This window comes from Pavona decussata, unplaced genomic scaffold, assembly GCF_977016875.1.
Source record: "Pavona decussata unplaced genomic scaffold, jaPavDecu1.1 SCAFFOLD_72, whole genome shotgun sequence".
NCBI lineage: Eukaryota > Metazoa > Cnidaria > Anthozoa > Scleractinia > Agariciidae > Pavona > Pavona decussata.
The window spans coordinates 1239091-1375000 of NW_028145491.1; the positions used below are offsets into that span (position 1 = coordinate 1239091).

General features: G+C 39.1%; 10 protein-coding genes and 1 pseudogene across 10 annotated transcripts in view; 7 read left to right on the top strand and 4 right to left on the bottom strand.

The window, feature by feature from the left end:
• The first annotated feature begins 4176 nt into the window (after window positions 1-4176).
• LOC146476858 (sorting nexin-27-like) lies at window positions 4177-22601 on the top strand. Its single transcript, XM_085113984.1, has 15 exons — window positions 4177-4447; window positions 8526-8751; window positions 10298-10372; window positions 10908-11025; window positions 13026-13099; window positions 14239-14352; window positions 15155-15233; window positions 15915-16024; window positions 16148-16198; window positions 16940-17029; window positions 17252-17401; window positions 18189-18317; window positions 19365-19424; window positions 19712-19798; window positions 20332-22601. Exons 1-15 carry the CDS (start codon window positions 4206-4208, stop codon window positions 20458-20460), a joined length of 1734 nt encoding a protein of 577 aa, XP_084970110.1. The 5' UTR covers window positions 4177-4205; the 3' UTR covers window positions 20461-22601.
• A 5468-nt stretch (window positions 22602-28069) lies between these two features.
• On the top strand, window positions 28070-42724 carry LOC146476859 (raf homolog serine/threonine-protein kinase-like). Its single transcript, XM_085113985.1, has 14 exons — window positions 28070-28247; window positions 28609-28695; window positions 28865-28941; window positions 29095-29820; window positions 32216-32270; window positions 33256-33292; window positions 33814-33899; window positions 35088-35255; window positions 35479-35575; window positions 36129-36253; window positions 36424-36558; window positions 37535-37664; window positions 38810-38893; window positions 39596-42724. The coding sequence occupies exons 1-14, from the start codon at window positions 28228-28230 to the stop codon at window positions 39689-39691; spliced, it is 1923 nt and encodes a 640-aa protein (XP_084970111.1). The 5' UTR covers window positions 28070-28227; the 3' UTR covers window positions 39692-42724.
• Window positions 42725-44105: 1381 nt separating this feature from the next.
• Window positions 44106-54988, top strand: LOC146476860 (uncharacterized). Its single transcript, XM_085113986.1, has 9 exons — window positions 44106-44260; window positions 46160-46243; window positions 47524-47587; window positions 49017-49109; window positions 49893-49923; window positions 50863-50917; window positions 51320-51978; window positions 53353-53399; window positions 53951-54988. The coding sequence occupies exons 1-9, from the start codon at window positions 44141-44143 to the stop codon at window positions 54007-54009; spliced, it is 1212 nt and encodes a 403-aa protein (XP_084970112.1). The 5' UTR covers window positions 44106-44140; the 3' UTR covers window positions 54010-54988.
• A 3000-nt stretch (window positions 54989-57988) lies between these two features.
• LOC146476861 (ficolin-2-like) lies at window positions 57989-64227 on the top strand. The gene is made up of 4 exons (XM_085113835.1): window positions 57989-58483; window positions 60484-60598; window positions 63036-63471; window positions 63636-64227. The coding sequence occupies exons 1-4, from the start codon at window positions 58166-58168 to the stop codon at window positions 63865-63867; spliced, it is 1101 nt and encodes a 366-aa protein (XP_084969961.1). The 5' UTR covers window positions 57989-58165; the 3' UTR covers window positions 63868-64227.
• A 1743-nt stretch (window positions 64228-65970) lies between these two features.
• LOC146476862 (cilia- and flagella-associated protein 263-like) lies at window positions 65971-74611 on the bottom strand. The gene is made up of 13 exons (XM_085113988.1): window positions 74469-74611; window positions 74072-74163; window positions 73081-73168; window positions 72501-72618; window positions 71820-71912; window positions 71674-71736; window positions 71110-71190; window positions 69709-69864; window positions 69053-69160; window positions 67736-67804; window positions 67271-67321; window positions 67142-67177; window positions 65971-66226 (listed from the first exon to the last, which is right to left on the bottom strand). The coding sequence occupies exons 1-13, from the start codon at window positions 74570-74572 to the stop codon at window positions 66149-66151; spliced, it is 1137 nt and encodes a 378-aa protein (XP_084970114.1). The 5' UTR covers window positions 74573-74611; the 3' UTR covers window positions 65971-66148.
• Window positions 74612-74662: 51 nt separating this feature from the next.
• LOC146476863 (small nuclear ribonucleoprotein Sm D1-like) lies at window positions 74663-77450 on the top strand. Its single transcript, XM_085113989.1, has 4 exons — window positions 74663-74789; window positions 74895-74971; window positions 76197-76388; window positions 76878-77450. The coding sequence occupies exons 1-4, from the start codon at window positions 74776-74778 to the stop codon at window positions 76955-76957; spliced, it is 363 nt and encodes a 120-aa protein (XP_084970115.1). The 5' UTR covers window positions 74663-74775; the 3' UTR covers window positions 76958-77450.
• Window positions 77451-80706: 3256 nt separating this feature from the next.
• On the bottom strand, window positions 80707-89947 carry LOC146476864 (neuroendocrine convertase 1-like). Its single transcript, XM_085113990.1, has 12 exons — window positions 89640-89947; window positions 88061-88165; window positions 87159-87284; window positions 86439-86538; window positions 86273-86310; window positions 85877-85953; window positions 85343-85431; window positions 84573-84745; window positions 83811-84023; window positions 83484-83584; window positions 82958-83188; window positions 80707-82464 (listed from the first exon to the last, which is right to left on the bottom strand). Exons 1-12 carry the CDS (start codon window positions 89847-89849, stop codon window positions 81453-81455), a joined length of 2475 nt encoding a protein of 824 aa, XP_084970116.1. The 5' UTR covers window positions 89850-89947; the 3' UTR covers window positions 80707-81452.
• Window positions 89948-93675: 3728 nt separating this feature from the next.
• On the top strand, window positions 93676-108645 carry LOC146476865 (proton-coupled zinc antiporter SLC30A5-like). Its single transcript, XM_085113991.1, has 17 exons — window positions 93676-93804; window positions 94629-94751; window positions 95152-95218; window positions 95495-95580; window positions 95694-95781; window positions 97104-97182; window positions 97790-97866; window positions 99050-99134; window positions 99245-99327; window positions 100215-100497; window positions 102060-102250; window positions 102939-103096; window positions 104136-104265; window positions 105220-105412; window positions 106129-106355; window positions 107092-107220; window positions 107938-108645. The coding sequence occupies exons 1-17, from the start codon at window positions 93728-93730 to the stop codon at window positions 108124-108126; spliced, it is 2265 nt and encodes a 754-aa protein (XP_084970117.1). The 5' UTR covers window positions 93676-93727; the 3' UTR covers window positions 108127-108645.
• A 4141-nt stretch (window positions 108646-112786) lies between these two features.
• On the bottom strand, window positions 112787-113955 carry LOC146476866 (melanocyte-stimulating hormone receptor-like). The gene has a single exon (XM_085113836.1). The coding sequence runs from the start codon at window positions 113830-113832 to the stop codon at window positions 112927-112929; it is 906 nt and encodes a 301-aa protein (XP_084969962.1). The 5' UTR covers window positions 113833-113955; the 3' UTR covers window positions 112787-112926.
• Window positions 113956-114778: 823 nt separating this feature from the next.
• LOC146476867 (uncharacterized) lies at window positions 114779-121364 on the top strand (annotated as a pseudogene).
• Window positions 121365-121512: 148 nt separating this feature from the next.
• The window catches only part of LOC146476868 (non-lysosomal glucosylceramidase-like), a 20943-nt gene continuing 6545 nt past the window's right edge, over window positions 121513-135910 (bottom strand). Inside the window, exons 5-20 of the mRNA XM_085113992.1 lie at window positions 135406-135600; window positions 134425-134697; window positions 133820-133934; window positions 132443-132596; window positions 131900-132025; window positions 131201-131358; window positions 130167-130271; window positions 128712-128819; window positions 127948-128033; window positions 127780-127845; window positions 127498-127604; window positions 126978-127120; window positions 126482-126600; window positions 125995-126108; window positions 124829-124906; window positions 121513-124325 (exon numbers count right to left, since the gene is read on the bottom strand). Coding sequence (XP_084970118.1) covers window positions 124044-124325; window positions 124829-124906; window positions 125995-126108; window positions 126482-126600; window positions 126978-127120; window positions 127498-127604; window positions 127780-127845; window positions 127948-128033; window positions 128712-128819; window positions 130167-130271; window positions 131201-131358; window positions 131900-132025; window positions 132443-132596; window positions 133820-133934; window positions 134425-134697; window positions 135406-135600 — 2229 coding nt within the window. The 3' untranslated portion in view covers window positions 121513-124043. The remainder of the gene's footprint in view (window positions 124326-124828; window positions 124907-125994; window positions 126109-126481; window positions 126601-126977; window positions 127121-127497; window positions 127605-127779; window positions 127846-127947; window positions 128034-128711; window positions 128820-130166; window positions 130272-131200; window positions 131359-131899; window positions 132026-132442; window positions 132597-133819; window positions 133935-134424; window positions 134698-135405; window positions 135601-135910) is intronic.

Sequence of the window (135910 nt, forward strand, 5' to 3'; positions counted from 1 at the left end):
AAAAAATGGGGTGGGATCACAGGGATCACAGGGATCACAGGCCGCGGGATCTGGGATCAGTAGTGCTGCGAGAGGATCAGGGAGCAAGTTTTCCGACAGAAAATCAAATATCACAAAATGACAAAATTCAGTTAGCTGGACGGAAAGAGCTGCCACCGTTTACAAATTCAAATGTTTTTGCGGTAATTTTTTTGTTCCGGTTCTAAACTGTATGCGATACGATCTGCTAGCTGGACTAGCTTGACTTCAAAACGTGGATATTTTCCCGAATTTTTAAATATACTAATACCATATTGCCCTTTTTTTAGTATATACCAGTGACTCTCTGCTGTGATTGACTCAGTTCTTTGGAGCTATACATAACTGCAGTGACTGATCTACCGAATTGGTCTGGGTCTTTGACTACTGAATAAGGACTTAGGAAAAAAAATCATACAATGGACATTACCTTTTGCCAATGTTTTCCCTGTGGCTGAAATCTATCACACGAGGATGGCGCTCGGCACTTTGAACAATAAACTTTTAACAAAGACGTCTTCATTTGTAGACACATATAAAAACCCTTCCGACAGTGAATGACGAAGTCTTTTTAAAGACAAAATCCTGTTATCAAAGAACTTGTTATTGCACTTGGTACTGTACACTACTATTGCATTTTTTTGTGACCAAGCTCAAGAGACCATATATGGTCTCTTGCTAGACAGCTTCTGATAATATCAATCATACAAAGTTTCGTTTCCAAGCTCTCAACATAAATTACTTTCCGCAGAATATCAAGTGGCAAGAAGATACAGCAAACAACGAAGCTTGCTCTCCATTATGCTAGAGAGAAGGTACCTGAGACGTCCGAAGAACCAAACTTATTACACAAAGCTGACAAGGCGGCAAGGGAATCGTCCAAATTTTGATAACAAATTTGTTCCCCTCACTGAAATTAAATTGATATAACTCGAAAACAATTTAAAGATCTTTTTCAAGTTTCCTTTCTCTGCCCAAATTAATCAGTATTTTCTCAGTCTGGTGAGGCAAGGACCATCTAATCATTCTGGTTCTGTGAAATACTGTACTTTCCTAGATCGTTGATCAAGCCTCGCGGTAGCTGTATCTATTTCAAATAAAGAGACCTCATTGTGATCTCGTTTTCCTACTAACAAGTGCGCACGGATAGGTCATGGCAAGATAATATCAGAAGACTTCATTTTAAGAAACGTCTAGTCTTTCTGAGATATAAAGAACCTAACGGAATGCCGGATTCATAGACACTCGCTTGACTCAGCAAAGAGACACCAGGAATCTTTGGGGTAGCTCTTCTTCATTCTTAAAGGAACTGGTTCTTCACTACAACAACTCGGCAACAATTCTTTAACTCTTCAGTTCCATTCTACGTCTAATCTACAAGTAATCTAAGACTATTCTCCTCAATTCTACATCTTTTCTACCAATATCACTCAAATCACGCCTTACTTTATAGTGTACTGTGAATATGCTTACGACTGTAATTCAACCAAGGCCAGATGATCCCAACCAGAGATAAGAATAGACCATTTCCGAGTTACTTTGAACCTCATTATGAAAGCGAGGCTAAGTGCAAAGTTTTTGTTATGAAAATTAGTTTTCATTCATATGCAAACAAACCTAATTTTCATATGAAAAGTTCTGCACTTAGCCTCGCTTTCATAGTGAGGTTCACAGCAATTCGGAAATGGTTTGTTGCTTTTGCCAAAATACTCTTACAGGAAAGGACAACTGGCAACTGTTCTGAGAAGATAGATAGAAAAGGGAAACCAATCAGGCTGATAAAATCCTAAGTGTTTTGCTTTGATTTCAACCACAGCACAGCGGTTAACTCTAATTCTAAATCTAATTCTAAAATTAAAGTCGAAAACGCTTCACAACAATAGCTCGATAGTGCGTTACGCGCACTAAAGCCTTTTGCAGGGACCTTTTCTTAGATTCAAGCTTATACGATCTCAGCAGTGAGCTGGTAACATCGTACAATTATGTCACAGGGAAACCCAACCAGAAAAAAAATCCAGGCCAGTACAATTACGATAAGCAGATGATGAGTTATTACTAGATGTCTGTTTCAACTGAGTTGGTCAACCACGCAGTAAAATGAAACCGATGCCGATAGGAAATCATAACTTGAAGAACTGACGGGAGTCAAATTCCCATTCAGTCATTCTCCATTTCGTCAATGCTGGGACTAAGTTTAAAAAAAACTCAAGTGACACTTCATTGTGACCCATTTTGTAGTTTTTTCAGGTTAAATCAAGAAACAATTATACGCCGTTTGTCCGTCCCAACAACAACAACAACAACAAGCTTTATTTGCATGACTATAACAAATACAGTATTGCAAAAGCCATTCATAGCTAATTATTGATTCGTTAACTAATTCTTAAGATAACTTAAAATAAAAATAAAATAAAGTAACTGAAGTCTTTGCTTATTTTAAACTTTTCATACAGTAGAAGTAACCATTCCGGAGAGAAGTTTATCTCTCAATTCGAAGCACGAGGAAACAAATGAAATTAATTGAGTGTTTATAAAATAGTCTGTTGAATTCATTATATGCGATAGTAAAGTTTCTTTTACTAATAGTCGTGTAAATGGAAGGCTAGGTTCTATTTTAGAAAAGAACATATCTCCTAAAGAAGAGTAACTTGGGCAATCTAATAAAAAATGAATTTCGTCTTCAATGGTTTTACGGTTGCAAACATTACACACCCTTTCATTACGGGGTATGTTGTCGTATCTTCCTGTTTTGCAATGAAAAGCTTGTGGCTGCTTATTCTTAGTTTTACTAATGCTTTCCTAGAAGCTTTTTTCCTTGTGAGATCTAGGTAAGCAGAGGGGCCAAAAGTTTTTTAAATTGTGTAATAAAAGCTAAGTTTTTGTGAGTGTCGTCCCAGAGTCCGCGTTTGAGCTGAACCCAGGGATCAAGATTTATCAAGATTTTGGAATCAGGGATCAAAATTTAAGGCCAAAATGTGGGATCAGTCGGGAAAAAAATATACCTTGTTATAACCCTGCTGTCCTGGCAAGAATTTGCAAGTCAGGTCATGTCAGTATAAATATCATGTAGATGTAATCAAGTGATCTCTGGCCGGGGAGTAGTTTCGCAACGTGTATACATATCATGAGATGATCTGGTGGACTGTTCAGGCTAGGATTCTATTGTTGGATAGTTAAACTTTCAACGACTCTGCCCTTGTAAAAAGTTTTGCCGGACGTTCAACAACCGCTTTTTCCCTGAATACCGCTTGATGAAACGATCCTGATAACATATAACTGACGCGTTGGCAAGGCTGTCTACAAGTTGCTCGGAAACTGCCTCTTTCAGCTCTTTGGCTAGTTTTCGTATTTTGGGCGTTCAAGTTTTTTTTCACTTTCTGAATGACGTCTTCCTTTCGTTCTAAACAACTCAGACAAAAACTTCTAATGCCCACAAACCTCGAACGTCAACGGCAATTTTGCCTCATGAATTCACATAGTGACTTTGAACGCCGAATTTCAAAATCTAGTGTACTCGTTCTCGACTCGTTTTAGCCCACTCATTATGAAGGACCGCTGTAATCTTGACAACACTCAGTCGACACTTGAAAATACAAATTCCGTCAATTATACGAGTTATTTAGCGATTATTCCAACTCCATGGCAGGCTAGGTAATGACCATACCTGATGACTGAGATGTTAACGATTATATACTGAAGTGGAGGTGGTTGATACTGAACAGTATTCACGGCGAGGTAAACATCTACCACTATCCGGATTTATAGAGCGCGCCAAAGACACCATCCCCTTACCGATGTCGGCACACAGTTAGAGCATGGTCGTTCAGTCAGACACCTGTTGAAACAAGCCGAGCAGAGCGTAATGATCGTGATCGTATACAAGAACTGGCCTATTAGAATAGTATAGTAGTGCATTTATACAAGAAATGAAAAGTGCTTTTACTGACTACAAAGACCTACAAAGCTGATAAAGTTTTTGGGAGTCTGTGAATTTGCTAAATAATTTTACGATATACTAAAAAATTATTTAGTAAACTGAGAGACTCAGAAAAATGTTGTCATCTTTGAGCTGTTTGAGCTCTCGATTTTTCTCATTTTTTACGTTTGACCGTGGCAGAGTGTCATTCCCCAACCCCTCCCGGAAGTGAAGTCAATTTGTTGTCACGTGACCATCAACAAATTTTAACATGGCGGACGAAGAAGAAGTCGAAGCTCCACCGAGAGCTGACCCGTACGGACCGCGGTTAATTGAGCTTCACCGCGGAGAAAATGGATTCGGGTTTAACGTCCGTGGGCAGGTATCTGAGGGGGGACAACTCAAGTCTATTAATGGCGAACTGTATGCACCATTGCAGCACGTAAGCGCTGTTTTGGAGAGTGGTCCGGCGCATTGTGGAGGAGTTCGCATCGGCGACAGAATCCTTGAAGTGTAAGAAGCTTTGTTTTGTTTTTAATTATGTTTATGAGGTAGGAACGGTTTCCTGTTTTAAGGTTACAGGTCGCTCGTGTCAGCGATATTGTAGTGTGTTCGATACTGTGCCGTTCGTGTAAACTTAGCTAGTTTTAATTCCAGCTGGAAGGAAATTAACAGTAAGCTAAACAAAATGTCCCGTTCATGTGGACAGCTGTTGCAAGTCTGTTTTTTAGTTTATCGCACAGAAGATTGATAAAGATACGATTGTATTTGCTTTGTTTTTTGCGTTTTTCTTTCGATCTGTTCAGGAGGTTTTGGTGATACAGTCGAACCTCTTCGTTACGGACACCAAGGGGACAGGAATACGTGTCCGCATTATAGAGGTGTCCGTTTTAGAGAGGTAGGCTTTATATGGATTTCGGTCTTCCAGGGACAAGTCAACTGTCCGTAATAGAGAGGTGTCTGTATTAAAGAGGTGTCTGTAAGGAGAGGTTCCACTGTATTATTAAACTACAGTAAGCTTAAGCTTAATTATTATCTTCCTTTGTTAAAATTTCCATGTTTACATCCTATAGGTCAAAGGTTAATCAAGTGCAATCATTTTATGTTATCCTTTTTACGCGGGATGCTCACAGGGCAGGCCATGTCTAGGTTTGGGTCGGGTTTCTTTTTTTTTTCTTTGTCGTAATCACAGATCTGCACGTTAATTTATGCATTAAACTCTGTCCTCTCCTAGTGGGGATGTATTGTTCTGATTGTCTTCAGCAGAAGCGGCCCAATCAAAATCTATTATTGAGGCACATATTACGGGAGAGGGGACCTGTGTGACGTCAAATCATCATTTGATTTATTCATTAAACCTACATTAAATTCTGCCCTCTCCCAGAAGGGATCTATTGTTCTGATTGTCTTCAACAAAAACGGCCCAATCAAAATCCATTGTCGGCGCGTATATCACGAGGGAGGGGACCCACTCATCTCTACCTGTGTGACGTCAAAGCAAATCATCATTTGGAAGGTTGTTTTCGTTCAATGGCAGCCACATGTATGAATTTAAGACTCTGATCTGCCGTTTTCAGAAAGAAAACAAACCTTTTTTTAGCAATAAATCAAAATAATAACTTCTAAGTAGTACTCGACAGTTTAAACGGTGGGAATTGGGAGAGTTCACAGCGAAGAAATCACGCTTCCACAAACAGATAAAATAATTCAATGCGAAGGAAGTCAGACCAGTATCAGAGGGGTCATGACGTTATCACAGAGTAATTTCCGGTATGATTCCCAGTAACACAACAATAAAACATCACACAGTCTCTCTGAATAAAACCATTCAATTATTTCAATTGCGAAGGGAGGATAGTTTTTAAAAATCTGGGAAGCATACAATGGGAAATAGATGGGGCTACGTTAAGCCTTCCGTGTAAATGCCATTAGGGGCATCTTGTTCACATTATTATGTTAACAAGATGCCAATACTAGCATTTACGCGTGATGCTTAATGTGGCCTCATTGATTGTATGCTTCACAGACTATCCTAGCTAATGGAATATTTTGAGTAACAAAGATAGCATTATGTTGTTTCCCTTGTGTTACGCATCTTATCGTTGTACTGGAAATTCTTTTACAATAAAGTGGCCTGACTCATGTTTTCTATTCTGGTTTTGGAAATAAAAGTGTTAGATTACAAATTGTTTTCGGTTCACCAAAAAAACAGAAAGAAACAGGCAAAAAGCTTTTAGTAAAAATTGACAATCAAACCGTTAATTTTTTTGTGAAGTGGATTTCCAGTTGTGTTTAAGCATCAATTTGACAACATGATGCAATGTGTGTTTTAGCTTATCAATGACCTTTCCCCCACGTATATTTCTACATGGTCCTACAACTGTCAAACAGAAGCATGATTCCTTCGCCTTGGACTCTCCAATTTCCACCGTTTTAACTGTCGAGTGCTTCTTAGAAGTTATTCTTTCGATTTACCACTTCAAAAGGGTTAATTTTCTTTTTGAAAACGGCACATTGGAATCTAAAACATTAAAACAATATGGCCACGTCTATACAGAAGCCTTTTCAGTTCCACCGAGAAATTACTAGGACCTGAATAATCACAATAGTAATTAACTCCCCTCCGATCCCTCCTGACATATGCCAAGATATTGCATTCTGATTGGACTGTTTTTGTTAAAGACAATTAGGACAATAGGAGACAAAAAGATCCCCTCCAGGAGAAGTCTGAATTTGATACATGTAAAACGAGTTAATAATTGAAAGATGCACATTTGAAGCTACCATGAAAAAAAAGAAACGAAGCCTGTTTTTATACACAGCATGCCCTCAGGGCATCCCGCGTAAAAAATGAATTAAGAATACTCTGTACGTGCAGACTACTTAACATACAATAGGCCCATCCATGGTTTTTTCAACTTTTGACATGGACCAGTTAACAGAAATCTATCAACACTGCTGGAAAGAATGCCTTAAAATCAACAGTTACCAAGTTTGAGAGAGATATGTTGAAAACTAACAAGGATATGCATCCGCAAAGTGGTGAGATTTTACAGATGTTTGTATGGTGGGGGGCAGCAAGTTTGTGCCCCCCACCATACAAATGGCTGTAAAATTTTGCGACTTTGCAGAGCTATATCTTCGCTCCCTTCTGGTATATCACTTTCATACTCGGCAGGTTTACTAATTTTAAGGCGCTCTTTCCAGTAGCATCAATGGATATTTGGCAACTGTTCCTTATCATAAGTTGAAAAAAAAAACATGGATGGGTCTGTTGCATGTATTGGACAGGAAGCTAAAGGTTTCCATTGGCTTTGTCTGTTGTTAACCACCAAAGTGGAAACTGCTTTGGTATAACCCAGTGCCAATCTATTTGAAGAAGTTCTGTCAAATTGTTTTTTCAGCTAGTTGGTTTGTGAGCTCGGCAATTTTTCTTGCATGTTTACATCCAGGGCAGTCTGTTTAAATAATAATAATAATAATAAAGAGTACCGGCATTTCTGTTGAGGGACTATTGGCTGATAGCTGCCCTGCGGAAACTTGATGCTCTTCAATCAAATTATTATTAATATGTTAGTTTTTAAGATCATCAAATATCCAAGGGGCTAGTGTCAGATTGATGGTCCCAAAACAGAAACACTCTATTGTTGTTATTGTTAATGGCCCAAATCCCATTTTCCATAGCAAAAACAGGCCAATCCCAGTTCCCATTTCACCCCTTCATAAGGCTGCTGTCTAACAGGGGCCCGGCAGCCTGGCGCACCCAAGAAAATGCTCTGGGTGCATAAATTTTTTGCAACAGCATCTAACACTTCACTTGTTGGGCTCCTAACTTTTCAGCTTTTGGCCTCTTGGGCTCCTTCAAATTTTTCTTAGGCAACAGCCCTGCCTTCAGGACCCTCTATATGGGTAAAATTTTAAGTCCATGGGTTAGCATGCTATAGTTAAAATAAGAAAAAGATAGTAGGGTTCACTGTTTCAGTAGTAACCATGTATGACATTGTCTAGTTTTGGCCAGTTGAACAAGGGGTCACTTACATGAGGATACGAATGATACAACATTCCAAACCATCAGTGGTCACTTACAAGAAGTGGTCACATAGTGGGATTTAAAAGTATTTCAGTCAATCTACATGTATTGACCAAGTAGGTACATGTACACGTATGATCCAGTTGTCCAAGATAATGCGGAAAAAAACAATCAATGTTAAATATGTGAAGCCATGGGATATTAATTTTTTTCATTATTTACCAGCAAAAACCAAACTTAGTACAAGTACTTAGCAAAATACCGGCATTTCGCAGAAGAAAGCATGAAGCAGCAGACCTTTGTATTTTACAGATTTGATGGTTTCCTTAGGTGCAAATTTAATTAATCTATGTATTACTTTTCTATGGTCTACATTGTAAAATAATAACTATTTGGTTTTAGCTGTGTATCTATTTAGACATGCACAGTTGTGAAGCTAGAGTTGCTTTTGACAATCATCTTGAGCTATACCAGCAGGCAACTGAAGTATTTATTATTGTATAATCTAAAAGTATAAATTAATTAAATATTTTTGCTAAAAGCCAATCTTTTTTTCCTCAGGAATGGTGAAAATGTGGAGGGTGCAACTCACAAACATGTGGTAAACCTGATTAAAAAGGGAGGAGATAAACTGACACTAGTGGTAATATCTGTTAGTCAACACGAGGCAGAAAAACTTGATAGCGAGAGTTCATCTGGAGAATATTATGACTACTCAGACAAGCGTGTTGTTCCAATATCCATACCAGAGACAAGACAGGTCACTAGTGATGGGGAAACTTATGTGGTAAGAAATTCACTGAGTGATCTTGGAGTTGGTCCATCAGACATTTGGTCTTGAAGGTCACTGGTTTAATTTAACCCTTTCCCGACCAAGAGTGCCATATGGCACAAGATGCAATTATGAGCTCAGTATTTGATCAATTTGTGTGAAATTTGCACAACCAAAAGATCTTTGAAAGATCTATAAATTGAAGGCATAAAATCATGCCCCCCTCCTATATGAGACTTGATTTACCACCCCTCAAACTTTTGGATTTTTTTTTCTTTGTACGTTAAGGGTCCAGTTGATATCTTACAACAAGCAATGCACTGAGAGCTGTACATTAAGCTATAGTTTAGGGGGATACCCAGTATGTACAACAAATGAGAAAATTTTCAATGTTTTTCTTCTTTCGTTTTGGACGTTTTTCACTCTAATATGTGACCTCCTCCATCTCTGTTGGTGTGATTTATAGCACACCCCAGAAAATACCTTTTAAATGGTATATCACATGTGGTCTCCCAGTTCATAGTTAGCGATTTAGAAAAATTCGCCATTTCCCTTGGACGGGAAAGGGTTAAGTCTTTGTTTGACAGTCCCTCTCCATCAGTTTGCAAATTATGTAAATTATATGTGATGTGGACGGACAAACCATTGGGTAAACCTATCAAAAATGATGGGGTTAGCCCAGCAAATTGGATTAGTAATCACAGTGTAGTTGTTAGCATAAAAAGGGATGTTCCTTGTATCTAAAGGTGATGAGGAGGTGCAAATAATGTAATGATGGAACCCTAAGGGGGGGTTGGGGGGGGGGGTTTCCAGGTGAAAAGTTGTTGTGAAATATATGCTTGCATAATTAGGTGATAGATAGAAATAAATAGTGATTGATTATAACAAGGAATAAACAGCAAATTGGGAAAAATCATGGGAATATCTGGTAACGTGGGTGAATGTTTTAACAGTTTGTGTCATGAATACAGGGTGTGACAAACATTTAATTGCATTAGTCTCGTTTAATTAAAATAAGTACAATGGACTTGTAATGTACAAATAAGCCCTTGGGAAATCTCGGATAGACGCAAAAGTGGTGTGTACTTCCGGAAAGGGTAGATAAATAAGAACAATATTGTAAGAGTAGATTAGATATTTGCAAGATTGAAAGATTGTGAAAGTTTGAAAGGTTGTACAACGGATCCCAAATAAAAGAACGTGAAAGATACAGACCTCAGTTTTGTTCAGTGGACCAGCGGACCGCGGAGATTTTCTTTGAGATTTCCGCAACAAAAGTGATGGGGAGGTGTGAAGGACCTTTTGGGTTTGAAATTCACCATTTTGGGATTTTTTTGGGGTAGAAAAGTTTGGCTAGTATTCTTTTGGATAGTTTCATTTTACCTGGGATTTCTTTGGGTATTCAATAAAATGAGAAGATTCACGGTAAAAAATTGATATGTTACATTAAGCAAACATTAGCCTTTTTTTGAGTGTTTTTACAGTTTGAAAATTCAACATGGGATTTTTTGGGTATGGAATGCCCCATTATTGAAGGTTATTTCATTTCTATCCTGTGTAGGTATATAATGTATATTTTGGAGACAAGCATATTTGTTCAAGGAGATACAGAGAATTTTCCAACTTACACAACAAGGTTAGATGTTTGTAGTTAATTTTTGGTATTATACTGATGTTTTTCTTTAACTCAAAATAAATCATGTGTTGATTATATTAATTTACTAGCTAGTCACTGTACAGACAAGTGTAAATGGAAAAAAAACAACAAAAAAACAAAGTTGATGCAGTACTGTGCTTAATTTGGGTGAAGCAATGTAATCCACCATATGGAAAAAGATGGTGGCTGTACATTGTACCGCAATGCCTTGTGAACATAGTACAGCCAATAGGCATGTAGAAAACCATTATGATATTACTTTGCGAAATTTGTCCGTGTACTTATAACAGCATTATGTATGCTAGGTTTGAAGTTTTTTAAACTTTTCTGTGAGAGTTTTTGTACACTAAGAATTATTTAATAGGAAATGTACCAGCAGTTGCCATCTTTTTCACTATGGTGGATTAGAAAAGTGCTAACTTTGGACAACACTGCAGTTTTAAGAAATTATAAAATATTAAATTATCTGTAAATTAATTAAAATAATTTAATTTACTTCTGTCTCTTTTTTAAGCTAAAAAAAGAGTTTAGAGACTTCCAGTTTCCAAAGTTCCCTGGAAAATGGCCATTCCATTTGTCTGATCAACAGCTGGAGACTCGCAGAAAAACCCTTGAGTCCTACCTTGAGCAAGGTCAGATATATTCGCTTAAACCATATCAGTGTTAGTTTTCTCAAAAATAATTTAATATTCTGCAGTCAGTGATTTTGCCTCCTACAGGGAATAATTTGCCACCTATTTCATGCTAATTTTCCTCAAGACTCCTTTGGACTTTGGACTCTTTCTGCCTCCAACTACAGTATTATGTGCCCTGCTAGATTACAAAACATTTTGAGAATGTCATGTGGTTAGCAGGCCAAGGGTTTTGAGCTTTGGTGTGACTTTGTGGCTTGCCCTTAAGCAGGGTTCTTGCTAAGATTTGTAAAAGGAGGTAATACATTTGCAATAGTAGGTGGACACCATCTTGTTAATGTCTCCCAGGGAATGTTGGGAGTGAGATGGCCGCAGGAAGAATGGAAACCAAACTTGGTGGAGCTTAAAGTGAGCATTGTTTTTGACAAAAGAAAATGTGCAAACCAAGGGCGTTTTCTTCACAGTCGATGGATTTTCAACATGATGTTATCTGCTGGATGTTTTTACATTGTTCATGGCAAGGAAATTCCCAAGACAAGGACAAGTTTTTTTCAAAATACAATGAATTTTGGAAGTGGTTTCAATAATTTTGGAAACATTTTTTTCACGATATCTGGTATTATTTAATATGTGAATAGACGGTAAAAATAACCTGTTACCAGCTGCAAAAAGAACCCTGCTAAAGCTACTTTGCCAGCTTTTGGAAAAAAAGATTATGATATAAAAGTCAGCCAGGTGTGCTTCCCATTCAGTGTTTTGATTTAAGATTTTGTACAGGTTGGCAAGAGGTTATAGTGCACCTAGGCGGGATAGGTGACTTGGATGTTCAAATCAGCTGGGAAGAGTGGTGTTAAATCCCATTCAGTCAATACACCTTGTTCCAGGCCCTTAATGAGACCCCTGACTACTACACTGGTCTGATGATTTTCACTAGTGATTATTAAGCTGGGACTAACTTTAACTACATATTGGGATTTTTCGAGATGCTATTATGTCATACTCTGTTTTGCAACTTGGTTTGTGGCACTTTATTGGTAAAATTTATAAGGGTGAGCAGATGGATTTTAAAAGTAGTCATTATACACATGTAACTAGTGCCAGTCCCCACCTGCACATCAGAGAGCTACAATTTTTTTTCACTAGTGGTAGTGTTTCAGCCTTCTTTATATGCTGGCATAAGCATTTAATGTTTTTGTATTAAAATAAAAGAACTGCTACTGGACAAAATGGATAAATATATATACATATGACATCATAACTTCTACAAAAAAGTGCAAAATATGTAACAAAATCAATTTGTCATATTTTGCAGTTTTACGATCTTCAACTGTCAGCACTGTTTTTCATTGTCACGCACATATGCCATTTGAGTTTTAAGGCTTTTTCCTGTTCTGGTCATGATTGTGACTTGTTAAATATGGTAATTGTGACTCAAAAATCTTGAAAACTTTTAAAATAGATCTCTGTGGAAGTTAGGGTTTCCAAGATATGATGATTAGGAACTATCCATAGCAACAATGTGCTAGTTAAGTTATTCCCCCTTACTGCCATGAGAACCAAATATGGAATTAATAGTTTATTGCACGTCATATATCACCAATTAAGTTCACTGGCAATTTGACAATCAATCAATCAATGAAGAACTTTATTTCAACACAATAAGAGAAATCAGCAGAGCTGGTGGAGTCATGCATAAAACAAATGAGAATTACTAAAATGATAAGAATTACTAAAAATGTATATACAAATCAGAATTAAGAATCACTAGAAACATATACAAATCTTCAGATCGAAGGTTATTTTATTACTATCAAATTTAGCAAGAGAACGTTTAAATTTAGTTAAAATCAAAGGGAATGTGTTTTATGTTAGTGGGGGAAAGGAGAGCTATATGACAGTATAGACAGTATAGACAGTATTAATCTCATGACTGGCCCTTAGACCTCCCTCCCTCTCATGCAATTTCTCATTAACTCCGCTTTGATATTGTTATGTTGCAGTGAATTCAGTAAGAGTTATAGGAGAGTCGGATATCATGGAGGAATTTCTGAAATCTTCAGAGAATCATGTCACGGTAACAACTTTTGAAGCCCAAAACCAATCATTGAGTTGTGGTTGCAGTGTGAAAGTGTGATTAATCAATAATTGATTAATCACACTTTCAATTGTATAGCCAATGACAGACAGCAAGAGAATTACACCTCTAAACACAGCCAAGAATTTCTTCATCATTGAAGCATTTCCATGACTGTTGCCTAAGACATAATTTTAAAATGAAAATTAGGAGCTTCAGAGTCACATAATGCAAACAAGATTACATGATGCTTGTATGACGTAAAAGTGTTTACGCTGGAGTGGGGCTAATTTTAAACAGCTCTGCAGCTAATCACAGGATGGGTGTGTGTTGAGGTGGAGTGGCAAAAAAGTCTGTTTTAAGTAAATTCAAGGAGTCTGTTGCAATAACATACTTGATGTTGGTCCTGTTGATTGAATCTGAATTTACAAGGAAACTTAAGCCATTACTGTACAAAAGGCTACGCACACGTGAGCTCCTTGAATGCAAATCTGGTCATGCACGGTCCATGCTTGCAACTTAGACACCCTTGCAGGCACCTGAGAGCCCATCAGGCAGCAGCCTTGTTTCCTGTTCATGTTAGGGGTGGGTAGGGTTAGTTTGCAATCACAATTTAAGAAAATTGATGGTTGATGCTTTCATACTTTTTATGACTATCTTGTAAGTATTTGGTGACATAATATTATTAAGAACGGTGCCTTCTAATATAGACGTATTTTTGTGATATTTAAGCAACAATTGCTCCATAAAGCTGCAAAATGCAAAACAATGTATTGGCAATTTTCTCCAAATTGAAGCTTAATTATCTTTGAAAAATGCATGGTTACCCCCTAACTTTCTTTTGGATTCCAACAACCCTTGCTAAGATCTTCCTTTCCCACATAGTCGTAAGCCGCACCAAAATATCTCTAATTTAGTAGGCATCTTCCTTAAGAAAGCCAACTTCCCTGGACCACCTCGAGATGCACAGAATGTATGTGCAGTAGCAAAAGGGTGCACTGTCCTTAATTGAACTCTTCTGCTCTTTCTGTTCTGAAATGTGACAACAATGAACTATTTAAATTTGTTTTTGTCAACTATTCTTCTCGCAAGCAGGTGAAGTGATCTTTTTTTAACTTTCCTTTTCCTTTGTTGCGCAGGAGGAAGAGGGAGAGGATGGTAACATGAAAGTTGAATTAAGAATATTTTTACCAGATGACAACATCACAACTGTGGCTGTTCTGAGAAGTCATAAAACAGATGAAGTATTTAAGGTAAAATATCATGAGCATAAAAAAGGTTGTCTTCTTGACAATGCAATGATTGTTCAGGTTATAAATGTAGCTTAAAGATATCACAGAGGTTATAAAAATAATTATTAGGCTGTGTGCCTGTCTATTATCTGGGATCCTTACTGCTACCTTCTTTGTTTCATAGCTCATGGTTAATACTGAAGTGACTCCTCTGCACTAAATACTGAACTATATTACTTTGCAAAAATATCTCATACAGATCTTATTAAATTCAAGGACATCTAACATGTAGAAGTTATACAATTTAAAAAGTTTGTACTATTTTTACAAAGAATAGTATGGCAAGCAGGCAGTGGTAGTCTTCCAGCCATGTATTCTTTGCAAGGAGGTAAAGTCACACAGACTAGATAACTGTACATTAATTGGCCCACGCAGCTGGAGCTTAACCCAGTTTCTGTAGCATGAGGCAACTAGGAGTATTGCTACTCCCCCCTGGATGGGATGCTAGTCCATCGCAGGGTTACTTGTTACCCATTTTAACATACACCTGGGTGAAGAGAGACAATGTGGAACAAAGTTTCTTGTCTAAGGAAACAACACGACAATGCAGAGACCAACCTAACCTCAAACCACCTCATTTCACTGTAAAATTGTAAAATTAAAACTTCTATGTTTCTTCAAGTTGGAATCACATCTCTATGAAACTTCATGTGTTTGCTCAATTCATTATGGTTCATCTATCCATGAACCCAACTTTCCATGTCTAAGAATGTACAATGTTTACCACAAGTTTATTTTGTTTTGTTTGTATTTCGTTTTCAAGGCCTTGGCAGACAAGCTCAGGCTAGGCCAGGAAAATTTTTTAAACTTTGCCCTTTTTGAGATTCTGGAAGATGGGTTTGGTGAGTGAAATGCATCATTCTACACTTAATTGTCTCTTTGAATATAATTCTGTACTCTAACATTGTTTTGTACGTGTGCGTAATGGCTGGAGGGGGGAGGTGCAGAACTACAGAGCCAGGAGTTGGATTCATGAAGCTCTGTTTCAGTGTTCAGAATTTTGTTGGAATAAAAATGCTGATTGTTTCAAAACAATATTTAGGATTCATGTTAACTTCAGACCACTTCATGAATCTGGCCTTTGAAAAGTGGGGGAGGGTTGGAGGAGTGAAACATTTGGCAATTGTGATTACATCTCTTGAGTTCCCTCAAAATATATTTAGCTTTTATCTCATCAGCCAGCAAATTGAATATCCAGGCCATCATCTCTTTTGCTTCAATGAAATGCACAATGCAGCTTTAGCAATAAACCTGCCACTTAGGTTAATCAGTATTTTCTTTTCTTGTTAATGTTTCGATTGTTTTTGTTTTGTTTTTTGTTGTTGTTGTCGTTGTTGGATGCTTATTCTTTGCCTCTCTCAGATAGAACCTTCTGCTATTTGCAGCACATGAGAGCATTTGTTGTATTAATATAGTAACAGTAATGTTGTTGTTGTTGTTTTTGTTAAGTGCATTTTAAGACAGTGATATCATGTGTGTATGTAGACTTAAATATCAAATGAGTATTTTGTTTTGTGTTACAGAACGGAAGCTGGAGAAGAATGAGTTTCCTCATAGTGTGTACATCAGGAGTTACTCTGCAACGTCAACAACTCCCCTTGCCATTAGGAAATGGAATTTTACACTAGCCAGGGTGAGTAAACTACAGTATACTCTAGAGGAAAAAGTCATGGATAGACCTTAAAACTTTTCTGACTTTGGAACCATACTTGTTAAAAAATTTGGGTTACTATTGAGTTTTCTTTTTATTGGACAGGAAGTTGAGATGAACGACGATGAAACGGCACTAAATCTCCTTTACAACCAGGTATTTCCAAGTTTTAGTTATTTTTTTCTGTGGTATTTTATCAACAGCCAGTCCAACGGTCATAATTCACTGTCAGGATTTTTCTACATACTGGTAATGGCTAAAGAAAATAATTTTATAAAGAACTTGCAATACATTGTAACATTAAAAAAGTGAGAGGCACTCAAATCAGTCTTAAACATTTTCTACAAGGTGGAAACCCTGCAGGCAACAGATACCATGTCAAAATAAGGCTTCTTTGGCTGACCTTTGACTATGGCTCACTTATAACTTGTCTAAGCTTTGTGTGAGGTTTGTTTAAATTTGCTTATTTTGGACCCAAAAATGATATATTGTATGCAAATCTAATTTATCTATTTTAAACTGTATGACAGAATTTGTTTCATTTGCTTGATCAAGTCTTCATTTTGTTCTTGTTTGAAAATCAAAAAAAACTTCATGATCAATATTTTTCCTCGCATTCGAGGCTATAAAAGTTTCAAATTTTACTTCTAGTTGGGTACAATACCGTGCAATATATCTCTACTATCCCCAGTCTCCCGTCTTGCGAGGTATTGTACCCAACCGGAAGTGAAATTTGACGCTTTTGTATGCCTCAAAAGTGGGAAGAAAAATTGCTAAGGAACTTTTTTTTTAGATTTTCATATGAGAACAACATTAACATTTGATCAAGCAAAAGATTCTTCCATAAACACTTTAAACAGCATTTTTTAAAATAAGTCTGGTATTTTTGACATTCAGGCAGTTGGTGACTTAAGAAGACGGAAGCTGTTACCTGGCAAAAACTTACAGAAGCTCAAAGATCTGCAGGCAGGGAATAAAAAGAAAGAAGTAAGTGGCGAGGCTTCACATATTTAATATACACCATTCTGCCAATAACAAATATCAGAAAAATTTTACTTGCAAAGACTTAACCATCCACTTCTGTGTCACTTTTTAGAATTGTAAAGCCAGCAAAAAATAAATGCATTAGGCCATTGTATCAGTTGATTGTCACAAAATAGATTGGAGTCGTTCTCTAAATGCTAACCCTCTTTGGCTTTCTTTCTGTAGTTCCTTGATGTTGCAAGGATGTTAGAGGGATATGGAGCTGTGGTGTTTCCTCACTGTGCTTGCGATGCAAGAAAAAGTGGCCATGTTATTGTCTCAATAGGTGTAAACAGTTTCCAGCTGCAAGCATGCTCTAGTCACGGGGATAAAGAGGTTGGTTGATCAGTGTTGCATTTCTCCTTACAATATCACTACCTGATGAAACATGTAAGTGGTGAGAATATTATATTATAGTGTGTTGATTTTTGAATGGATTCTTCCAGCTAGTACCATAAGAAGTGGGTGAAGAAAAGCAAAGAGAAGAACTTTTTTTCAGTCTTTCTTTTCGCAACTAGCTAAGTTGCGTAAATATCTGCAATGATCTTTCCTCTATTTAATGAGAAGATCCAACAAATTACAGTTTGAAATAGTATAATTGCATAATTTTTTGTAGACCGAAATCATATAAATTTACATTTTAAGTCGTGTATTCATACTGAGTAAAGTGAATCATCAATACTTAACAAAGGTCACACAGTGACGGTTAGAGTGTTGTTGAACAGCCCTGCCCAGTTTACCAGCATCCCAGATTGAACAAAAATGTAGAAATGTGGAGTAAGGAAACTCAAAAAAACTAGAGAAAACTAGAGAAAATCCTTACAGTGAGCAAAACTTAAGCTGGTCTCCCATTCAATGTGGCTGTTATTTGCTGTTTTTCTGCTAAACGTTCCAACACTATTGTACAACATTTGTCGTATAACAATGTTGGATACAATGCCAGTACACATACAATAAGTCATCTACAGCAAAAATTGTTTCTCAAACATCATCTCACATGGGCTGCTAAATGTTCTAGCATTGTTGAACAAACAAAACGTTGTACAGCAATGTTAGCCAGGGTTAAGCAACCCCAATAACAGCTTTGTAGGAGACTTGTTGACTGTGTGTGTTTTGTTGATAGGATCAGGAACATACATTTACATGGGAGGAGCTGACCCAGTGGGAGGCTGATCATGAGGCCATGGCATTCTGCTTTGAGTACATTAAAGGAGGCAAGAAACCAAGATGGGTGAAAGTCTATTCACAATATGTATGTATATATATTCTTGACAGGTTACTATTCACATGAGGTATCGATCGAATCTGCACTCTACTCGACTTTTACACCATTCATCTCAAAGTGAGCTGGAGGTGCATTACTTGTGGTAATTGGCCTGGTAATTTTGGTGCAGCCTTAGCCATTTTTGGCGGGGGCTTGATCTATGTTTGATGCAACTGTAATTTGACTTATAACTTGTTTCGTATTTTAAAAAAATGGCTTAGAACTCTCCATAAAGGTGGTAGTGCTGCTATTCCTTTGTTATTGCCACTGTCATCAATTTTTAGTCTCACTTTGAATAGAGGAAAATACAGGGAGATGTAAAGAATCAACCATAAGAGGACACAGAAAAAATCTGAGCCCCAGATGGGATTCGAACCCACGACCCTCCGTGTTCTAGATGGGATGCTCTAACCTCTGAGCTACTGAGGAAAGGTTGAAATGGTGGTCCAGTTTCCTTAACAGTATCTGTACTAGAACGACGTAGAATTAGTATCAATCATTTTGTTGTAGTAGCCCAGAATCGTGTCTCAATAGTTCAGCGACACCATTCGTTGAAACAGACCTTCTTCTATGTGGGGTTTGGGAAGCACTGGGCTAGCCTGTGAACGGGCTCCCAAGTGGGGTATAGAGCGAAGACAAAAATCGAGCCCATACCACGCTCCGCTCGCCTGGCTCGCCAATTTTTCTTTTCGCCCTATACCCCACTTGGGAGCCTGTTCACAGGCTACACTGGGCCGATTTCAAAAATAAATCTGGCATTATGGAGACAGGTTAATCCTTTAATTCCTAATATCAGAGAACAATTTTTTCCTATCTTGTCCCCATACTTTTCTTAAAGAAGTACCAGGGAGACGGTATTAAAATGTCAAGAAAATTCACCTTGGGTGATCATATCCTTAACTCTCAAGATGTCTTGGGTTAAATAAGCATTGATATTACAAGGAGAAATTTGATGTTGATCACTGTAGGGCTTGAATGGTTAATGAGTTAATGATTCGGCTACTTTTAATGTCCCTCTGTTCTATTTTGTTGCAGTTTGTGTTCATGAATGCGTGTGTGGACAGAATTATGAACGAGATTGAATGGAATAAAACGGTAATAGGTCGCAAATTGACTGTATTGAGATGAATCCATCTTACCTCCTAATTATACCGAAGTTCATTATTGAATAAATACTGAGCAGAATTTGATCAAAAAATGTATGTTGCCACCCGTAATTGATTAAAATGTTAATTATTGTTTCCTGTATCCATTGGGTAACAGGAAGAAAAAAAGGGGGGGGAATACTATTTATACACAGATAATCTTTGGCGCCCAGTGTGTACTTTGGTGAAATATCTGCTTATGACACTGTGTTCAAGTTTGTGGACTGATTGTTTTAGGACGGAATTGTACCATTATATCCAAGTCAAGTAGAGGGAAACGGATCAGTTGAAGAATCGACAGACGACTTAGAGCCACAGGACAAGGTATGAACTATATTACTGTCATTTATGTAGTTTGTTTTATTAAGACGACTTCCCCTCTTGCTACCCAAGAATAGCTACCCTATAGTGCAATGGAGAAAGAATAGGACAGATTCAATGGCCATTAGCAGAGCGAGCCTTCCACACGGGTAGGGTAGAAGTGAACAACCAATGGAAACCTCTGGTACTGAAGTGACTAATAAACGACGCCGGGCGCTGTGCGGTTATGTAGATTCCGGCTCCGTGGTGGTCCTGCGGCTTGTATGCGACCTTACCTACCCCCCCCCCCCCCAACTGCCCTCCCTCTTCACCCACTTTGCAAAGCTCGAACAACACGTGACATTCACATGAATAAGGTGGATTATTCCTTTATTTGCACAAAGGACCATTTTTGCCACAGTTGAGTTTGTCGACAACTGTCGGGTGTAAAATTAGATCACTGGAGTGATAAAACGAGTACACAACACAACCATTTTAATGCATAAGTATCACTGTACTGTGTTCTTTTGGTGAGTTTGTCTTTTGTCTCTCTGCAGACTGTCGTTAAACCCACTGCTGTCCCAGCGAGCCACGCAAAGACGTCTACAAAGAGCAATCAGAAATTTACAATGCCGAAAACAACCTCCAAGAAACTGCAGTCTGCAATCGATGATGAGGACTTATGAACTGATGTGAACCGGCTAGTCTGATGAGAGACCTTCTTTCCTCACCTTGCCGTCTACGTATAATTTCCACTATCTGGTCAGTTGAGTTTTGGTGTGCGTTCAGCGACCGTTGGACTAGTCTGTGTTTGGTTGAGTTACGCTCAGCGTACGAATTCTACGTATAGTCTGTAGTGAGACTACCGGGAACACAAAATGCCTAGCCCAGCACATTTTGAAACGCCCCCCACCCTCCCTCCCCAAAACCTGGATTATTTTCGGGATTGTATTATCTTTTCTGGGCAGAAGTTAATTCGACATAGCAGTGGGAACATGTTCCCTAAAAAATTTCTCCCTCTCCAAAACTTCTACCGTGTTTCTATGACTCCGCAGAAGTGCGAAAAATATTTGTTTCTTTATTTTTTGTGGTAACTAGTTGTGGTAAACAGAAATGTACACTTTTGGTGGTCTGGTTCGTTTCCCCACTCTTGTTTTGATAACTAAGGGTGGTTTCCATCAACATCGTTTCCAGGGCCTCTCGTCTTCCTCCCCTGAAAGCGAGGTTGGCTTTCCATCATTGGCCAGCCAGACCCGGTGCTTGGTCTGTAAATTGTAATGACTGGCACCTAACCAGCCCTTCAAATTGGCGCATTCCGTTCTCGAAACGGTAAGTCGGGCAGGCAAGTTCGAACAAATGGAAAGCGACTTGAATTAACCCGAGATTTTGTATAACTGTTACTAGAATTGATATTCCAAAACGAGGTCGGACACCTTATGATGTTTACACAACATGTATAAAAATTATTTCAAACTTTTCTCAAAATAGTTGATCAGGTCGTTTGCTTCATATTTCCCATTCATATCCAATGCACCAACGAGGGCTAGCTGACGATAATGGTAATTTTTAACTTATTTTAAAGAGGTAGCCATGAAAACAGATGACAGTTGATTGTTTTCAAATCAAGGGTTGGGCCTAAATACTGTGGATCAGTGCTTAACCCCCAAAACGCTGTTCTCTTCTTAATTGGAGCTCTATTCTTTCCATTCTTTGCCTGACAAATGGAATTCTGTTCTCGTATTAGTAAGGACTGTAAGGATAAAGAATACTACATTGTGTAAATATCATAAGGTGTGCAACCTTGTTTTGGAGTACATTGTATCGAATAGGTCACTACAAAGGAGGAATACTTTTAAAACACTTAATAATTCAAAAGTTGTGTTGTTAACTTAAAAATGCAGGGCAGTAAGAAGACATGCTTGCAAGGTAAAATTTGTATATTATATATATGTATCTTTATATAGTGTCAGCCCAACGATTTGATTTGGAAATAATGTTGAAAAAATAACGCCCGTGACATCAAACGAAAAATTAATTGAAGAAATCAAAAATTAAAAAAAAATTGGCTGGAGATATAGATGGGGATAGTTCCCCGTAGTGTTAGTTAAACATTATAAATTATCGACTTACGAATGAGTGAAGAGAACGCCGTGTATATTTTCCTTGTGTAACCAGCTTGTTCGCTGATAGAGCGTGCATTTTCCTGTTTTACTCGACCTCTAGGTCGCGTCAACTGTAATTGGTGCGTAAAAAAAATCAGACATCTCGCTGGCTCATCTCGGCCGTCCTGTCAAGCTAAGTTTACTATTTACTAATTTCCGCAGTTGGCTATAAAGTACAATACCACTGCGTTGGTCTATGATGTTTTAGCTCAGTTCATGCTGAGTTTGCAGCCTAGCAGGTCTGCAAATTACCGAGTGTATCGAGAGCACAGAAGGTTTTATAGTTTAACTTTAAGCCGCTGAAATGACAACGGCATGGAATCAGAATTTGTCTCTAAAGAATATAAATTAGAATTAGAGTACATTGAAGGGAAATCAAGTAAACACTGTGAACTGAGGAAAACGTTTGTTCAGTGTTCTGTCTTGTGGGCCCTCAGTTGATGATGCGTATAAACTGAAGACATCTCACGCACCTTGTAGGTTGGTGGTTCAAACCTGGCGCCCGCATCAACTTACCGGGCCCCTTTTTAAGATATCTTGTTAACTCCGTCTTTAAACCACTGGTTTGTAAGTTTTGGCGCAAGCCTGGGTAACGTGCGTCATAAAAAATATAACGATGTAAAAATTAAGTTTTCAAACTCAATAAAATCGAAGACGGTCCCCTGGCTGGTGTCTGCCACCCTAATCTTTACTCCAGGTGTGCATCTAATAATTGAACTCGAAAAGCTGTAGTAATGTTTATCAGTGTTCAATCGTCACGGATATCTTCCGTATTATCATATGACACGTACAAACAAGCCCTTTGACGTGAAATCTTTGGCCCGATTTAAATTGCCCTTGGCCGCAGTATCAGCGCGATAATCAGTTTGGTTTATTTGCACGTATACTAGGGCGCAAAAAAATTATATCCTGCGACCTGACGTATACCTGCGTTTGATCCGACAGCGAAAAGTGTCCAAAACAGTTTATTTTGGTTGTGTGGTCCTCTGCATTTGATTTGTTTACCCGTGGGGAGTTGTTGAAGGGAATCGGCCCTGAGCTTCAAATTCAAAATGCGTTTTGAATTTCTTGTTGAACTATTAAGAAATAAAACATAACCCACACTTCCTTCACTTCACAAATGTATGCTGCTTCCCACAGCCCCTTGAGGTTCTCTCGAGCGCTGTGACAGGATGTTCGGTTAGCAGAAGCAGCATTGCAACGCAATTTGTACAAAAATACAAGACAAGATCACGCGAGAATTAACATTTTGTCGCGAGTCCAATATCCTTGCAAAAAGATATCGCAATTCCAAGACGACGGCTTCGAGAAAAAAAAGCAAAGAGATTGTGAGACCATTGAAATTTTACTAAAATTTGGCAAGGCGACTCTTAAATTATCACATGAACTTGCCAAGGAGTAAGATGGCTATTGATTTGCGGAAAGGATAGCTTACAGAGGCGCAGTGGACTTTGAAGCTACGAAAACTCGGCGATCGGCAAAACTTAACGACAATTACTGGCGCTCTTCGAATGGTTTCGTCGTAAGTTGTGGGTTTAATGAAAGCGGATTGGAATTAAAAGAGCAGGTGAAAACAACGAACTAAGGATAAAAGAGGCAAGATAAAGTAAATTTAGTCGCAAACATTGCTCGTTAATTTCGCGCGAATAAAATTGTTTGGGCTTCTTTCGAAATATTAAAACTCTGCATTTTTATTCATTTCTGTTGTCAGTGTCCTCTAGGCGTCGCTATCGGCATTATCAGATTAAAATATGATAGATCGAAACGAAGCACCTGAAACAAGGTGAATTTTCGTTTACAACGAAGCACCAGACTGACACGACCTAAATTAGTTCTGCAGTTGTTTAAAGACCGTTTTACTGTCCTTAAATTCGTATTAGACGACTTTCTGACGGACAGATGCCATTTTAGACAGGTCTTTCGTCCCCTGATATCAATCCGCTAATTGTTCGAGCCATCCTTATCTAGCATCTGCTGCCCAGTACTCATATCCTCTTATCCCACGCGTATTCAAAGGTTTTCAAACGTTGTAAATAATAGTTTTACAGCTGTTTGAACCAAAGTATAAAGCTCACCACATGCAAGACAAGCTTAAGTAGGCTTCTTCGTGGTCTGCTGCAGTACGGCAATTTGATTGGCTCAACCAGTATAAGTGTGTTTATCCCCCGCGCGTGCACGTTGAATATGAGATGATATATAAAGCAAATTCTTTTATGAAAAACATTCCAGAAATATTGCTAGATCTTGTTAATTAGTTCTTCAAAGATTAAAACGCGGACGCCGAGTTCAATTTCCTCTAATCAAGTAAATGACTGCAATAGAAAAAAAAAAACTAACGATATTGGGGTCATATTTGAAAGAAAAAGAATTAAAATCATGATTTCCACGAGCACACCACGCTCAATCGTTAGCTATTCAATTATTCCACGAGTGTACTTACTTTGGATATGAGATGACAGCTCCCGGCTATTCTGAATCCAACAAGGCGAGGGGCAAATCTTTCTATGAAAAATATTTAAGAAATATTTCTCGACTCTTCAGGTTTAATTTTGCAAAGAAAGACCAGAAGACGATTTAATGGCTGGTATTTCTCGGGCATGGTATAGTGGCACATATCCCGTGGCAGCTAAACCAATCAAAACTCATTATTCATTGATACGGTTTTATACTAGCTGATGTTAGCATACCCAAGTGACCAACTATCACGTAAACGCGCAATCTGATTGGCTACACAGGTGCCGTCTATCGATTGATAGACGGCACCTGAAGCTGGTCAAGCTTTGAAAATGGCTTCAACTTCGCGATATAAAGAACGTTTCGCAAAGTGCTATTACCGAGAAAACCAAGAAAGAGACAAAATGGAATGAACATTTTTAAAGGTAAGTACAGAAAAAGTTGCGAATTTACAGGAAATAAAATGTTTATCTAAAATTAAAAAACAACTAAATTACGCGTACTTCGTAACTAAACCTGAAAACAAAGTTGCCAAAGCAAAGTAAAAATTGCGGTTCTTGTTTTGTTTTAGACTTGTTGTCAACCCCAAAAGAAATTACAATACCTATTGAGCAACAAACCAGAGCCGAATTTTAAAATATTGTGCAGGTTTGTTTTAATAATGATGAACATTGATGACTGAACTTTGCAAAGCGCCAGTTTGTCAGAACGCGCGCGATTTCGCAGGCATCATTACACAATTGTATCGAACTGTATGAAATAAAATATTTTGATTTTTGATAGATCGATCAGTGGAGTATGCAAAAACAGTTAGACCGACTCTCTCTCGGTTTCTATCGCCTTTGATAGTTGCCGTGGGGCAAAGCGGATAGAAACCTCGAACTTCCCAAAGCCCACGTTTGCGCCTGGTGTACCGGCGGAAAATATGATTTTTTGAAAATCTTCTTTTTTATAAATATTACCTAACATTGTTTTGTTTTGTTTTGTTGCATTCTTTATTTGTCGTTTTTTTTTTTGTTGTTTTTTTTTTTCAGTCAGATTTAGTTGCCTAGAGAAACAAACTCAGCGTCCATGTTTTCGAGGAACAAATTAACTGGGTTATGTGATCTTCTTGACTGTTCGATCACTGGAAGAAATCTTGTGATCATAGCCTTATTGTTAAACAGATAAACCTATATATTATCAGAAAAGATAAAATGCAAAACCGCAAAATAATGGGTTTCTACAAAAAAGGAAGTGATAATGTAGAAACTCAAATGTAAACGTGTTTGAAAGAACAGAAAACAAGAAACCAGAAATTTCTATTATCATTTATTAGAACTGAGTACAGTAATTTACATCCTTTAAGCCTAATAAATTCACAAATTTGATTGCCTACAAAATACGCTTAAGCTCCTTGAATGAATAAATCATAAGCTTAATGCACTTTTGAAATTACTATCGTCATTTTTGACCATATATGACAATCGAATCTTTAATATCTTTTTGCACTAATTGATCCATAATTCACTTGTACTGGTCAATATCGCGCCCTATAGCAACTAACTCATTCTTGAGCTCGCCGCAAACCAGTTCTTTAGAATTCAGTGTTCCGAGTGGTTGCCCTAATTAGCAAATCGTTCTCGAACACATGTCCACTTACGGTGACTCATGTCAGATCATAATTGAATAAGTCTCGAGTGTTTATCTTAACGTCGCAATTTTTAGCATGAAAAATTAGGTTTTCTTCGATTTTAAGGGAAAAACTGTTATATCTTCGCGATATAACAGAATAAAAACAAGCAGTTATTTGAATTGAATCGCCCAAACAGCTGGCGAAGAAATTAGTTTTTGTCTGGAAGGGGTTTTTTTTATAAAAATGTAAACAATTAAAAGACAACACCTGAACCGAAGCAATACGTTGAAAACAATGCAATTGTCTTTTATTGGTTTTCGACATGTATTAATTCATCTCGCTAACTGAAAAATAAGAAAAGCAGAAGAATTGCTTGGTAGTTATCTTAAATGGGGCAATGAAATTATCCAGGAAATTATGTTGTGAGGAAATGTTTGACACGAGTGAACTCGTGTATTGATCAGGTTTGCCTTTTTCACGACAGGCAACGCTTTTAAAAAGTAACAATTGTTTTCACCGGTTTTAAGAGCTGAAAACTCAAACAGTAGGAAAAGAAGTAAAAATTAATAACCTTTTCCAGACGTTCTTGTCGCATGAATGACAAAATCTACCTAGCTATCTTTACACCGAAACTCTTACATACTCTTGCAATACATTTTAACCTTTTTGCGATAATTGCGTTTTAGGTCGATTTTTATGAAAGGTGCACGGAAAAGGTAAATTATTAAACTCCATTTTTGGGGAGAATATGAGACGTCTAGAGGAAATATGAAAGCTACACTAATGAAAATAATTAACGCATTCAGAAAATTGTTTTACTTGTTCTAGAGCCATAAGCGCGCATTCAGTTCACCAGTGAAATCGCATTACGCGGAATCGTTTGTGTAGGGAAGGGAAGTAATTATCCGTTCTGCGCACAATTTTAAATTGCGAACAAAAAATAAAACTCTATTGTCTCGTATATCGTAAGTAGATGTTTAGCATGCAGGGTGGAATAGCATATGTTTACATATCAACCAAGCAACAAGCATACGACAATGAATATTTCACGACCTTTCGAGACGACGCCGGTCTGTGCGGTGTAACTGATGGTAAAGTCATGGTTATTAAGAGGTTATTTTGCACGAATACAAGGAGTGATCTCATAGTAAAACCTACTCAGGTGAGAGGCGCAATTTACCACAATGGACACCGCTATACCCGCTCACCGATGAAAAAAGTCAATTAATTTCTTTCCTAAACAGACAAAATAAAGGGTAGTCTTTAATTTGTACTTTTACTATTTTCGTTATCGATCAAAGGGTGTTGTTAACGCAGCTAAAATGTAATTAATATAATTTTTTCAACAGCGCATGACAACACATAAAATGGATTGAGTAAAAGGAAATGTGTATGATGTCATTTACAGAAACAACCATACAAGAAGCGGCTACGTGTTCTAAGCTGTTCCTCAGTAATATAACTATTCATCTGCATATCTTTGCATCGTGACAGCTTTATTGGTCTTCTGTCCACCCTCGGAAAAAATTTGTGATTTTAAACTGAAATTTTGCGATAGAATGCGACATTTTATTCCGCCTTCGGGTTCTTAAAATTTATGCAATGTCAAGCGGGATCGGCCTACGTTTTCAATAACATGACACGAAAAGCGAACTATTCTACGGGCACCATTCACTTAAATCAAAATAATGCACATGAAAAGGTAAAACGCAATTCGACGTAATTTTAAGTTCATGGAGTTCGTTCCCTTATTTATTGCCATAATTCTCCCTGTGCGCCAACCATTTTTTGCATACAAATATTCTATCACGGTTTTGGCCACAACAATTACTGGCGCGACACTTCGCTTTGTTATTCCTGCGTCTCGGCTGTTGAAAAAGCCATGGTGATTCTATTAAAGAATGCATTTTAAAGGTGAATTGTGAGAACTCCGCGCTGTTGTTTACTTCGATCGATCCCCCTTGTTCGTGCACAAGTGCAAAGCGCATTCATTGTGCATAATATCCCAGGCCTGTGTTTGTAAAGCTTCTCAACGCTGATTGGTCCAAACATGGCAGCTGGATATCACTCGTAATCGCCGTAATTTGCATTTCGTAGGTTGGGAGGCTAGCTATAGATGCACCACACATCACACGCTCAAGGCTTTTCGAGCGAGAAAGTTTTCTCAAGCCATATCTGTAGAGATGCCGCAACTGCTTCCTGCTTAATCTTCGGAATAGGACATGCAAGTCGACGCACATAGGTGAGACGCGAGAAAAATATCATAAGGGAACAGTTTGGTCAAAACAATCACCCCAGAGATTGTGTTGATTTTGCGAGCGAAAAGCAGTAAATTGTTTTTAGGAAGAAAATCTCCAATGAAACGGTAGACGGTGGGAAAAAACTCGAGGTGTTTTCAGACACAGAACTACCTTGTTCCTTTCTAATACGCAGTACGTTATTTTTTCCTGAGTCAAGTCGATGGCGTAGCGAAGTGCAAAAGTTTCATTAAATGCGGCAGAAAGATTCTCATTGTCATGAATACATCTAGCACCTGCTAGCGCGTTTGGAGTCAAATTGAATTTAGCGTCATTGCGATTTTCATCTCTTCTTCTCTGTTGCAGTTTTTCGCGGACCATTCTCTGCCGAAGCCAATGCGATAATTGCAAAAAAGTGATCCGTTTTCTAGGAGTGCGATGTCAAGATTGCAGGTTGGTAGTTATAAAATTTTTTTTACTCAACTGCGGACTGCACAGAAGACCAATTGTACATGAATAGTAATAAACACACAGAGCAGAAATGACTGACAATTTCTTTATGTTCGTTTGCGGTAACTGAGTCTTACCGCTAACTAAAACTTTGCTATGTTTCGATCAAAAGGTTGAAATATCACAAAAAATGCTCCAGCCACCCCTTGGCTGCGGACTGTGATCTTCGATGCCGTAAAGTTGATCCAGGTAAGGGAAAGACACAATATAACTTTTATGGTGCAATTAATATTTATTTTACTCTCAAATCCCTTTTCTTTTCAGTTTATAAAGTAACATATCCCTGAATTTTGGTTTCGTGTTTTTCCGGTGATAACGCAGACTCTCTTTTTTGAATGATAGGAAAGACAAGAGGCAAGCGTTTCTGGCGTAAGGGGCATAATGCAGCCAGCAGACAGTTGTCACTTTACCATGCAAATTTGGAACACTTTACCAGAAAGGAAACTCAGCGATCACTTGTTCCTTTTAACGCTAAGGGAAGAATACGTCAAAAGCTAATCAATGGACTTTACGAGTCATTTTGCTACAATCCGAGACAGGCGTTTGAGTTTCAACCTAATGATGCGGATGAATTTCGAGTATCCTCAAGACCTTTAACGGTGCCCGTGGAACGGCATTCAACACCCGAAAAATATCCGACTCGCATCTGTGAAAATTTAACCGCTATCGACGAACCAGTTCTTGAATCGCCAAGGTCAGTTTACAATGAACATTATCTTTCTTCCTCGAGCTGGCATAGAGCAAATTCGTGGTCAACTTCAGCTAGCTGTACTTACTCATCGGGTTATTCCTCTGCGAATACATCTTGCCCGTCATCGGCAAACTCGCATCGAAGCACTTCGCCAACACCGGACTTTTCTAACATCAAACTTTTGAGTGCAACTTTAGAGCAATACAACGGGGAGGGAAACAGTTACTCAGGAGGCAGTGATCTTGGAATTCTGGCAGAGCAAGATGATTTAATAGACGGCGACTTGTGGGTAGAACCCTGCGACAATTTTGCTACATGGCCTCAAAAAAGTAAAATTCAAGACAAAGCTGAGAAAGCGAACAAGAGAATATTTTCGGGTAAGTCTTGATCACTTGGTTGTTTGTTACATTGACGTTTATTTTCTGCAAAAGGGGAGCTTCGTGTTTAGGTTTTCAGTGGAAATAAATATACTGAGGAAATGCTAAAAATGCTGGTTTAGAGGATAAGTCGGTGTATATTCTCTGAATGACCTCATATTGTAATTTTTTTAACCTCGTATTGTATAACCGCTCTGTCCGCAAGGTTAGCCAGGGAACAAAATTTGAACCATCAGCGATAAATTGGTATGCCAAGATATCCAAAAACCTTGACATATGTACATATTGCCTGAAATGTTGATTTGAGACCAATTAAAATACGCAGGATCGTATAAACGGAGTGCTGTTTCATAGCTTAGATTTGAACGAAGGGTCTCCCTTTAGTAGTTCATCGATATACCAAATTGAAATGACCAAAATACGAGACGAAACTTAAAAATTTCACATAATGGGGCCCGTTGAAAAGAAGAGCTGTTTACTACGAGAAGGAGCATCGGATCACAGAGGGACAGTTGATGTTTTTTCCGACACAAAATCTGTTTATTGTATCATGCATTACTGACTCATTAATGTTCGCGGACATCATGTCCCTGCTAGCAGAGGTTTCTCTTTTCGTTTCTCCTCCCCCCGGGGTGGAGAAAAACAGAAGCGACAAAGATATTAGAAGGTAGCAGAAACGACAAGAGACAACTCTGCTAGCGGGGTATCGCGGACACCACAAACCAAAAAAATCGTCCACGTATGATCGTAGTAAAGATCATGTAGATTCACCAATGAAAGGACACCTGCATCTTGATGCTATTTCGGTTACCTTTGAATTTTGGCGTTTTAAACTATTTCATGCCACTACGGCTTAAACGAACTCATCTCGGCCTGCGTCTAACAATGTCATATCTCAGTTGTAACATAGGTTCTAGATGTTTCAGTTGTTCTGCACAGACTAAGTGATATTCATTTATACAGATGTCGCGTGAGCGCGCCACCTCACGCGACCTAATCGGAGAAAACGTCAAAACCAAGAGACATAAACTGGAATTTTTTAGGCGGATTTTCAATTGAATAGCATAAGAAAGACTCCATACAAACTCGCGAGCACAAGGATGGTAACTTGGATTTGAAAGAGTTTGCTGGAGTCCTGTGTTCAATGCGCTAATGTTTGCGTACCAGTAATTGGTTTTGAGTTCGTTGCCTCAGGTTTTGAAGACAAACAGCAATTTATCCCATATCTATTAGAGTCGTTATCCAGCAGAGAGCATGTCTTGTTTTGCAATGGTTGGAATATATTTTGTCTGTGAGTGGAAGAAACTTATTATCCACTGGATAAAATTATCCGCTCTTTAAACAGCAGGGGACAGGATATTCTTAGGTCTCCTTGTAATCTAAAACCATTCCTTTTATTGCAATGACTCAGAATTAAAATTGTCGTCATTTTGCCAGTATTAGCTGAGTTCAAGCATATCAAACTGTGCTGTGTAAAACGATGGGTTTTTGTACATTATTTATTCATTTATTTATTTATCTTTTTATTGACCAAGTCCCTTTCTGGACTTGTTCGGTTATTTTTCGAAAGATCTAAATGTCACATTAAAAGTGCTGACTCCGATTCAGCTGTTTTTGTAAGAAATTTAAAGTTCGGGGCGACGAAACACAAAAAGCATAAATATTAGACATAATTAAGGAATATATTTTTCTTCGTAAACGTGTGCAGCATTGCAAAAACATTTAATATGCCCCGAGGCTTAGTTTAGCCAGCTTGATGTCATAGCTTATCTGATTTACGCTGAACGCTACTAACAAGTATAATGGAAGATTAATATGGCTATTATTAGACTAGGTGACGTAGTAAAACTGCGCAAAAGGTAGAACGACAAGTTATTTTTTTACTCAATTTGGAAATTTGTCCATTTACGATCATAAACTAACGACCAAAAAAAGGAAACATTAATGATATGCATCTTCCTCTGAAAACTGCTTTGGCTTCCCGGCGAATTCATGAGCGATCATAGCTGACCCATTTGACTTTCATGTACGGAACGGTTTTTCAAAAATTGTAGAATGAAAAAATAAATGAAACGGCAGCAATTTGCAATGGTAATTATTTTAATTACGCTGCATAAGGTAGCATCGAAGCACTATGAAATCCTGGAGTGTGGACACTAAAATTGTGACAGCTATCGAGCAGTATTTTCCCGTATGGCGCTGTTTTTTTTATGCTGCGGAAGGTGGTACCCAAACTAGGAACCCCAGTCAACGGTATGATAATTCAAATGAAGCTGGGCATGCATTACTTTCCACTTCTGTTCTTTGTTTCTAGTTTAATTTCCTTCAGTTTCTGACAAGCAATTGAAAGGTTAATATATGCATCTCATGTCATTTGCCCACGCTTTGTTTTTAGCTGATGACTTTTACGGATCTCGATACCACGAGCCACTCCCCACTGTAAACAAAAGGTGAGTTCATTTTGCAGCCAGATCACGTACAAGCTATTAGCAAAGCAAATGTGAGATCATTATTTCAAATCATATTGCGTTGTTAGTGAAAACTGAAAACGTCATTTATCGCTCCTGATTTCCATGTATAACGGAAGACGAAGGAGTTTTTCCGTGAGGTGACTCCAAGGCAACTAAACCTACTGACATTTACCTGTTCAGTTGAACTTCAGAATTCTCCCACCAAAATTAGAATCGCTTAGAAACGTTGTAGAGAACTGTTTACGCTTGCTCACGCATTGCTCTTTGATCCAGAAAAAAATGATATTTCCAATCGATTTATTTTCCAAAAGTCTTTGGAGTTCTCTAGAGCCCATCGATTGCTCTACAAACTATCATGGACATTTCTAGCGTGTTAAAAACAAAATCAGTTGTCAGGGAAACTTAATGCAAGGAAAATCGATCACGCAATAAAAATGATAGACGTCTAGTCAGTTTGACACTTGAGTCAATCTTTATCTAGCTGGCATAAATCAGTTCTTCAAAAATTAGCAAATGTTTGGCATTCATTGTATTTTATTTCTATTTTAAGGCCAGTGGAAATAAAAAAGTGACGACTCAGTCATGCTCAAACAGGTGTAGCTTGACGGGATTTCAATTTTGTGTCACGAGTTGCACAATCGTCCAGTGTTATATTTAGCGGTATAGCCTGGGCAATCATAATAAACTTAGTACAACAAAAGGACAACTTGCGAGCCAGAGGCTCCCCCTCCACCCACCCACCCACCCACACACATAGTCATGTGAAACGTTATCGAGTGTCCTATTAGTTCTAGATGCAAATGGGGAAACTGAGTTCGGAGGTTGTTTGCACGTCTTAAAAATATGCAGTTTGGCGTGAGAAGTTATCACTTTTTTGAAGTTTTAGAACTAATGGTAACTCGACGTCTCGAATGATATGTGTCAGTGTTTTATGTGCGCTTCTAATTGTTATCTGTATTCTCAGTGTAAACAGAGATACACAGGACGAGCAAGATATTAAGGTGGGCATGATTGTCATCTTTCAACTGTTCTCTGTGACTTCTACATATTGTTCTTTGGTATAATGCAATAACGAAATGAGCAAATGCTTGTGCAACCCTAAATTACACATTCTCGGCCCCAAAGACTTCTGGCTTGATTGCGCAAGACGCGGTGCAAGGTCATCTGCAAAAGCGAGGATTTCCTTGCGAAGCTTTTGAGTACAGTGGACCACACGTCAACTATACTCCGGATTTGTGTAAATAAACTGATTGTAAGGCTAGGTCTACGGCGAAGGACAATTTCATAATCACTCAACTGGTACAATTCGTCTTGTTCAGGGCCAAGTTAAGAGTGCGAAGAGCTTTCGGACCACTGATAGCGTAGGATTGCACATTTAATAACAGTTAGGTTGAGTTCTTTGGTAAAAAACACCTCGTGGACGAGACAATCGACCAATCAAATTTTAAGCAATGAAAATTTAAAAAAAGAAGAAATACACGCGATTTGCTCTCGCTATAAAATATCTCTTCTTTATTCGCAGAAATCTCTCCGTGAATGGAGCATCCCTTATTCAGAGTTGCAGTTTGGTGAAATTGTGGGAGTCAGCCCTAAAGGAAACGTGCACAAGTAAGTTTGTAACCTATGTTAAAAGCGTCCAGAGGAAAAAAAATGACACGTGATGACCCACACATTGCAAACCATGCCAAAGTGGTATTTCTGTACTCGAGTGGATTCTTCCTCCACAATTTGAACTGCGGGGGCAGAGGTTAAGGTGCATGTCCCTGTGTAGGAAGTTCTTGTAGCAGGTTATTAACCGTGACTACAAAGGGAATTGTTGTCAATAGATTAACTTCCCACGAATTAGTTTCACTTCATGGAGGGAGTCGTATTTAGGGAAATATGTCCCCCTCCCCTTCTCCCCCCCCCCCCCCCCCCCAACTAGACACGTCCAGCACAAGCCGCCTGTCATTAACATGGATCTCCCAATCTCCTCTGGGATTGTTGCCTTGAAATAAGAGAGGTCGAGAGGTCGCGCGAAATATCCGAGCGCGAACGAGGGGAGGGCGGCTTTCGCCTCGCTCCAATCTCGCTGCGAGCGCACCCTCTCTACTGACCAGAAAGGGACTGCTTGCAGTCTATATGTGCTGTATTTTGGCGCCTCCAGATCTGGTTAGAGAGCACTGATGGTGCACTAGTACACTCACCAAACTCGGCTTCCTAACTGGGTTGGATTTGTTTAGTTTTGGTTCCCGTCCTTTCTCTGGTATAAACTGAACCTGCACAAGACCTAGGAGCGGTCGTTATAGTTTTCCTCTCTGGATATGGTCATACCTCTCAGAAACAACAACTTTATTAACAACTTGGCAGCAACATTGGTGGTCAAGAAGACCCAGTCGTTTACAAGATGTCTCAAATACTTTGATGTCACTGGAAAAAAAAATAAACATTCAGTAGTCACTTCAATCAGCGGATCCCTCAGCTCACAGTTTCGGTTGTACAATAAATCGACACCGTGAATATAAACACGTGATTAGTCTGCGTAGCTGGCGGTTTTGTTAGGGTTTGGTGGGCCGCGGTGGAGCCGAGAGAAGAATGGGGACGAGGGAGGGGAAAACTCCCTCGTCCCCACTCTTTTCGCGGCTTCGCCGATCGCGCGCGGGCCACAAAAACCGCCAGCTACGCAGATTAATCACGTGATGTTCATTTATCACGTTGGGGGGGGGGGGGGAATCTTTTTTAACCTTTTATTTTCGCTCATATGCATCGTATCTTTATGTTTTTAGTTGATAATAAAATCGTTGTTATGTTTTTCAGGGGCAGATGGCATGGCGATATTATGATTCACACTCGGCGAAAGTCGACCAAAGAGGACGTGGAAGAATTCCTCAAAGAAGTGTCAGTACTGAGTATGATAAGACACGAAAATGTGGTGCTCTTCATGGGCGCGTGTTTGGAGCCACCAAACCTTGCTGTAATCACCAGGTAAACAGCGCGCATGATCAAAAAAAAAACAGTACGCTAGACGTACATGTGTGACTCTGTCCTTATGCTTCAACGGTAAACAAAATGGTACTTCAGCAGAAAGCTAAATTAATTGAGCGTTCTATGGGCGTTGTATGTTCATAATTTCGGTTCAATAACTTCATTGTAGTCATCAATACTAAACTAAAAGTCACTTTAATGTAATATTTCTTCTTTTCTTCAGCGTCAGAAGAGGTTTGTCGCTCTACAACCATCTCCACGTTCGTCAGGATCTGTTTTCGCTGCATTCGAAGATTTCTATCGCCAAGCAAATTGCTCAGGTTTGTATCCTCGGAATTCATCTTGTTTCTTTTTGCGATTTCAAGAAAAGATTATTAAATATACCGTGAGAACTGACGGTAAATCAATTTTACTGGTAATGTTATCACTAGAGCCTAAGGTAATGTTCAACCGAATGGTTACTAAGTTAGGAGTATGGGAAACAGGAATTTGTTTATGTAGACTGAATTGGATGACAGAGATATGCGAAACAGGTGCAAGTACCTGGCGGAGCCCAGAAAGAAGGGCAAGCCGTGATAGGATAAACTTACAACCGGCTGCGGGATTGCAGAAAGAAGCAGAAAAGCTGACTTAAACAAAGACTTTCTACAAAGTCGCTCGCGAACGTGGGCGAACGTAACTTTTGGATACTAGAGAGGCATAAGGTTAAACCCAAGAGATTTCTTTGGGCTTGCCTCAGTGTCTATTGATCTCTGTTGACTGCGACACTGTGAGCATGTCATAGACCTCTAAACCGCCGGACTGGCTGGGTTTGCAGGTATTTTAACAAGTCCTGTTTGCTATCTCTGACTAACTCATTTGTGACGTTTGCAGGGGATGAGCTATCTTCACGCCAAAGGCATCGTCCTTCCTGCCTTGACCGCCATGAACGTGTTTCTGGAGTCCAAGGTCAAGCTTTGTGTGTCTGGTTACTGCAACAGGACAACTCGAGTTGAAAGGTGAAATAATAAAAATCAATAAATGAAAATAAAATGCTACTTTTATGCTCACTAATGCCGTAGCCTTGTAAATGTATCAGTGTAAACACCACATATGCGTTATCATGTTTCGTGAGTTTTCATTGTAAATGAACTCATCTCTTGCCAACTAACAAGCAGTTTTGTTTCAGGGAGGGGTACGCCAGTATACCTCAGGGTCACCTGACTTACCTAGCTCCAGAGCTTATGCGCACACTCACAAGAAAAGGATGTGTGCTATCTTCTGAGGAGAGCAACACTGAGTGGTCTAACGTGTATTCTTTCAGGTGAGACATTTCAGTGATCACAACATAGCGTAAACATCCGATATAGGGCTATAAGCCCAGCGCTTATATATTTTCTAAAAGGCTCATTGTTGCTGGCCTATGTTCAGGGGAGCTTATTAATGAACGGAATTTCTGCGTTTTAAAGAGAGTTTGGTTTTTTTTTTAATTGAAGGGCAGTTGAGTTAAGACTGTTGAGCAAACCACATGAAACACGTGAACGTGCAAAAAAATGCATCCCACTTTCTCAGACGGTAACTTTCTGAGTCGTCCCAAAGATAAGAACGAGTTTGCAGAATAGCACAGAGAATGCTAGTATCTTCGAATATGAAAAACAAACATTCACTTAAGGAAAGATCAAAGATTAAATAAAAACTCTAAAAAAGTGATTGGTCTTATTTGATGCTTGGAACTGAGGTACTGTAGATACAGTCCTCGCCGCGTCGGACAACTATTCCTCAAACGGCCTGCCGAATATCTTAAAGACTCCAGACAAAACTTGATACAGTTTTTATTGGTCAATGAAGCTGAAGATGTGTCGCAAAAGATGAATATGACTTCGCTTAAAAGCCTTCCAACTATGTAAACTGAGGGTTTCATAAATGTTGGCTTGTGTTAACGTCTGTGAATATCGCCAAAAAAAAAAAACATTTTACGAAACACCTATTATCACGAATGCCATTGTTCCTACAATATTATCGCTATAAAATTTGTAGAGAAGGATTTGGGTTCCCGGTATTTCAATTTTTCATTTGTAAAAATTTGAACTACGATATCATAACATCCTTCAACAAATTGTCTGAGAGGCGAACCCGTGAAAAGGAACGACAAAGGCAAAGCTCTGAGGAGAAATCTCATCTCCTCTTGATATCCTTCGCCGTGTCACCGCTCGCGCTTTTGCCTCCGTGTAACTGAACAGTACCACCAGCTACCAAGACTATTGACGAATTCTAATGTTAAAGCGTGTTTTTTCCTGTAGCACGATCCTGTACGAGATTTTCACTGGCAAGTGGCCGTTTAACTTCCATCCCACGCATTCCATGATTTGGATGATCGGAAAAGGACAACAGCAGTGTGTCACCCATATCCAATGCCCGGAGTCTCTGAAGGTGTGTAACATTCATGAGTTCTAATCCCCTCTCTCTCCGGTTTATGTCACCGGGATCTACAGACCACTAAAATAATCACACGCTAGGGCTTCATCCAGAGACTCTGAAACCAGAGCGTTCTTGCACAACCTTATTAACAACACCATGGGAAAGTACTGCTTAATAGCTTTCATTTGAATGGTCACACTCAAGGATTTCATCCACAGACTCAAAAGTTAGAACCACCTAGTACAGCATAATAAACAGCACCACAGGAAAGCACTGCCCAGTAGCTTTCATTTGAATGGTCACACTTAAGGATTTCATCCACAGACCCAAATATTAGAACCACCTTGTACAGCATAACAAACAGCACCACAGCAAAGTATTGCTTAGTAGCTTTCATTTGAATGGTAACACTTAAGAATTTCATCCACAGACTTAAAAGTTAGAACCACCTAGTACAGCAAAATACACAGTACCACCGGGAAAGCACTGCCCAGTAGCCTTCATTAGAATGGTTACACTAAAGGATTTCATTAATTCGCAGACTAAAAAGTTAGAACCAACCGCTTGTACAGCATAATAAACAGCACCTCAGGAAAGTACTGCTCAGTAGCTTTTATTTGAATGGTAACAACTTTAGAATTTCATCCACAGACTCAAATGTTAGAACAAACTTGTACAGCATAATACACAGCACCACAGGAAAGCACTGCCTAGTAGCTTTCAGTGGCTTGGACGCGAGACACCTCTAAAGGTATACGGTAACCTGAAGGATTTCATCCACAGACTCAAAAGTTTGAACCAACTCTTACGGCATAATAAACAGAACCACAGGAAAGTAAGATTCAACCAAATGGTCACTTATCAGAATTTTTATAGATACAGTCAAGAGTTACTGAACAATATAATAAACAGCACAGGAAACTACTCTTCAGCAGCTTTCACTTGAATGATCACGGCTTTCGGATTACAAATGAAAAATATACCGCACAAAGAAAAGTTGAATCTGAGTTTATTACAGTAATATAATTATACAATAGTTTCAAGCAATATAAGCTGTCTAGTGTCATTTTTACCCATCCCATAAGGAGATATAAATGGAAAAGGGTAATTACAATAGTCTACGATATACTAACTGATATTCACTTGCGTTAAATCAGGAACTTATCAGAAACTGTTGGAGTGACGTACCAAATGACCGACCCGGATTTAGCGGGATTGCAGAGTTCCTTCAACAGCAAAACGTGAGTACAGTAGACTGATTAATCTACCTCGATACGCGACTTTTATCTGCGTTTTCCCGTAGTTCTGACCACTTGTGCAATCCTTGTTTGTAACGTCGCCGCACCTTTTGAAGACGCAAATGATTGCGTTTCCTGTTTAAGCTAAAGATCGCTCGCTTATTTCAACAACCCACCATGTTTTAGAACGCGTTTTAAGCACGGATTGAGCAGCTGGCTCTCGAAATTTTCTTCTTTTTCATGATTATCTGTGGCTAAAGCTAAATTAGTCGAAAACCAGCCAAAGTTCATCCTTTTATTGATTTAAACTTGGGCTTAATTTGCATGGAAGATTTACCTTGATAAACAGACTTCCTTTGAAGCAACGTCAAAGGTGAGGGACAATTTCAAGTTGACCTTTGACAACCTCTTAAAAGCTGCTAAGGTCAAACTAGCATCTCATCAGAATAAGCAGCTTTGTTTGCTTTACCGAAGATACGTCAAAAACACCTGTTCAACTTTTATCTCACGGAAAGGTGATCTTTGACTTGGTCAAATTTATTTGAAGATTTTTCAGAAACGGTTTTTGAGGTTAACGAAAGGGTGGGTGGAAATTTCGTTACATGTATAGTTAACCAAAAACTGAGGAAAAAATGCTGTTTATCGTACAACAAAAAATACTTTCTGAAGACCGTCGTTTTATTTTATTTATTTATTTATTTTTAGGTTCCTCCTGAAGTTGCTCGCAAGAGAATCAGTTTCTCCGAGCCAGAAAAAATGAATTTTGTTGGCCGCAAGATGAATACACTGTCCATTAAGTAATCTGAGCAAGGCTTTCAGTCTCCATTAAAGGTGAACCTACAAAACCAAGATAAACCCGTCAGACAGATCACACAGTTGATTTTAGTCACGTGTTAACCGGGCCTGATTCGTTCCCGGTCTTCTCTGTAGTTAGGAAGTATACGTGGCAAGGGTGCGTGAGAATTTAAGTAAAAGCAACTCCCGCTAGCTATGTTTTTCTCATTGTAACTCTGGTCCTGAAGAAGACTAGTTGTACTAGTTGAAATATTGGCCCAAATAATTAAGCCCTTTGCCGTAGTTTCAGCCCTGCAATCAGTTTGGTTCAGAAACCAGGCTATTTTGTTTAATCTTACACGATCTCGTTTTGCTAGTCCTGTCTGCTAATTGAAACACAGAATGTTTCTTTGTTATAAAAAATTATCCTGGGTTGAAGCTTCTATGATCTCTTCGATCCCTTTTGAGTTTAAAAAATCTTTACTAAGCAGAACCGAAGTTTGCGAACTGAAAAGTTGAAAGGTTTGATATCTCTAAGAAGTTCATAGTCAGGAATAAAATGTATAATTATTTCCGAATCAAACTATCGGTTCCGCTTATTCCTGCCTTAATTCAATGCAGTGTTTTGTTTTTTGTTTGTTTTTGTTTTGTTTTTTTCAATCGATGCCATGTGTTTTTGTCAATCCTTTATATGCTTTTCAGTTCGCATAATTTTGTACTTTTTAGAGAAATTTCTCTCTTGTTAAAACTAACTTTTTTACTTTTGACTGGCTGGTATGGAATAATATACCCAGCCGTCTTTCATGGGTGCTTACAAAACGTTTAATTCTTATACTAATAACAGTGCTTGCTTGTTTATAGCGATAGCTTTCAATCTTTATATGAATTAGATGCCTTTATTCCAGGCACGCAAAAATAAATAGAACTAGTGATTTGTGATTTTTACCAGATATTTTTTACTCCGCTGCGCCAGGGTATTTTAGTAAAAAAGAAAAACAAATAACAGATTACATATTTGATAGATGCCAAGAAGAGATAGAGTCTTCTAAAACAAATTTCTTTTCCATAATTGAACTATGATTTATAAACTTCGTTTGATATTTGGCCTATCAGTGGCTTTGCTTATGACTTCATTTTGTATCTTTCTAAAAAAATCACCTCTGCTATAAACTTTTATGTTCAAGATTGGACATTAAGTCGAAAAAACACAGCTCGAAAACATGCAAGGAATTATCGCCGTATGTGTAGCTGGGATAGAGTAGCTGGTAAGACCTGGTAACATAACTGATCACCGATAAAAGAGCATTTAATAAATTGTTTAAATAGACAACTGAAGAATTGATTGGCCCATTTTACAGTTTTGTGATCAGTGGTCTGCCCTTGGAGTGGAAGTGGGATTGCAGTTTGCTTTTCATTGGTAAATGCAAACTAGTGACAACAAGAACCAGAATTTGCATCATCAAAGTCTATTCCAACCTCATTTCCACTCGAAGGCCAACTTACTAAACGCAACTGTAAATTGTGCTATTAGCCGACAGTGAACATTAACGCAACCCTGTATTTTGTCACATCATAAATCGAAAAACTTCTTTAATTGTAGAAAATGAAACTTATCTAACACAATCCTTATTGTTTCGATCACCTAGGACTACCTCTGTAAGGTATGAACCTAGATAAGCGCGGAATGATTAGGAACTATTAGCCCCGCTATTAGCCATCAGAATCGCCAACCAGCGAAAAAATAACCGTAAAAAGGCACACACGTGGTGTCAAACAAGCTAGGAAAAGTCACGCGAGTCACCTCGCCTTGAGTCTGATTGGCTGAAAACATCACCTCTGACCTTATTTGGTAGGAGAGTGTGGCACGTTTTTTTTATAATCAAGAAGGAAAAAAATATTGAAAAAGGGAAAACAGGGTTAGTTTTTTAAATATGCCAGAAACGTAATTGGCATTTTAGGAATTGAAGTTGAAATCGGCTATTTGTTTTATTGGCCAAAAGCGCTGGTTGCTTGTTAACCCTTCTCTGTCGTGCGGGTTACGAAAGGGAGGTTAAATGATAGACAAATGAACCGATTAAAAACGTTAGAGGAATATAGTAATCTACTTGGACCTAAACAGCAGTTTTCAGTTGAGTGTCGTAAAACAAAAGCCAATTAATTACTCTTGCCAATCACAACAGACGTGAACAGCGCAATGAACCAATCAGAACTCAAGAGAAGTGCGTGCAACATGCGCCAAGCAAGCGCCAAGCGCGGAAAGCACGTGCTTTTGATTTTGTTTTGGTTTGGCTTCTTATTGGTTGAGAAGGTAGCTTGAGGTTTTCAATAAGTTTGATATAATTAGTTTTGCCAACCAATCACACAGCGTAGTAATTAAAAAACCGAAATAAACGCGAAATTATCGATACTCAGCTGAAACCGCTCTGGTCCAACATGGTAGAAGGATATCGTTAACTCATACACAGTATCGAGTATCTGGAGAATCAGTGCTCTAATTCAAAAGTGACCGGGTTGATCATAACATCGGATTCGTTTCGTGGTCTTCTTTTGTTTGACGCGTGCAAACATTTCCCACTAGCAGTTAGAGCTTTTTCTTAGTTTTGGCTTGGACATCATGAGATCGCTTTAAGATTTTATGATCCTTGGTCACTTTTTACATCATCTGGGTGAATAGTCGTTTGTACTAACCATGCCAACAGTAACATATCACCATGGTTTTATTTATTTATTTTAAGAAGGGTGTTACATTCGTGTTTACTATGTAAACTTTGACTTTGAAACTTATCCCATGAAATTCAGACGTGTTTAGAAAGGAGTCCAATCTCGCCGTAACCCTAATCTTAAGGTCAGTTTCTGGTAACATGAGAACTCAGTTACCACCCGAGACCTGGATACGGTGCCGAGAGATACTGGGCTAACGAACAACCAACTGGAAAAATTTGCTATAGTTTGTTTTCAGATTTGAATCGATAACAGACTTTTGTTACATGCATGAAGTAAAACTAACATTGTATTGTATTGTATAAATAAAAAAATGCTTAATAAATAGCTTTTAGAATATCTCTTTTGCCGGACTCCTTTGTTAATAGATTCAAACTTTGCTTCATCATCTTAGTCATGTGCTTCTGACTTTTGGGTTTGGAGGAAAATCCTAAGACTATTACCATTCATGCAAAAGCTACTGAACAATTCTTCTTGATTTTTTTTTTTTTTTTTTTTGGCAAAAAATTAAATTTAGCATTATTAACATTAATTTCAACTTTGTTGCTTTCGGGAGAGAGAAGATTCATTCGGCGATGGTCCGCCCGTACCATTACCGAACTGGTGCCCCATAAAAAATTTAGTCCTTGCTTATACCGCAAAACAAGGGAAAATTATCTCTTGCTTAAAGATATGACAAAGACAGAGCAGCATTTCCTTCGTTTTTGGTACAACATGACAATTCACATCAATCTTTTCGTCGAAATTTCTGGCAGGAATTTCTAGTTGATTTTTGCGACCCTCTCTAATACGACCGTTTCAACAAGTTGAAGTATCAAAACATTTAAACACCGCTGCCTTTTGCATGCTACGAGGGCAGAGCTTCGTCTTACAACCCATGATAGGGAATAACCTTTTCCCTCGTGCCCCCCCCCCCCCTCCATTTTTCTTGGGAGGCATACAGATACTTATAGACCCGTGCCTGTGTTAAAGCCAGAATTGATTCTTTTATCATACGATCTAAACAGCCCACCAAGCACTTTCCCTTGTAAACCTATTGAGAAAATGCCGCACTCGGGGACGTATTAGCCGGGCGGCGCCGGAAAACTGTACGGCCCTGCTAGAAGCACATATGGCCATGCGCAAAACGACTTAAAACGATCTGCGTATTATGTCTACAAAACTTATCTTAAAACTACACAGTGATAGCGAGCAGCATTAAAGCAAATTCTGCTTTGGATATTCGTAGCCGTAATTATCTCTTCTGAATCAACTGAAAACAGTTTCAAATTGATAGAATATGAAAGGTCATATATTTGGACTGCGGGTGAAATATTTAAAGAAGACCGTCGAAGTTATCGAATAAAAAGTCTGAAAAATGGCGTAAATCGTAGTACATGTATTCATCCATAGCGAAAATCTCCATATAAAAGTAATTGTAACCACCCCTAACCATGATGAACCATGATATAAATAGGTTTCTAAAGAAAGAATACATACGTTTTGATTTACTTGATAAACGTATATAGAGACACTGTAGAGAGACGAAAACTATGTTTACATGTATATTTCAGTGAGGACGTATCTCTTACAGAATTCGAATTCAAGTGAACTGGCTCACCGCAGCTGCTCACCGCACAAACCACAAGATTCAGGCTGGTAAACCTGTGCCCTCGTCCCAGGATACTCGAATGTTGTCGTGTTACACTTCATGATAAAAAAACATGACGGAGTTGACAAATCGAAAGTGAACCGACCTTCGAAGGATCAAACAAAATGAGGAATGTATTGATCAACTCGTCGGATTTCGAGCTTTTTGATCCTGATATCACACCCCAAGATTATGAGTTTTTCCAGAAGCACAAGGGAGCCTTCAAGGGTTTATTGGAGGACCAGGTATGGAAATATAATTTTGTTTTAAAGGTGTAAATCTGGTAGGCACATATAAGCTTACCTATATACAGTGTATATGCATAACTTAAACTACGTACGCACCGTGATGGAATATTAGCTGAATAGAATAGCTACAACTAAGAAGAAACTAGTTAAAACTAAAATGTTTAAGATAAGGATAAAATGAAGTTAAGGCTGTTAGATTACTAACCGAAGTTATGAGTTTGTTAATTGTTTTTTAGATTGTGTTTGATTATTTCTCTGCCAACAAATAGATCCCGTCATAAATATGATTTGAACAACAAAGGAGTTGGCACCGTAACATTTCTGCTTCCTCATACACCGTGTTCTCTAAGCACTGACAGGATCAAAGTTTAATTAACCTGTTAAGCTTATTAATGATCAGCAACATATTTTGTCGTACAATATGAATACTTCTTTAAATGTACAGGGAAGTAAAAAAGGAAGTAAAAAAGGAAGTGAAAACACAGCATAGTGATTGCATTGATGTTGAAAATTTCTCTTAATTTTTATTGGTACCATAAGAAGTATGTGGACTGAGTGATCAGTGGAGAGAATTTTTAGCAAGATTCTCAGACAGCCCTGTACATTAAAATTTTTATGTATACGTTTTACGACTGAACTCTATTCACACTCGCCATTCTTGGAAGAGGGGTAGTAAGCCAGTGGTTCTTGTATAATTAATATACACTGTATGGGGCTGTGTGGAAATTTGATCCAAGATCAGAATTCCGAATTTTCACATAGACATTTAGCCTCCCTTGCAGATGCTCTTTCGGCTTGTCACACAATCTTTCCTTCGTCATTGGGAGGAAAGATCGCGCGATGAGCCAAAAGAGCATCCACGAGGGAGGCTAGAAGATATTTTGGACTGAAAGGGTTAAATTATTGACAACTGCATCAAGTCTAAAGTTCAGATCTAATGAGAAATTCTTGGAAATAGATGAAAAATGAATCTTTTCCATTATTCTAGTGTTTATCCTCCTCATTTTGTACATGCCTTTGGCTGACTAGATGTGCTTTCATGTTGAACTTCATCAAAATAAAAGCAAGTGCAGTACTGACCAAGGAACAGGAGCAGTTAGTCACATGCACTGTGACAACAATACTGAAAAATTTAGCCTGAATTGTCTTGGTTTATCTTCAGATTATTAAACCACCAAAAACTCATTATTACAAACTATGCAAAGTGAGATTTCACTTTTGCAGTGTCACTTACTTGAAGGCTTGATTGAAAATTCTGACATTAAACTCATCACCAACAGATGAGTGTGGGGAAGGTGCCTTAAAGAGCCGCTAGTGAGCACAGAAGGTAACCATGACCACCCTGTGAGCAGCAACCACTCAGGCACCATTACAGAATTTCTCAGTGGAAAATTAAATACTTACCAATACTCACCTAGAGGGAGGGCCCGAGGGACAGGAGCAGAAAGCTTTTTCCGGAACTGTACTGGAACAGCGACGCAAGCAAAGTAGCTTGACCTCAACAGGAGAGTTTTAAATTTACTGAGGCCTTATGAAAGCCCTCAGGCCACCCCACAGAATTTAGTGAAGGATGATGGCTAGCAAGCATTGTCACAAGTTTAACCTTCCCTATTACATTTAGCCCCATCTATGCGCAGTGCACTTTGGGAAAGATACAAGATGGTAGACAAGTGATTCAAAGCAATGTTTTAGTTTTGATTACAATGGAACATAAATCTGAGTTATAACCATTGAACTACTCCCCTCTTTACTAAAGGATCCCAGGGGAAAATATCCATGGTTCCATAATTTCTTCAAAACAGCAGTGGCACCTTACCGGAAACAACAGTATATGTTCTTGGGAAATTGATTATGATTAAATTTGATGTTAGCATGTTTATTTCTTTTCATTTTTAGACTGAACAACAAAAACAGAAGTTTGTGAATGCTTTCAGGGAGTTTTCAGTTAATCATGGGTGTATGAAAGGCTTTCCTATCAAGGTACAGTTATACATTATATGGCTAATAAAATAATATTATAATAATTATTATTATTAACAATGACTGAAAGACTCAAATGAAAGAAGGTATGGTATCAGTGACAAATTTCTTTGAAATCAAATTTCTAGGAAATATTAATGTTAGCTAGTTTAATATACAGACTGGTCTCCAGATAAGAAAAGCATAATTGGCTTTGTGTTTCAATTTTTTGATCTTAGGGCATCGAATTGGACGAATTAGTGTCAAGCTTCTGGTAAAATTTACTCAAGAAACGAAGACAATTGTCAAAGAATCTGATATTTAATTTTTTTTTTAATTTGAACATTTCAAGCAGAGAACAAAATAGACCATTCATGCTTTGCTTCACAGATTTAGAGTCAGGCTAATTATTCCTGAAAGTTTTGTTTTGAAGTAAAAAACAACATGATACAGAACAACTGATACAGAAGAATGTGCACTGATTTGTGTTAGATGCCAATCAGTCTTTATGAATAAAATAGAGCTAATTTAGAGAATTTTGGATTTTCTAAAGTAAAACCCCTATTCAGAACCTTATGGGATCCTAACCTGGGATCCTATGTAAGATGTGTAAGCTATATGTAACCTATTTTTAATTACATGTAATCGTTATCAACTAATTGTAAACTCTTTTTATAGTGCAATGAAACTCTGTAAATCATTCTTTAATTCATAAGAAATATAAAAAAAACATTTAAGTTATGCCTCTTTTTCATCAAGCCCCTTTATCAGTAAATTACAGTCATTTTCAATGCTACCTACATAGAGACATGTAATGTGGCCAAGCCTAAGTCTGAGCACAATGTACAGTTGATATAATTACAGTTGAACTCAAATTTGAGTGATGAAGATGGGTGAAAAATGATGATGAGAACATCAAGAATTCAACCCAAGATCAATAAATTGAATGCTTTGAATGTAAATGCCTTGTGAACAAAGTAGCCATGCAAATCCTATTCAGTTGGTAGTCATAGATCAAAGCTGATCGATAGCAGTTAAATCATTTGAATTTTACCATGAATTGGGAACCTTTTGATGTCACTAGTTTTAGTTTATTTGTCATTTGTTTTGGCAATTACTGGAACATTTTTCCAGGTTGACAGTTTTTAAATTGAAAGACTAAAAATAGTCTCTCAGCTGTTTTAAAGATAGTAGCGTTGTTATTTTCTGCTATATATAATATATGCACATAACACTCAAATTCACCATAATATTTAGCTTGTTTATTTCTATGTTTAATAAGTGTAAGTTGTTTTTTACAGAGTGACAATGTACTGGCATTTGTTGATGAAGTCATACAATATTTGACTGAACATTTTGTTCACGGTAAGATTCATTGTTTGGTTTACTGTAATCAGTCTTTTCTTTTCATCTGCTTTCCATTCTGACTAACAGGCTCTAATGTACAGGTACATTAAAACTGTTACTCAATATTGTTCTCACAGTACACTGCCAACCTTGGGGCCATGTATGATTTGCTATCTTTTGTAAGCTACAGCTGTGGTCAGAGTGTTTTGACAAAAGACTTATGATGTATTTTATTTGAGGAAAATGTTAAACATTAATGCTGTATAAATAATAAATGCTCTTTCATAATATTCATGACCACTCCTATACCATGCTTGATTTGTGTTAACTGTAAATGACAACAGGGAATATACACCTGGAGTTAACATATTTCAGCACTGTATGAGGTGCTTTCTGAAGTTAGCCCTTCAAATCTCAGATGCAAGTATCCTTTTGGCAATAAAAGGCAGTTTGGTGAAAGGGTGCAGTTGTGTTCACTGAAGTAATAAACTTTATTGCAGTAAATTTTGTTAGCACTGAAATAGTCTTTTGTTGAGTTACGCAAAAGTGATGTGCAGTATTCTCATTTCCACTTTGAAATGCCATCCAATCATTATAACTCCAACTCATTTTGAAATGCAAACTTCAGTGCAATAAGTTCTCTCAAAAAAATATATAAATAATAAATACATATTAAGTAGGTCTGCTCCAAAACTAACCCCAAGGTAAAGTCCCTTGAAATAATATTAACCCAGTGCTTATGTCCAAAATTTTAATTTACCCCACCTCACACCCCACCCCCCCCCCCCAAAAAAAAAGCAAGAAAGTCCTTTGAAATAATATAAACCCAGGGTCAATGTTCAGAATTAGGGAGCTTAAGCAACGGCGACGGTGATGGCAACGACAACGTCACAAAACAATAGGTTTAATGAGCAAAAACAATCGCTCTGCACGTGCGTTTTACATTTTGGTACATTTCTTTGCCGTCCTCTGAAAAACAACAACGTGAAATTACCACATTTAAGGTTTTGTGGAGAACGTGAACGCCAGACGGTGAATTTTTCATTTTCTTTCTTAACTTGTACGCCACTCGTACCAATTTGGTTCCTGGATAGTTCGCCATTTTTGTAAAAGTTGAGCGAGTTGAAATAATCACGTATAGTAGCACAAATGAAATAAAGTTATATTTTCGGGTGACGTTTTCGTTGCCGTTGCCGTCGTCGTTGCTTAAGCTCCCTAATTTTAATAACTGTACTCCCACCTCTCCCCCACCCCCTAAAAACAATACCTTGGCAGGGAAAAAGGCCATTAGGAAATCTTTTGAACAAGTATATTAAGTTTAGGGCATGAAATGCAATCTTTTTACTGCAGCAATTTTATTCAATTATATGAATAACTTTAACTTGCACAGGTTTGTTTGTAATGGATTATCATGTGTGATTCAGACGTGTTTGTTTGTTTGTTGCAGGTAAGTTGAGCAAAGCCAGATGTTTAGTGATGGATGCTGTTTGCCTGGCACAGAACAGAAACTTAATCCAACATGTTGGTTCTTCCTCTTATGGTATGTATCTCCCAGGGGAGGCAAAATGCAAATATTCTGCACAAAATTAGCATCATTTCGCACAAGTTTTCATATGAAAGCCATTACCTTTAATACTTATTCCCATGAGTGCTCAAAATAGGAAAAATAAGAAACAGCAGATGTGTTGCTATTAAATACATGTACTAATTAAAACAACAAACAGCATCACGGTCAGTAGTTAAAGCTCTGTTAAATAGCTTTCATTTGGATAGTTACATAAGGATTTCATCACTTCTTGGACTCAAAAGGTAGAACCACCTAATGTACAGTATAACAAACAGCACCACATGAAAGTACTGCTCAGTAGCTTTCATTTGAATGGTCACACTTGTTAGTGGTGTCAATGCTGTCAATAATATTATTGTTCCCAATAATATGTCATAATAATTTGATAATAAAAAATGGTACATACCAGTACTAATGATAGAATTACAATGGCGATTGGCAGATAATATAAAAAAAAAATTACAATAATGATAGTTACAGGAAGGAAAACAGTTTTGGGTGTAACGGAATATGGGCCCGTTGCAGCTAACAGTCACATGGTACCGAATCCACCATGTTGGAGAACAAGCTATGCACTAAGATATCCTTGAATTTTCTTTGTTTTCAATGTCCCAGTGCATAGCGTGCTCTCCAGTATGGCGGATTTTGTACCATGTGACCGTTAGCTGCAAATGGCCCATTGGGTCAGCTCCAAAGTAGAAATCTGAATAGGATTCAGTTTTGATTTTATCAGATGGTATTCTTTTAATTTTTCAGCGAAAGACCCATTCATTCACAAGGACACAAGGTTTGTTGTTTAACTGTGCACTACAAGGGCAACTAATAGATTGTTTCCATGGAATATATGTGTTCATAACGCCTCATTTAAAATATAGCTGCCTCTGAAGTTTTCCAAAACAGGGCTGATTTGGAGCATTGGATTTCACACTTACCTTGCACCAAGCCCATCACCTGACTATTACTGGCTTTTGTTTCATCTCTTGTAAAAAAAACCCTTCAACTTGGTTTCCACTACTATTAATATACAGGCTCCTCTGTGTTTTGACCACCTCATCGCTGAGAAAGCAGCTTTTCTGCCAACTTTCTGTTTTCCTCCAACCCGATGTTTTCTGTGCGACACTATCTTAATACTAAAATGTACTCTTCTTGATCCTCAAACATCACTTTTATAAAGCCTAAACTGGTATCTGGCACAGAAATTTAAATGCACAGTCAACCACTCAAAAAGAGCATGGTCACAGGGCACCCAGTGGTTCATTTTGGCGGATATCTGCTCGGATGGCCTTAATCACCTCAGAAATTTGTATTTAGACGTAAAGGAAATCTAAATGCCAGCTCAAAATGTTGTAACACTAATGACTAATTCCTTTCTTTTACGGAGGGGCAAATATCTTGTTAAAAATACACAGTAAGGTCAGCTATCATTTTCGTTAAGTCAACAACAGCTCGTAAATTCGGGAAATGAGATTCCCTTTCCTACGACTTTCTGCGGCATAACGTTTTAGCTAAAGCATCCGAACAGATCAATCCGCATTAGCTTACACAAATATATGTCTTTAAATGTACACAAGATGATCTGGGAACACAGAGGACGACATTTTAGTTGAGTGCCCCTGATGGTAAGGCTGTGAACTGAAAATCAGGCAGGCCATGAATATAACCATTCTTATACATCCTGTTGTCTATCATGTTTTTAGTGTTGGCTGTATTTTTTTTTTCTTTTTAGAGATGTGTTTCGCCGACTGTTTGGACAACCATCAGAACAAGATGCCTGCTTAAAGGTATGTGTTTTAAAACCAAATGTCTTAATTTACCGTTATGATCATTCAAAAACTACTTGAAGTAGAGTATATACTTAAAATAATTATATGTAATATTAAAATATTAACTCTTTTTCCTGAAAAATGAATAGTTAATGTTGTGTATTGTATGAAAGCAACGAATTATTACATTTTTTTCAGTCAGGAAAAAATGTTTAGAACATCTTTGGTGAACAGGTAAAAGAGTTTTTGAAGCTGAGTATAAAGAAGAAAATATTGTTCATTTCCTGGCGAAGACTAGCAGTATGGTTTTGAAATGTTGGGATTTCAGAAAGCGGTGCGACAAGTGATCGAACTTATCAAGAGATAATAAACAAAATATGCTCGATTACTAAAAATGTTCATTTCGTTTTATTGACAAAGGCAATGTGTGTGCTGCCTCTGTATGTCAAGTTTGGTGGCTCTGTTTGTCGTTATTTAAGGCGTTGGCTAGAAGCTGGGAAACTCGATGAACTTGGAGTTACCTCCTTAACAGCAATACCCTTATCAGCTCTGCTTAAGTCGAAATCAGCTTCTTCTAACACTGAATCTGAACAAAGTTCAACAGTCACCGCTCCAGCCCCCAACAAATCTCTGCTATCTTCAACCAATCCATCCAGTAGCACAATGGTAGCTGTAGCAACTGTAGGTGGCTCGCAGGCCGGAAGCAAGCCAAACGATACTGATGATGATGACGATGACGAAGAAGATAACTGGCACACCAAAGTTATACGAGGGATACAATCTGTGTTGACGGATAGAGCGGGCCCTTCTCCTATCGAATACATGGAAGTCTACAAACGGGATAAAGATGGTTCGTATAGAAGGCTGCGAGATGATTTTCACCTGGGCAAACCACACCCTAATCAGGAGTTTGAAGAAAGGTGCAAGAAGAAAGAGGAGGAACGGATTGAAAGCAGCCGTCTCCATGAAGTGATTCTAAGGGACTATTCAGAAAGCCAGATCCCGTATATGAAGCGGCATCAATGTGCAAACTGCAAAAAGGTAGAGAAAGAACCTGGTGTGTACAAGAAATGCGAAAGGTATGTAAAACACGGTTGAACGAAAACAGCCATTGGTTCAATTTCTTTATGAACGAGACAGGGGACTAAGGGAAACTTTTTAATGCTTCTTCTTATCCTAAGGGTGATCTAGCATCAATTTGCACTGATAAAAAAGCACTTCTTTAAAATGTCACGTTACATCTACAAACTGATTAGTGTTGTCAGTCAACCCATCATGCACATAGCGTGTGACCTAAATTACACCGGAATATAATCAGAGCATTCTAAGTTGATTTTTGTGTGTAAGTAAAACTAATTCCGTCTACATGTTGATCTCGGTTTTGTTCAACCTTGTGTCAACGCCGTTTAAGACCGTGTGCCTCCTAATACTGCGGTATTTTTGCGCAGTTTATGACTATGCGGGAATAGTAGATCTTAGTAAGTGCAATTGGAATCCAAAAACGAAATTGGGGGTAACCACGCATTTTTCAGAAATAATCAAGCAACATGTATGGTATTAAGATTTTCCCCTCATATTGAAGCTTAAACTATCTGTAAAAAAAGCCCAGTTACCCCTAATTTTCGACCTTCCCGAGATGCGCAGAATCTATGCGCATTAGAAAAGGATGCACCGTCCCTTCAATCTCGTTTCCAGAGCCCTCGTTACCCTTGTCCAGCTGGTCTAGGGTAACGCGGACTCTGGGAACGATATTGCGTCCTTAAGTAATCGGTCTCCATTGAGTTTTGGCTCAACCTTCCTTACCCAATCAACATTCAAGCTTTCTAGTGTGCTTGATTCCATTGCTCACAAAGCGATATACATGCAAATGTTAACTACTCTCCGAGAAGCCTAACTTCCTTGAACTTCAAGCCAAAGTCGAAACACAGTGGAAAATTGAAACTTGCTCCTCAACTTGGCCTGATTATTGGCCCATCTTAGCGAAATTATTGTGTTTCTGACTTTTGGTTTAGTTGTTGTAGCATGTGTGAAAGTATGTTAAGTAGTAATTAATTATTCTAGATAGTTGCCTTACTGTATCTTGTAATGTTTCAAGTTTCTTGTGGTCAGTGTAGTGAATCTAACTGGAGGCGGCGTGGCCTAGGGGTTAGGGCGCCAGACTTGTACTCCGGAGGCCCCGGGTTCAAATCCCGCTCTGACCACTTGGATTTGTTTCACGGTAGCCCCGCTTTAAAATCCAAGGCCACGCTTTGTAAATAGCCAACTGGTTTGCCTCCCACCTGTTGGGATATTTAACAAATGTTATGTTTAGTTTGTATATTTGTTTCACTGATTTATAGTGTCCTCAATTAGCACTGACACTAATTAAAGTCATTTATTTATTTTTATGTTATTTAACTAATGTTTGTTATTATCAATAGAGTTCTTAAAGAAATGCTGTTTATCTTTGACAGGTGTAAAGGAAAAGGCACAAAATTTTACTGCAGCCGGCAGTGTCAAGGTTAGCATCAGTTTGCAGTATACTTTATTATGCAGTCATATGAGAGAAATGTTTGTTTAGGCGTTTTGTGGTGCCGTTTCATTTTGCCATCTCGTTGCTTTGTTCTTTCGTGTTAGTCCTTCGAGGTGGCCTTTCGGTCATCAAGGATGTCAAAGACAACAATTTAACGACATCGCAAAACACTGTAAAGAAACTGCTTGAAGCGATAGAACGACATCACCAAACGATGAAACAATAATACATCGTTAATGTTTTGTTTATTTTCCAACATCTCTCAACCAAAGATTATGGTATTCTCTAGGGGGTTATGAGATAAACACATGGATCTTATTTCTCGATTTAAAACAAAATGTCTATACTGGACATTTCCTCGGGCATTCCTCGGGCAGGATTTTTGGTCTGGCGTTGATTGAAATAGCGATTTTTGTCCCACTATTCGTGACTGACCGACCGACCGACCGACCGACCGACCGACCGACCGACCGACCGACCGACCGACCGACCGAGCCACCGGCTGATTCCACCATTCAACGCTTTTTTTTTACTTGCAGGTGAAGACTGGGTTTCCAGACACCGACAAGACCATTCCACGGTGGAGTTACCATCATAAATTAAAATATGCTAAATTTAAGAGCTCCAGGCAAGAACGCGTCTAGTGACTTTTTACTCATGTCAATGTTCTGTTCCAAATTCGGGTTTTGGTTGTCTAATTTTGCATTTAGCATGCATGAACTTAAAACTGGTAATATTTTGACGAAAAATGCCTAAAAGTCTCTTACGACGTTATTGCCTGGAGCCTTTGAATTTCTAGCCTCCGACAGCGTTCGGTTGTTCCGCTGAAAAAACAGATCCAGTAGCAGGATATTCAAGTAGTTATTAGTTGTGGAGACAGATCATTTCACACCGTAATAATAATCACTTGACTTGGTCAGTGTTTTATAGGAAGAGATAGATATAAGGAGTAAACTGTAAACAGTAATCTTAAAGCAAACCATTTGCATTATCTTCCCTCATTTAGCATTTTTTTTATGCTAGTCACATGATCAAAGATCGCATTGGAATGGCGTGTATGCACGATTTCTAACAGCAAAAGAAGTATGTCGTAAATGTCAAGGTAAAGAATGCTTTAATTTCAAGATAAAAAGGTCGGACAATCAGACAAACTAGAACCCGGCAGTTCTCCTCGATTTAGTCTGTAGAGTAACTTCTTGACAGAGCGGTTTTCAATCAAGTGTCGTAAAACCAAAAACAAAGTAATTACTCTAGCCAATCACAACAGATGTACACAGCGCAATGAGCCAATCAAGATTCGTAGCAGATACATCTAACTGGCGTGAAGCGCGGCTCGAACTTCCGTTAATTTCGAGTTGTCGAAATGCAACTTCATTGAGAAGTAAAACTTCTAAGGGACATGGTATAATCTCCTCACATTGCTAACATGTGCGGTAAAACTTGCAAGATGTATTCGTGTGTTGTAGCTTTTCTCCGTTAAGCCAGGACTGGGGCAAGAACTGAGTGGGTGAAGATATTGTCTGTGCACCCTTAAGTTTTTTGCTTTAAATAAAATTTCATTTCTTGTAAACCAGTAATGCCTGTTTACCTTACTTATTTTCAATGGAAGGTTTGTAATTGAGAAACCATTGGAAAGCGATCGGAACTCCAGTGAAATGACAACGTGTGATTATATTATTCTCGGCATGACATCGGAAGCTCCGAAGCATTTCCGAACTTTATCCTTCGCCTCACACCTTGTGGTTTCTGGTAAATAATTGTTAACTTTACACCGATCTCACAGGCAGATAGATGAAAAAAAGTGCTTCACTTTCCCAAATATTTCCACGTTCCAGAGAGACAGCAGAATTGCCTTTGGAAAGCGACTTGGTGATGAAAAATTTCAAAGTTTATAAAAAAATAAGCAGATTGCAGCAGTCGTTCATTCAGATTCTCAAAAAAAATAAAAGGAATATTCACTCGTTGAATTGACTCCTTTATGGATTTGCACAGAAAGTGCAGATAGAAATAAAGGAAACTAAACAGAAAACACTACGCCTACTAAGAATAATCTTGTAACCCATAAACAGTTGTCGTGTTCCTAGCCTGCGTAGCTGGCGGTTTTTATGGGTGGGCTCACCGGAAAGCCGGGTACGAGGGCCAAAACGAGTGGCGAAGCCGCGGGAAATGGGGCGAGGGCAACGAAAAACCGAGGTTCCTCGCGGCGAAGCCGCTCGTTGACGCGGCTTCGCCGCGACTGTCGCGGTTCTCTCCCCATTTCACCCACAGCTGCACGACTCGTTTTGGCCCGGCTTTCCCGCCCACCAAAACCGCCAGCTACGCAGGCTATCGTGTTCCCTTTGTCAGTGTTTAGTGGCGATGCTTTCAGTCGCGTGAAAAACTAAAAAATGTTTGCCACTATTTAATACTAGAAGGATGTGTATTAATTAAACATTGAGTGAAACATCAAGAAGTTCCCAACACAAAAGCTGCCTTAGTCTCGTCGACTTCAAATATGTAGTGTCATTCCAAAAAAAAGCATTCAAGCAGGAATTCGATGTTTAGGTGGGTGAATTTTGTTTCGTTGACATTAACTTATCCATGGCGGCTCGAGTAAGTTGCTTGTATTTGTCATTTATGCATACATGTGTACTTGCGCTTAGAAGGAGTCGGCAGGTTATAACATAGTATAATGTCAGTCAGTGTTGTGATGCCGCAATGTCTGCATAATTGGCACTTAACAAGGCGCAGGTGCCCTCTTGTAAGAACTCAAGAGTAGATGTTATTTTAGACTAGTTTGCATATTTCAAAGCTTCTCGTGTGACTGTCACTTTACCTTAGCTATGAAACTAGCTTGCAGGGCCGTACCTAGGATTTTTTGTCTGCGGGGTTAAACTCCGCACAACCCTCAGCCCTGCTCAGAAAGTTGCCTCCAAGACCTTTAAAGGAAACAAGACACACTGATGCTTTATGTCTTAAATTGCCATGATTTATTTTGGCATAAACACCTTGTTTAGCTGGAACCAAACATTACCTCCCAGTTTTTGCTAAATTTGAAACACAGTCGATACACTGCTGTAAACAAAAGGAGGAAATCACTGAGCTCCCACAATTCAAACGCACTATAACAGTGGAGCGAAGCATTTGCAAAAACACAACATGATTTAAGTACAATTCAAGTCTTTTATTACTGTGCCACGTTGCATAGCTCTATTACACGCTACAACAAATTCTTGAGAACCAAAAAACTAAATAGCCGTGCCAAGAAACACAACGCCTTGTGACAAAAACCGATAGCCAGGCCCGACATTACATCTGCCTACTTTTGTTACTACGCATACGTTCTGCGCATCTCGAGATACCCTGGTTTCCTAAGGGTAGTGGCTACTAATACAGGGATATTTCTGCGCGGTTTAAAACTATGCGGAGAAACCAGAACTTAGCAAGTGCTCTTGGCATCCAAAAGGAAAATTCGGGGTAACCATGCATTTTTCAGAGATTAGAAAGCTTCAATTTGGAGAAACACACCATACATTGCTTTGTATTTTATTGCTTTTTAGAATAATTGTTGCTTAATTATCTCAAAAAAATGCGTGGTTACCCAAATTTTCCTTATGGATTTTAATAACCCTTGCTAAGATCTACCTTTCCTGCATAGTCATAAACTGCGCCAAAATACCTCTGTATTAGTAGGCACCGTCCTTATTCCTGTACTAACATTGCAAAAATCTCACCAAGGAAGGCAGTTAAAATTGTCACGCACTTAAGCGAGCAAAACAAAACCCAGCTGAAATTCCCTATGTGGCATCAAAAACACTGTCGTTGAACACACAGAATAAGAGGGCATATTCAAAATGAAGGTAATTCAAAATGGGAAAATCAAAACTCATCACAATGACCTGTGATGTTGAACATGCGATGGTTAAATTCGAGGCTCTATCAAATCCTCCAAACCCGCTACAAATACTTGAGAGTAGAGCAGGCCTTTGAAAACCAATTTAGCTCTAAAAACATATACTATTGTAAGCTAGATTTATATAGTTCTAAAATATGTGCGAGGGAGTCGTGTAGACTTAGCAGTCTTTATTTACACACCAAATTCTAAGCCACAGGAAGCCCAAATTATAAAACCATTATTTTCATAAGAAAATTCGTACAGGCTTTTTGCCTCGAAAGATTTTCCGAAATAATTATTTGGAATTCAGACTGAAGGAAGATTTTTTTTCAGCCGGTCAATTAGTCCATTTTCTAGTGATTTCGGACCAATATAGCTACGAGAAATAGTTCAGCAAACACAACGTGAGAAAAAAATGAGTTTTCCTGGCGGGAGTAGCTGTCCCCTCTGCACCCACCGCTATGTACGGTCCTGGCTTGGAAGAGATCATTGTTTTCCCACGGCAAGGATAAAATTCGCGCCTACTGAGAGAGCAGAATTCGGGGGCTCTGTCATTTAAACTTGCCTACTCAGAATTTTTTTCCATAACTGCTGCATGTATTATGAGACAACTTTGCAAAGTTAACTATTTTGCCGTTTGGTCCAAGCTGTTAAAAGGAAACCGGCAATTTTTAAGCTGTATACCTGACTTGTTCTCTTTTATTTCGGATCCGTCGGAACTTTACGCAAGTCTGTTTTTCTAGGTCTTCTAGAAGATTGGACCTTGTTTTGTTTCCTCCTCGTTAATAATTGAACGCGCAAAGCTGTTAGGGGTGCACGAATTCATGCGCCGCACAAAGAAAAAAATTTCTCACTTGCTTTACTTTGATCACTAAGAAACATGAATATTCTCTTGTTATTCTTCTACGGCACTGCTGCGTACGCCGTCAGTCGCATTGCAGATCCTGATTTGGAGGCCGTGAACTTTGCGAAAGCAATACATGGGAAAAAACTCAATGGAAGTGTGTTTCAAGAGATTTCTGTGGATTCTGAGATCTCGTGTCAAATAGCGTGTGTTAAAGAAAGCCGCTGTTTGTCTTATAACTTTGGCGCTATGAGGAAAGGAGGCGATTTAATCTGTCAGTTGAGCGACTCCGATCGATTCACAAGTCATGAAAATTTTACTGAGAATGGCAGAGTGATATACAGGGGAGTACAGGTGAGCTATTTTGAAACTCAATCGATAACATGAATACATGAATACAGCCCGAAAGCTTAGTATTTAAGACCATTTACGATGCCTTTGTTCTATGTTTCGTTATAATGTTTGTAAAAATGAGCTGTTAGTAAAAGGCGTGAACGACGTAACGAGAATCGGCGTAACAGGGGAATTTTTACCTTTATTTTTTATCGTTTTTCTTATTTTTTCTTCTCTTAAATTGATCTTTTTTCCCATTTCATTTTTCGCTTTCATGAATAGTATGAAAACAAGTCTATAAGTTAGCTAACTAGCGATTTGCTATCCTCTGAAGGACACTGATTCAGTTTCATGAGGAGAGAGTTATTAACTCGAAGTCTTTGTATTTATTCAATATGCAGTTTTATTCATGGTTCTTCGCGATACGAATTCATTGTGAAGCACTTCTTGAGTGAATAAAAAAGTTACTAAATCTTTTGACTGAACGAAATTGACCAAGTTAATGACGAGGAAAATTTATAACAGCTAGCGCTGAAATAAATCTTATCACTAAACCCTGTGGAAATTTGCGACAAAAACAAAGGGTGCGCTTCACGATAAATTTTCGGATAAAAAAAGAAAGGGATTTGTGGAGTGTTATTTCTGAAAACGTTCAGAGCATTAAAAGAAACAGAAAAAAGAAACATAGAATTAAAGAAACAGTGCTATTTAAAACATCTGACAGCCACGACTAAAATATTCAAGTGAAACTCCCTTAAACGTTTGGAAAATGTCCCACGCGTAATCATGTCACGCACAATTTCTCTGCCAGTTTTCGTGTTCCGAACCTTTTCAGTTCGTGAAGATGCTGAGAAGAAGTGACAGTCTGCTATTTCTATTTTGAGCTCTTGGAATTTGTGAGATGTTTATTCCAGTTTTCTTCTGAAAAGAGATGCTTGCGGTTGTAAAGGTTATTTCGTTTTGTTCCAAGTATTGGCAAGGTTTCCGCACAGCCCTATTCATTAATTATGTTTTGCGACTCACACTCTATTCACGTCCCGTTGTTTCTGGAAGAAGATTAGTATGACAGTGATGCGTGTATAATTTATGTATGGGGCCCCAAGTATTATGATTGTACATGATTGTCCAAATAAATACCAAGACAATCCGCATCCAGCGAGCTTAACATGTTTATTTTTTATTTATTTATTATTTATCCTTTCGCTGGTTTTTTTGAGGGAACGTGAACTCGCTTGAAGTTTAGACACGACTTGATTGCCATCATTTACATTTCAGGCTGATCGATGTTTGGCAAGCAGTAGGACTTTTCCAAACAGCACGAACGTACGAACGTATGAAAACTCCGATACCGAAAAAAATAAATATTTAATATTTTTCATGCACGCTATTGCTATTGACAAATCTTCCTTGGAAGGTTTATATTCCATTTAGGAAGAAGCAAAACGTAAAATGACCAAACAAAAGGAATTTTAGACTTGAACAAAAATGAAATAAAAAAAGTTAAATTTATCTAAAAATAAAGTGGAAAATCCCTGTTACGGCGTTAGGTCGTTATTCATTTCGCCGTCCGGCATGCGTTTAACTAACAGCCTAGGATACACCCGTCTTGTTTAGGTTCTAATGGCCCTCTTACAGTTTGATCGACTGAAAAAAAAGCATTCTATGATTTATTTTCTTTTTCTTTTTTTTTTATTTTGTGCATTGAATTAACGAAATGAAATATCGCAGTTAACGTTTCCGTTTTTCTTTTCGCTGATAGTTCGTCTTTCGTACCCACATCTGTTAAAGCTAATCAGGTTGATTGTGGTAGAGTTAAATTCAGTCAGCGAATTTGCGAGTTGTTGTTGTTTTCCAAAATTGTTACGTTGCCTTTTTTTTCGTATTTTTAGCGTCGTTTTTGCCCCTCCGAAAGCAAAGGAATTAGTTTTTAGCGTTGTGAAAGTTTAAGATGACCTTTCGCTAATGAACGTTTTCTTCAGAGTTTAATGCATATCTCGCTTGTCCAAAAAATCTCATAACAGAGCATTTGTGAGTCCGACAGCTCGCCTTGTGGTGACAAAGGAATCTGTATCCCTGACTACCGCGGAGGAGGGGTGAGATGCAAGTGTGTCACTGGTTACACAGGAATAGCATGCGGTAAGTAGAATTTACTTAATCTCGTACCCAGATCTATTTCGAAATGTGAGATCTCCATACCACCTGACCGTGGGAGATCTGGGTACAAGATTAGAATTTACTGTCACTTGTTACACAGGCATACCAAAATAGAATTTTGCTGTCACTTGTTACTGTTAAGCCGTTTCTATTGTCTTGTCAATACTGGTCCCTGGACCTCATAAGCTCTCAGCTTCTAGTTCAGTCTTCCCCGCCACCAAACAAAAGACTAACAAACATTGCAATTGTGGAATGGAATATCTGAGCTGATTTTCCAGAAGGTGGCTACAGAAATTGACGTTTTTGTTACCTTTTCTTAAGATATTTATTTATTTTTTTTTTTTTTTTTAGCGTTTCTTATTGAATTTCACATCAGTAACTTAATAGATTACAATGGTCATTAGCAAATATTTATAAAACCAAAATATTTTTCTACTACCCCCCCCCCCTCCCTCCCTGATTTGCTAACCTAGCCCCACTCTCTCTCAAACGTCTTCTAACCGCGCAACGATTTGGCTTTGAATTCGGCGCGCGCTCTGAGATCAGAACTAAGTCATTAGACCTAGCGTTTCGTTTGGCTTCCTGAAGCAAAGTTTTCCTGAGGACATCATTAAGTCTAGTGAGGGGAGAAGTCTTACGAGTGCAGTTTCTGCCTCGTACTAATATGCTTGCTACCAATAGTCCTCTTTTAAGCTAAACGAGTAATTTTCAGTTACTCGGGCTTGGACTATTAAAGGCTTGTATATTGTGGGCTTTGCTTGAGGAGGTGACAGTCTTTGGCTTTAAAAAGTAGGTCTTAGGGATGAGTTCTTTTCGGGCAACGTGAAATTTTCGCGAATTGTTTACCCAGCCAAAGACTTAATATATTTTTGTGGTGGAAAAGGGCGCTAACCCTTCCCTTTTCAAATGTTGATTTCAACATCCGGGATATAAGCTGATATGGAAAACACTAGCAAGAATGGGCAAGGATTTTCTCTTCAAGAAGCGTGAGTTTGAAAAGCTATTCTATTATTTTTCGCCGTTATAACTGTAGCGTTGTTAGGCTAGTCATCGATTAGTCGAGAAGTGCGATTTTGGTCGGATTTCCGGACTCAATGTCATAAATAATTTCCAGATGTTCGTTCGGCGTGATTCTCATTACGTCTTGAACTTATAATTAACACGGAAAATCAATTTAAAACGCTGGTTTGCCCCGATTAAGCCGATTCTTTTGTGGAAGGCTAGTCTTGAGCGCTTAAAGACCGGGTTTTGGTTGAGATTTAAGATGCGTTGGCGCCGTTAATAATTACCAAGTGTCACACTTGTTTAGTCGGATCACAGGTCATGTCTCATTTCACTCGGGTGTCAATGTCACGTCTAATTCCAAAGAAAAGCCCCTCTTTTCTCTTTCATAGTATTTCCTGACCTTACTTTATTGTGATAAACCGTAACTGGAGTATTGTTAATGACTAGCATATTCCTTCAGCTTAGAAAGTCTCAAAATGTGCTCAATTTCTGTAGCCACCTTTTTGAAAATCAGCTCAGATATATGTGATGGGATATTTTAAGCTTGGCCCAGTTGTTCAAAGAGCGGATTATTTTATCCACTGGATAGGTCGCTATCCGGCAGGTGAAATGTGTGCAAGATTTTCCTGATAGCCTTATAATTTGTGGATGGAGTAGAAGCATATGACAAATTTAAGTATGGGATTGTGTGGAAAACAACTGGCGCCTGGTGAATAAATGATAGGGGCACTCGGATTTTCACCAGTTTCCGAGTATGCCTGTGTCAATTACTGAATAATATATCATTCACGGTGTCTACTAGTAAAGAAGTATCTTTGTGTGGTTTATTACTATGCGGGGAAAGCAAATCTCAGCAAGATCTTAGCTGTTGAAATCCAAAAAGAAAATTGCGGGGATCCGCGCATTTTTTAGAGATAACTAAGCGACAATTATTCTAAAAAACAGTAAAACACAAAGCAGTGTACGGCGTTTTTTTCCAAATTGTAGCCTTACTATCTCTGAAAAATGCATGGTTACCCCAAATTTTCTTTTCAAGAGCACTTGCTAAGTTCTGGTTTCTCCGCATAGTTTTAAACCGCGCAAAATATCCCTGTATTAGTAGGCACCACAGGAAACCTGAGTATCTCGATATGCGCAGAACGTATGCGCAGTAACAAAAGTAGGCACCGTCCTTAACTCAGGAGGGTTCATGAATCTAGCCCCATGCTTGCCCTTGATTAAATACAGCAGTAGACTTTTGTTCAGTAGAAAGAGTCAAAACTTTACAAATGTTCCTGAGAGGTTCGAGAGAGCCGCACATCTACTGTAAAATAATGGCCATGACTCTAGACTAGTCCTTTTCCTTAATCTCCCAAGTCCCGTCAATAACCAAGATTACAAACCCACTTATTTAAAATGTTGTACATTTTTCCAGAGTATACAAAAAGCTGCTTCCATCTTCTTAAAAATGGTATCAACTCCAGTGGTGTATACACCATCAATCCAGATAATGGCAAACCAATGCAGGTCCTATGTGACATGGCTACAGACGGTGGCGGCTGGACTGTTTTCCAGAGACGTCTTGATGGCTCCGTTAATTTCTATCTCGACTGGGCATCCTACAAGAAGGGTTTCGGAAATGTCAGCGGCGAGTTCTGGCTCGGAAATGACAATCTTCACCGTTTGACGGCTGCTGAGGACATGATGCTAAGAGTTGACCTGGAAGACTTTGATGGCAATATCAAATACGCCGAATACAAGACTTTTAAGGTGTCAGACGAGGCAGATAAATATCAGCTTTTGATTGGCGGATACAAAGGCACGGCTGGTGACTCCATGAGCCCGGATGAAAGCAAGGGAATGACAGCAAAGTAATACCTCTTTTAACTCTCTTTCGTGTTCAAAACTCATTTCATGACACGCCTTTTAAAATCTCATTCTCAATATTAATATTTCAAAACTCCGCAAGTTAGTAGTTAGTCTCCCGTTTTGAAAGTTTTTTGCTCATTATTTTTTTCTCTCTTTTTCATTACAGCGGCATGCAATTTTCCACCAAAGATCAAGACAACGATAGACACCGTACATTAAATTGTGCCGTCAAGTTCAAAGGTGCTTGGTGGTATAAAAATTGCCACAACGCCAACCTAAACGGACAGTACCACGGCGGAAAACACGGCTCTTTTGCAGATGGAGTCAACTGGAAAACATTCAGGGGACACTATTATTCCTTGAAACGAGCTGAGATGAAAATAAGACCTAACATGTAAACCAGCATCTCGCTGACATAATTTCCCTCACTAAGCAAGTTCCGTTTGTGTATTTATGTCAGAAATAAAAGACAATACCAAAGTCCCGGCTCTCAGTTTGACCCTTTGTTCCACCCAATACGGAGTTAGTTTGTTTGCAGTCCCTTTTTGGGTATGTCGAGAGGGCCAGATCTAGGCCCCACGCGATTGTTTCTAGGGAGTCGTATTTACCCAGCTCATTTGAGGAGGGGTCTACGGATACTACAGCAGTCGAGCCAAAGGGTCTGGGAGGGGTCTCTTCCGTTTTTATTTATTTATTTTCTCCTTCATCGCGCTCCAAAAAGGAAAGGTTTCATTTCACCGCCTAGCCAAACGAATCAAACGAACTTTGAATGTTATCTTTCCGCTCTTGATTGGCGTCATGACGACGTCGAAACGTCGAGATTTTATAAGTTTATCGCTAATATTTATGTGCATGTCTTATGCATTTATTTCTCTTATATTTTGAGGGCCGTAAGTTAGAAAACAGCAACGGGTTATTACGCCTCCCTCTTTAAATAAAGTTATTGTATTGTATTGCATTTTATACAATGAACAGTGTAAAATTCGTGTTTTGATTTGTGCTGCAGAGTTTGTGATTGAGTCGAGCAGACACAGTAGGCTGATTTAGCAACAGAACGGGAACGTCATTTGAGGACGCGAGAGCGCGCGGAATAGTCTGGACACGAGTCTATTTCGACTATATATGGGCATTCTCGATGCGCACGCCGTTGTCAACTGACGTTCCCGTCCTGCAACCTCGTTCCCAGGGTCTCTCTTCTTCCCGCCCCAGCGAGAGAGAGAGAGACCCTGGGTGAAGCTGGTCACGTGGCACCCAAAATCTGGGTGCTTGACACAATTAGCCTTTAGGGAGGGGTAGTAAAGTATGCAGTTGTTGCTTTCTCAGAAGGACGGAGAAGACAGCCACGAACTTTACGACAACAAGCGATTTTACAACCAAGCATTTCTACATCGCACACTCACTTGAGACCTGGAAGAGGTTCACGTTTCTTCTACTCAGGTAGAGTGTTGTTAATCCAAAAGAATTATTTTAAGAACAGTCGTTTCGGGACGCCAGAGGGAAACCGACAGACGATGGGGGATGCTTGAGTCAAAACCTCAACAGGCATGGTGATTAGAACAGAAGTATCGCTGGCTTTACGCCTTTTAACAGAGCTCCAAATGGGGTGAAATGGGAAAGAAGATCAATTTTAGTATTGTCGAATGGAACACCAAGAATTTTCGGCAATAGAATGTGAGCGGGCGAAGTGCTCAGAAATACCAACGGACTGAAGCAAGCCGCGTGTGAATATAATTCAAAGGTACTTTTCATCTTAGTTTATTCCCTATGGACTTTAAGACGTAGTTAAACGAAAAATATTGAGCTCAGAGCGCTGATTGTGATCGAAAACAATGTATTTATTCACAGGAAATCGGTGACCAAATATATATTCAATGTTGTGCTTCGCGAATTACATGTAAATAAACAGAATACTGAACAAGAAGAATGTATTTGTATTTTCTTGAGTGATGAATCATTAATAATGCTGTTACTGAAAGAATTTTTTATGAACTACATTTCATCTTATAGAGCAAAAGATGTAAGACTTACTTATTACCGCAGTTTAAGCTCGAATAAATGCTTTTTCTGGCACAATTCATGGAATCAGTTCCAACTAGTGTAGAGTTTATGATCAACCTCTGCTTCATTGACCGTTTGAAATTCCTTAGATTGTACTTAATATACGATTTTTGCAGACGGTATGAAACTGCGCCAAATCTCTCGCATTTTGCTTGCTTAAAATCGCACCCGCTTGAAAATCTCTGATCGACTCTTGCGAATAAAATAATTGAGCGAGTATACCCCGACTGGGGAGAAGTTTGTCGTGTGCTGTCACGTGACCAGGTTCACCCAGGGTCTCTCTCTCTCTCGCTGGGGCGGGAAGAAGAGAGACCCTGGGAACGAGGTTGCCCGTCCTGTTGCTAAATCAGCCTAGTGAGAAGACGCACGAATGACGTCATCGAGTGGTTCCGACGCACGTAATCAGAGTCTAGAGTCCAGTCAGAGTAAAAAGGGCAACAGAATGGAAAGAAAATTCGTTTATTTACAACTACTGAGATAAACAAACACCCTCTGTACAATTACGCTGTCTTGATGACTACAGGTTGTTAGAGTGCTTGGCATATTTCCTATTTACATTGCTTTATTCTTCACTATAATATCTAGCAGTTTTCTGCTGTCAGTTTTCCCCTGTTGCTAAATCTAAACTTTCCAAGGGTTTTGTTCCTGGTGAACTGTCTGTAGCTTGCGCCACGTCTTTTGATTTGTTTTCAAAGCCATCTATAACAAAATATAAAAATAGATAATTAACAAGACCGCAAATCAACACAAACATACAAATGACCACTCGTCAGTAACACCGTGGACTGTTTAGCGTTGATTATAATGGGCTTGGCAAAAAACGAGATGCCTTCTCTACATATTTCGCTTTGGGGTTGGAAGATATCCTTTCCATCAATACACATGTCGGTTGTCTTACACGTCCCGTAAAAACAATGAATAAAAATAAAAAAAAATAAAAATATGTCATGCATTTCTACATCTACAATGTTTCTGTGAAGTTACTGAAATACAGAGATTTAGGGGAATTGGACAGAATAAGTTTGTTGAGGACCCACCTTGTCTGGGGTAGGGGGTTATCTTAGACAGCACCTAACTCGTGATCATTACTGACAAAATTTTATAGGCTTTAAAATTTGAGTTGACACGTATTCAGCCAGCAAGAGTCAGTATCGCTCGGTAAACAAGAAAAGTGGGGTTTGAATCTCATTGTCATTTTTTACTGCTGGGTAGAGGGGTGGCTTTGCAATTAAGACACCGTCTTTTGAGGTTGAGGAAGTGGGGTGCAGGCAGAGACCGCCATCTATTTTGTGGTTTGGTGGATCCTGTTCAAGCATAGTAGTTTTTACCACTTCCCTTAAGAATCACGTTTATGGCAGACGGAAACGTGAGATATTTGCGTTAATGTTTTCTTGACAAAATGAATACATAAATGAGAATAGTGAAAACTAATTCTGATCTTTGATGCTAACACAAAACTACTCAATTAAACTGAGAAACTAGAAACAGCGAGCTGCAAATGTAGAATAAACAAGGTCACGTCGTCATTTCTGCCGTTTGCGTAAACTTAATTCTAATTATCTCTCTAGAACAACAATTGAGAAAAAAAAAACTAAACAGAAACTGATGACTGACCTGTGCTATTTCAACTTTTCTCTCCCACATACGAACCTAAAAAAATCAAACAAGAAATAATGTTACGTTAAACAAAACCAAAGCTAACTCAAACAACTGACTTCATAAAATACCACTGTTGAAACTTACTGTTTTGTTAAGTTCATATAAATCTGCTCGTTCAGTGACATAATCCAGCACCTGAAAACAAGTCAAGCATTCTGTCAGAAATAAGCCATACTTTAGGAGACTAAATATTAATGCTACTAAAAGGAAAAAAATGAAGAACTAATGCTTTCTCCAATCTAAGACTCTAGGCGCACTCAGTCTCTACCCATATGACTCTCAAAGAGATCCACAATGTACTCATTGGGTCAAATATTCTTGTTTTGCTTAGGATACTTAATGCCTAATACACCGATCAGTGCCTAGGATTTTACACATCAAATTTATTTATTTATTTTTTGCTTTTGTGTGTCTTTATCTGCAGCTTGAGATTCTCGGCTGCAACATTTTGGTGTTTATTTTCAAAAGTATTAAAGTCATTTATTTTAAAAAATATCACACTGTGACACCCAGACATACATGACACGTGTATAAGTTAACAGTACTTACATCCGGCACTTTATAGTCGGCAAGTTGCTGTTTTAACCTTGAATTTAATGTGTCTGCCTTTGTTCGTTCCTTAAAAATAAGAAAAAATATTATGCTCGATATACTGACAGGTCCAAGGATATTCGCAGAGGAATAATCCAAAATTTGAGTGGACTATGCCAAGCTGGCTGAAAAAGCCTGAAATATCAGCTGTCTTGGTGCATTGATTATTATGCCAGAATAAAATGACTGACTGAACTATATGGGCCCTTAAACTCCAGTCTCTACCTAAATTTATACTCAGAAAACTGTGGAATACACTGATCAAGATAATAGTGACTGCCTATGTCTTTTATGCATTAGCAGAGTCCAATCACCAAGTTCATGGCACCATCTCCACAAGTACAGCTGGGGAGACTACAAAACTACTGAGGGGGGGGGGGGGAGGAGGGCAGTGGATGGCATGGGGTAGGAGAGACAGGAAAGATAATGAGTACCCTACTCTTTCCACTTTTTTTTTCTCAACCTCACCCCACTCCTCTCAGTACATTTGTGCTCTTTCCTTACCTCCCATATAACACTAAGCCAATGTTAAATTAACCCTCTCACTCCCAAGAGTGCCATATGGCACAAGAAGTCATTACTTGCCCAATATTGGGTCAATTCGTATCATATTTGGACACCAAAGAGATATTGACAAGATCTGAGTACATTGAAAGCAAAAAATTTTACCCCCTTTTATACCAGACATGATTAACCACCATTTTTAATTTTTTTTTTTTTTTTGCCCACTTTTCAATCTAATCTGTTATTTCCTTTGTCTTTGCCAGAATGATATATGCAATGTCCCAGACAAAACCTTTCAATTATTGGTATATCACATTTGGAATATGGGTTCACAATTGCCGTTTTCCAAAAATTGTGGCATTTACCGGTGGGAGTGAAAGGGTTAAGACATGGGAAGATGAGAGATGGTGAACATCTAGTCCTCCCTGATGCAAATGAAAGCACACATTCAACTCTGGTTTACTCAACTCATTCTTGTTACAGGGGACAGTTTCTAGGGAAACTGTGGTGCTGATTTGATAAGGTAAATTGGTCATGAGATAAAGAGTTACAAAAAGCGACTAAAACAAAAGAGTTGGTTGCCAAATTGCCACTAACTGAAAACTTTAACTTGGAGGGTTGGCTAGCCCTTTGTGAGAGCAAGAAATAACTTGAAGCAGTTGTATTGATTCTGTTCCTTAGATGTTTTCCAAGCTTTTGTAAGTTTAGGGAGCATCGGATGATAACAATACACAGTGAGATATACATGTAATTACAAAAACACTGAGTTACCTTCTCCACCATTTGTGTTTCTGCATCAATCTTGAAGAGCAGCTCATTCCTTTGTGTAATCTCTGTTTTTAACCTTGATGATTCCAGTGTCAGTGTGTTCAATTTTTTCTGTCAAAATAAATTAAATAAATGTATAATTAAATTTCATTTGTAAACCAGCTGTAAGACTGTAACAAATATAAATTTATCACTACTAACCAATTAAAACAATGGACCCTATACAAACAACAAATGACTGTGACCGGGAGGGAAGGTTGATCTGCTTATCCTATCCATGTACTGTCCTTAATCCCTTTAAAAATTATTATTGCCTAGTATACTGTTTACTTTTATCCTTTTAAACCTGTATCCTAATAAGCAAGCTGTTGCATTTAAGCCTGGTTCAACAGGTAACTCAAAGAAATGACATCAGAGCACCTACACTTTTTGGTGAGGTCACATTTTACAGTCTGGGCTTAAGAATACCTATTTTTTTTTCTTAGAGAGCCTATGGCAACTCACTCTTAAGGATGACCTCTTCTCAAATAATCAAAAATTATGGCAGTTGAAACTTAATAACACACTCTATTTCTAAAGACATTTTTATCCGGGCAATCACACCAGACAAACTACCGATGACTGACAGTTTTAAACCATATTTTACTTTACAATGTTACCTTATAAGTGTTGAGAATTTGTTGTACATTTGTGGACATGAGTTTGAGTCTCAGAAGATCTTGATTTTTCTCATCAATCTTTTCTAAGTACTGCTGGTTTTCAATTTTTAGTTGATTAAAGTCGACTTCGTGAAGGACTTCCCCCATTTCTTCTTTCTAAAAGTAAGATGGAGACATCACAAGCATTAAAATTATCAACTCACTCATACTTATCACCACCGGTGAGGCTTTACAGCGGTTACCAATGGCACGCAACCTACAGCATTGAAAAGAGTCGGATAAAGTTGCGTTTTGGTGGACGTCAATCAAAGAAAAGCCGTTGGAATTATTTTGAATTCTGACAAGATTCCTAGCTAAACCTGCAAGGAAAAAAAGAACTTTACCTCACTAAGAGAAGGTAAACTTTATTGAAATTGATTCTCCAGCGTAAATAAAAGGTATTTTTGAATTAAAAATTTCGATTTTCACTGCACGTAATAATTTGCTCAATTGCACGCTTCGCTGATTTAATTGTCAGGTGTAGCGATATTTCAAATGTTTCATGAAGAAATACGGCTTCGTCTAAACAATGCGCATTTTTTTTAGATAACCCGTTTTGGAAATCAACTTTCATAAACGTCAGCGGATAAAACTGTCAATTTCTTCGCTCTGTTGCCTTGAAATGTTCTCAGAATTCAAAACAATTTCAACAGCTTTTCTTTGATTGACCTCCACCAAAACGCAACTTTATCGGAGTCTTTTGAAGGCGATAGGTCGCGTGTTATTGGTAACCGCTGTAAACCCACCTCAGGAAAAAACTCTGGACCTGCATGTGCCAGTTAGATGCTGATAATCAGCCGTGGGTCTCCTGTAACTCAGTGGTAACCACTGAGTTATACAAGGCTTGTACTGTTTTGAGCTTTTAAAAATCCATGACTTTCCATGACCTTTTCAATGCTAAGGCGTTCACAGCCCGCAATGTCAAAATGCACAGTGTCTACTGTATTTCTTCTTTATTCCCTAAAAGAATGCTTTCTTAGTAATTTTTTCCATAAACATCATTTTCAATGACTTTCTATGACCCACAATTAAAATCCATGACTTTTCAGGCCTGGAAAACGAAATTAAAAAATTACATTTCTTTTCAGGTTTTCCATGACCCATACAAACCCTGTTATGGGGGACCCATGGTAAGCAAGGCTATACACAATTGTATTTATAACCGAGGCGGGCCGTGTCATTAGTAGCCTGCAACCGTAGCTATTTAATGCCCAGCACCTACAACGGAGACTCAACCTACATAGAATTGAAAATGGCTAAACAGACAACAGGCAGGAAACATTTCCTTTAGTTTGTGACAGCTACTACAATTTCCATATGGAGTCAGTTCTTCAAAGCTTTTGTGACTTGCACTGTCCATACCTGTTTCAGTTGCATGTGAAGCTTTCTCTTTTGAACCTTCAGTGTAGAGTTCTTGAGTCGAAGTTTTTCAATGGCAGTGTCCTAAACAAGCACAGAATGTACCTTAGACAAACTGCATGTAAACTCTCCTCTGAGCATGGCTTCAAATTAGCCATATTTATTAATCAGCCTTACACCCCTCTATTTCAGCAGTCTACAGATAATTATTCAGAAAATCTTTCTGGTATAAATAAATTGACACATAGAACAATCTCCATCCTTCATTAGTTGATTGTAATTCAGTGTACAGCTTTAAAAAAGTCACTTTAACTAGTGACTCACTTTTCTTCAGATTTAATACGTTATCAGAGGTTTCATTAGAAGCAGGAAACCGACCAGCGAATTCCGCCAGCTATTATCCATATCAGCGCCGCTTACTTTTAACTTAAGTTCTTCTTCTTCAATAAAGTTATTATAAAGAAAAGAAAGATATCAAGACAGCTATAGTTTCACTGATTCAAAGCATCTGATTAATAAATGTCAATTAAGCCTGCAGTTCTTAATTTCTAATCAAATTTTACTTACCCTGGCTCTGAGTTTGTCCTCAATGTATTTGGTAACTCTCTCGGCAATAACTTTGTTGGTTCTCTGTAATACCAACAAAGACAAAATATTAATCAAAAATCATTCTTGGAATTTAATCACACCCTATAAACTGTCTGTCTTCTTACCTGGTTAACAGCTCCTTTGACAATATCTCTTTCAAATTCATATGAAGACTTTTTCACTTCAGCACTTCTGATGTCAGCTTCTTCCATGACAGCCTGTGATCATGTGTATAATAAAACCACATCAGAAACCCATTATCAAAGCACTTAACATACTGTGTAAGACTTAGAACAATACAGCATAGTATTTGACTTTTGGTTGAAGGCTCCCAAGACTGGTCAAAGTTGGCTGAGAATTTTGTTTCAGCCTTTTTGTCAGACTTGGATATACATTGTAACCTTTGATCTGTGTGTTCACTGTTTCAGTTTGTTTTCCTTTGTTGTTGCATACTTGTTTGTTCTTTTGCATGAAGGCTAAATTTCCATCCATGTAATTTGATCCAGAAAATTTCCATAGCTTCTTACGAAACGCCCTTGGGTTTGGTCCCCACCTATGGAAAATCATTCCAATTTAGCCTTATGTCTTTGCCTTTTTTAAGACCCTTTCCACCCATATGGAATTTCAAATGACTTAATCCCATGAGGGTATGGAATAAGGATGTTTTTGTTAACACAATCTCACCATGTACCAATGATTACCAATGACCAGCGCCATCATTTACTCATAAATTTGTTGATTTATTTTTTATTATTTTAATTTTATTTTTATGAAAAATGGTATATCCCACAGTGTTATTGACTTACTCTAAAATTATCAAGGATCTTCTCTGATTCATCCTTAAGCTTTTCTATTTCATCTCGTAACTCTTCCAGTTCTCGTTGGGCAATGTCACATTTCTGCTCCGCCGTTAATTTTAAATGCCTACAGGAAAATTCAACACATTTTGTACACCAAAAGATACTTGCAAACATTTCCTTCACAGTGAGCTCTAAAATATAATTATTTACATCATTTACACAGTAATTATTACTTTTTGTAAAAAATACGTATTAACAGTCAAACTTTTTAATTTCACTTGGATCAACAAAAATTTAAATAAGAAAGTGCTTTGAGCAGTTAAACACCACTTCACCATTGGAATATTTACCAATCTGCTGACCATTGAGACAATTTTATCACCATTGCCAACACTTTCTTCTCCTACATGCCATGGCAACCAAAATGGTCGCAGCTTGAAGTGCCATAACAGACCCAAATTAGCAAGACACTACAGAGGACACCCAAATAATCTGGATTGTTTAGGGATTAATATTATTTGAATGGTAGTCTCCATGAAATAGTGTACAATAATAATAATAATCACGACTGACTATATCACTGCACCTGTCTAATGATGGCCCTCTTGATCTTGATCTTTTCCTCAGGCCTCTGTGGCCAGGTTCAATTACAGGTTGGGCTGGACCTTGACTAGCTTTTTGAATACAACAAATTCAGAAAAATAATTAATGCAACGCCACAGTTAAAACATCACCAATTGATGAGCTTGGGAATTGGTGCCTAAGATGTTGGCAGGGGGCCTGATGCAACGCCCATCAAATTTCTTACTCAGGTGAATTTATAGTAATCACCAACATTTGATGATCAGTTATGACTGATCCTATAAACTGCACCTCTTAAAGAAAACTGACTGCTGTGAGATTTCAAATCACAGCCATCTGGTATGGGAGATTAGCTCCTGAGGGGAGGGGAATACCCGAAGAAATTCAAGAGTTACAGTTCAATTTAAACGTCTAAATTAAGCAGCCTCCAGTTCCACAGCAACCTTCACAAAGCCCCGGCTAAACAATCTAACATTGTTGTACAATATTTGTTAGTTCAACAATGTTGAAAAGCCGCCTAAACGCTTCAACATGTTTTATTGAAAGCAAAACGTTCTTTAACAACAAATGTTGAACACATGTCATCAAACATGGGGTGCTAAACGTTTCAACATTGTTGAACTAACAAATGTTGTACAACAATGTTAGATCGTTTAGCCAGGGCTGACAGGGCTTAAAACCAACAGTCAGCTCAATACATGTAAGTTATATATTAATAGCTAACAAACAAAACCTGTGTTAGAAAAGAACACTTTTCTTAAGCAGTGCTAAGTAGCTACCTTTCCTTGTTGTCCTGACAAGAAATAGCCCATATTGACTGCTACTGATAATAGATTTATAGTTATCATCTTTCAACGAATAAAACTGATACTTTACTATGCATACAGTACAGGGTACCACAAAAAACCTCAAGGTACCAAATATGAACACTAGTCTTGTAGAAACTAAGTGTATTATATTTATAAAATTGGCGAAATAAATAAAAGCAAACTCACCGGCCTGTTGAAGTCCAATATCCTTTGGATCAACCCTTTTCAGATATTTTTCAAACATTGTGGTTTCGTTTTTAAGAACTTCGTTAGCATGTCTGTGAACGCAAGAATACAACATGGAACTTTAAGCTTAACATTTTACTTGATAAAATTAATTCATCGACTACAAAAAATCGCTTCAGTGTGTAACAAATAATAGGAGAAACCTTACGCGATCCGAATCCACTACAAAGTTTACGAAATGATAGATAAACGGCGTAGGCTTACAGACCGTAGGTGGGAAATTCTACCTTTTCAGTAATTATTAGAGTAATATACTTAGGGTCAAATAGTTTTCTAAGCCTAGATTCGTTTAACTCGGACCGAAGGAGCATAATTATTATGCTTATGTTATACTTACAAAGTCTCTTGAACAAGATTATATAGTTCTTCGTCCGCAAGTTCAGCCAGAGGTTCTTCATCGTGGTCTAAAGAACTGCTTACATCCACATCCGACATCGCCATCTTGATTTGCCTTCCTTCTCGTTCTGTAGCAAAGGTTTCCATGGTAACACACAGTGGAGTTGCACGCAAGCGAGGCGAAAGCCTGCACGTGTTCATGAAATCGAGGTTAAACGTTCGGAAACGTCTGGCGGCCATCTTTGAGACTCTCAAAGTTTTGGTAATTTTTGTAATCCGGTTGCATCTGAGTTTCTCAGCTCGCAACCATGAAACTTGTAAGGTAAGGGAATTTAAGAATGTATTTCTTTCATTGTTTTTTTGATATGACAGCTTTAACCTTGCTGATGTGACGTTTGTTTCCAATGTTGTTGTTCCTTGTTGGCAGGTTTTTGATGAAGCTCAGCCACGAAACAGTGACAATCGAACTGAAAAATGGAACCGTCGTTCATGGAACTATCACTGGTAAGCTTGGCTAGAGCTATAATATGCAGTTATTGTGTGTGTATACTGGAGTAACTGGGTCTGCCATTATCATCGGAAATGTTTAATACGTATGTTTTGGTTTTGAATGTAGTTTAATAGAAATGCAACCCAACCTGCTAGCAGAGCCTTTCTTTTGGTTGCTCCAGTAAGTAGGCTCTACTCGCAGGGTGCATGCAACCGTGAGATCGAGAAATTAATCCGGATTCCTGCAAATCATTTGCCGTTCCAATCATGCTCTTCCAGATCTTTTTCACTTTCTAGTTAAGCAAGGAAAGAAAAATATGTCTGCTAAGAACGTGCAGGGAATTTATCCACTGAGCTTTAATACTGCTGCATAAGTGCTTCCAAAAGGTTCAGTGTAAAATGTAGACTGCAGACCAAGGCCGATTTAGAGATTACATGAAGGTTTGTCATAATCCAGTCCCAGTCTGTAGTTTACTCCTCATTATTTATTTCCATCATCAGTCCTTGTGAGTGTATACAATATGCGAGCCAGCGAGGCATGCAAGGCAGACGTGCGAGGCATGAACAACCCCCAACATAAATGCTAACCGTTAAGCTAACCGGGGAGCTATTAAAGCTAACCTGAGTGCTATTTAGGCTAACCGGAGTGTTTTTTAGGCTAACCTGAGTGCCTCACACGTCTGGCTCGCATGCCTCGCTGGCTCGCAGATTGTGCATCCCCGTCCTTGTCATGCCCTGTGTCTCATAGGGTGCAAGTAAACGATTCCCATCTTGTGTACTTTTGGCTAGTCCTACAGCTGTACTTCAGTCCAGCTTCTCCACCTGACCACCTGTCTCTTAGTCTTTTCTTTCTTCTTTCTGCTGGTGTCCTCTTCAGGGCTATACTGCAGTCGTCTGTGAGCTCTTATAACAGGTCATATCCAATCCATTCCCATCTCTGTGCTTTGACCATGTTCGTTGCTGGAGGCATTGTATTGCACACTTGCTACTTCCAAAATCAGAAAACTGAGAGGAAAGACTGAAGGGTGACAGGGAAAGCGTCATTTGTCACACACTTTTGTTGCTGAGTCAATGTTCTTTTCACTTTTCACTGTTTTAATCAAACTCTCCCCATGAGTGTAGGTCACATACAGTGTAAGAATGGAAAAATAGAGTGTCCAAGGATCCCAAAAAACATCTCGATGAAGTAATCTTTCTAGGCTATGCTAGTACTAAGCATATTAATTTATTTCTATTTTAGGTGTTGACATGAGTATGAACACTCACTTGAAAGCGGTAAAAATGACCATCAAGAACAAGGAGCCCGTACAGTTAGAGTCACTAAGTATCAGAGGCAACAACATCCGTTTCTTCATTCTTCCAGAAAGTTTACCTCTGGACACTCTACTAGTTGATGATGCTCCTAAAGCAAAGGCCAAAAAGAAGGAAGCTGGTATGTATCACTGTTTGTGTCTTTTTGTAACTGTCTTAAAAAAGTAAGCTTTAAAAAATGTGGCTACTGTGTTTAAAGGTATTGCGGACCCATTTTTTGTTAACTATTGTATTCTGGGGCATGTTTCTTTAGAATCCTTGTATTTACATCAGTTGTTGATTGCAGCACCAAGAAACTGCGGGTACTGGTATAACGGCTAGAGAGATCTCTTTGTTTGTTCTTGTTTGCTGAGTATTAAATCTGTATGGCGTGCTGTTGGGTGTTTGTTCAAGCTTATTATAAACATAGCCAATACTCTGTTAGTGTAGGGAACGCATTTTACACTGACAAATACTGTTGGATCTTAAAAGAAGCCCAAAACAATTTATGCCTCTTAAATCTACAGGTTAGATGCATAGCCACTACCTAATTTTTTTTTAATCTCAGTGTCAGTGTTTGCACTTATGTTAGAAAGAATTAAATGTGAACTCCATGTTTTGTTTATAACAGCTGCACGAGGTCGAGGCCGCCTTCCTCCTGGTGGTAGAGGTAGAGGACGTGGAAGGGGTAGAGGAAGGGGAAGAAGATGAAACAGAAAACTTCATTATCATATGGAAACAACATCCTTGTCGTCAATACAAAACTACAGGAACTGAGAAGTGCTAATGTCAGTGGTTGGCTTATAGTTACTGTTGTAGTCAACTCAAACTCACTTGAGTTTGTCTCCTGTGCTAAGCATCAATGGCAATGTCATTTGCCATTTCAGTATGTTGATGTTTGACACATTTTAACGAATTCAAAAGCAAGCTACTGGTGTTGTTTTACTCACTGCAACTTCTCAGTTTATACCTGCCAGTATGTTGAAAAAAAAAAGTGCTGTGACATAACCTGAGGTTAATGTAACAATGTCAAGGATTATGTGACTGACAAGACAATGTGAAACAGTGTTGTCACAGTGTTTGTTAAAAAGATGCTTCTTAATTTCTGTTCAGTTCATGTAGATGTGTGGAACAACTTTCTGCGCCTTTTCTTCTTAAAGAGATTCCCACAAAATGTAAATAAAGTTTTGTACCGATCATGATATTTACCGACAACAGTGTCTCTTTAGAAAAGGGAGGCACACATAGTGACTGTTGCCTTGTGTAATAATGAAAGTTGAATATTTTTTAAACTGCAGTCAAGCATTTCTGACTCGAATGCAAACGCATCTTTTAAAAGAATTGGAAGTTTCAGAAATTCAAAATATTTTCCGTTTCTGGCCATTTATAAAGCACAAGTAGAAATCGGAGAGGACAGGAAACTGTTGAAACATGAGCAATCGTTGAGTGTCAACCACTTGTTTGGTTCTCCCAAATTTCCATGGAGGTATCTTTAGTATTAAGGAAAAAGGAAATGGGTGTGTTTGTAGTACTTGTGATCAGGCGTACTTTTTTGGGGGGGGAGCGCGAAAGTATGGCTCGCGCTGCCACAAAATTCACACTAACCCCGAAATAAGAAGGTCTGATCACAGGTTATGTTTGTAGCAACAGCTGAAGTTTAGAAACTCTTTGTGACTTTTGATAGCACAGTAACAGTCATTTTACCAGAGCGATCAGCAGTATGAGTGATGTCACATTTCATCTAGGAGAAGAGCAAGCTATGTTTTGCATGAATCAACATGTGTAACCCCCTCCCCCCTTCCCCCCTGAGGGGGGGGGGATTTGACTAATTAATTATTTCAATACACCGGTTGCGAAGACCTTTGCAAGTTGGAAATTTGAGCTGGGAGTGTCATGGCTATGTGTAATTTTTTCGTTCTGCTGATAGCCTGCGTAGCAGTCATTTCTGTTTCCTTCAAGCCAAGCGGGGTAATCACACGAGGGCATTGGGCAAAAAGGAGCAAAAAAGTAGGAGCCGGGGGGAGGGGCGGTTCCTTCCCCGGAAACGCAAAACGACTGCTACGCAGGCTATTCTGCTGAAAACATGAATTTTCGAACTGAAGTTCTCTTTTTCGTGAAGGATTGTCTCAGCAAATAGGCCTTCAAAAGCTTTTTGTGTTTTTGAAGGCGCGGCAAAACTTCTAGGTCCGACTTCCCGTTTCGACTTTTTCCTCGTCTGCACCATCTGCCCCCGAATCTTGGAGGATGGTTTGCAGGCAGCATGTGTTTGAGAGGGTCAATTGGCCTACCGGCAACGGTAGGGCATATGGACGCAATCAGATTTTCGTCCACGGTGGCGAGAGTTTGAGCAAGCCCATCTTCAAAAGTTCAAATCCCGGGGGGAGGGGTGGGGCGATCAATTTGAAACTTCAACATACTCCCCGCATTAGTAGCTTACCGTCTACAGGCTAAGTTAGGGTTTTATGAACAGAATTTGGCCACCATAAAGAGATTCGAGTGCTGACGTTTCGAGGGTTAGCCCTTCGTCAGGGCGAAAAATAAAAAGGATTCGCTCTGACGAAGGACGTTCGAAACGTCAGCACTCGAATAAAACCGAACATTCGTTTCCATTCCCCCACCGACACTGCGCCATAGTTTCCTTAGAAACTAACCACCTTATCCATGAGTTAGGGTAATTTCTACCGTCTGATTAATCGCTGCAGAATTCACTGAGACATGCTGAATTCTATAATCTAGATGTTCACGCTTTTCACGATCCCTTGATTGCGCTTTTCTAAATCGCATTGTGAAGAACAGATTACTTATTCCTTCGTCTCGTACATTTCGGTAAACTGAAAAAAAATACACGCGTTCGTACGACCCGCCGACATTGACTTTTTTTGTGGCCGGGACCACGTGCATACAAATTGACGACTATAAGAGACACAAAGTGACCGCCTGAAAAATAATGCAGAGCGAAGGAATCAGTGCAATTCGGCCATGTCACAACTTAATCCTAGATTTCAACCTGCATGACTCATGTAGCTTTGAATAATCAAAGACACATTTTACAAGAAATGTCCCTTTTATTTCCAAATCCCTTAGACTGAATACCACAGTTATTCCCCCAGGGGAATATTGTCTAATCTTTTCTAAAGTCCCCCTCACTACCGCATTTCGCGCTGATTACTGTACCATTTTTAGCTACTTTTCCTTCTCTGATAGAAGACCCCACCTAAGGTATTTTCTTTACATCATTGCTATTTACAGAAAAAAGTCTATTCACGTCTGTCTTTATTTTGTTATCTCTTCTGTGCTTATATACTTATCCCGCAATTTCTTTTAATTATGTTGTCTTTGATTCAAAGAAAATGATTCCAATGAATTAGCGGTAGTTTGGGAGCTTTGATCTTCTAACACACCAGAGGAAAAAGGCCCCGGGTTTGGTACGATTTTCAAATTCCCGGCAACTCTTGTATGGTTTAAAAAAATGTTGCACCTTGGTAGCAAGTGAGCATGCGCTGAAAAACGTAAGGAAATTAATGATTTAGACAGAAGAATGGTTAGGGAAAGCGGAAATACTCTTCATAAAAATAATAGTGTTTTATTCACTATGCTAGAGAGCTTCAGCTAGTTGCCGGGTATTTCTAGCGTTTAAACCCAAAACCTAATTAGCCTGCATTTCTTTCCCAGTCGTGGTTTTGGCTCCGAGAACCAGCGAAAGGTAAATTAACAATTGAATTCCAGGGCAAATCCTGACATTGTAGGCCGCTGAATTCCAGATTGCTGCGGAGATCATATGGACAGATTGAAGACATGACCTGCTCATGTTAGTTTTGTCGTGGCCTGTGATACGTGTTAAGTACTGAAACGGATGGCGAAGCCCGGTGCATAGACCACTGAACTACAACACAACAATCGGAGAATGCTATATGAGGCAATCACACAAGTATATGCCAAGTACATGATGAGCTAATTGGTTTCTTTTTGCTGCTGTTCCCATTCTGGTTAGAGGCTGAAATCAGCATGCCTGCATGTGCTTCGACAATATAGAGCAGATTGTTGCAGTTCTGAAGCTAATTTTAAGGCTAATAGTAGCCATAGTAGTATAGAGCCGAGGAAACTAAACAAAGCAAATTTAATCAAAAAGAGTCTAAAACTGTTCGACAAATGTCAACTAGAGTTACGCTTGAATTTTTTTCTGGTGTTCAGATTCCCGCCCAGCCAGCTGAACTAAAAGACACCAGATTTATATTGGACACCAGTATTTAGATCATTTTTTCTTTTTTAAATTGTTACCTAGTGTCGTGCTACCCCCGTGCCGAACTAAACAAGTGGATCGCATTGCCGGCCCATGACAAGTTTGAGACCGAGCCATGGACTTTCCCCGTGTAGCGCCGCAGAGCTTGCACGGCTTGGTTTCAAACGTCCTACATTTGTTGAGCTGTGCTCACTCAATTCATAAATGATAAGTAGGAATTTATTCTTACAAAAGCTGGCAAATGTTTATTTTTGTTTTGAAACTGTTGTTACTGAAATGCCACGTCTGAAATCAAGTCGTGCCTATACTGAGTACAGCCAGAGGCCTATGCGCCCATCTGCAACTCACTTATCTTCGGCCTTTTATCACCAGACGCTTTCTAAGAGTTATTTTTAAGTGTTGCATGACTGTACAGATAAAAGGCGCTCTCCACTGTTGTGCAATTCCTTTAAGCTTGTTTACACTGTGCGGAAAGCTTTATGCCCTCGCGATGTAAAATTGAAGTAAAAATGAAACAAGCCGTCCACACCATACCGGATAGAATTTCAAATCTGACAAACCGTGAATAACATTTTTGCCGATCTGGTTACCTTTTCGTAATACGCGGTGTAGTGACACGAAATCCTCCTGTTGCGGAGGAAATGTTGCGTTCATCAGGTACCGGAGCAGAGCAACGTTGCCCTGGTGTAAACCTTGTGCCGAATTGAGCGTTTCTTTATGAAGGGAAGACCTCTCGGATCTGCTTTTGTACCGGACGCTGAAGCTATTAAATATAGTGAGAACATAGACTTATTCTAAAGCTAGAATAGATCCACTGCCCTATTGTTTGTTTAGCCAGAGAGATAACCCGTAAAGTCACATTGATATGAAAATGCCACCCCTAATTTGATTAACTAATTACTTTTAAAATTCTTTCAAATATTTTACAGTGTATTGAGATACATTTTAAAAAACTTAGTTTTCTTGCTACGTTCTTTTTAACTTCTCTTTCTTCTTAGATTTAAGGTATTCTATATACTTTCCAGCCCCCCGCCTTCCAAATGTTCGTAGATAATTACTGTATGCGTTGTATTGTAGTGGATTACGGTAAGCAGTGGTACCGCTCCAGCTCATTGCTTGAAATCCTAGCTGGTCGTTGTTTTGAGAGACGGCAGGGTTGCCTAATTGAGGCAAATATCCTCTAGTATTGGCAGGAGCTGCATAGTGATAGTAGTTAGCTATTTGATTCTCTTGGTAGTTTGCCGGTAAAAAGTTACTATGGAGAGATGGAAAGACCGACTGTGCTGCTAAGTTGGCTTGCTGACCATAGGCGTTTTGAGCTGGCACGGGCTGCTTCGCATTTGAGATATACTGAGGTCGTGGTTGTTTCCCTGCTTGTTGTTCTGCTACAGTCTGCGCAGCAAGGGTCAACAGCGCTGGATTAGGACTTGGAGAGGCTGTGTAGCTGACCACATGAGGTGCCACGTATTTCACAGGGCTCACCGGTGTGACAGGAGCAGGGCCAAACGTGTATGTTGGTCCGTTGGGTACCTGAGGTGTACTTGAAGTATTAGGCGACTCGGGCACTGGAACCGAGTCACGTGGTTTATCAGGATGCGCAACAGGCTGATGATTAGGTTTGTCTTTGGTTCCATGTAATATAAGCTGCCATTCGGTGAGAGTTCCGTGATTGGGTCTGTTATCACCAAGGTCCTTTATTTCTAGAGTCCATGTACCCCTGGGATCCTCGCCCCATGAATGCGTTGTCATAAAGGGCCATTTTGTGAAACCCTCATTGGAGAGGTCCTCTTTTCTAGGAGACAACAGGCAAGATTTGGTTCCCATGGGGGATGTTAGGTACACTACAAGGTCTCCACGCCGAGTGTAATCCAAACTAATTAGAAGTTGAACATGTTCTAGGTAGCGAATCTCTGCAGCAGTTCCTGAACAGCCATTAGAGTGCATTGTTATCTTCTGAGGCTCGTTAAATTTGATCGGCCTGTGAAGAGAAATGAATCAAGCGTTAAGCAGAAGCCGACCACAACCTTTTCAGCTCTCTAGATTATTGAACAAGTTTCTTGGGTAAACGGCGCAGTTTATGTCGAAATTAACATCTAAGTTCTTTTTAGACTGGCCAGTGTACTGATCATAAATTGAAACTTTTCTAGAAAAAAAAAAATAGCAATGAAATTTTCACTTAGATTTCGTTCGATTGATCTCTGATTCCGGAATAAGAATAAGTGGGATAGCTGTTAATGTTTTTCTTTCTCAGTAATTTGGGTAGCCATTTCTGCAAACTTTTGCTGACACATGATAATTTAAGAGCGATTTTGTACTCCAGTAACTCCTAAAACCTCTTATGAGGGATTTCTTGTCATCACTGTATGTTTCCTATTCCGAATAGGGTCAACCGAACGCACCCTTATTGGCGCTACCGTTAATTCAACAAAAGAAGATGAGCAAATTAAAAATCACTGACTTCACCAACTTACTTGCGGTCTTGGTTTATTTGTCCTCTACAAATGGTCTTTTCAGGAACAGTTTTAAACGTACCAGGCTTGGCTAATTCAACTATCTTTTCTGCAACTAACAGGCCGAAGCCAAACTTCCTATTAACATGAAGTCCTACTCCATTTGGACTCCAATCCTGGTCATGTTTAAGAGGCTCCCAGTTTGAAGTCCACACTACAATATGCTGCACGTCACGCCATGTCAGACGGGGGCTGTAAAATATGAAAAGGGTAGGTGTGTTTTATACCATTAAGAAATACTTATATTTGTATTTCCGATATGGGATATTTTTCTTGCGTCACTTCAACTCGTCAATACTTTTTCGTTTTCATACTAAACGTCACAAGGTAAAAGAATAAGATCACGTACAAGGGAATCACTTTTATGGCGTCATCTTATCTTATTTTAAGTTATCTCGTTGTAGTCGAGAAAAACGCCCAATTAACCAACCAAAAAGCACGTAGCTTGTCAGTAATTTTCTAAAGTGATTATTATTATGTTCCTTACTTCACTTCCAGCGCAAGTGCTATGATCCCGGCAGCCAGCGGGGCCGATGCTGAAGTTCCCGTATGTCTTTCAGTGCATACGTTATGTAGATCTGTTGTGACCTGTAAAGAAGTAAATAAAACAAAAGCAAACATGAATTACCCTCGATACTTAATTGAAAACTGATCGGTTAGTTCATTGCGCATGTTGTTTTCGCTTTCTGTGATTAATGAAGCTTGGTACTGCGTGAGACAAACAACCAGTAAAACTATTTTTTTTTTTTTTTTTACAGTAAAACTAGCACCGCTCCCTTCAATGCATTGTACTCGAAACTAAAAAACAACTCACAATTCTCTTTTCACCATGAGCCCCGCTGCTGAAGGTCGTGGCTAGAGTCGAAGAGCAGCTTTCTGAGTACCAGGGTGATTCACCATGATCTGAGGCTGAACTGATAGACAGTGTGTAGATACTGTCCGTGTATCCGTCACAGTTACAACTGTCCTCGTGTCTGCCACCATTACCTGACGCCCAGACAAATATCGAACCCAGTCCACCGCGACCCTATTTGTTGCGAAAAAGAAAAAAGAAAAGAAAAATAGGGACATAAACATTTGCTTTCATTTTGTCCAATGCGGAATCACATTGAAATAGCATCACCAAAACCAAGACTTCTAAAGGCGTAGGAAATAAATTGGCTTGTGTAAAATCGCCTTACACTAAGTGAATTCTGCCTTTTCTATACGTGTGATCTTTACAGGGAACAGTAAGATTGAATTAAAGCCAAAATTCAACAATTTTCCCTTTTTTCCTGTCCTTCCATTTTTTTTGTAAAGCACGCGTATGGCAGCGGGGGTTTCTTCACAGCTACTCATTTGTCATTCTTTACTGCTCATTGTCTGCATTGTAGTTGATCAAAACATTGTTTTTTTGCTTCCCAAACTGTTTTGGCTCTTGATTTCCTTGGTATCCTAGTTGAAGATAAATCTGACGATTGTTGATCCAATGGATTTAGGATGAAAATTTTTTCCAACAATAGACTGGACAATAGGGTGTCGCCTATTCCAATAAATTCCTGGGTACTTATCGCAAACTGGGAACTCTGTAAAGTACCTTTGTGATTCCATTTTCAAACGCCGCCGCAGCCAAAGTTCCGGGTCCCTCCACCGTAGCGCCGTCGTCACTGGGCCCCCAGCTGGCAGAGTAGATATCGATAAACTGAGGATTTAAACTCAATGAGGCAGCCTCTACTTTATCGGTCACACGGCCGTCAAGCATGCGCACTCCTATAAAAATCAATACATTTGGATTAGGGTAAACGCCCCATCAACATCCCTCCATGACTGCGAACAAGAAGTAGACTACACTCCTGAATAAGGACACTTATTATTGTCCCCTTGGTGTCCGTAATAACGAGGTTCGACTGTGATTCTAACAGTGGGTAGACGGAAATTGTCGCCGTTACGTGTATTATACTTATGCTTCTCTTTCAAAGAAGTCAAATGAGATGATACTAGATTGTTCTTACACTTGTCTTCAATAAGGACAACGATGGTAATGCCTGCACTGGTACATGCCATGAGGCTGAAGAATAAAGAGGGCGATCTAAAATGATCTCAGAAGCTTTATTTTGTAACTGTTGCAAGCTTTGTATGAGTGTGGAGTTCTTTTTATCCCCCATACCAGGTAACCATAATCAAACAATGGCAATACTAAAGTAACAAAGTACAACAGCCGAGCAAAGCGTGGTAAAAGGTGTTTGACTCGCTCTAAAAGGCCAAGGTTCTTATTTGTCTTAGCTGATAACTGATCAATATGATCTGACCAGGTCGCACGCGATGAGAAAATTACACCTAAGTGTTCATGATTTTGTAATACATTACCTCCTATTTTAGCATTGTAGGCGACGCCCACTCCACATATCGAATTGTTTGCTTGAGCCGCAACCTCTCCTGCACAGCGGGTACCGTGTCTACAACAAAACAATGAACAGTTACTCGGGACAGAAATGATGCCTTAAAATATGACCATGAAAGAACTGCTCCGGCATTTGCAACAACATAAGCTCGACCTCTAGGTAAGCATCTTATGCTCTAAGAGAACATCGTATTACATAATGTTGAAATGAACTTTTGTTTTCACAAAAATATATCCGAAGTACGCAAATAATTGTCAACCTCGACCTCGTTGGCCTGTTGTGCCGCTAGCACTAGAGATACAAATGATGGATTAGAGAATTAACTCTGCAGTGTATGTTAAAGTCCTAAAGTGAACTCGTGAATTTCCTACTGAGCATTAGGCCTAGTAAGGAAATTGGAGACCATATGAGGCAAAGAAATACTCTTTGACCTCGGCGGGAATCCAACCCGCGATGAACGCTCTGGGAAAATTCATGGAACGTTTTTGTAATGACTTACTTGTTTTCATTTGTCGGATCATAACGAGGAAAGGGGTCACCATCTTCACCATTCACATCCCAGCTTGCATCAGGGTCCTATAAAAATAAAATGGAAAAAATTAAGTTAATGATATACTCACTGAGTCAGCGTGCTACACACCATCAAGAAGATATACATGACATGATCTGTCTTGTGTACAAACTAGGACGAAGTCGCGTAGACGAACTAAAGATGTTCTGCTGTTCCTCCTGAACATTGAACCATCAGCGGCTGCCAAAGACGCCTTTATAACGGCTGGTATTCTCCGAATTGTACTGATTTCATACGCTGTGAGTTGAGTTCCATGTGTGACCTAAATAAAGTTCCTAGTATATAAGCCATTTCAATGAGATACAGTTTAACTGTCCGTCTTACGTAGTTTCTGATTAGATCCGTGTGGTTGTGTTCAATGCCTGTCACAAGATAAGCAAAATAATAATCAGTGAAGGTGACTGATAATTACAATATTTTCTCTATTTTTTCCTTACAGAGCTTCTGTGTTCATATGTTTTATGAAGTCCTTAGCGGTAGTAGGACGTACCGTCATCTAGGATGGTAACGACCACGCCCTTGCCAGTGATCCCTTGGTTCCACACCGGAAGTACGTGCACATCCAGATCCTGATCCGCTCGCTTGTCATCCTGTTTAGAAATAACACAGTAAGATTTGATAGCGTTTGGAGAATATCTCGGATAAGAAACCTTTATCGCATGATCAGGATTGCTGTTTTACTTTTGTAACTAATTTGTTACATTTTTTCTGACTGTTTCAGTCTAATGCCCGTAAACTACCTTAGTAGAGTACGTCTACATTTCAAATAACGCATTTTTAACATGATCCCATTATTTGATGAATGTAGAATCACATCTCACTCCTCTCAATAAACGCAGACCGTATAACAAACCAATAAAAGCTTAAAGCAAATGCCGTTCTTGAGACAGCCGTGTATTGTTGAAGATAGCGGCAGGTAAGGTGAATAGCTTTCAAGCAGAAAAAACTGTTTTCTACGGACAAGTTTTGCAAAAAAAAAAAAAAAAACGAGCGCAAAGGTTTTCTGGGGGAGCAAATTTTGTTCCCAAGCTATACATTATATTCTAATCATTTCAGAAGTATTTGCATTCAGAGCTGATTAATTAAAATCATTTTCAAACATGACTGACGTAGCAAGCGGTTCGGTAAACAATGTTTCCAAGACGGTTTTTTTCGTCTCATTGGGATCATTTTCATCCGCCATAAGGCTACAAATCACTTAATAACCTACCAAATACCACTGAGCATCCCAGAGTGGATCATCAAAACGAGGCACGATCCCCCTCGCCGTCATGCGGTCGTGAAAGTGGCCTCTCTTGACACGGATTTTCTCGTGTTGTTGTTCCGCCCACACAACCTGCAAAACAACATTACTGTTTTATAAACTTGGACTGAGTCATTGGATCACATTGATCATGATAAAAGCTATCGAAGCTAAAACAAACCTCCGTACAGTTGTAAAACGCAAACGTATCATTCAGTTCGTTGACTACGGCTTCGGGGCCAAGAATGAACACTTTGTGCCTCTCTTTTTTCCAATATATGTACGGGAAACTAGTAGATTTTCATTGAGCATTGAATCCTCATTTCATATAATAAAAAGGTGAGACTTGATGTAAGTGCAGGTTCTAACCCTTGCACAGCACAGCCATGAGGATATCGAAATCAACTTGTTTTATTGTTTCCCATTTTCTTCTTGTTGTTTTTGTGAGTTGTTTGTTATTCCCTTTCTCCCTTGTAACCTTGTGAAGCAAAAAATGGGAGAAAAACAGGCGAGGAAGTGTGGATTTGATCAGTGCTCTGTTTTCTTTCTCTGGTGTTTTCTGCGTGCGAGTGTGTAGTCATTCACAGCGTGAGCTAAACCAAAGGACAATCGGGGCCTTACTTATTACACGGGCATGCAGAAAATAGTGATTCAACAAACATTGTTAGAAGTCGTGACACGAGAATTATCGAACTGTTTCTTGAACTCTCCACTGAGTTTCTTTTTGTATGCGCACGTAAAACCAACGAGCCAGCTTGTAAACCAAAAGTGTAAAAGTTTTATTAAATTGACCACAGTTATTTTGCGTGCATGCATTTTTGCACGACCGGACAAAATGATAATTAATACAAAATGTTTCGGTAACTTACCTGAGGATCTTCCATCAGCCTGTCTGTCCGTTCATCTGCACTCCGTCTTGAGCGATGTGGCTCTTCGGCATGCTCCAAGTGGAAGAAATTCTCCAGAGTACCAATCTACAAGACAATAAATCACCAGTCAGTCAGCTGCCATGATAGTTTTATTAACCAGTTTTAAACCTGTCATTTACAACAGCATCTCACATACATTAAGTTGAGAAGATTCACTTTGAGGATTCTTATACCTTTATGTACCAGGAAATCGCTTGATAATCTCAAGAGACTCGTCAGGAGGCAGAAACATCACATCAAACGCCTTTAAACCGAAAATGTGGAGTTACTAGAATACATCGTGTCCAGAAAATGCCCGGCGTTTATTCCTGTTTAAGGATGAGGCCAACGAACGCAGACTAAATCAGTGCATCGGTTCCCTGCTAGCAGAGGCCTCTTTTCCGTTGTATTCGCCGAACTGACTGGCCCGTCAGTTCAGCGAATACAATGGAAAAAGAGGTCTCTGCTAGCAGGGAATGCATCGGTAAATCAATGGTCACTTGGATAAAAGACCGGGAGAAAATCATTTATTGTTCAAAGTCGTAAAATTTTTGTAAATCGATCCCATCTCCACAACAACCAACAGTTTTGATAACATGCTCTATCAAAAGTTTATTTGTCCGAAACCTTTTATTGCAGACAAATTCATAGCTTACTCGAACCGCTTAAAAACTCTTGTACTGTAATTCTTTTTTATATGAAGCGATAAAACTGAAAAAGGAAAATACTAGACTTCCTTTCTCGGTGATCAAGCAAGACATTGGTACACCTTCTTAACACTCGAGATAAAAGAGATGTAAAATACAAAATTGGTCTTCAAACAAAATAGTACTAATTAGACAACCCGGTTTGGGCGTAAAAATGCCGGAAATTAAGAACACATACTGGCTTGTGTTAAAAATTCTCTTAATTGTTTTTATACCTATTACATTTAAAAAGAGCGGTTTTGAAGATCCCCGTCTCAAACGGTGTCAAGAGTAAAGCAAGTCGGAATATCGTAATGAAGTCACCAGCCCAATTAAGTACTCATAAATTCTGTCTCAAGGAAGAAGAACGTTTTTCTTTTCGCCAAACTTTGTATCAAAATGACGGTAGGCGGTAAATTATTTCCGCGTTCACAAATACAAGATTGAATTGGAGGCGCAACTTAGTTTGGGCACAGACATGTGGTCTCATTCGTCTCCAAAGTGGGAAACAACACTTCCCCAATCAATCAGCTCATAATATTTACTACCAGCAATCGTGTGAGAGACAAAATTTTTATCGTGTTAATAGACTCGAAGCCAGAATTTTTCACAAAATTTTAATGGTAACTAATTGGTTTGAAACGCGTTAAAAGAAGACCAATCGCTGAAATAATATCCAGCGGCACGACTAAGAAATATTGAGATTTGTTGACCGAGTATTTGTCTAACCTGCCGGGTGGCCAGTGTTTAAGAGCCAGGCAGGCCAAAGAAAACATAATACTAGAAATTTATATTAAATATGACCGGCAAGTACTTGTAAAAAACCCCAAGACTCTTCTTTATGACATACTCACCGTGTCAACTTTTTCAAATCCATAAGATCTCGCAATTCTTTTGGCAGTTTCAATGCCACCCTCCACCCTTACTGCCCATCCGTTGGTGAAGATTTTTCCCACGTTTTTATCGAGCGCATGAGTAAAGACGGTCAAAATTTGGGGCCACGCTGTGAAAAAGATACATAGTATTATCTTGGCGAGGCCCAAAGACCGTACAACTCGAAACATCGCATCGCTCCCAACTTTTTCGTGGAGAAAATCTGACGGAGAGTCCGCGAAAAAATCCAAGAGTTCCAGCTATTTATTATTAACGTCAACGGATGTTTGGTTGGTTGCGAAGGTCATCTGTCGTACAACTGGCACCTGTCAGTAACTGTTATTATCAATTGATCTTTATCGCGAATGAGCCAATCAGAGTGCATTGACGTCATACGTGGGAAAAACCATATGTGTCACGGAACACCTGAAAAATCAATTGCTTTTTTTTTTTTTTTTTTGAGGAAACTAGATAGTCAGTGTAAATTCAGAATTAATGAAACATGGAGCAAAAGTAGGTAATGAAATCCTGAAATTCCTGATTATCCAGTTGTATTGATTTCTTGGAAATTTTTTATAAAAAGACACGTTGTTGTATTATTTTCTCACAATAGGCAGTCCATGAGAGTAATTCCTTCTCGAGTCGAATCAGTCAGACATATTATAGAAACAGTTGGATTTTTCCAAATTTTTACCAACTTATTTGCATTGGTGTATGTGGCTGTTATTTTAGTTTTCCAGTTTATCACTTAACAGTGGATGGTCGATCATCAGTCAGTGCCAGGCTGCCCTAGAACTGGAAGCAAAATTGCAGCACTCACTGGCTGAATTACCCAGAAAAGTGCAACAAGAAATAAAAAGTTTGACTATATATTAAGTTTGATTACAGAACAGTGTACCATGCAAAGCTGTACGAACCTTTTTGTGTCATAAATTGTGCAGTAAACATGATTTATGTTAGAAATAAAAACGGGTTCTCTGTAGACGTGACTGATGGAGCTCCATTTTTAATAATTTCTTTTGACGCAAATGGTGAGTCCTTACTTTCATCTTCCCAAACTACGCGTTTAGATTTGCGCACTTTGCGGTTAACACGCCCAGACTGTCCACGGATAAGTTTGACGTACAATCTGATTTCTATTAACCAAATATAACTTTATAAAAATTGTGACATTCCAAACCTGTTCTATATGAGTCTTATATGAACAAACGTATTCAACATGGCAGAATGTGTAGCGCTGATGAGATTTTCCAGAGAGGTTTGCGGTATTAAAAGTTATTTTCAGGCAATCTGATGATCTAATTTAATCTTTTTTATTCATAAAAGTGCATGTCGTGCGTCAACAAGAATTCTACGATGAATTACTGGTTTTATTAAATATTCTACCTATCTACATACGAACTAAAATTAACAGCCAAAAACTGAATGGTTTAAATCACAGGATTATGCTTTCACTTCAATGAATTCAGTTCAGAGCCCGTTTATACTAGGAAATTGCAAAAAGTATAGTAATTTTTTTGTTGTCGATCCAAACAAGCTGTTTCTTGGTTTGAAAACAATTAAGCTCGTTTTGTAATATTTTCGGCTTTATCTTTGTTGTAGTTGTAACAGCTGAAACAATGTAATCATCGGTTTCCTGAATAAAATTATTTTTAATGTTCAGGTGACATTTCTGCTTGCTATTTAGACTTACTGATTTTCTTTGGATTGTAAAATGACGAAAAAGTTACCACAAATCATTCTGGATAAATTGTTTAATAAAAAAGTCCAAAGTCTTGTTGTTCAATTCCCCGGTCGGTTTGGCTGTTTTTGTTCGGTTATCGCTTCTTCCAGCCGAGGCTAATCTTCGTTTTTCAGAAAATAGAAAAACTAATGGCGTACCAGTATCCAAAACGAGAAAGCAATGATAATTTTCTCAAACAACGAGAAAATAACAAATTATTAACCTACGAGTGTCATTTATTAAAACTAACAGCTCAGACAAATGCATCAATTTACTAGTAAAATGTCTTTACGAAACAGACCGAAATATACAAAATGTTAGCAGTTACAGTGACACGAGCTCTCGCTTAAACCAATTCTGCTCGTCTAACAGTTATCGAAATGGTATACTGAACTGAGAAAGCATGACTGTAACTTCGTACTTCCTAACCATATCAAGAAATCTTCGTGAAAAAAAAAACTAAAACCATCGTAAACAATGGATGGCAGTCTCGTCCCCAGTCTTCATCGGCGGAGCGCTCGAATGTGACGTCACCGACCAGGTTGAGCTATCATGGCCCCAATCTCGGTTCCATTGACATTACCTAAATCTACAAGAAAATAATGTCGTTCTCCACGTCGCAAACGACGTTTTGTAACTTACACAGTACAGGAGAAACTTTTGAATGCAGGGGACCACACGATGCACAACTGTTCTGAATATGTTTCGTTGCTGGATCTCTTCAGGGGCACCCAACGGCAGTTTTCTCTCAAATCCTTTGAAACGCAATTCTAGGCTATCTGGAGTGCCTTTAAAGCTCTGTAGGTTCATTTCAGGCCACCCCATAATATTTTTATCAGTTAGGTCATTCTAGGGGAACTTGAGTCTTTTCGAAATTACTAGGGCATTTTTGTCCATTTCCCGAAAACCTTAGGTCTTATTTCCTTTCCGAAAATCTTAGCTGACCTTTTTTCGGTATCCGAAACGACATTTTTATCTATCCGAAATCACTAGGACTTAAATTTACCATATCACGAACGTTCGAGGTGAAAATTCCCTTAAGAAAATTGTAGGGGATTAAGGACCTTCCGAACAGATAATTTACCGAAACGATCCGTTGGGTGCCCCTGTCTCTTGCGAGTTGTAGCAGAGATGTACGTCCTAGAAGTCACTTAACGTGTAACTAAACCAAACTGATTGCAGGGCTGACATTACAGTAAAGGGCTTATTTATTTGGGCCAATATTTCAACTACTGTAGTACCACTAGTCTTCTTCAGGGCCAGAGTTACAATGAGAAAAAATGTCGGCTCTTAAAAGTTTAAATTTGAACGTAAAAATAAAAGGATAATGGTTAATGGTTAACTAGTTTACATGACATAGCGTGTATAACGGTTCATAAGGTTGGGGGAATGACGGTAAGGGACGACAGGTGTTTCACTAACGTCTTAGTGAAATCTTGAAAGAAACACCTGTCGTCGCTTACCGTCGCTCTCCTAACCTTCGTGACCTCCTGTTTCGTGCAAAACTGAAAAATCCTAGCACGACACTCATTCCCACCTGGGACATTTCACTGCAACTTCAAAATATATGGCTGTTTGACTCTTGCTCATATATCTTTAATGGAAGATCAACATACACATTTACTAACACAGGAGAGTCTGATGATGGAAATATAACTTGTTTCCAACTTAGTTTTTGTCATTTATTGTCTAAATATTTTGACACAGTGACATACTCGGAGTATCTTTCATTCTCTATGTTGTTTAGGAGAAGTAAGGTAAATCAAACAACACATAAATTTCAAATCAACTAATCTTACCTACAACCGCCTACCTGATGCCTGAGATGTAAAGTATAGTATATTGGAGAAATATTATCGTGAACACTTCAAAGCACACAGACAAGCCAGTCCAAATCACTCTTATGCCGTTCCTACGCCCTTCAACTTGCGGGGTCGCTGCATTACAGACATGTTAAACGGTCCAACAAAAATGGATCCCGGCGAAAAGCGAGGGAGGCCTTCCTCATAGAGAGAGGTAAAATTTTATCCCTAGACGGCCTCAACTGACGACCTAACGTTAGTAATTGATCATTTCTAACATTTTTCAACTTCTTCACATCTAGCTACATCTATGGCTTACTTACAGTACAAGCCCCGGTTGTTCAAAGAGTGGATAATGTAATCCCACAGAAAAATCGCTGTCCAGTGGGAAAAAATTACAATTTTTTTTCTTTGTAAATAATTGGGAGGGGGCAAGGAAAAAAGGTAACCTCGCTCCCATGAGAAATGTTAATGAAAACGAGGCTGCATTATTCCTGTCAGCGGTAGCTACCCATCAGTGTTGCCAGCTCATGCTTCGTTCAAGATGGAGGATGTAGAGATGTATTCAGAGCATTTGCTTTTTAACAAGCGTCAGCTGGGGCCGATCGGGCAATACACGAAGTAGGTTTAATAGCTGTATCGTAAGATTATTCACATAGCTTCTAAATAACAAACCAAGACTGATCATAGACCAAATATAACGCTCCATAATAGAAGCTCATCCATGAATCGAAACAAGCCTTCTTGATTGTATTGGTGATACGTCTTCTGTGCATTTTCACGTGAGCAATTTCTCTCCTTTGATGTGATACAAGGAATTGCCGTGAACATTTACTTAATGCTTTATAGGTCACAAAAGTTTATACAAAATGTAAATGTGTAAAATAATGCGTGCTCTGATTGGATAAAAAGACGAATATAATACAGACCAGATTTTAAGAAACGAAGTCATTTTTGTCAATCGTATCTATAGGAAAATTTGAGTGAAAGATAGGAAACAAATTTTTGGACATGACAAAACAAACATAGGTTTGTTTGTGAGATATGTAAAAGAAACCTATTCCAGTACAGTACAATCTGGCCTATGACAGCACACTTGATGATGCTAGCAGTCCAACTGCTTAGACGCTGTTTACATGGAGGGCAGGTGACTATCGTCCAATGTGAGGTAAACATTGATAGGTACAGAGAATATGAAGAAGTTTAATCTTTAAGTCTTAAAAAGTGTTTTATTGTGCAGGAGAAAAGTAGATAAATTAAAAGTAGTTTCTGTCTGAGCTCTGTTCCCAAAAATAACCCTTTGCTACCCAGTAGTGAAAAAAAGGGACACTGCGAATTTGTTGGGAAAAGCTAAGAAGTATGTAAGGAGGGACAAACCGACAAATTACCAGCAATTAATTTTCAAGTGCACCTGTAATTGAATTTTTTTTTTTCTGTCTTTACAGGACCACACCATATGTGATAGCATTGGTTATTGCCAAGTTTCTTCACACCTTTGGATTATTTGTTACTTATGAGCAGCTTAAAATCTTCCATGTTATCCGGTTTTTATTTATTATCAGGCTTTGGTATGTCATTTTCAGATATAGCTGTGTTGACCTTATTCACATTTTAATGTAAATTACATTTAATTTTGTTAAGGTTTCAAAGTACCCCAAAATTGACCAATGTTTCAAGAGATAAGTTTTTGTCATTTTTAAATAGATGTAAGTCAAACCTCTATGTTCCAAAAAACATTTCAGGCTGAGCAAAAAATATTGTTCCTATGCAGTTATGAGACTCTGGGAGCCTTGAAATTTGAATAAAATGTTGTGAGATCATGCATATCTGTTGGAAGGTTGTTTGCACCATTTCTTTTCTTTATTTTAAATGCTGTCCATGACTAAGTAAGTTAACAAAGGAGGTACTTGAATCAAGTGCGTGGTTTATCAAATTTCTTTTAAATTATATTATTCATACTTTCCACAGCACAACTATTATCCTTGTAATATTACAAAGGCCTGTATCCTCAGGAAAGAAAATTACTCCAAACCAGGTAAACATTATACATTCAAGCACTTAACATGTATAAATTTAAACTGCTAACCTGCCAGGTAAGCTAGTCACCACTAGCTACAATCTTGGGAGAGAATAAAAAAGAAATTAAACTACCTCCCACCAAAATCAATGATAAATTCATTGCAAAGCAAAATATGCCATTTTCCCATCATTGAAGTGGGGGGCGTAGAAGAGTTGTCTTTCACATCACAATGGTTCATTTCGACTATAAACAAATCACAAATCATTATTTGTCTATTTGGCTTTTTTTCAGTGGTACAAGATTGGAAAACATGCTATAGTATCCACTATAATAGGAATGATATGGCTGGAAGGCTTGTCTCTCTGTGGAGCTTTAAGGTATACAAAATGATTATTAGCAGTTTGATACTTGAAACATGCTGTTTTTCTGAACTTGTTTGGAACATCTTCTATGGATAACTGAGCAATACTTTGTGGTTTATTTTGTACAGAACTGTTTTGTTGTTTGAGCACAGTGATGTTGTTGTGTTGGCGGCATTAGGCGTTCTGTTTCATTCTGGTGGTACAGGTCCATCAAAGGTGATGTAATTTATCTCAATATTATTTCTAGTTAAGTTACTGTTGGCAGTCATGGTAGTCCTTCCTCATATTCTATCACAAATTATGATCTCTCCTAAATACATAACACGAGTAAATGGTCAGTATACGTGGACATTCAGTTTCAGTTTCAGAAATTATACATACACTGTATTGCCACCCCCACCCACACCCTCCCATGGAAGGTCATTGTCAATTCCAAGTGGGAGGGGGAGCTCAAAAAACAATTGAAAAAAGAGGGTTAGTGGGTCCAAACCAAAACCTCTCATGGGAGGGGTGTGGAGATTTCTGGGACAAGACATTGACAAATGTGAATAATTCACTATTTAAATTTGTCAAACATTTTTTCTTGCAAATATTTTTCACCAGGTATAGACCATAATAGGGACCTTCAGATCAGAGTATGAATACAAGATTGAGTACGAGTGCAGCTTTCAAATATCAAACCAGTCACATCCTCAGAACTCTTGCTCCTTCCCGCTGTTTTACCAGCAGATGAGGAGACCCTAGAAACAAGATTGGTGGGACAAGCGGTTATCTAAACCAAGCTTACTAGATTTGAAAAGTTGTACTCGTACTCACTCTTGTACTTGTAGCCAAATCTGAAGGTCCCTAATGTGTCAAATGCAACAGCAACAACAACACTTTATTTCATGTCACAGATAAGATCACCTAGTAATTGGTTCTCTGTAATTTGCAAGTAGCACTGTTCACCAGTGTCACTTTGACTTGAACTGAAGGAAGATCCAAGGATTGAAAGCATTTATGTCTTGGCTGTGGTTACAAAAAATTTAAATTAATGAACTAATCATTATCACTTGTTTTTACTCCAAACGGAGTGCAAAAATACAAAAAATCTTGGGGCAATGTTTCCTAAAACAAACATCCAATAATCCAGCAAATGTAAGGCACATGGACAAAAAGCAATCTAAAAGGCACTACCTAGGTCGGTTATGAGCCCATCACAGGTTAATAGGCTAAGGTCTACGCATGTTGTTTTCCCAAACAGCATTTATTGTTTAGCTTTATGTTAAGTTGATTTACATGTACAGGAGATATGTTTGTAACATAGAAAATATAATGGAACCTTGTCAGTAGGCCAAAAGAAAGGCTGACGTCAAGCTAATGGTTAATGACAGTTTCTACGCCAGAAAAGGACTATGTTAATCTTGCTTCAGCCAAACAGTTGTCACCATCAGAAGAGGGAGGTCATGTCGATGGCTTGGTTATACCTTTAGACCAGTTTCCAATGGTTTTGTGCACATTGTTTGTAAGTTTGTAACACAGTGTTCATCCATTATTAGGTACGAGGATCTGTGCTGTTTCTTTTGGGGATTTTATGCCTTCTGCTGTTTGATAATGACTCTCCCAGTTTGAGTCACCGTATCCTTACAATAAATTATTCATGTGTCATGTAACAACTGTAGACTCAAGGGAATTATTTATCCTGTGTGAAAGGTTCATGGGATTTTCTTGGTGGGGGAAGAGGGGAGGGGTGGAGAGTGATTGGCTCTACATCTAGTCCCTACCTTGGAGGGTCACAGGCTGTCCTTTGTCAGGTCCCTTCTCCCTCAAGCAGTGCTAAACCTGCCTGGGACCAAATCTACAACTGGTATACATTTAGCATTTAGGGTCAATGATTCACTTGGTGAGGTGTGAAATATGTGCCTAAATTTATAGATGTAAAGTATCTAAGATGTATTCTGTAAAGGTCTCACTTTGATTCCAATACAACAACAACAACATTTTATTAAAACCTTCAGTTACAAGCTGGTTATATACCTACCCGCAAATAGCTGAAGTGAGTCGAGGCGGGTAGGTATGTCTATACTAAACTAAATACAAATAAATTTGGTGTTTAGAAGTTGGAGATTTGGTGTTTAGAAATTAGAGATTTACATTGTAAAATGCATCTTGTACATGAATCCCCCTTTTCTACTAAACCTTTATTTTGAATGGAAAAGTTACTTTTTCCTTGACTGACTGTCAGCTGAGGGTGGACAGCACAGTCAGTGGATCCATTATTATTATACTGTCTTATCTTGGCTTGGTTTGCCAGATCACAAGGTAATTCAACAAAAGCATATTAAGTAATCTGCTAAAATGGCCTGATTACATGAGATAAGCTGGGACTGCCAGGTTGGCATGCCTGTTAAACACAACTAAGATTAACATTGCAATTACATGACAATCTGGCCAGCTTGGCTAGCCAGAATCCCAGGTAAGTGGGCCAGCATTTTTTTATGCCAAAATTCTGCTCCTTACCCCAAGCTACCCTGGGCCAGCCTGGCTCATGTAATCGGTCACAAATACTGAAAGCATTAGTTTAAATAAATATATTAATTATGTTGTTGATTATGACGACAATGGTTACCAGTATTAAGACTGCATAAATTAGCAGTACAGATTTGCATGTAATGATCAGCAAATTCAAACCAGAACTAAATTGGCATATTTATTCAAGTGAAATAGCATGGGGAATACACCAAGGTATCCTTTGAATAATATGATAAGAGTGCATTGAGGCTGTTAATTTGGCTTAGAAAAATAACCAGACGAGTATAACTTCAACTTCCTTGAGTCTCCTGTAACTCTTGTTGTGTCATGAAATTTTCTTCAAATATTTATGTCATTTTGATGTGATAATTGCTTCGGGACAACAAGAATACCATTTATTCTTACGAGTCTGGGAAATAGTGCAATCACAAGTGCAATTTGTGGTGTTTGTGTAGTGGTATGCACCTTACAGAACATTTACATCTCCAAACATCTTGAGCACCCACTACTCCTGCAAGTGTAAATTGTTTGGATTTGTTTTTTATTTTTCTTGTTCATATTTCAACAAAATTTCAAGGCACATAATTTTCTGAAAAATTGACAGATATATAACAAATCAAATTTTGGAATTCTTTAAGTCAATGTTTTTGGAAAATTATATTAATTTGAAAGACTACAGTCATGCTATGTTTAAAATATTGTTGACCTTTGAAGTCTTTTTTCCATAAGTCCTTTTTTTCTCTTCTTCAGAAAATGTTGTTTACCCCTGTGTGAATTTGGTGGTATTTCTATGAAGTATAATTTGGGTTAAGTCTAAGACTTAATTTGGGTTAAGATAATAATTTGGGTTAAGATCCTTATGGAGGATCAATAATACTGTTGAGGATGCATTAATTTAAAATTAATAATGATTTCATGTTTTATGCAGTTAATAAATAAAAATTATATTAATTTTGCTGTTCTTGTCTTATAGGGTGGGCTTATTATTCTATTGCTGGTTCTTTTGCTTAAAATTGCTCACAAGAATATTTCAAGAACATTGGCAGTTGAAATTGGAGGTGAGTTTGTGATAAATGCTTTACATGAATCAATTCCAAGGTTCCATTTTTCCTCTTCATCTCCTTAATCCAGCTGTTAATAATATCACTGGGTGTTCTTTTATCACTAGGTGGGAAGCGTCTTGCCGCACTTTCCAGCTGTATATCCTCTGTGATTCTTCTCCCGCTAGCCCTGTTATCTTATGTTACTCAGGTATGTGACATGCCAAAACCTTCTTTACAACAACAGTAAGAGTGTTTTGGGTTGGGGAAAGGAAAATACCACTCAATATCTTTCATCTGAATAGTCTCATCTTAGGAGGTCATCCATAGACTCAAAAGTTAGAAACACCAGCGCCGCACCATGAAAAGCATGACAAGATAAAATACTGCTGTGTATAGCTGTCTCTTCATGAGTCACAATTTAACATTTCATCCATGCATAGACTCAAAATATACACATCCACCTTGTAAAGTGTAATAAACAGCACCACAGGAAAGTGCTGCTCAGCAGCTTTCAGTTGAATGCTCCATGATCAATATCATTACATCTGACTATTATTTTTCACTCTATAGTCTGGCCTCAAATTTGTTTTATTTCATTCATTGAATTGAATTTATGACTCTTCATTCTCCTGGATTCCATGTGACTCAAAACTGAAAACCACTTTTAACAAAAACAGCACAAAGATTTACTGAACAAATTGTTGTCAAGTTTAATCTGCGTGATTACACTTTAGGATGCCATTCACAATCTCTATTTTGATTTTTCAAGAATAACATTTCTCAGCTAAGCAGGAATATAATGTTTGCTGTCATCAACAGAGCTGATAAGGTGTTTTGGCCACTGTAAAGAGATTTGAGTGTTAACCCTTTATCAGAGTGAATTTGATGAAAGGCTAGCGTTCAAAACGTCAACTCTTGAATCTCTTTATGGCTGTCAAATTACGTTATCAACTCTGTCGGTAAAACCAAACATTCATTTGTACACCCACCAATGCAGCACCACAGTCTCTTTAGAAACTAACCATGTTATCTAAGCAGAAAAATGCAACATTGTAATTTCATCATTTTTCTCCATATTTTATGTTTTTCATACAGACAACAGAGGTTGATTGGCTGGAAGCAGTATTCCCTTTTGCTGTTGTTGTATTCCTTGTGTTTATATTTGACTTCTACATTGAGTCATTCTGCTTGGCCAAACTTGAATCACCCAGGACAGGAAAGATAGGTTCCATAGCGTCATTTTTATCTGCTGTGATTATATCCTTCCTGTGGGATAAGCCGTGGGCATGGACCATGCATGAATGGCATCATGGAAAACCATCTGATCCACATCTTGTATCTGCTGGCACACTGTTCGCTGCTTTCTTCTTTGTACTGGGTGAGTATCAAACTCTATTCATCTATTCACTTCTGAGAGTCCACAAATTTAAAAATGCAGAAAAGTTCCAAAATTTAGTCTTCAAAATGTTACAAAACAAACAGCACCATGAGAAAGCACTCATTTTTATTGTTAATTTCAATGGTCACACTTAAGGTGATTCCCTCGAAACAAACATTGTTGTAAAAATTGTATCAAACCTTTTTGTGATTGTTTACTAGTGTGTATTACATGTATTTAAAAAATGCAATTAAAAAATAGGTAGTGTCCATGATTTTGCTCACGAAAGAGGTATGGTCCACTCAAGTTACCTCATAATTGCTTGCAACAATTATTTACTTTTGAATATGAGTCTAATAATCAGTTTGAATTCTTGCCATGTCTAGTGGGAACAGAAATTACATAGATAAAACAGAACTTAGAAAAATGACATACATAGCATGTATGAAGCATAAGCACAAATTAAAGATAAATTTCTTCGTAGGAAAGCGCAATATGAAGCAGTACTGACCTAAAATGTTTCTTGCCTGCTTGTTCTTAGTATCACTATTTTATGCCTGCAAGTGATGGGCAAGCTCATTTTTGTGGAGATAATTCTAGAGTATTATTTAGGAAAGCCTTGGATTATTACCTGTAAATTTTTGGTGTAGTTGTAACTTAGTGCATGTTTTGCTTTTACATATTTTATTTTAGTTATTCTTATTTGTACATTGTAAGTTTTTAATAATTTCTTAGTCAACAGGACCCTGTTGATAACAGTACTCTATACTGAAGGGTTATCCTGTTTAAATATTATAGTAGCAGTTAAAACGTCTGTATATACAGTTAAGAAGCATCACGAGGCGCTAATGCAGCGTAACCCGTGGGCTATAAAGTGAATAAAAACTAATAAAAAATAATAAAACTAATAAAAATTAATCACAAAGAAGAGATCAAGTAAAACTTAAAAGATGTCTTTCTCAAGTAAAAAGGCCCAATTGGCGACTGAGTCTTCGCGAGTATTCATGTTGCAACTTTAAACGTGCAAGCAATGTTAAGAGTTCCTGAGAGGCATGCCTTTTGCATCTTCCTGAGCACATCTTTAGCTCTGGTGCCCACCAACTTCTGTAGCGTATCGTTTAAGTCCTTGGACCATCCCCTCAACACGTCTATTATTATTATTATTATTATTATTATTATTATTATTATTATTATTATTATTATTATTATTATTATTATTATTATTATTATTATCATCATTATTATTATTATTATTATTATTATTATATTCTATTATCATTTTTTCTAAAAACATTTTCAATATAAAAAGAATAATAACGAAAATAATAATAAGATAAAAGAGAAAGGTCATGGTGCTTGTTTAAGAGAAAATATCCAGTTAGTATTTGGCTGGACTTAGCATCAAGGAACACCTTTTGTGTTTCCAATGTTCAAGAAACTACTCATTAGAACTAGGTGCTCAAAAGTTAGAACCACAATATTCACTCAATCACTGAAGATGTAAAAAGCTTATTAAATCTGACTGTTTTCTTGGTTAACCGTTTTCTCTCTCTGCCTTCCAGCTACAAGATTATTATCAAGACCATCAACACGTGCAACCAAAGGAAATCTTATTGGTTATACCACTGGCGGCTTGCCGATCTACAACTTCCAGACTCCCCAGTCTGTGCTAACCACTGTTCAGAGCCTTCTGCGGCAGATTGTGGAACAGTCGGAATCAAGGCAGATTTTCTATTTCCTTTGTCTTAACCTGGTGAGCAATAAATTCTTTAAAGAAATTCTGTGAAAATATTTCCATGATAATTTACTGATTTCCATGTGATTGCTCACCTATGGACATGCTACAAGGTAACTTCCATCACTCACTGACAGCCCATCGAAGATTAACAAGAGTTGTTATTACCGTGTTTGGTTCCAGGTCTCTTATGAGCAGTTCTTTTGTTTTAGCTTTGCAGTTTTCATCTGTTTTCAACATATTTATTTAGTGAGGTGTTGGGAAGGATTATTTGTTTCCCATGATGTTGCCTGCTCTCATTTCTTTGGGACCAAGACAAGCTGTGTTGTTTTTCTTTGGTGGGGACTGTCCAGTAAATGAAAATTTCACTAGAAATGACATTCATGCAACTTCCGTAGGTCTAGGACACACCAGGTTTCCAATGGAAAGGAGTAACACTAACAACATTATTTTTGTAATTACAGTTCTCAGTAACTAGTTGATCATTGCATATCAGCAGAACAAGGTGGAGCATGGCCATGAAAGGCTTTCAATAATAAAAAATTATTGTTCTGTTTTGTTACAGTCCTTTACGCTGTTCTAGTTACACAAACCCGCAAACCTGTGCAACAGGTTATTATTTCAAATAGAGGACTTTCTAAGAAAAGAATACTTGCACTGAACATTCTTCCTACTTCATTATTTTGTTTGTTTTTTGTTATTTTAGGTTTTCACAGGTGTTGAGCTGCTGTATGGTGTGTGGACTAACAGCCTTGGCCTCATATCTGATGGTTTTCACATGATGTTTGACTGCACTGCACTTGTGATTGGGCTTTGTGCTGCGCTCATGGCCAGATGGAAAGCTTCCAGGACATTTTCTTATGGGTATGTTGCTGCAAAACAGAAGTCTGTAATTATAATCAATTATTTTTATTCCTTTTGATACAGTAACACGCACACAGTTTTTGATTGCAATTACATGCTTTTGCAAAGGTCTCTCCTCACAGCAGCCGTTTTGTAGTTCATGTCGATATCAACATCAGATTCCCCAAGCACCCTTGAGTAATTTGCATTACAGTTTTCAGGTTTGCAGATGGCATGATGTGTTGAGGACTTCTCTGAAACAAACCTTTTTTTCAAATTATCGCCACTGTAATACTGTAGTGAGTTACCAATGTCAGAAATGCAAAATGAACTGGTGTCACCAACTTACCCTGAGTAGCTGTAGTCATTTTCATGGCTTCACGGCTCAAACACAACCTTCGCTCAAACAATCCTGCCGCTACGCAGGCTATCACCAACCTCATTTTGGAGATAAAGCACAGAAAAATAGTTTAACCTGAGTTTGGAAAACTGGCTCTCGGAACCCAACATGATCTCACTGACAGTTACAAAAATAATGAAGAAAAATAACTGGTCAGGAGATAACTTTCTATAATCAAATTTTATGCAAATCGATCTACTGAGTAAAACAATAATATATTGCAACTGACTCCATTCTTTTAAGTAAACTTGACCATCTGGGAGGGTATTTGCAAACATCAGCCACACCCATGACATGTGGGTAAAAAATTCAAACTTCCAAAAGACAGATTTTTTCTTATTGTCACACAAATTGTAGGGTATTTGCAAATTAAAGTTAGTGATCATTAAACAAAAAACAGGGGTCACTTTTAGAACCATTCAAGAGAGCTAAATCCACAAAATGGTTGCTAGCCATTGTGTGTACATTAGGTTTCTTCTTCAGCATGTGCACTTGGGACAGCCGCATGGCCTAACATTCCAGCATTAATAAGGATGTGTATAAACAGTCTGTGCAAACATCTTAAAAATGAGAAGGTCAACCAATGGACTTTTTTAAGTAAGGTCGTTGCAATTACTTCATGTATTCATACTTGATGCCAATTCTCTGTTCCCATTACAGGTATGGCCGTGTGGAGATTTTATCTGGCTTTTTAAATGGCATTTTCTTGGTAGTAATTTCATTTTTTGTGTTCTTGGCGGCACTTCAGCGTTTGTTTGATCCTCCAACAGTCAGCACTGAGAGACTGCTGGTAAGTGTTAGGTTGTGGAATAAGAATAAACAGAATAGATTTTAGATAATTTTCTCTTTTTAGGTAAATTTGGGAAGACACTTCTACAAACTTTTGTTGAAATACAATAATTTAAGAGACATTTTGCAGTTCCAGTAACTCCCAAAACCTCTCATGAGGCATTTCTTGTCATCATGGTATGTATTTCTACTCCGGAATAGGGTCAATCGAACGCACTCGTAGTTTTGACCAAAGCAATCTTGCATTGCCGCCTAACTGGTGTAGTTAATATGTTTTAACTGATTTGTTAGATGTATCTTAACAACACAGTAGCACACAAAACACTTTAATTTGGACTGTTACTTAACAACTCCACACAATAAAATAGTAGTCATTCAATAAGAGGAAAAGGAATGCAAGAGATAAATAATGTGGGTATTTTCTTACTTGGTAGAAACCTTACTCTTGCAAACAAACAAATTCCCCATGGAGTGGTAGCCATGGACAGCTGTTTTATATTTGTTGGTGTTAGTATGGGAAAGCCAGGTATAAGGGTGTTGTTAAGAATAATCAAGCACTAGGCTGGTCTCTACATTGTCGTGTTGTTTTCGTAGACAAGAAACTTTGCTCCACATTGTCTCTCTTCACACGGGTGTATAAATGACCAAAAGTGGCAAACTACTTGAGGGACTAGCACCCATCCAAGGGGGAATAGTAATGCTTCTAGTTACTTCATGCTAAAGAAACCAGCCTAAGCTCTGATCTTGGGGCCGCCTTGGCTAGAAGTGCAATTTTACCTTCTTTTTAGTGTTTATTTGTTGTCATAGGTTGCTTTGTGTCTTACGAGGTCAGTTATTTCAACCTATACATGCTTGGTTATAGTAATAGTTATAGTAATAGCTATCACTCCATGTCTGTGCTCCATCAGCCAAACTATATGGATTATGAGTCTGACTAGTTTTTTTGTGTTTTCAGGTGGTGTCTGTTGGAGGGCTCGTGGTGAACTTGGTAGGTATATTTGCCTTCAGGCATGCGCACTCGCATGGTGGCAGTTCACACGGTCATGGTAACCATGGTCACAGTCACCATGGACACAGCCATTGCCATGGTCATGGCCAAAGTCATGTCGATGAGGATCATCACCATGATCGTAGTGTGAACATGCAGGGTAAGTTTGGGTTAGGAATCTATCCTTTTTACTCACTTCTGAGACCAGGGTTTCTTTTCAAATGGTTATTGTGCATAATTCTTATGCCATCCCGATAAAAATGTTTCGTTTCCCACTTCGCAGATGACCCAGCTGTTTTAGTGATAGTTTTAGTGGTTTGTTAGAATCTGTCTCTTATACTTTGAGATTTCTTGTTTCATATGCTATAACTTACCCATCACATACACTTGCTATTGCCAATCACAATACAGTCAACTCTCTCTAAAGTGAACACCCTTGGGACCCGCTCCAGGTGTCCACCCTTGCAACTTTCCAGAAAAAAAGCTTTGTTTTACCACCGTTACTTTTGGAGGTGGTGGTGCGGGAGGATTGGGGTCACTTTCACTGATGGGGTGGGGTGGGTCAACAACAACAGAATCAAAACATGAGAACATACGCACGTTTTGTGAACAAGTATTGAGCCCCCACCCCCCCCCCCCCCCCCTCAAAAAAAAAAAAAGTAAATAAGCAGTGCTTTGTTCCCTATTATTAAAGCCAGTTGCATGGTCCAAAGTTTTGGAATTCAATTTGTATTGCTCTGTTTTGTTTTGTTTTGTTTTGTTTTTGTTTGTTTGTTTGTTTTTTTTTTTTTTTGGTTATTTTGTTGTAGCTCATCATCACAATTGATCCCTCAAACAGGTGCACCTTGTATACCATTAATGATGTTGTTATTTCAGGTGTGTTTCTCCATGTTGTTGCTGATACTATGGGCAGTGTAGGAGTGATCGTATCATCTGTGCTAATTGAAAAGTTCGGGCTCTTCATAGCTGATCCTCTATGCTCGCTGTTCATCGCGTGTTTAATCTTCATCAGCGTGCTTCCTCTACTAAGGGAATCCTCACAATTATTATTACTAAGAACACCGGAGGAATTGGAGAAGACTGTGGGTAGTCTATTTAACAAGGTTAGCTTCTATACCAGGACTCTTATGTGAGCTATACAGGTTCCACCCAGACCCTGAATGATCCGTGTTTGTTGGAATTTAAGAAGGGTGTGTTTTTGTTTTCTTATCTCGTGAAAAGTTCATATAGGGATTTTTGCCGTTTTTGTGTTAAAAAGAAAAAAGAAAAAAAGAGTTGGGTTTGTGGCTTAGGGCTTCTATATTTCTTTATTGAAGGTTTTTCTTCACGAGTGTAATTTTAGTAAAATTTTCAACTTTCGCTATCTCCACTTTTTAAACTTGCCCAATTTTGTTTTGACGTCTTTGTTATCCCTCGGTAATTCCAAAATGATGAGACTGCTTAAAGTCGCCACGGAAGGAGGATTTGGCTTTGTTTCGTTAACACGTCTAAGCCAAAAGTCAAAAGATTGTTATTTGTTTCATAACGCTTAAATATTACACACTACACATACAAAGCAGGTTTGGTGACGGGAAAGCCCGAATTTGAAGCCGGGAGCTTAAAAAGTCCAGGCTCCCCCTAGTCGGGATATGACAAAACAGTGTGACAAGACGCAATATTTACGATACGGCCAGTTACAGGGAAGGACGAGATAACAACTACATTAGTTACAAAACATGTTTTAGAAAAGGTACAAGCATAAACTAAAACCAAAAATACAATAAACAATAGTCTAGTGCTTTCTCCGGCGTAACCCCTGTTTTTGTGATTTTTTGTTTTGTATTGTTTCTCTACCGACAGATTTTATCTTTGGACGGAGTTCTTTCGTACCGTGATCCTCATTTCTGGCGGCATTCGTCTGACTCGTTAGTTGGCTCAATTCATGTTCAAGTAGCTCCATCAGCAAATGAACAAAGAATAATACAAATGGTGAGGCATCACTCCAGTGCTTTATACTTCAAAACAAGTTGGTGTTCAAGCCTGATTAGAACACATGTACAGCTCCCAAAATGATCCCCACGCTGTCCCCGAAGCGATCCTCATTTTTATTTTTTTTTTTTTCAACTCCGACCCCGAAGTGATCCCCATTTCATTTAAGGAACGGAATGGTTTGCTTCACTGCGGAGTTGAAAACAGTTCTTTCCTTGATAGCTTGAACAACGCCGAGTTTTAAGACTGGTAGACATATTGTACACTGTTTTACAACTTCTTTACTCTTAATATTCGTTTTACGTTCACATTTCTTGATGCTTTTCTTGCTATTGCATCTCGTGCATAATAAGAAAATAGAACCGAAAAGGTGGGGCGTTTTTGCTAGTTTAACTGATTTTTTAAAATTAGTACAAAACTAACAGTCGACCTTCAGTTTACAGGCGGATAAAGTTGATCAAAGAAAAGTCAAGGAAATTATTGTACGACAGGATTTCAAGGCAACAGAGCCAAAAACTTTGTCAAAATCGATTCAAGGAATGGTAGCTTAACATGGGCGTGTGACGTCCATGTAAAATCTAAGTACTTTGTCTAAAACGGGGAGGCTCCTTTTTTAGCGTATTTTGTAGTGTAGCAGATTTTGGATGCTTTTTGCTTCATAACTCCTTGATACATTCATAAGGATACAAATCTAGACCACTATTTTTTTCTTCCTAGGTTGGCGCTCTATTTAAAGAATACGGAGTCAATAAATTCAGTGTACAAGTAGAAAAAGAAGCATTCTTTCATCACATGTCTGCTCTGTCCGCTGGATACAAATCTGTTTTAGCTCTCAAACAAGGTGCAGATATGGGCTCAACTTCAGCTGGAGGGGAATATGACTATGGCCTTATTAAAGCTGTATAACCAACAGTCTCGTCTAGGGAAGACTTTTTTAACTTAATTATTTTAAGAAAATAATGTTTTTATTTATTTTTTCGAATTTACAATCAAGTGAGGTCTTCAGATTGTTGATTTACCTCCCCGTATTTATCTTGGATTTCACGCAGTGTTGGTCTTCAGAGAAATACGTGACGATCCATAATGCCTTGGATGTCAAATATTGTACCATGCCATGTGGCGCTAACTATTGAGTCAAAAGTATGGAATACTTAGGTGTGACCATTCAAATGGAACGGGCTACTGTACAGCATTTTCCAATGACGCGGTACAAAGTGGTTCTAACTATCGGAATGTGTGCTTGTCTATGCCATTTCTTCCAGTGTCAGGAAATTCGTATTTATACAATGTATTTTTTCACACTTAAGGTACACAAAATTTGGCCCTTTACATTTGTAGATAAAGAAATCTTGTTAAATAGATCTTATGTAAAAAGCTGTACCCGTAGGTGTTGGTAGAAAATAAGTCATTAAAACTGAAAAACGATTATGCAAGTCGTCATTAAATGCCACAATTCATGTCATAGAGTGGTTTTCAGTTGAGTGTCGAAAGTAATAATTCTTTTCGTGTTTGCTTGTGTTTTGCTTTATTACGCTCTGTGTTTGGTTTATAGCAAATTCGCACCACTTTCTCAACCAATGAGAAGCAAAATCAACACCAATCCCCCATTTTCCCGCGCTTGGAACCGGTTCCTCGTATTTCCTTCAAGTTCTGATTGGTTCATTGCGCTGTTTACGTCTGTTTTGGTTGGGCAGAGTTATTATTTTACAACACCCTCAATTGAAAACAGACTTGCATATATTTTCTAATTTTCCGATTGTTACAAACTAGTAATAATCAAAGATGAGGGACTGTGTTCGATGATCTCGATCCCAGGCTCACTCTCCTTTGTCAAGTTGGTGATGATGTCATCCGCCCCTGCAAAATCTGCGGGGGATGCCAGATACGCGTCCCAAGATCCACTCATTCAATCAACGTTGTCCCATACCGATCTCGACTCCGATCTGTGTTAGGAGTGCGTTCTTTCTACGTCGAACGCAATAATAGTTCGCAAGATGGATAAACAACACTAAATTTTTTACGGAATTCGAACAACCATTGACACATCTGCTTTAATGTATAATTGCGATAAAGAAAAGGTCCTCCGTACCAAAATGCTAAAAGGACGGTGCATACTAATACAGAGATATTTTTGCGTAGCTTATGACTATGCGGGAAGAGCAGATCTAAGCAATTACTAGTGGAATCCGAAAAGAAAATTGTAGGTAACCACGCTTTTTTTTTTTTTTTTTTTGAGATAATTAAGCAACAATAATTCTAAAAAGCGCTAAAATACAAAGCAATGTATAGCGTTTTTTTCCAAACTGAAGCTTTATTATCTCTGAAAAATGTATGGTTACTCCATATTAAATTTAAAACAACAGTTGTATCAAGGCTAATTCCATAAGTAGGTAAATTATGACCATCCGGGTGAGTGTAGTCCTGAGAAGGACTGTTTGTGGTGACATTTACTGATGTTTCGACAACCCTTCAGAGTCAAGTAAATTGTGGGACGTCAGAGGATGGTATAAATGTCTCTGGTTGTTGACCTGATTGGTCAACCAAGTCGAGATGTTACTGTTCGTTTTTCGGTAAGCCGTGATACCATCCAGTACAAGGCTAATTTACACATACTGATTGGCCCAACTTGATAGAGAAATGAGTGAGTGGACGAAATTGGCCCAATTCATTAAAATCTGTGGCAGGAGGTAGGTTAGGGAAGGTTGCCTTTAATTATACACGATGTATATGAAAGCTGCAAGCTTGTGGGGTCGTGTACAATACGTTACTCCTAAATTAAATACAAGTAGAACTAAATATTAAATACAATAGACCATTTCCGAGTTCCTTTGAACCTCATTATGAAAGCGAGGCTAAGTGCAAAGTTTTTGTTATGAGAATTGGTTTTCATTCATATGCAAGCAAAACTAATTTTCATATGAAACGTTTTGCACTTAGCCTCGCTTTCATAGTGAGGTTCACAGCAACTAGGAAATGGCCTATTAAATGCAGTGTAAAAGCATATTAAAATGCTATCAGTGCGACTTGAAACAGATAAGTTTACATTCAGTGCTACAGATTTTTTTTTCAACCAAGCGTGCTGCATCAACAGAAAAAGAAATCGGCCAACAAATTATCACATGTAAATTGGCCCGTGCGATTGGACCTACTAAGAGGGGACCAGGTTAACGAGGCCCTCTTAAGTTAAGATGTATCCTAGGTATTGTTTCATAACAATAGTTTATTGTTGGTCTAACAATAGACTATTGTTATGAAACAATACATCTTAGGACGGCTTCGAGAATCTGTCCTCCGAGCCCATAAATCGGTATCTGTCAATTAGCCTTCACTGGTGTCTCATGATTCAAAGCACTTTGTGCAGTTTGTGGAATCATACCGGGACTGAAATAACCAAGGGGAATACATCCCAGTCTGCAGTTTTCATCCAAAACTAATGACTATAACAACTATTATTGAAAAGGTCGAAAGAGAAAAAGCGGTTTGAAATGCCCGAGGAACAGTCACAATTACGCTGTATCGTAAATGAAGAGTTTCAGTTTCAATGGATACATTAGCTAGTGAGTAACGAAACACCAGACGTTATGTAGCCTGATACGTCCTGAATCATACTATTCAACGTACATTACGTGGGAAAATTATCCACAAGCTCGGCTATGTTGAGTTCCACCTTTAAAAAATCGCCCCCACAAGAAGATGCGAAAATGCGAGGCAGCACAGAAGGATGAAAGATGGCGAATGAAGATCCTGGTCTTTACGAATCGCATGCAGGATGATCGCATTTCCTGCGCACGTTATCAACGAAAACACTGAGTTGAAAATACATGTTAGAATATTTGTGGTGAAAACTTCTTCCGTTTTCTCCAAGTTGAGAGAGAGCCGTCTTAAACAGTTTGGTAATGTAGTTTTGATTTGGTGTGCAATAATCGTGAATTTGGAGAGATGGTTAACCAATGGAGATCGAAAGGTGTTCAGTGAAATCGATAGCCCCATTTCATTGGCCTATTGTATTTTAATGATCAACCTCGGGCCCAGGGCCTTCACAATGTTCGAATTGTCCGACGACGGCAAGGAACCTGGGACACGCTGCAAGAAACTCCACGACTCGTTACAATTCAGAACTTTGTCACGTGACACGTACTTGGTTTTCAACTTCACTACTCTTCACTACACTTTTTCCTGTATCAAAAATATGGTATCCATCCAGAAACCATATTTGGTCCTGGAAAAACAGGTCGCGAACAGGAAAATCAAGTATGTGTCACGTGCAAAATATCCGCGATTAGTGGAGTATTTTGCAGCGTGTGCCGCCGTCGGCCATTTTGAATATCTCGAATACTGTCAGGGGTTGTCTAGTAAACTGACGAGCACTTGGCTATTATGGATACCCTGATAGTAAAATATGACCATAAACGATCTTTTTTATATATATATTTTTTTAATTTGTGGTACATTTTAGCGGAAGGACAGACCCTAGCAACGAGGTTGGTTGCGGGAGACCTTGGACCAAAGCTCCTGTTACTTCCATTGTCATTAGCATACCCAGGTGCATTTTTGCTTTTTAATTCTCCAATCATTTATGCCCCATACGTTTTCGCCGGCATGTTTGTTTGTGATCTTTGTTTCTTACCTTCATACATATTAACATTAAGTCTCACACATCATCGTTCTTTTGAACGGATCTTCTTTCACTTAGTTTTCACCACACGGAAAAGCATCGATATCATGATAATCAACGTTTTTCTTCCAACGTCTGAACGCGACGGACGGGAGTTGAAATGTTAGCGAGCGAAAGGTTTAATGCGCCAAATCGCGGCTTGAAAGCAGGTTATTATATAATGGAATTCGATCGATATGGCGAAAACATACCTAAAACCCTCCTATTTTCTCTAGTCTTCTCTCCTTGGTTGTATGTAACTGTGAAACGTTTGAATGAATTCCAAACCAGAACAAAAACGTCCGCGGTTGCTTTCTTGGACTTATCAGTATTGCTGTCCAACCCACCCACTCTGGATTTTAGCTAGTACTGACCAGAAATAACTCGGAAAATGTTTTCTTTTGGATTCGATAAGTCAGCGATAATTTCATTCCACACACGAAAGGTAGACACGAGAAGAGTGCACTGTCTGTAGTATTGCCACTTGAGGTATCCATATAAGTCCCTTCAGGTCGCTATCAATTTGATATACATCAACGAATAAGACCTATCTAGTACTTGACTAGAAAGCTTTAGCGCAAATTAATTGTTCTTCCAATAAGAGACAACTGGAGTGCCGGCCATCTTATATTTACACATATTCCATGCCTCCCTTGAACAATGTTTTTTTCTTTACATTGAATTAATAAGTGAAGAAACTTCATTGAGAGAAACAATCTAAAACAAACGTGTACATTTACAAAATTAAGAAGAAAAAAAAAACTACACTGAAAACGTTAAGAACATATTGATTTAAAATGAGCGCTTAAAACGCTCGGTTCTCACTCTTGGCAATATATAGTTATGTCCCCGCTTGCGTAAGTGCGGCAGCTCTCGGCTTTCGCTTAGCTGGTCAGGGGTACATGCCCAAGAGCCTGTTTTTTATTCCGAGCAGGGAAAAGTCTCAAAGGCAAAATCGAGATCCACTTTTGTCCAACTTGGTGAAAATTTGCATAATTTTCAGCTGATCGTGCCGACATTGGAAGAAATCATGTCCACTACCCTGTTAGCGTTTATTGTCTTCTCAGAGTATTCTTTACAGCCTGTCGTATCTCCCTTATTCGCCAACAGTACACAAGTGGATTCAAGAACGAGTTGATCAAAACAACAGTTTTAACATAGTCATAGGCAATCTTCACGGACCTCGTATAGCCAATAAATGCTTCTACGAGCATTGTCACACCAAATGGAAGATAGAAAATCAACAACAAACAATAAATATAAAGTACAGTCACAGCAGACTTTTTACACTTGAGCACGTTCACCGTGTTGGTCTGAAGACTCAGGACGGCCATGTTTTGGTCATTTATCTGGCGTTGGTGTCTGCGAACGATTTGAAAAATTTTAGAAGTACTGAAGGCTATAACAAGAAGTGTGACAAACAATATAACCAAGGGGAAAACATTCCAGTCCGCAGTTTTCATCCAAAACTTGACTATCACAACTGTTATTGAAAAGATCCAGAGAGAGCAAGCGGTCTGAAATACCCGAGGAACAGTCACAGTTACGCTGTATCTTAAATGAAGAGTTACAGCAAGAAGACGATCAATGGATACTGCAGCTAAAGTGAGTAACGAAACACCAGACGTTATGTAGCTTAATACATTCTGAATCATTTTCAACGTACAGTACGTGGGAAAATTATCCACAAGCTCGGCTATTTTGAATGCCACCAAAAATGGCTGACAAATCGCCCCCACAAGAAGATCCGTAAATGCAAGGCAGCACAGAAGGATGAAAGATGGCGAATGAAGATCTTGGTCTTTACGAATCGCATGCAGGATGATAACATTTTCCGCGCAAGTTATCAACGAAAACACTGAGTTGAAAATACATGTTAGAATATTTGTGATGAAAACTTCCCTCGTTTTGTCCAAGTTGACATTAAAATAGAAGCAAGTTTTGTCCGTTTCGTTCATGACCGACAGGGAATCTGTTTGATGGCCCTGCTAACAAGTAATAACCAAGTCAGTTGAATCAGATGTCGTTAGAAATTTGGTTCTACAACCTTAGTGTAAATTTCTTGAAAAGAAGACTGATGGAGGTTTGTTTTCTCATTTAAGGGAGGAAGTTGTGTTTAAATGCTAATGAGTTTTTATTCGGCCCAAATTTATGTCAGTTATCTTGTCAGATCGTATTCTGACAAGAGCCAATGTGAGTTACTCGTTCTAATAAGCAGATGACGTGCGGTCTTTTACTTTCGCTTTTTGATAGCTAATTGAAGTAGTTATAAAGATAGACAAGGTAACATCTGGTCCCAGTTGTTCAAAGAGTGGATAACTTTATCCAGCAGAAAAGTCGCTACCGAACGGATAAAATGTATTAGTTGGGGTACATTTTAGCCGCTGGATAAAGTTATCCGCTCTTTGAACAACTGAAGCCTGGTGAAAAAAAAGACGGTAAAATAATTATTTGTAAGTATAATTGATCCAGATGCTACTTCTATCGTGTGCCGAACCCAATTGATGAATTTAGTAATTGGAAAAAAACGGCGTCCAAAGCCGCGCAATCATTGCGAATTTTATTTTTACTTACCGGGTAAGTCTGTCACTCAATACTAAGCATTTTAGACCGCCTTAAAAAAAATAATAATAAATAATAATAATAAATCAGTGAACCCATATGATGTGACTTTAGTGGTGAAAGATGAAAAGGAATTTAAGGCTCACAGGCATGTTTTCTCAGTAGCGAGTCACTTCTTTGAAAAGCTGGAAGTAATAAAGAAAATAAGTGAGAGCATGACTTGGCTTTCGAGATTACCGACTCGCTGGCTAACACGCGTAGCAGGAAGGAGAGTCTCCCCTCTCCCTCAGACTTGGGTGCCGACTCACTGGCTTGATAAGATAGAAATTTGTCTTGACGCCAGTACCGGTCAGCGGTACTATGAGTTAGCATCCGTTATCTGTTGTTCGTAGCCGGGCGTCCGCCATATTGTTACTGTGACTCGGTCGCTAGTTGTATCCCAGTTTGATTAAAGCCTTACACGAATTGGTCGTGCCTTGGTTCTTGCCTTATCTTCCTAACTGGCGTGGTGGCAGCGTTCGGTTCAACCCAAGCCTCACCTTTTTACCGTACAAAGTCACTTTTAAGCCTCGACCGCAGGAACCAAAACAGTGTATCCTTCGCTGTGAAAACACGTCCCGGAGTTTTACCTCGTATGTAATGGCGTCTTCTCTCCGCGCACCGAAACAGTGGTGCCTTTCCAAGGTGGAAACTATTAATAGCTTCGAGAATTGGAAGCAAAATCTGCTTTACACATTATCATTGGACAGCAACTTCGCTCCCTTCCTAGCCGATGGCGTTCAATGGTTGAAAAAGACCAAAGCCCAACCACTTCGAGGACTCGAAGCCGATGGTGATTCCATACCTCTTGCTCGACGCCTCACCGGTGGACAAAAAGTCAACTTTCTCGAGCTGATGCTAGGTCAGATTGCGAATTACTGCCCTATCATTTCCCGAAGCACTTTGGTGAAAAATTCAACGTCACTCGAATACATCTGGCAAACTATTCGCCAGCACTTTGGTTTCCAAGCCACCGGCGCACAGTTTATCGATTTTTCTGACATACACCTCGCAGCGGATGAGCGCCCTGAGGATCTGTACCAACGCCTCATGGCTTTTGTGGAAGATTCCTTACTACGTGTTAACGGTTTAACTCACCATGGCGAACATGTTACAGAGGATGAGGAACTAACCCCTACCCTAGAAAACTTTGTCATTCTTGCTTGGTTGCGACTCATTCACCCCAGTCTCCCTCGTTTAGTCAAGCAACGTTACGGCACGGAGTTGAGGTCTCGCACCCTTGCCTCAATTAAACCCGAGATCTCTCAGGCACTTAGCTCTCTCCTCGAGGAAATCCGCGCTTCAGATGATGCTAAGACTCTACGTGCCGCGGTAGCTGATGATTTTCGTCGCCCCCGTCCGGGCGGCAGGAGTGACCCTAAGATCCACACTAGATCGCCCCGTCAGGACAAGGTCTGTCCCTTATGCAAGCAAGCCGGTCGCTCTAACACCAACCATTTCCTCAGTCAGTGTACCTTCCTCCCTGACAACGACAGGCGCTTCATGGTAGAAGAGAGACAGATCGTCGGCATACTGGACGACGAACAAGACACCACCTACGACCGTGATCCTGATCCACCCTGTCATGAAACAACTTTGCCTACCCCTGACGTTGTTGCCTACCGTGTCCAGACCCGTCAATCTCCTTATATGGATGTCTTTCATGGTCACCGTGTTGTACGTATCACCATTGACAGCGGGGCAACTGGAAATATGATCCGCCACTCCACCGCGAAACGTCTTGGGTGTCCAATTATATCAAGTGCTCAGTCTGTCCAGCAGGCAGATGGCTCTTCTCAGCTTCAGGTGGTCGGAGAGATACGGACTTCCTTCACCCGCGACAACACAGACTTTACATTCGAGGGACTTGTCGTCGAGGATCTTGACGTCGAAGTGCTTGCCGGTACCCCTTTCATGGAGGCAAACGACGTTGCCGTCCGGCCTGCCAAGAGAGAGGTGCTACTTGGCAATGGCTCCACCTACACATACGGGTCCCAGGCCCCTCTCAGCCCTCCCACAACCGTCCGCAGAGCCTTTGTTCTCCGTGCTCCTACTCCCTCCAAGACTGTTTGGCCCGGAGAATACTTGGAAGTACAGCTCCCAGACGATGCTCCCCCTGACTCAGAGTATGCACTTGAACCCCGCACTGACGCACCTAGTTTACGTAATCTCAAGCCCTCTCAGCTGTGGCTGCAACCCGGTGTCGTTTTCAGTGTTGTGCGGGCAATCCGCATACCAAACCTGTCAACCGAACCTCGATTGCTTAAGCGTCACGAACACTTCTGCCAGGTCACCCCTGTCTTCGAACCAAAAGAGGAGCCACCATCAAGTCAGCCTCCTACTCAGCATCCGTTACCTCCCTCTCACGCTTGCCACTCTGCGTCCGTCCAGGTGGACCCAGACCGCATTCTCCCTGAGGCTGTCAGAGCCAACTTCCAATCTCTGCTCAGTGAGTACGACTCCGTATTTGACCCTCAGTTCCCAAGTTACAATGGATCCGCAGGTCCTTACCAAGCAAAGGTCAACATGGGTCCTGTCGAGCCCCCACAGCGGAAAGGCCGCCTCCCCCAATATGCCCGCGATAAGCTCGTGGAACTCCAAGAGAAGTTCGACCACCTAGAGCAGCTTGGTGTCTTCCAGCGCCCTGAAGATGTTGGTATCACTGTAGAATGCCTGAACCCTTCTTTCCTTGTAAAAAAGCCGAACGGCGGTTCTCGTCTTCTCACTGCCTTCGCTGACGTAGGCCGGTACAGTAAACCCCAACCATCCTTGCTGCCTGACGTGGACTCCACCTTGCGCCGCATCGCCCAGTGGTCTCATATCATCGTCACAGACCTGACAAGTGCCTTTTACCAAATACCTTTGGCTAAAGAGTCCATGAAGTATTGCGGCGTCGCCACTCCGTTTAAAGGAGTACGAGTCTACGTTCGTTCCGCTATGGGTATGCCCGGATCGGAAACTGCCCTTGAGGAGGTTATGTGCCGCGTTCTATGCCCACTACTACAAGATGGATCCGTTGCCAAAATTGCTGATGATCTGTACTGCGGCGGCAACACACCCCAAGAGCTACTCCACAACTGGAAGAGGGTCCTACACGCCCTACACAAGTGCAACCTGCGTTTGTCCGCCCACAAGACCATCATCAGTCCCAAAACTACCACTATTCTCGGCTGGATCTGGAATGCTGGCTCCCTCTCTGCTAGTCCCCACCGTCTTAACACCCTCGCCACGTACCCCGAGCCGAACACTGTTGCGCGCTTGAGATCCTTCATTGGCGCTTACAAAGTTCTTTCCCGTGTCATTCCAAGGTGCTCAAGTTACCTTGCTCCACTGGATGCTGTGACAGCCGGCCGTCCTTCTCAGGACCGATGATCTTAGGGCCGCATTCCGTAGTGCTCAGGACGCTCTTTCCTCTGCACTCACCATCACGTTACCCAGACCCGAGGACCAGTTGTGGATTGTCACTGATGGAGCCGTCCGGGACCCTGGAATAGGTGCCACCCTCTACATAACGCGCGGAGATAAGTTATGTGTCTCTGGCTTCTTCAGCGCCAAGTTACGGGGCTCCCAAACAACGTGGCTTCCGTGCGAAGTCGAAGCCCTCTCCATTGCAGCAGCAACTAAGCACTTCAGCCCGTATCTTATCCAGTCCGTCAAAAAGGCCTGCATTCTTACTGACAGTAAGCCCTGCGTTCAAGCCTATGAGAAGCTCTGTCGCGGTGAGTTCTCTGCCAGCCCCCGCGTCTCCACCTTCTTGTCTGTCGTGAGTCGCTACCAAGCATCAGTCAGGCACGTCTCCGGCGCTGCAATCCTCCCGTCAGACTTCGCAAGCCGAAACGCCGCCGCCTGTGACAACGAGACCTGTCAGGTGTGCTCTTTCATTTCTCGGACCAGAGACTGTTGTCCGAGCCGTGTCTGTTCAAGATATCCTCCAAGGCAATGTTCGCCTTCCCTTTACCAGCCGACCTGCCTGGGTGACCGTTCAGTCTGAGTGCCCAGATCTACGCCGCACCCACGCTCACCTCGTCCAGGGTACTAGACCGTCCAAAAAGCTCACAAACATAAAGGACGTCAAATGTTATTTACAAGTTGCGTCAGTTGCAGATGATGGCCTCCTTGCTGTGCGGCGTCATGAACCTTTGTCACCGCCTAGAGAGTGCATCGTTGTCCCACGCCAAGCTTTGGACGGCCTTTTGACTTCCCTCCACATACAACTCAGCCACCCGTCCTGTCACCAGTTGAAAATGGTTGTCAAACGCTATCTATACGCTTTCGATCTGGACAAGGCTGTCTCTCGTGTTTCTGATGGGTGCCACTCCTGTGCAGCAATCCGCAGCTCTCCAATCGCACGTATTGACCAGTCCACTTCCTCTCCACCCGACACTATTGGCCGGTCCTTCGCCGCAGACGTCATCAAACGCTCTCGCCAGCTCATCTTTGTCCTCCGCGAGACTGTGACCTCTTACACTTCCAGTGTATCTCTTGAAGACGAGCGTCATCAAACGTTACGCGACGCCATTGTAAAGCTCTGCTTAGAACTGCGCCCTATGGATGGCCCACCTGCCGTGATCCGTACTGACCCTGCCCCTGGCTTTAAGGCTCTCGTTAACGACCCTCTCTTAAAGAAGCATAGAATTACAATTGAGCTTGGTCAGGCCAAAAATCCCAACAAGAATCCCGTAGCTGAGAGACCAGTCCAGGAGTTGGAAACAGAACTTCTCCGCCAGGAGCCTTTAGGCGGTGCCGTTTCTCCCCTCACTCTCGCCGTAGCCACTTCTGCCTTGAACTCTCGTATCCGTTCACGTGGCCTATCCTCGCGAGAAATGTGGACACAGCGGGACCAGTTTTCAAACCAACAGTTACCCCTTGCCGACGACCATTTAATTGCCCTCCAGCACGAGCAGCGTCTATTCAACCACCCCCACAGTGAGCGCTCCAAAGCTCCGTTGCACAGCAGGCGTCCTACTCCTTTAATTGATGTTGGTGACCTGGTGTACCTTCATTCCGATCGGAACAAGTCTCGAGCCCGCGACCGCTACCTGGTTGTAGCCATTGTTCCACCACTCTGTGATATCAAAAAGTTCATTGGATCCCAATTACGCAGCTCATCTTACCACGTCAAACTTACTGAGTGCTTCAAGGTCCCTTCCGACTTGGCTGATCCCTTACATCCTCCTCGCCAGTGTCGCGGCCATGACTCAGATGACGAAGACGATCCTGATACCACACCTCACCCCCCACCCTCGCTGCCTGACATCCCTGATGCTATTTCTGCTTCAGCCCAGCATCTATCTAACACTCCTCCCTGTGTTACACCACCTGCTCCCACCGTTTCTGTTGACCGCATCATGGACGACACAGCTGCCCAGCCATCTTGCCCTGAGGACCGCTCTTTGGAGAAGGCAGTCGTTCCAGCAGACCCCGACCCTCCTGGCCTGCGGAGATCATCTCGCACTAGACGTCGTCCTGCGCGTTTTGACGATTATGATACTGAACTATAGCCTTTGTTACTGATCGGTGACGTTTAAGTCAGTTTAAGAGTTAAAGTAGTGCTTTTATGTACTTTCCTCTATGTTTTTGGTTCCAGTTTTCTTGCTTCCACGCTATGTAAAAAAAAAGGAAAAAAGAAGTCACGCCAGTACCGGTCAGCGGTACTATGAGTTAGCATGCGTTATCTGTTGTTCGTAGCCGGGCGTCCGCCATATTGTTACTGTGACTCGGTCGCTAGTTGTATCCCAGTTTGATTAAAGCCTTACACGAATTGGTCGTGCCTTGGTTCTTGCCTTATCTTCCTAACTGGCGTGAGGCTGTTGTATACACTATTGGCGGGTATCAAGTAACATCTAGTGGTGTCCATAACACTGAAATGCTATCTCTTCCCCAGTGCGCAAGATAGGACACAGAACAATGCACATGGAAGGGCATAGCAAATTTACAACAAGCAACGCGTCTAGCCTTTGGTGTTGGTACACGCGAAAAGGTTTTCATTGCTGGAAGTGTGGGCGTTTGCGATAATGATTTGAAAACCTGCCAAGTGTATAGCGTGGCAACAGATGAGTAGCATTTCATAGTCACTTTAAACCTCCCTCGTCGGATGGGAAGCCTGGTGTTGGTTGACAAAGGGTTCTATATACTGTGTGGGTTCAATCCAGTTCTGAGGAACAACGTGCAGTTGAAAAATATGAGTGGAATATTGAGATACGTGCCCCTAATCAAAGATCAAAGATCTTGGGACCATTTCAATGCCTGCTCATTTCGATTTTTCAATGTAGACTTGATGAGGTATTAGCATACCTCAGTGACCGACTGTCGCGTAACGCGCAATCTGATTGGCTACACAGGTGCCGCCTATCGATCGATAGACGGCAGTTTGTCAGAGCGCGCGCGATTTAGCATGCATCATTGCAAATATATCAAAATTTATAAAATGAAAAGATTTTTTTGCTTCATAGATCGATCACTGAGGTATGCTAAAACAATTAGACGGCTCGCTCTCGGTTTCTATCGCCTTTGATAGTTGGCTCGGGGCTTCGCCCCTCGCCAACTATCAGCCGATAGAAACCTCCAGCTCGCCGTCTAATTGTTAAATAACGATAAGAGTGAGAGCGGTGGGAAATTGCAAACTTCGCCCTGAATAACAAACTCTGACCAGTTGTGTCTGAAAATTGCTGGGCTTTAGTGTGAGCAAAATAAACCACAAGACTTTCCGTTTGGGAAACTCAATTTGCTGAAAAAATAGCTCGACAAAATGCGCGTAAAATGTAAGGTGATCGTAACTGAACGGAAACTGACGAATGACCATCTGGAATTTTCGTACGAAAACTGTATGATCACTTCTCGAATGAAATTGTTTCCAGGCATTTTCGATTACAGAGCCCAAGCCGTAAATATTTTTGTTGTTGTTTTTTTCTTTTGTTTTCCTTTTAGCACGCACAAAGAAGAGCTCTCCTTCAAATGTTCTTCTGCTGGGTCAAGAGTGGAACGTTAAATGGTAAACAAAATGTACGGGTTCCTCAGTCAGCGAGGCGTTACCAGGGTAACTGTACCAAGTCTCATAGATAACTTTATTTCAGCAATCACAGTGTATACACAAATCTGGAGTGTCTCAATATATTAAGAAGGTATTAAATATAATTTTTTACAATTCGTTTAGTTTTTCACTAAGCTAAATAAAAGTCCCCTTAACCTTAAAATATAAATTACACTTGACCAAAGGAAACTTATAACCTTTGCTACATATTGTGTTTGTTTGTTGTTGTTTTGTTTTGCTTTTGTGTCTTTCCACTATTTTTATTGCAATTTCCATCATATCAACATTATGAAACTAAATCACTGTTTTCGTTCCAAGTAAACTTAGCACCCTTATCTTTTCTACCGTCTGGCCAAATGGGTTTGGCGTTGCAGCGTTCTACAGGGAACGTAAGTAGCGACCACGGCAACGCCAAGGAAAACGCCATTCGAAAATTTCAATTCATGCTGTTTAAGGAACTAAATTGAAAAGGAACGCCGCTCAAGTTAGAAAAGAGAACAAAAACATTCAGTCGTGTGTTAACGCACTCCACAAAACCTTGAATTTGGCTTAAACAGCATGAATTGAAATTATTGCAAAACACGTCGCTATTATGCTCATTACACCTAATCTTTTGTGGGATTCTCGTTGCCGTTACCGTCATTGTTGCTTAAGTTCCCCATTACCTCGTGTAAAATATCATTTGGAAACACGTTATAACTGCATTCACTTAGGCGCACAAACACCACCAAATTCGTGTTGTTAGACCCCAAACAAGTTGACAATCTCGGGCTTCACACTGCAAATCTCCAAAACATGACGGTGGCAGCTGGTTTCATTACCCTCTCGATACAGCTTTCTTATTTAGGAATTGTTTGTTTGACCAAAATAAGGAAATAGCATGTGAACTTCCAACACTCATTACGAGGTTGCCTTATGAATATAGACTAGCTGACACGTGACGACTTGTTCCTTCGACTACCAACAATACTATGCTTTGTTCTTGAAAATAATAATTACAAATTTCATTGCACAAGACATGTTTCGGATATACTACATCTATCATCAGTTGTACAAATGCAAAGGCACCAATAGGTGTAATATAAATGTAGAAAACTGCAAATAAAGGAAAATGATTCCAATACAATAATTGCAATACGATCGATTTGTTGTTTGGGTTTTGGGTGAGGGTTGCTCCCTTTCGAGTGTCAATCATTGTATTACATATAATCTCTGGGTCATTACGATTTTCCTTTGGGATGTTACTTTTGCTAACTGATATTCTAAAATATTGTAGTTTTCTATATTTACACCACACATTACAGCCTTATGTCCAAACTGGGATGAAGAGAAGTGATGATGATGTTTATAATGATACTTCTGCTGATACTAATGATGACGATGATGATGATGATGACCATGACGATGATGATATCACACCCATTAGTACCTTTGCATTTTTACAACTGATGATCATCAAGCTTTCTTCTTGACTTCACCTAAATATATTAACAATGAAATATTATATTAAAACAGTAAATCATCTTTGATTGAAATCTTAAAAACAGTTAAGTAATGATCCACAAACTTACTAAAAATATATACACAAACAACTCCGCTTAACCACTAGTGATGACAGGACAATCTATCTTCCGTACACATGACCAGCATGTTAGGTAAACAAGTGCGTTATCGCCGACATAGAAGAAACTAGCGTGAAAACGCCGTGAGTTGTCTACCTGTACACGACCTCTAAATGAAGAATAAGGCCTCCTGTCTTGAAAGCAGAGAGATCAATCTGCATAAATACTGGCATTGTGTATTAACACAGACATTTGTATTCTTTCCATTTTAAGCTTTGTAAATATGAATTCAAGTGCACAAAATAAAATAACCAATTCCTTTCTGACCTATGACTCTTAAAATAAACTCTTTTTACCCTTGAAAAAACAATTTGTATTTGTACCCAAATTTTCATTTATTTCTTACTACAAAGTCACTTGTATAGATACATGTATATGGGTGTATAGGAATAAAACTGATACACAACTGTGTTACCAGGTAAGCACTGTTTCCATGATATATATGTATTTTCGCGTTGCAGAATATTTGCTTTCAAAATGTAAAATCTTGTAACTTTATACAAGAGACATTATTAAATGAAACTGAAATTATAGTTCTTGAATAAATTAATTCCTTCAATTTAGTGATAGTACGAGCCTACAATACTTTGTAATATTTCTGTCATCCCGCTTCATGGAAATGACAGACAGTTACATGTTAAACGAGACTATAATAAGTGCAAGCTTGTATTAAATAAGGGAAATAACTGCGTCAAAGGGAATAATACAAAAAGAACTTGTTTCTTGTGTGTGTATGAAAAGAGTTCAATGCTCAGCACCTTTGTTCAGGCGTTGTTAATAACTTAAAGAACACCTTTTGGCAGTCTCTATAAGTAAACTAACCTCGTTAGGCACGGAACATATTTCTGTACAGCTATGTAAATTGTATGAATGCTAAATACTAATAAATATATATACAATACGTGCATTTGTAGAACTATGTCGAACTATCACTGGATACTTTACAAAAACCATTACATTGAGAATAGTCGGGGCTCGAAGCAGCGGTATCGCCCTGGGCGGCAGGCGTCACGGCAAGCTTGTGTTTGTTTTCCAGCGCCCACTGCATGGCCCAAATGCTCAGCGGTCTCATGTACGCAAGAGATCGGAAGTTTCCATTAGCAACAATGGCCTCGGGAGTCTGGAAACCCATTCCCAATCTCTCAAAACAAGTGTTATAAATGCCGCTGGCTGTTTTGAAGCCCTCATCAACGAGACCCTAGAAAAATAAAACTCTTCATCATGCTAAAATTCGAATTAATTTTAATTTCCAATGATATAGCCGTGAAACGGATCAAACGCGCAACAGAATACACAAAACTAAAATAATGGCTAGGCTCTACCAATCAAAATGCAACTTAGCTTTTTAATCATCCAATCGGAGACGACAAGGCCAGTAAGTGTGAAGTGATGCAGGAATGTTCCAAGTTTGTTGGTTTTTTATGCAGTAGAAAACTTGATTCCTAACGCGCGTGCGCATGCTGATCGCATTTCGCCTTTTCTCATAGCTCTCCTTGTTTCTTATTACAAAAGGTTTCGTTGGATAATAAATTCCTGATTAGCTGTATTAGTATGTAGTCTCGCTGTATATATTTACTTACTGTTTCTATTTTGGCCAAGGAGGGAACAGGATCCGTGAACACAGAGAATAAAAGTGGGAAGTTCAGCCCCGCTCCACCCTTCTCCTCCCCTCCCACACTCCCACAAAACAAGATACAGTACCTCTTGAATCATAGCAGCAGCTACAGCATATGTTACTCCGGTCCAGACCTCCTCTGCCTGCAGACTACTCGTGTCAACCTTTTGAGAAATTAAATGAAAAGTGCAAGTGCCTTAGCCATATAAAGTTCAACTGTCATAACATATCAGTAAAGTTGATAGAAAGGTAAGGTCGCACACAGACTGAAAGCAGCTGGGTTTTTCTGTACTTTCCAGTAATATTACTACCCTACCCGTGGTGCAATGCTAAGACCATAGAAGGGTGACCCCAAACCATTTACTAGAGGTGCTTACCATTTAAGCAAACCACCTGGATGGAAATTTTCGGCATAACTACGAAATGATTTAGCTTGTCTTAACCGAAGATGGATAACATGCAAAATGTATGAACATCAGCTGTAAATCCCGAAAGGAGTGATAAAATTGCATCACTTTGACCAGAAGCCCATAATTTCAGAAGTCCTCCAAATGGAATGATGCGTACCATTTGATTTTCCAACTGGAATTTCCGGGTTTTCCATGTAAATGGTAAGCACCTTATGTCTCCAGTAATCACTTAAACAACCGGGTGGAGACAGAAAGGTGGAGTGAATGAAACAAACAACACAATTCTTTGACCAACGCAGCCTTGAGCCACCGACCTTCACATCTTACAACCGCAAACCCGAGGTTCTAACCATTACACAACTGCGTTTCCATTAACTACAGTTAAAAGACGATCTTTTGACGCAACATTATTCAAAAAGCCCTTGTATTGTCACTGGGGGGTGAGGAGCAAAGTGGTCTGCTTCTTCTTGACAAAAGAACTCCCAGATACCTTAAATTTTTCACAGATTAGAATTCGCAAAAGCAGAATTCGAAGAAATTGGCTGGTTTTTTTTTTTTTTTTAATGTTTTGCACACGCAAAGGCTGCATCTGATTCCAGTATAAAAAGTAGAGTTTTTTGTTAAAAACAGGTGCAAAAACATGTGCATAAAGTAAAGGGATTATAACCAGCCCGTTACTTCCACATTTAAACTGAATTATAGTATTAAGCATGGTTACAAATTGATGGAACCACCAAGCTACGGCAAAGGGTGCTTCAGAGCTATAAAAGGAAGAGCCACAATGGTATGACAACAATGGTTGAATCCAGATGACAGTATGGTAACAGTATTGGTGATCATACCTGTCCAGTGGGTCTCATGCCATTCACAGCACCCATGGTCCCATGTTGAAACTGAAGCACATTAAACTTGTAAACTGTCAGCAAGGCACTCATTACATTCTCTCTTGGAAACACCTGAAAATAAGAGAAAACTGTCAGCTGGATTAACAAAATAACATTTACCTTATAACCAAAGTTTAGTCCGAATTAAACACTTTGCAGTTACGCATGCAGATGATTCCATCGAAAACTGAATCACACAGGGAAATTCTCAAAAAAGTGTCTTTTTGTTCACAACAATCTTATTCTAATGCAACAAAAAGTCAAAGGACGCTATGATGTATGATAGGCTTTGTGACAACACCTATAGGAGAGGGTGCTATTCGAGTTTAGGTGAAAATTGTCGTTCTAACGATCTCTGCGAAGCATAGCCACATTCTCTACGCTTGCCTAAGACGTACTTATAAGGCGGAAGATTTCACGCAGACAATCACCATTACTGTCTTACCCGGTCAGTGGGTGACTGTCCAAGGTCACACGCCTTCAGATACCATTGTCCTGCCATCTGATCAGCCATTATACTGTCACTGTACTTACTGGTGCTGCTATCGTAGTTGTAGTAGAGTCCTACACAACAATGAATACAATACAAAATTCTTGAAATTATACAATCTAAAAATGCCATGTTCATCAAAAGTAACTTGTATTCACTTACATTCTTTACAAAGCTCCGGATGGAAAACTTTGAGAATGTTAACAACTCGAGCGAAGGTGGAGTTTTCTCAGGCAGTCACGTAAAAAAAAAACATAGAAACAATAAACTAAAAACAATTCACTTGATTGAAGTGTCTCCTTGAGCTAGTCGCCAGTTTCTCCATGCCCGTCGAGTCCTGTGTCGTGCTTTTCTAGTTACCTTAGCTGTTTTATTTTAATTGGTTTAAGTGTTCATCTGGCAAATTGAAAACTGCCCTTACTGTAACATATAAAAACGAGTAGCATTTTACCATTCCATAGAAGAGAGTGATAAGCTTTCTTTCCGTTGTTCAGAATCTTCGTGTATTTAGTTGCCTCGTCTGGAAATCCCAAAATAGTGGCAATTTCCTGCATGACTCGCAGAGATGCCAACCACAGGCCTCCGCAATAAGCACTGGAATCAAAGTTCATAGTTGTTAGATTCGGCCACAGCTTTGTAACCTTCACTATCCCATTCAGTCTGCTAGACCCCTGTAGCACGCTTTCACACGCTTGTCACAAGTAGCACGCTTTCACGCGCTTGGCACAAGTAGCGTGTTTCCCCACGCTTGGCACCAGTAACGCGTTTTCCCGCACTTGAACGCACTGGTAGCATGTTTATGTTTCAAGTTATGATTGGTTCATTGAGCTACATCTATTTCGGTTTGTTGTGACAATGCCGTATGTGAATATAAAGTCAGTTTAAGAATTCTGCAACTGTTCTTACAGCTCTTTGTTTTACTACGCAAATTAACGTTTATTTCAAAACAAAAGTGGTAGTTCTCCTTTTACCTTGGCCCTGTCACTGGCCACGCATCGTACGTTTGGTCTGCAAATCCAGAGTTTTCTATCAAGCCATCTCCATCGGTATCATAGACCAGCGTCTTACTTATCACCGTCTAAATAAGGTAAACAAACTACCATGCTAAATATTACACAACAAGGCTCACCATATTAGGCTCATCTGTATCTTTCAGTGAAAGATCACCATGCAATGAATGATTAACGTTAATGCTTTAAAACACATTAAAAAAAGAAATAGAAAACTTGTGTAACAGTGTATGGTTGGATTACCTTTGTCACGGGCCACATGTCTTGTAAAAACTGAGTGTCCTTTGTCGCCTTGTAGTCTCTGTACACCTGGAATAATAAAGTTTACCCATTAAACTGGTGTAAAACATGCCGATTAAATTTCTAACCAATGTTGTATTCAAATCTATAGAGTTTTCAGTTTAGCCATACCTGTAGCACAAACTTGAGATTGAGATCTTTCCACTGTGCTGTATCGTGAATAGTATAGGCATTGATTTTCTCCCACGGCTCCTCAGCTGAAGATCAATCATCAACAACAACATGAGACCGTAATAAAAGCAGAGTTAACTGAGTGTAAAAAGGTTTTAATGGTGTCAAAAACGGATAAAAGTACTGAGATGAGTATTGGTACGTAATATACAAAATAAGCGGATTGCACCTGTTGCGGAAATTGAAACATTTTACTTTTTTTTTTTCTGTGCGCGAGGGGGCTGAATTCTGTAAATTACGCAATCTGATTGGTTCAGGCAGCGGGCAGAATTTTTTGATCTTGCCAACGAACCTGGGTGGTTTTGTTGTGTGACTTGTTGCAAAACCTGGGCCTTGTTGGTCCGTAAAGGGACAAACTGTGCCCTGCGTCTGCTGCCTTGGTCCATACTCACGGGCACAGTTTTTCCCAATACGGATGCCCTGTGAATAACATATATGCATTTCTTATGTGAAAGGCTGTGATACGTTTAGGAATCCTTGTGGCATCTCTTAATAGTACAAGATACTTGCCAAAAAATGGGCTTACACTAAGTCAGGTTTAAACATTGTATTTTGTTTTGAGCCTAAAGAAAAAAAAAGGCCAGCAACGTTTTTCAGTATCTGAAAGCCTTTCTGGATCATGTAGGCGTTTAAAAACACGAGACAACAGGCATACTTTTGCAAAATTTTGTTTCAAGGTTTTTCCCATCTTTTTCAGAACTGACCTGGATCTCCTACATCATGTGGTACACAGCCAGGGACCTTCCTGCGACAGTTCCGTCCATTCATCATGGTCAGCATCACTTGAGTGTCTGCCTGGTTTACAGTTTGAGCTGCATGTCAAAAATATAACAACGTTAAAAAAAACTTACTAGATAGGTAACAGTATTGAAAAATACTTGCCGCGGTAACCATTTCATGAATGGACGTTGCCTAAACTATCAAATCTAATACTGTGGAAAACAATCAGTTACTGAATTTGATGCACATTGCTTTTCTCCACTCCCAAAAAATGTGTACTTGTGACTTATGAACTTTGAAAATGACCTAGCTCATCACCAGTCTCCCAGACTTTTAACTTTTAATTTTTTTTACATCAGAATTATCCAAGGTCAGTGTATCCAAGGTCACTGTATCCAAGGTAGTCCGTTACATAAGCCTTATTGGCTTCCTTGGGCTACCTTGCCTCGTTAATGTTTAATTTGTTTATGTTGTATTTGTGTGTGTGAGACAATACATAAACTGAAACTGAAGTGAAGTTGTTCAGTACTTTCAGCAACTAGCCGGTGTGTGGGAGGTGAAAGGCTCAAGTCCCGTCAGATACTAAGATTTTTTTCTTTCTCCATGCTCATGACATACTCAACACTCTAACTTTCTTACCCGGGCGTGATGTTTAAAGCATGATGTGTTAGCAAAATGCTGAATGATAGTAAGAGCATTGCAAATTAACTTGTTTCAGGCGTTCAGACGGTAGGGAAACACGTAAAGTAAGTAAATTGTGATGCCAGCGAATAATAAAGGAAAAGGAGACTGACTCTCAAATCTTTATTATTCGTTCGTATCATAGTTTTTCTCGCACTCATCCCCTCTATCTGAACACTTGGAAAGTCACTGAAAACCAGAGGCGCACAGCATTAGCATAAACATGACGTGCATGGATTGTGTTTACAAAAAAATCTTCTGTACATAGCAGTATACAGTGGAACCCTAATTTTACGATCATCGATCTAACGATATTCCTGATTTAACGATCAACATTTTGTGTCCCAGCAAAAGTTATTTACCACGATATCCCGATTTAACGATATGATTTTGCTGTCCCCTTTCCATATCGTAAAATCGAGGTTACACTATAACTGGTTGGCACAAAAGAACGTCCGGTGTCCTATGCTTATAAAAAGAAGTTTTATACCTCAAATAAACCGTGTTAGGGCTTAAGACATAAAATGCCCTTGTCCAGGAAAAAGAGAATTACGGACGTGCAAAAAAAGAGAAAAAGAAAATCTGAAATTTCAAAGCAGAATGGAATGTCACAATTTATTTTTTTTGCTGCTAGAAAATTATAATATCCAATTAGCGGTTTTACCAACGCTAAAATGTACTTATGATGATGGAAGTAACTCAAAGGGAAGGAAAGAACGGAGGAAAGATCTGAAAGATGCTACATAACTTGTACAAACCTATGTCATATTGAAGACTGAGCTGTAACTTTGGCCAAAGCAAGGCAAGGGCAAATGATGCATAGAAGTGGACATCATAGGTATTGTACATTCTGTATTCATGTCCTGTGAGTAAAACAAAGTTACATAAATGATATCAGATCACAAAACATCATTTTTGTATGTCAAAGGGATAAGGAGGTTAGTTTTCAAAGAAACTGTGGTGTTGTGTCTTGCGGGGAAGTGGATTCCACCACTCACTACATAAACCACATACAGGTTAACGTTCAAAACATCAGCACTTGAAGGACGGTGCCTAGTAATAACAGAATTTTTTTGCGCAGTTTATTATATGCGGGAAAAGCAGATCTTAGCAAGGGCTATTGGAATCCAAAAAGAAAATTGGGGGTAACCACGAACTTTTTAGTGATAATTAAGCAACAATAATTCTAAAAGGCGCTAAATTACAAAGCAATGTATGGCAATTTTTCCCCAAATTGAAGCTTTATTGTCTCTAAAAAATGCATGGTTACCCCCAATTTTCTTTTTCGATACCAAGAGCACTTGCTAAGTTTTGCTTTCTCTGCATGGTTTTAAGCCACACAAAAATATCCCTGTATTAGTAGGCACCACCCATAGGAAACCCGAGTATCTCAAGATGCGCAGAACGTATGCGCAGTAACAATAGTAGGCACCGTCCTTGATTCCTTTATGGTGGCCAAATTACCTTATCAACTCTGTTGATAAAACCAAGTGTTCATTTAGTGTATCAGTCAATCAATCAATCAATCAATCAATCAATCAATCAATCAATCAATCAATCAATCAATCAACTAATTAACTCTGCAGACTGTATAATGAAATAATGAAATGCACACATTTATATCTCAGTGGATAGAGCAACAGTCAAGATCAAATATTTGTTTCTTGCTTTATGTGGTTTCTCATTTCTTTACTATGGCTAACGCTCACTAGGAAATTCATGGGTTCACTTTGGTACTTCACCATACACTGCTGAGTTAATTCTCTGATCCATCATTTGTTTTAAATTATACCTTCTAAATATGCAAATCTGCCATATTCCTTAACAAACTCTGGGATGGGAGTCTTGTTGTTCTCTGTGGCGTTTGCAACATCCAGCCAAATGGTCCCTCCATCAGCAACAAAGTACAACTCATTGAAGAGTGCTGACTTGTACCAAGATGGTAACGAGCTGGAAAATGTCATAAAACCAGTTGCATTAAATGAGTAAATTAATTTCCATCATGTCATGTACTATTCATACACTGTATAACTTGAATGAAAGAAAGAAAGAAAGAAATATTGATGTGCTTTATTTGCCCCAAGTTCAAGCAAAGTTAAATTTTACAATCATCAGTTCAATAAAAATGATGTGGATCAGACTGAAGCTCTCAACAAACCCTTGTTGCTACTCAATTGGCTATGACCCCATATGTAAAAAGACTGAGTGAAAATGTATAATAACTTGTTGTGTTCTACATGTCATATGTATATAGGCATCCCAGAATAATGAGAAATTCAGGCATTAACTTACCAAAGAAGCAGTTACCTTTGTACTTACACTTAGAAAGAGAAAATACTCGTTTGGAGTCATCCAAGTATATAATTTAGTTTCTCATCAATATTGTTTTTGCTTCTTAAAATGCATTTATATAAGTATGGGTAAACCAACAGTCTTAACAGTACAAGCTACTTTATTTTACTTTGTTCCATGAAACACAAAATGAACTTACTCGTCTTGTAAGATTGGTTTTTGCCAGGCATCTATTTTGGATTCCCACATTGGGTAATGCGCCAGAGCATGACAACACAGAGCTTTGCTTGCATTGCCATGACGACCAAAGAAGCGAGTATAAAACCTAAAGGTACATGTAAAAATCAAAAGAGATTAAGAGACAACTACAGATGCATGGAATTCTCTACTCAACAGTACAGACAGGATCGCACTGTCCTTGCTTTTCAGTCCAATCTTGAAACGCATGTGCAAAATAATGTGGGTTAATTTCTCAATAACATTTATTACTGACTTTCTGCCCATGCTCATAATGAAAGCTGCTCTACAGTATATTTTTAATACCATTATTGCTTCTTTGCTTAATTTGAAGCAATTTGGTTTTGAGGCAAAATTATACACATTAGTTTTATTTGGGTCCACATCCTCTTGTATTTAGGGGCATCAGTTCAGACACGAGAAGTTGACTTGCTGCCCTGTTGTGTGTTGTTTGAACCAGTTGCCACCAATTTAATGATTAAGTGTCTAGCATTTACCATATTACCTGTAGTGTTTATTCTTTGAAGATCCAAAATGTACCACAGGATTGTCCCAACACAGAGCAAACTCCAGTTTTGCTTTCCCCTTGGATGGTATTTTGGTTGTTGCTGCCACTGCAGCACAGAAAGTTTGTTCTTGTTTGGATGGCTCACTGGGCGCTGTGTGGTAACACAATAATATACACACTCAAGCAGAAGTCGCACTTAGAATTTAGAAACTTGTATTGTAGAAAAAAGGGGGAATTATTCAAGCCAAAAAGGCATTAACCCTTGTGTGGAATTATTTTATGCAGTAGTAAAATAGCAGGAATGTCACACATGTATCCAGGTAACAAATAAACAATTAATGTAGCAGTTCCTAACATTACCATAAAGTTAACTTGTCTAGAGACCTCAGCAGACAAATAATAAAAACATGATGTTTGGCATAAAGGGGGAACACCACTTGGCTTGACAGACGATTCCTAGCGCTATTAACTGCATTAATGACCAGCGCTGGATCGGACAAGTTGTAGGCAGGTCCAAAACTAAAACAATCTAATAGACTAACTCTCCATGGCACTATGAACTGAAACCTCCGGCCAGCATATAGTGCAAAGAGCATTTTTTAAAACCAGCTCAAGCCTAATACTCCACAGCGCTACAAGCCGACTCTGCTGGCACGCGCTGGAAAAAGCATATAATGAGCTTCAAGGTTGTAGAGTTAAAAATAGCCTAAAAACAGAAAGCTTGGGGAACTTAACCGAATGCGAGCTTGAGAGTTGAACCCAAATTTATAGGAAAACAACAACAAAAAGGGAGGGAAGGGTGGGAATTACAAAATAGAGACACCAAAGGTAGACCTTACAGTAGGTAATACAGCAAGTGAGTGATATGTGGACTTTTACTAGACCTTTCATAGTTAGACATATGTCTTGGACTAAGCCAATGGCAAGTAAAGTACTATCGAACACAAGAGATTCATGTAGCACCTAACGAGACATGAATAGAGGTATTTATACCTTTTAGCCATACAAAACGAAGGATATAAATGTAACAGACAGTATTGCAACATGCTAGAAGAATAGGTATTGTACAAGGAGAGTAAAAGTACATCCATGTCCAATTTGCATTACGTAATGCTAACTGTTGACACAGTAACAACCAAGAGCTCAAGAGCGTCACGCTCCATTAACTGCGTTTTACAATACTTTTTTATATGATAACTAAGCAACCATCCATATCATAGAGCAAAGAGAAGTGAAAACAAAAAGTACTGTTAAATACTGAAATAAAACACTTTTTGGTTTCAGTTCTCTTTTATCAGACAGATGGTTGCTTGGCTTTTAAGGATACTTCCAACCATATTTTTATTGAGGATAAAACAAACATGTTCCTTGTACCTTTTGTTGCAGAGTTCAGTTTTCCGTCGTCCATTAAGTCCTCCCACACTCTTCTGCAAGGTGTTTGTGCATCAAATGCAGTTTTTGTTGTCACAGTTACAGCACTTTTTCCAGCCTACACAGTTTAATACAACAGGCAATAAGCAGCAGCACTCTTAGCGATTATGATTACTTTTTCATTTAGTTTCAGAGCTTTCCTGAAGTTTTGGCGAAATCTAGAAATCCAAGATGACAGATCCATGATGCCCCACATACATAAACATTATTAAAACTTGAATTTAAGTGTAGCTTGACAAACTAGTGTCTTTGAGTAAAATAAAAAATTAAAATGTAACAAAATTTGTTTTTAAAAAATTGTATTTTATTATACAAAATTACACACTTTTCACAATCAGCTTATGTTCGTGAAGAACTACTGTATAAAACACCCTGTTCAATCCTAGTCAAAGAGGTTTGAAAATTTTTCAACCAAGAACAAATTTAAACCACAATATGATCAAAGGAAGAATCCCCCAAACAGTACTCACAATTTAACTATTCCACAAAAGCCCTTTCATCACAGCTACGTGAAAGTTTTGTTTAAAGTTCAGTCAACATGAATCTACCTGATGCTGCGCCTTGGCTGCAATCCCAAATGTGTACGGCTGTGTGGGGTGTTGATGATGAAGAAGGACTCCTGTTACCTCATCAAGAACATGATTTTCCTTTGAGGAATGACTTCCAATCTTACATGTGAATGGTTGATTGTAATGGCCACTGGACACTTCATTTGGAGTGCCATCACTGTTTTGAAATGAGAACATGATTGATACTTCCACTTCTTCATCATTATTGTTTATCACTTCCCAAACAAATACAGCAACAGGTAGACTTGTGTCCTGCAAAATAGAATTCACATGCAATGGGTTTGGATAGTCTGTAAGTCAAGCATACACTATTTACAAAAGAGCTGGTAATGGTCCACTCAGCCCACAAGTATAGGCCTAAATCTTTTTCAAAAACAGCTGTAAGTTCACAAAAATGACATTAAAAAAAAAACAACAATTAAAAACGTCACTTGCCCCTTTTTATCAACAAGCCCCTTAATAAAGTTTTTATTCCACTGGGGAGCTTGGTCCTTATTCCTCCCTAGGGAGGGTAGGGAAGGGTAGGGAAGGGACACTCTATATGGCACATTCTGATTGACAGGGGTTTTGGTTAACGTGTATTTTTCTTTTCTATTTTTTTCTTTTTTTGTGTGGGGAGGGGAGGGGGTGGCAGCAGCTAAATGATAATGCAGTTACAGCTACTGCAGAACGTTTCTTATATAAATGTCCTGGTTGAACTGGGAACACCTTATGATTCAAATGACTGTACTGCTCATGTAAGGTGTGAAAATGTCAGTTGATTCTTTGTTATCCACCTTGATGAACAAAACAAGATTCTGATAGTTACTTTAAGCATCTTACTCCATAACTTGTGGCAAGTACCTCCATCCCTGACCCACTCCTCCCTCTGCCATCCTCGTAAGTCTCTACATAATATTCCAATATTATTCATACACATGGCAGTTAAATATTACATACTCTGCTGAACATTTCGCTTACTTTGTAATCATGAGGAAATACTGGAGAGATCTGTCGGCAAATCAGTTTGATATTTTGCCCTGGTAAGCAATAAATGGTCCACGCCCGAGGATAGAGAGCATGGTATGTCGCATTGGCGCCATTAAACCCCCAGTTCCAGCCTTGTAAACTGCGCCCACAAAGGACTCCATTGGGCCGGTTTGGAGACAAAACAGCCTGTGTAATAAAATATTGTTTAAATATTAGTACAGTAAGTGTGGGATCACTTATCAAGATTATTTGATGGCAAGGTAACAGTTTGTATTTGCAGAGAATACCTGTATGAATCCAACTGAGTATCACAAAAATTCAATAATTTATTATAACAACGTGGAAGATTTGCAAATTGTTCTTACTAACACTAGCTAAGTTATTAGATTACATGTAGTTCACTGTCACAAAGGAAAATACAAATCAACCTAGGTTGAAATCATTTTAACCTGGGATTCATTTTAACCTACTATACACTGTTGTTTGACAGTTGTAT

Coding starts and splice junctions, on each gene's coding strand:
- LOC146476858 (XM_085113984.1), top strand. CDS start 4,206: ATGGCGGACGAAGAAGAAGTCGAAGCTCCACCGAGAGCTGACCCGTAC. Junction 17,402..18,188: donor CTAGTCACGGGGATAAAGAG/GTTGGTTGATCA, acceptor TTTTGTTGATAG/GATCAGGAACATACATTTAC. Junction 19,799..20,331: donor ACTTAGAGCCACAGGACAAG/GTATGAACTATA, acceptor GTCTCTCTGCAG/ACTGTCGTTAAACCCACTGC.
- LOC146476859 (XM_085113985.1), top strand. CDS start 28,228: ATGCAAGTCGACGCACATAG. Junction 35,256..35,478: donor AACCTTGCTGTAATCACCAG/GTAAACAGCGCG, acceptor TCTTTTCTTCAG/CGTCAGAAGAGGTTTGTCGC. Junction 38,894..39,595: donor AGTTCCTTCAACAGCAAAAC/GTGAGTACAGTA, acceptor ATTTATTTTTAG/GTTCCTCCTGAAGTTGCTCG.
- LOC146476860 (XM_085113986.1), top strand. CDS start 44,141: ATGAGGAATGTATTGATCAACTCGTCGGATTTCGAGCTTTTTGATCCT. Junction 44,261..46,159: donor AGGGTTTATTGGAGGACCAG/GTATGGAAATAT, acceptor TTTCATTTTTAG/ACTGAACAACAAAAACAGAA. Junction 47,588..49,016: donor GACTGAACATTTTGTTCACG/GTAAGATTCATT, acceptor TGTTTGTTGCAG/GTAAGTTGAGCAAAGCCAGA.
- LOC146476861 (XM_085113835.1), top strand. CDS start 58,166: ATGAATATTCTCTTGTTATTCTTCTACGGCACTGCTGCGTACGCCGTC. Junction 58,484..60,483: donor TGATATACAGGGGAGTACAG/GTGAGCTATTTT, acceptor ATCTCATAACAG/AGCATTTGTGAGTCCGACAG. Junction 63,472..63,635: donor AGCAAGGGAATGACAGCAAA/GTAATACCTCTT, acceptor TTTTCATTACAG/CGGCATGCAATTTTCCACCA.
- LOC146476862 (XM_085113988.1), bottom strand. CDS start 74,572: ATGGCGATGTCGGATGTGGATGTAAGCAGTTCTTTAGACCACGATGAA. Junction 71,737..71,819: donor TCAAAGGAGCTGTTAACCAG/GTAAGAAGACAG, acceptor TTGGTATTACAG/AGAACCAACAAAGTTATTGC. Junction 67,178..67,270: donor TATATGAACTTAACAAAACA/GTAAGTTTCAAC, acceptor TGATTTTTTTAG/GTTCGTATGTGGGAGAGAAA.
- LOC146476863 (XM_085113989.1), top strand. Junction 74,972..76,196: donor CGTTCATGGAACTATCACTG/GTAAGCTTGGCT, acceptor TTTCTATTTTAG/GTGTTGACATGAGTATGAAC. Junction 76,389..76,877: donor GGCCAAAAAGAAGGAAGCTG/GTATGTATCACT, acceptor TGTTTATAACAG/CTGCACGAGGTCGAGGCCGC.
- LOC146476864 (XM_085113990.1), bottom strand. CDS start 89,849: ATGTTTCGAGTTGTACGGTCTTTGGGCCTCGCCAAGATAATACTATGT. Junction 88,166..89,639: donor GATTTGAAAAAGTTGACACG/GTGAGTATGTCA, acceptor ATTGTCTTGTAG/ATTGGTACTCTGGAGAATTT. Junction 84,024..84,572: donor TTGAAAATGGAATCACAAAG/GTACTTTACAGA, acceptor CGCAACAAATAG/GGTCGCGGTGGACTGGGTTC.
- LOC146476865 (XM_085113991.1), top strand. CDS start 93,728: ATGGAGGATGTAGAGATGTATTCAGAGCATTTGCTTTTTAACAAGCGT. Junction 99,135..99,244: donor ATTGGCAGTTGAAATTGGAG/GTGAGTTTGTGA, acceptor TTTTATCACTAG/GTGGGAAGCGTCTTGCCGCA. Junction 102,251..102,938: donor ATTTCCTTTGTCTTAACCTG/GTGAGCAATAAA, acceptor TTGTTATTTTAG/GTTTTCACAGGTGTTGAGCT.
- LOC146476866 (XM_085113836.1), bottom strand. CDS start 113,832: ATGAACGAAACGGACAAAACTTGCTTCTATTTTAATGTCAACTTGGAC.